Genomic DNA, 144179 nt, shown 5'->3' with positions numbered 1-144179 from the left:
ACATCATTGGTATGCATTCTCAGTAAATAACCTAAAGTTTAGCTACTAACCAATATAAGTAGTTTTTTAGCAATTTATAAATCCGAACATCTAATATGAAGCTATCATCACAAGGACATATTACTAAATTAATATTACATAAAAACCCCAACAAAAGAAATGTATGGGGGAATGTTTGGTACCTTGTTTGGTTTAAAAACACTAATACAAACTCAATTCAGTTAAATTAACACCAAATTACAGAAAGTACCCTCAACACAGACAAAGCCAAGGATTAAACTTGAATAATACGGAGTACTACACAACGAGAATTGCGAGGAGTTGAAATGGCACTCAACAAGTATTCTTGGCCGTCCGCATAAAGAAAGGACTGAGCCTGAGCTTTAAAAATATGAGCCCTTCATCAGGTCCAGAGGTTGGATGAGCAATCACGTCGGGACACAATTCACAGCCGAGCTTGGTATTCACACCTGAAAAAAGCTCAAGAAAATTAACATCTAAACAATATCATCACAAATTGCCAACAATAATTCTTTCTACTTTGACAATTAAAATGAAATCACTTTCAAAGAATTTCAATGGGTTCCTTCGTCAAATAGTATAATGCTTGTTCAGTTAAATAGTATAATGCTTGTTCAGTTAATGTGTAGATTGCTATATACAAAAGAAATCCAATAAAATATTGCTCTGTTCTAGCAGAAAACTAACAAGCAAGATACTGGCAGATTAAAATCCCAAGGTCCAAAGGTTTTTACTTGATGTCAATGGTACATAAGACATCATGTCATCAATTCAGTCAAATCTTCACTTAATTTGCAAAAGAAAGTACAGTAGAGAATAATAATACAACAGCAAAAGTAATCACCATTGGTATACTGATATTACTGAACATGAGAAGGATTATTTGACTGATATGGTTCTAACTCCATAATTTAATTATGAATATCCCATTTCTCATATCACCCAATTTTCACAAAAAATATCAGATCAGTAGATATAATATATATATATATATATAGTGGGAAAATTAAAGGATCATTCATTTAGATATTTCTAACAATATCATCACAAATTAAAAAAAAAATAAAAAAAATAAAAGAAACTCACCACCGTCCAACATAGAATAAGTAGCAGGCACCAAATTTCCCTTAGGATCCTGCTGTATATCAGCAAAGAACAACTTAGTGGAAAAATCACCAGCCTTCAAGGGAGCTTCTTTAGGCTTGGCAGTGAAGTTGCAATGAAGAATATATTTCCCATGCGGAGTAAAAACACAATCAAGACAATCAACAAGTTCATAGTCAGTGCCCTGCAACCCATATTATTACTTATTAGTTATTAGTAGCCATCAACAAATTAAATTAGTAAATTACTTACAAAAAAAACGTAACTCATAACATATTAAATTAGTAAATTAGTTACATTACATTTTGTTTGTTATAGGCAGGCAAGACGAGGTCGGTTGCTACAGGTGTAACTTCATCCTTACGGGCATCATCGTAAGCAAGGACACAGCAGTTGGGGCGCCCAGGAGGGATATCATACGGAGCAATCCAGTGGGGAAACAGCTCAGAACGGCTAGAATCAAACAATTGGAAATTTAAAGAATAAACTTAATTACCCTAGCTAAACAATTGGAAATTTAAAGAATTTCTTACTAGGACATATGTTTTTCAATTTCCTTATCAAGTATGGCCCATTGCTCTTCCCACGGTAGCGAAGAATCAACAATACTTTCACTTTCACTGCTTGCGTAATTCAAAACAAACAAACGCAATATAATTAGTTACTATTTTTGAAAATCAAAACAAACAAACCCTATATCAAAATAAAATTAAAATACCCAAAACTTTCAAACCCTAGAATCAAAATCAATTGAATTTTTTTATTCATTAATTTTAGAGCAAAATCGACATCTAAATTGCTTCGTTACTACTTTTGAAAATCAAACAAACAAACCCTAGAATCAAAATTAAATTAAAATACCCAAAAGTCTCAAACCCTAGAATCAAAATCAAAATCAAAATCAAAATCAATTGAATTTTGTTTATTTATTAATTTTAGAGCAAAATCGACTATCTAAATTGCTTATGAATTACAATAAAACATAGCAACAGAATATGATATCATACCGGGCCTCAAGTCCTTCGAATTCCACCGCCAGTTGATCGTCCAACGACATCGCACCGTCGAAAGATAACGACATCGCACCGTCGAAAGATAACGCCATCTTTCACTTTCGATCTGTAGTCTCAACCTAAAATTATCTAAATTTGCAAACCAAATCGATGATGAACACGAACAATCGAGAATCTCACTCCGTAATTACGCTTTTCTGAAATACTTCCTGAAAGACCCTAACTAACACCATATTTATAATCAATCAATTTACTGACTTACACAATATGCTTAGGATACCTAGAATGCCCTCCTTATTACTTTTTGCTCTTTTTTTTAGGGGATACCCTATCCTTATCCTTTAGTGGATGGACTTCTTTGCCCTTGTATTATTGGTTTAGATCTGTACATGATCGGTTCTTTGCCCTTGTATTATTCGATTCTTATCTGAATTGTACATATCGGTTTTATTCTGAATATCAGTTCTATATGTCGATTTTGATCTGGACATGATTATACAGATCCGTTAAATCTAGACATGATTTGATCTTACCGGTTCTGATCTTAACATATTGGTTTTCTGGACATGATCAAAATAAATCGGTTCTGATCTAGATATATCGGTACCGATGTACGTGATTTGTACAGATCGGTTATGATCTGGCGGTTGTCGCCCGACCGGGCGGTGGATCGGGCGAAATGCAATAAGACGTAAAAAGACGTTTTTTGGACTTTAGTTTTGCTTCCTTGGGCTTCCTTTTGCAAACAACCTTTTTGTTGATATTTTGAGTGACTTAATTGTTCCAATTATGTTGAGTTAAGTTGTTTGATGATCCCCTTGATTAAGGAGGTTATTTAAACTCTTCATAATCATACTTAAGTCTATTGATGATGGTCATTGGATTCCTTTGAATCCTTTGGCTTCCTTGGTTTGTTTTGATTCCTCCACTAAGTCATATGTAACCTCTATTTTTCTGGTTTTGATGAATTATTCTTTGTGGTTATTCTCCATGTTTTATGGAGATAATTAAATCTCTCATGATTATGAGTGATTTTATTATTCTTTATGGTCATTGATCTCTTTAGATCTTTGGACTTCTTTTGGTGGTTGGTTTTCCCAAAACCTTAGAGCTTCCTTATCTTCTTGATTGGAATATTATATATATAAGTTCTTTCATTCTTGGAAATGAGACATAAGAAAAGTTTACTCTTGTCATCTATTTCTCTCCTCTCCTTTCCTTCTTTTGGGCATAAGTTAATGTGGCTCCATCTCATCACCCAAAAGTGTCTTTGTGTGATGAGGGTTGTGTAAAACTTAGGGAACGAATCGGTGAATACAATTGGGCACCCCGGTTGCACCAAATCTCGTTTTCAAGGCAGTGGTTTGGTTACCACGGCGCAACGATTTCCTAAACACATTCTTATTCTTATTCTAGTATTTTGCCTTGAAAGCATGAGGATTGCCCGTTATGCTAAAGACGTTTTTATGTATGTCTTGAATTTATGTTGTGTTTTCAATTCCTATGAGTAAGACCTTAATTCCGTGATTTGTCAATGGAGAATTTTTGTCGTTAACCTTTGAGAGGGAACTATTAGGAGTAAGTTAAACTTACTTAAGAGTTTCGCAACCTACCTAAGGAATGTGGATATCTAGATGTTTTCTTGAAAGGTTTTGTTGACTATTCACCGGATGGTTATTAGAAGTTTCAAGGTCGTACTTGATTTTTGGGAGAACCTTATCAAATTAAGGGATTGAGATTTGTGATTCTTATTATTTTGGGAACAAGTTTTATATCACTTGGATTTTTGGCGATTTGGCTTTTATTTCTATATTGCATGCTCTTTTTACCAAAGGTATGTAAAGTGATTGTTCTAAGTGGTAAAACCATGAGTTGTGAGTTCCCATGTTTGAGGATAAGAATTATGTGTTTATGGAATTCATTATTTGTATTGAGGTTATCACCTTTGTAATGGTACATGTACCTTATCAATATCTTGATGCATATTGATTGTGTAGAATTTTAATTCTCATAGTTTATGAGTAATGACTTGTGTGGAGAATTTCAATTCTTAGTTTTCCAAGGTGATAATATATTTGGTTGTTTTACTCTATATGTCGGTGATGTGCTCAAATTAGTTTTATATCACATGTTGAATATTGAGTTTCAAACCTTTATTGAATTCCAAGTCTTCTCCCTTGAAAGTTGAAAGTATTATTTAATTAAATGGTTTTGAGTAATATATGAAAACAAATGTTTGGTTTTCATAGTAAGCCATTTTCTTAAATTTTTGAGAAGTTTTGTGAAATATAAAATCATATCATTTGTGGGTGTGTGGAATGTACTATTTAGCACCAACCTTTAAAAGGACCTAAAACGTTATTTAGGTAGTGTATTCTAATATGTTTTCCACTATGATAATGATATGTATTGTTGGTATTTTGACATAGAAAGTATTTGCGAAATTTCTGTGAAATAATTGACTTGGTTTTATTTTCACAAATTTTATAATGAACGTGAGTTTACTTTATTTTTCCAAAGTACCATGGATAAGGTATAACGGTCTTCATTTGCATTATTTTCAAGGTATGTTACTTTGAAGTTTTCGATGCGAATTATAGAGGTTGATATTGATGAAGTGCTTTCACTAAGAGATGCTATGTTGATCTTGAGGATCATACTTTAATTTTTGTAAAAGAGAGTTATACAAAAGTGTCCCATCAATTTTAATTTGTTTAACCAAGAACAAATTGTTTTATGATTTCTAAACCATGTGTGCTTTTGAGTAATCATATATTATCCTTTCTCGTGGTTATATTTCTAACGGAAATTGAAATGCAAGGTACGCACTATGGTAAGAATGCTTAATTGGGGCTTATGATGATCCTTGAAGATTGAAATGTCGAGGGGGATAGGCTTTATGCCCATTTGAGTAAATTAACAAGCATTACTTGTTTATCCCTATGACATATGTTGTAATGCTTTGATGAGGTTGAGTTTTTGAACTCTTAATGGTAAGGTGCTAGTAGAGATGCACTTTGAAGAGAACCACCGTTTGTATGAGGGTTGAGTTGCATAAACTCTTAATGAATCTAACATATTGAAATGGACGCATTCAACTTGTGGATTTACCAACTAAATTATTTGAGAGGTTGAATATTATATTATGTTCTTAATGAATCTATGGTCTTGTGGGGGTTGATATAGCTACGAGGTAGCTCTTGATGGTTCACTAAAAGTGAACATATTTTAACCCTATTGACTAAGTGCTATTTTGAGAAGCACTTGAAGATTCACCTACATGGTTGTGAAGACTCGCCATCTTCTATGGAAACTTGGGCTGTTTCCTAGAGCTTCCATGAGATCTAAGGTAAACGCATGGCTTAAAACGCGTACACTTGGCGGAGTCCACATGATCTTTGGAGTAAGGTATGTGTTGTGGGGGCGTGGCTTAAATCTTAGAGTTTCAAGGTTAGTCCACTCTTTGATCAAGAACTTGAGGGTTTCAAGGTTCATCCACCCTTGGGTTTGTGAGTCATAGTTCCACTTCACTAATCATTTGGTTTCAATTTACTTTATGTAACACCAAATGTTATGTATTAAGGTCCTCTTATGCCTAAAAATTCATCTTCTTTTCATCATTTCTTTTTCTATCTTTAGTGGGGGATTGTTGGAAGTACAGCTTGAAAAAGTAGTCCGCCCGATGGTCATCGGGCGGATTGCGCCCGATCGGGCGCGCGTTCAAAGGAAAAAATGGACGAGTAATTCGCCCGACCGGGCGGTTGTCACCCGATCTGACGGTGGGTGCCCGATCGGGCGGTGGATCGGGCGAAATGCAAAAGACGTAAAAAGACGTTTTTTGGACTTTAGTTTTGCTTCCTTGGGCTTCCTTTTGTAAACAACCTTTTTGTTGATATTTTGAGTGACTTAATTGTTCCAATTATGTTGAGTTAAGTTGTTTGATGATCCCCTTGATTAAGGAGGTTATTTAAACTCTTCATAATCATACTTAAGTCTATTGATGATGGTCATTGGATTCCTTTGAATCCTTTGGCTTCCTTGGTTTGTTTTGATTCCTCCACTAAGTCATATGTAACCTCTATTTTTCTGGTTTTGATGAATTATTCTTTGTGGTTATTCTCCATGTTTTATGGAGATAATTAAATCTCTCATGATTATGAGTGATTTTATTATTCTTTATGGTCATTGATCTCTTTAGATCTTTGGACTTCTTTTGGTGGTTGGTTTTCCCAAAACCTTAGAGCTTCCTTATCTTCTTGATTGGAATATTATATATATATAAGTTCATTCATTCTTGGAAATGAGACATAAGAAAAGTTTACTCTTGTCATCTATTTCTCTCCTCTCCTTTCCTTCTTTTGGGCATAAGTTTATGTGGCTCCATCTCATCACCCAAAAGTGCCTTTGTGTGATGAGGGTTGTGTAAAACTTAGGGAACGAATCGGTGAATACAATTGTGCACCCCGGTTGCACCAAATCTCGTTTTCAAGGCAGTGGTTTGGTTACCACGGCGCAACGATTTCCTAAACACATTCTTATTCTTATTCTAGTATTTTGCCTTGAAAACCCCAATTATTACAACACTAGTTACTTTGTTAATATTGATGCAATCCTAACACGGTAGACTTTCAGGAAAAACTCAAGAAATTATGAATGTTGTACATGGCATTTCTTTATGGTGTTACACAACATTTTTCGGGAGGTTTTCAGCCTAGTACTCTTTGATTGTCCATTTAAATTGTCAAGTTTTTCTTTTTGTGTGTGTTCCGGTGTTAAAGTGGATGAAACAATGGGCTTCGGATGAAGGCCCTTTTTGTGTGTGTTGAAGATCTTGCTAGCTCGAATGCGATGTGTCCAAATCAACCTGCACAATAAACAAGTTACTAGCCTCGGGGGTGTTTCCGAGGAAAGCCCCTCCGATGCCTAAGTAAGAACGATGCTCGGATTCTAGAGAGAGAAAGCTCTAGAAGAGTGGTCTTAAGGCGTGAAATGGACGTACCTTGGTAAGTGAGCCATGACGGCTTATTTATAGTGTTTGTACAATAAATCCCCTTAGGGTATTTATTGCAAGTGGGCCTTGGGCCTTGATTGGCGGCTGAGTAGCCTTTTGGACTGTAGTGGGTTTGATGTTGTTGCTGTGAGCCTTTGGGCTTTGGACTGAATGGCCCAATTGATATTTAATTGGGAGCCCAAACAACATGCCCCCCAGACCCGGCCCATTTTGCATTAAATGGGTGGGTTTCCAACTGTAGGAAGTTCAAAGGTCCTCTCTTTTTTCGAGGGAAGATGATGCCGGTTCGCGGATGAGTGACAAGTGTGGAGAGCGGAATTTGGGCGGTTTTTAGGACGTGGCCTATAAATACCGCATTTTTCTCTTCATTTCAAACTTTATTCACTCAACGTTTTCATATCTTCAGAATTCCGGCGATTCCTTGGGGTGTTTTCTTCAGATCTTTGCATATTCATTGCGAATTTACTCCGGGACCTTACTTTGTTCATTTCATCGGCATTTTCCGCTTCCGGCAAGGTAATTTGTTTTCCGTTTTTTCCTTTTTCTTTTTCTACTCCTTTCTGTGAATCTTCGGCGTTCCCGGTGTTTGCCATGGCTGGAGGAAGATGGAAGAAGAAATCTGGCGCAGTGTCCTCCTCTAGTGGGGAGGAGGATAGGGTCGCTTCCGAAGGATCGAGGTCAGCATCTCCTGAGGCTGGTGCCGAAGAGAAGTCGGGGGACGAGGCTCGTGCTGAGTCAAGCCAGGGGGTTGGCGTGACGGGTCGTTTTCCTGTCCGTTCGTTCTTTCCGAGGCGGTGGGAGGAGGCTGATCCCAGGGGGAGGCTTTCTAGCCTTTACGAGGATAAGTCCGAAATTGCTGGCCCCGATGGAGTGGCCGTTGATGGGAAGTGGCTGGTGGAAGCCAAGAAAGGAAGGTATCATCGGCTTGCCGAGGATTTGTATGGGATTCAACATGCCTTGGGCTATTGGTGCGAGCTCCCGAAGCAGAAAAATGCGAGGGTGACTCGTACTCCGGCGGAGTACATTCCTGTTTATCTCCACCACTTCGACTTCGGGCTTCGGTTTCCCTTGGATCCGTTCATCGCCCGCGTGCTGGAGGAGTACAACGTTTCATTGGGTCAGTTGACCCCGAAGTCCATGCGTCATCTTGTGGGGTACCGATAGATGTGTGATTATCTCGGCTACGAGCCTTCAGTCGAGGTTTTCAAAGAGATGCATGAGCTCGTGAGGAATGCAAATGCCGAGGCTGGTTGGTGGGCTATCAACAACAAGAATAAACGGAAGGGCGAGGATCTTTATATGACCGCTTTTCCGTACGTATCCTCGATCCACGGGTGGAAAGAGCGATGGTTGTTGGTTCGTTTTCCCGTCCATCCGAAGCATCCTCACTATTTCTCACCGCCGAAGTGGTTCGTGAAGCGGAACCCTTCGATGTCGCGGGTTGGCCCTGTTAATCGAGAGAATCCTGACCACGCCATGCAGCTGGAGTGGTTTAAAGCCAAGACGGCTCAGGAGCCGATGTATTGGCTTCCGAACCTGCATTATATCACACGGGAGGTCATCCTCGCTGCTGCCGGTCTCAGTAGGATATATGACAGGGGTGAGGTTTTCTTTGCTGAGATCTAGCTTCAGTTGGGGTGTTGGCCTCCCCTTTCTTTATCCCTTTGAATCTCATCCTTTATTTTTTTCTTTGGTGTAGATCAAGGCGAGAAGGCTGTTGACCCTGCGGTGCTCGGCTATCAGCTCAACAGCGAAGGAGTCCTTGCTCGTTGCCCTCCCTACGATTTTAAGTCGCAGAATCCTCGGCAGCCGAAGCTCGAGGATCACAGGTTCTCGGCTCACGCTCTTGCGCATCTGGAAGACGCTCGAGCCGACCCTTGGGATTCTCAGAACCCTGGAGAAGTTGTTCCGAGGCGGACAGTGCTTCCTGAATTGGTAACTACCTCTGATCCGGTAACGCTGATTAGCTTGTTCGTTTTGTTTATATTTTGGTTCTGCAGACTCTTGTGGTATTGATTTTGACCCTGTCTTCGGTGTTTGTTTTCCTTAGGGCCCCGAGGTAACGGCTGCTGTGCCAGTTATTTCCTCTGCTTCGTCTCCTCCTTCTTTCACTGCTCCCGAAGTAAGCTATTTTACACTCGTACTCTGTTTTCCTTTTTGGTGTTTGGTCGCTTCTTATGTGCCCTCCTTTTTTGTAGGAGTCGAAGAGGCTGAAGAAGAGGAAAGCTTTGGAGAAAGAGGCTTCCCCTAAGAAGCACATGTTAGGTTATGATACATATGACAATTCATAAATCATGCGGAAAAAACCATTTAGCCAGGAATACATATTATTTACACATAATCATATAGCATAATTTAGATGCATACTCTTTGTTGCGTGCCTTCCCTAGCTGCGCCCGAACCGAACAAGAACAAGTCTTTAGGACTCCAAGTGTCGTCCCTCCGTAGATAGTCCACAGCACGTCCGGATCCGCCTTAAGGTTGACCAACTAGAATCGCCCTTAAGGTACTAGAATTTTCGGCACTTTTAGGTAAGAAATATGGCTGAATTTTTCTCTCAAAAACTCACTTTGAATACTTGAAACTCATATGCAAATAATGACCCCTAGGCCTTTATTTATAGAGATAGGGAAAAGGAATTATAATCCTATTAAGATACTAATTTATTTAATTAGAATCCTGCTAGGACTCTACTTAAATCAACTTTATCTAATAGGTTTAGGATTTAATCTTTTATCGAATCCCGATAGCTTTAGGATTCGCACACGAGCATCGCACGAGCACCGTACACCCGCGCAGGCCTTGCGGCCCACGCTGAGCGCACAACGCTCGGCCCATGCTACTGTCCGCGCGCGCCCATGGCTTCGGCTGGGCCTGGCTTGCGCTGGGCCTGGTCGAGGCTTTGGCGTGTGTTGGTGATGCGTGTGGCTTGCTGGGCGATGGCCTGGCTTCGTGCTGGGCCTTCGTCTAGCGGGCCTCGTCCGATGCTAATTCGTACGATACGCTTCCGATTAAATTCCCGATTCCGGAATTCATTTCCGATACGAACAACATTTAATATTTCCGATTCCGGAATTAATTTCCGTTTCGAACAAATATTTAATATTTCCGTTTCCGGAATTATTTTCCGATTCCGACAATATTTCCGTTTCTGACAATATTTCCGTTTCCGGCAATATTTCCGATTCCGGCAATATTTCCATTTCCGATAATATTTTCCGATACGTACCATGTTTCCGTTTCCGGCAACATCTACGACTTGGATAATATTTATATTTCCGATACGATCCATATTTCCGTTTCCGGCAATATCATCGTTTCCGGAGTATTCATTTCTTGCCTGTGACGATCTCAGCTCCCACTAAAACCAAGATCCGTCGATTCCGAATATCCATAGATGGAGTATTTAATGCCATTAAATACTTGATCCGTTTACGTACTATTTGTGTGACCCTACGGGTTCAGTCAAGAGTAAGCTGTGGATTAATATCATTAATTCCACTTGAACTGAAGCGGCCTCTAGCTAGGCATTCAGCTCACTTGATCTCACTGAATTATTAACTTGTTAATTAATACTGAACCGCATTTATTAGACTTAACATAGAATGCATACTTGGACCAAGGGCATTATTTCCTTCAGTCTCCCACTTGTCCTTAGGGACAAGTGTGCATTTCCTAATTCCTTTGTCGCTCGATGCTTGCTCTTGAACATAAGGTAAGAGTTGTCATCCTTATTACGTCCAGAGGTGTTTCTCGGTTTCAGAGTTCAACTGATCAAATAGACAGATAATCATAGCCTATGATTCATCCGAGCACGGCCATGCATTTCACAGTTTCTAGCTCTCCGAGTGGCCTTGTACAACTTTTAAGCATCTCATCCCGATTTGTGGGAGGACAATCCCAATCTTGCGATCTTGAGATTAGACTTCGTTTGATAGGTGATTACCTGAGCGTTGCCTTTATAGCCTCCTTTTACGGTGCGACGGTTGGTCAACGTCAAAGCAACCAGTTCTCAAACAAGTAATCTCAAATCACTCAGGTATTGAGGATTTAGTGTCTAATAATTTAATGAAATTTACTTATGACAGATTTTCATCTCTTACAGTAAAGTTTCATAGGTCGTGTCCGATACTAGTCTTCCCAAAGTAAGTATCTATGCAAATGATTATGACATTGCCATGTCCACATAGTTCAAGAAACAGAACTACTAGTCATCTTGCACTCTAATCGTCTAACGTTTTCTATGCGTCCAATTTTATAGAAAACTCCGACTAGGGACCATTTTCAACCTTTGACATTCAAGTTCACTTGATAGACATTTCTTAGTCACAGGACTGGTCCTGACAGTCTATCTTGAATATATTGTCAAATTGAAGGGACTCATCATTTAATACTAAACCAAGATTAAATGGAATATGAAAATACATTTCATATATGATAAATGTTTAACCCCATTGTTTTACAACCATGGGCCTCAAACCCATCTTTAAAACAGTTCATGGAATTCAAAGCTATGCTTGATTTCCAGTGCTACAACGTGAGTGTTGCTTCTCACTTGTTGCATAGGTTTAGTTATCATGCTTTGCCAATCTTAATATCCTTTTCATCGAATGTTCTTCGAGATATGATGATAAGATCTTTTCGAGTTTGTTTATTATGTGATCTAGTCTTTCTTACTTTGATGGTGGTTTTACTCATTTTGCAATGAAGAACCATCAAGTTAGTAGACGTTTTTCTTGCTTCAAGAGTGGTTCTACGCATTTTTCAATGAAGAACCATCAAGTCAGCAGATAGGTGATCTACCCAAGTTCAGTGAAGAACTTTAAACAACCCTGTTTTATTGCTTCTTAGGCAATAATTACTTTTACTTCAACTGTATAGGTTGCTAGTGATGCTTTGTTTGGATTTACCTATCCAAGCAGTTCATAGATATGTGGAAGACTCTCCAACTATATCTTAGAACATAGAAATTATTATTTTAATTTCCCACGCAACAACTCATGGTCTCCAATCCATGTTGCCATTTCAAAACACGATGCTCTTTAGCTCGTCCTTATCAATGGTTAACTCCAAAGGGTCTTGCTTGATCCTTTGCCAGTGTTTATGCGTGTAGCATCAATTTTTAGCATATCTTTATTTCCTTGAATCAAGAACTATTCCTATGTACCTTTTCAAGTACCATAAGTATTCTTGATCTCAATCTAGTTGATCTTTACTTAGATCAATAGAGATTGGTATATGTTCGTTATGGCTAAAGTCATACGATACGTTTTTGGCGATCCTCATATTATATCATACATGATAAATTCTTTTGCAGAATAATTCCCAATTGAATTCTATTCATGTAACTTTAGCTTATCTAGTTTCAGTAGATACTAAATTCAGCTAAATTCTTTGACATATAATATAGGTTAAGAATCTTACTTAGATCCTTTGATGTTTAACTTTAGTAAATGCTTATACATAGTTCAAACATCCTTTACTTAGATTTATTCACATGGGTCGAATATCTCCAATGGAGACTTTCGTGTTTGATTTAGTAAATGCCATTACAATATCATAAGATCTTTGTAAATAGATCTTAATACCCAGTATGTACTAAGTTTCGCCATGGTCCATCATTGATGAATAATCTCAAATCTAAGTCATTAGCATTTGAATGTTATTTTACAATAGAGAGATATGTGTGTGATACACATAGGACCAATTAAGTTTTTATGTACTCCCACTAAACTTCATATATATCTATAAGAATCATGTATATTTTATGAAACTGAAATACTTATTAGCTTCATTAAAATATAATTCCAATCCCCAATTGCTTGCTTAAATCTGTACTTAGATTTTATAAGCTAGATTTCTTTTTCAAGCATTTATTTGGATCCACAAATCCTATGACATACCATGTACATAGTTTATTCCAACATTTGATTGAGGAATACGTTTTGTCATCCAATTGCTATATGTACCAATATGCAATCATTGCTTGAATTATAGACTTTGAGCATTACGATTATGCATGAGGTTTCAACACAATTCACACCATGAATTTGCTTGTAACCTTTAGCAACTAATCTCGCTTTGTGTGTGAACACAATTTCATGTTTGATGGTTTTTATCCTTAAAACAAACTTGCAACCAATATGTGTGAAATTATTCTTGCAAATCAACAAAATTTCAATTTTGTCATCAAAACATTGAGTATGTTTTATGGCCTCTAACCATTTAAAACATTTGAGTCTATATATGGCCTCTAACCATTTTAGGGAATCTGGGTTTCGTCATAGCTTTCTTACAAGTCACAAACTCATTAGTCTACATGATAATAGTTTGACTGCAAGTTGTAGGTTTCTTCACTATCTAATAGAAGAATCGCATAGCTTTAGTGACCTGAACTCCATGTTTCTTCACTATCCAATAGAAGAATATCATAGTTCCAGTGACTTGAACTCTATGCCTACTTTGGGTATAGAACATCAAACAAATAGAATATCAATAGCCACTTGAAAGTCCTTTGAATATTCTGTTCTCCTTGAAGCACTTGTAAATTCTTCTAAGAGATGTCTATTCTTTAAAGCCACTTTTAAAGTCCTTAAAGAATAAGTTCGGATTTTCTGAAGCACTTCGAAAAGCCTCCGGAATGTCCGTTTATGTTTGTTGTTCGCCTCGAAGACTTTCGAGGTCTATTTTCTCCCACTTGTCATTTTGGAAACGAATCTCCAAAAGGACATTATTTCGAGCAAACAAACATTATGTTCTCAAAAATTCGTGGTAGAAACAATACCCTTGTGTCTCATTTGAATAAATCACAATGAAACATATATCTATACTTGGGCCTTAGTTTGTCGAAAAGCAAACACTAAGCTCCCACTGAGTTTAGGAACTCTTTAGATATATTATGAAAAGATATTCTGAAATTACTTTTCAATAGCTTTGACGAATTTGGTTTAGTTTGGTGGTAGTTGAGCATTTTGTTTTAGAAATTATAGGAAAAGTCTTTATGATTCATCATTGATCGAATCAAGTACTAATCGACTTCGATCATTCCAACTTAGATATGCCATATCTTATGGAGCTAGATTGTGAATTTTATTTCACACAATCATTGATGATCATTCTTGACTTAAGTAATCATTAACATGATCTAACCTAGATCTTTATGATTTCTTGCCAAGTGGATTTTATACTTCTGAATCTTTGAACTAGCCAAACAGATTCAACTTATATCACATTTGAGTAAATAAACCTATATTCACTCAAATCCATGTGAAATAATAAAGTCATAAAATCTTTTTTTAGCTTTGAACTCTATTGTATAGGCGTTCTAACAATAGTTCATATCTTTTGTTACTTTCAACAAGTAAGACTAGCTTGTCTTGAATGGATCTAGAAATCAATCAACTTTCAAAAGTCCATCAAAATAGAGCTTATGAATGTTAACTTGTTGATATGGTCTAAGCAACAATGCCAAAGATTAATGGAACTCAAATCAAGGGTTTGATTTGAACCTAGTAAAGTTCTTTAAAGAGTTGTTTGTTTTAATCAAGCATATTGACTCAACCTGTAATTGACCATTTCATTCAAGCATTGTTTTTGTTCTTCTGAATGTGAGTCTTTCTGTGTTTGAAGCAGAAATATAGGTATGCTGATTATGGAACAAAATAGCCATTAAGTTCCAGCCTTTGAAAGGACTTAAAACAAACTTAGATGACCCTACAATTAATGTAGCATTGCCATGCTTCATTTCCCACTTGTAGGTCATTAGTGTATCCTAGCTTCCATTGTTTGAGTTATTACCGAAGTAAGAACCTCAAGCGGTATATGATACCAAGGAAGTTTGATTGCTAGGTCACTTCTCTTTAAACATAAACTTATAGGTAGAAACGGAATCGTAAATTCCTTTCATTTGTTCCTCGTTTTCCTATTTCTTGTACCCTTTCTTATAGTCTTAAGAATTGAATTCTTTAGTGTTGACTTTTATACTTTGTTAGACATGTCCAATGTCACCCCAACAAGGTTCTTACCATTTAATTTATGTTGAATATTAAGTTTCAACTAGATGATCTTACCAGAAGCTTCTAAAGTTCTCTAAGCATCGATCTATTCGAATGTCTAGGGACTAGACTCATTCGAGAATTAAATGGACAAAGATATTAGGTTGTTAACCATTGGTAAAGCTGAGTGTTTAAACTCAATGCTTTATGATCTCAAAACTACAGTGTATTTTGAATTCACAAGCACCAATTGGTTTGCCATTCGACTTTGATGTTCGAAAACAACCATAAAAGTCGCTATAAGAAACGTACATTTTAAATTGCTCATTTTCTCTCATTTCCGTGAATCGTTCTTGGATTCACTACCAATCGAGGAAATTTACTGTTACCTTTCTAAAAGGATTTATTGCAGTGCAAGATATTTAATTATAAACAATAATTAAAACATAATTGAAGCATGCAAAGTCTAAACATTTATCATGAATAATAACTTGAAATTAAAGCAACCATGCAATTCAAACAAGTTATTAGCATTTTATTCGATTTTATTGTTCCGGCAGGTGTGAATAAAATGATTCCAAGACCCTAAAATCATTGAAGAACTAAGCACAGTTTGTCGACTTAATCCTAGAACATCTTAGGTAAGCAAAAGCCTTTTGCTAATAGTCTAGAAACTATTCTTGGTTGATAGGTACGTCTAAGAACTTATTAGGTAAACCTATCGATTTTGCCACGACATAAAAGGACTCCTTACTTATATCGTTGAGTTTCACCAAAACTAACATGTACTCACAATTATTTGTGTACCTTGCCCCTTTAGGACCAATAAGTAACACCTCGCTGAGCGAAAACTATTACTAGATTGATGTAAAGGATATCCAAGCAAGTGTATATTTTGGCATGGCACCTTTTAACTCAATTTTTAAGTTTGGAACTTAAGGCTCTTACTATGTTGGTTATATTTTAAGTGAACTAAAATCCTTAATCATGCAACATAATCAAGCTTTTGATCTCATGCATTTTAAGACATATTTAAAAACAATAAATAACTTAAAACATGCATAAGATAAATGTGATCTAGTATGGCCCGACTTCATCTTGAAGCTTTGTCTTCAAAGTCCGTCTTGAAAATCTCCGTGGGAGGCACCATTTTCTTCAAATAGGATAAGCTATAACTAATTACAACTATTTGATGGTACGCAGACCATATTTGAAATTGAAAAACAACTTTGGTACTTTAGACCAATTACATTCAAATTAATGGTACGCAGACCATATTTTCTATCCTATTTGGGCCATACTAGTCACTCCATAACCTGCAAAACAGTACATATACAATATATACCATTCACCCATTCATTATCATGAATGGCCCACATAGCTGGTTAGTAAAACACATTATGCATCACGTAAACATTTGCAACAATTAATCAAGGGCACCAATAATCTACCAATTATTCAGTCCTTATTAATTCTAATCGAGTTGTTTTAACCTTAAGGATTTGTAGACCTAATCAAGAGTTTTATGACTAAAAGGGCTCCCACTTAAACCAATAAATTCATATGCTTTACTAATTTTAAACATAAAAATGTATTTCAAGTCTAACCGGAAACATACAAATTTAATTAAAATTAAAAGCTCATATAAATTTATAAATGAATCCAAAAGTTTTAATTTAATTTCAGTCGTATTTAAATTAATTCATGATTTTAATTTTAGTAAAGTAATTAGAATAAATAAAATTTATTATAATTACAATATTCAAAATCAAAATCCAAGAAAATAATTTAAATTATTAATTTTAAAATTAATTAAAATTACGTAAACTGAAAATTCCAAATTAAACATTCAAGACGATCTAATCGCAACGCAAACACCCTACGCATCGCATGCCCATGGGCCGCACGCACACAGCCATTGCTAGCCATGTGCGCACAGCCCATGCGCTCGTCGCATAGCTGCTGCATCTTCCATCGCAAGCCATCGCACGCTGTGGTGCTTGCTGCGTGCGCGCGTTCATCGCTGGGCGCAGCGCTCATGGCACGCGAGCTTGCGCTCGCTGCGCGCGAGGCTGTGCATGCTTGCGCGAGGCAGTGCACGGTGTGGCGCAGCTCGCTTGCTGCCCACACGCAACTGCCATGGCCTGCCTTTCGCCCATGCCCATACGTCCATAGCTCGTGGCCCACGACACAAGGCAGGGCTGCTGCCTTGTGCTCGTGCACCATGCCTTGCTCATTGCATTCGTGCCGCACGGGCGACGAGCTCCCTTGCTCGTCGTCGCATGCCCGCACTATACAACACCCCTTAAGGGTAACACAAAGCGTCCATTGCTTTGTGCGTGCAAGTTATATGAACGAATCGCATAAAAATTTAAAATTTATATTTAAAATTAATGACAAATTAATAAATAATATTAATTTCATAATTTTAGGGCGAAAAATCGAAAATTTATTATTCAATTGATTTCCGATTATCATGGATTCAAGCCTAGGTCATAAAAATTTAAAATTTATCATAAATTTACAATTTTTATGGTGGTTTTTAATCATAGGTTTCTAATTAAATTATAATTAATTATGAAAATCAAATTAATTCTAAATATTCTAATTTTCAACAAATTAATCATAATTACAAATTAGATTGCATAATTAACAAGGCTAGGCATTCAAACTTGTTAAACATATACAATAGGTCAATCAAAAATTCAAGATTTATCAACAAGGATCGCAAATATTTAATTTAACATCTTAAATTTACGAAATTTTGCATTCGAAAAACTAAAACCTTCTAAAAGTCATAGTTAGGCTTCGAATTTGAGAATTCTGGGTTCGGCAGAAAAATACTTTTTTTGTCAAAATTTTAGAATGCCTTTTACATGCGGAATTGACACAAAAATCACTCGATTTGGATGAGTAACGAAGAAACTGCCGAAAAACTGCGTACGTATAATTAAATAAACGCAATTTGCAATTAATTAACAATTACGAAAATTAATCACCCCTTTTAATTCATGCAAATTTGTAATATTTAACCATGTTCATGCAATTTAGATTATGAAAATAATAAGGGGCTCGTGATACCACTGTTAGGTTATGATACATATGACAATTCATAAATCATGCGGAAAAAACCATTTAGCCAGGAATACATATTATTTACACATAATCATATAGCATAATTTAGATGCATACTCTTTGTTGCGTGCCTTCCCTAGCTGCGCCCGAACCGAACAAGAACAAGTCTTTAGGACTCCAAGTGTCGTCCCTCCGTAGATAGTCCACAGCACGTCCGGATCCGCCTTAAGGTTGACCAACTAGAATCGCCCTTAAGGTACTAGAATTTTCGGCACTTTTAGGTAAGAAATATGGCTGAATTTTTCTCTCAAAAACTCACTTTGAATACTTGAAACTCGTATGCAAATAATGACCCCTAGGCCTTTATTTATAGAGATAGGGAAAAGGAATTATAATCCTAATAAGATACTAATTTATTTAATTAGAATCCTGCTAGGACTCTACTTAAATCAACTTTATCTAATAGGTTTAGGATTTAATCTTTTATCGAATCCCGATAGCTTTAGGATTCGCACACGAGCATCGCACGAGCACCGTACACCCGCGCAGGCCTTGCGGCCCACGCTGAGCGCACAACGCTCGGCCCATGCTACTGTCCGCGCGCGCCCATGGCTTCGACTGGGCCTGGCTTGCGCTGGGCCTGGTCGAGGCTTTGGCGTGTGTTGGTGATGCGTGTGGCTTGCTGGGCGATGGCCTGGCTTCGTGCTGGGCCTTCGTCTAGCGGGCCTCGTCCGATGCTAATTCGTACGATACGCTTCCGATTAAATTCCCGATTCCGGAATTCATTTCCGATACGAACAACATTTAATATTTCCGATTCCGGAATTAATTTCCGTTTCGAACAAATATTTAATATTTCCGTTTCCGGAATTATTTTCCGATTCCGACAATATTTCCGTTTCTGACAATATTTCCGTTTCCGGCAATATTTCCGATTCCGGCAATATTTCCATTTCCGATAATATTTTCCGATACGTACCATGTTTCCGTTTCCGGCAACATCTACGACTTGGATAATATTTATATTTCCGATACGATCCATATTTCCGTTTCCGGCAATATCATCGTTTCCGGAGTATTCATTTCTTGCCTGTGACGATCTCAGCTCCCACTAAAACCAAGATCCGTCGATTCCGAATATCCATAGATGGAGTATTTAATGCCATTAAATACTTGATCCGTTTACGTACTATTTGTGTGACCCTACGGGTTCAGTCAAGAGTAAGCTGTGGATTAATATCATTAATTCCACTTGAACTGAAGCGGCCTCTAGCTAGGCATTCAGCTCACTTGATCTCACTGAATTATTAACTTGTTAATTAATACTGAACCGCATTTATTAGACTTAACATAGAATGCATACTTGGACCAAGGGCATTATTTCCTTCAGCACAAGAGGGAGAGGTCTCCTTCCAAGTTGAAGAAGAAGCTCGCTTCCTCGTCGAAGGTAACCCCTAGTCCCGAAGTTCTCGAGTTTTTGAGCCGTCGCCCTTATCTGACTGAGGAGAGAATCCGGCAGGTTGTTGCTGAGGATCCAAGTCTTTCCGAAGCGGGTGAACACTATCTTGCTCGACAGAAGAAAGAGATGGGTCCGCCGCCGAGCCTCAAGAGTAAACTTCCGCTTCCTGGCCAGAAGCTGAAAAGTATGGCGGTTTTGGTGCAGGATGAGCCTGTGAACCAACCTATTGGCGAGAAGTTAACTCCGCCTTCGCCTCCGAAGCCCGAGTTCACTCCAGTGGGGGGGACTGTTGCTGATGTCACTCCAAGGGTGGAGGAGCTTGAGATGGACCCTCCCTTTGGTTCTGCCGAGGCTGCCACGCCCGAGGATGCTGCTGCGGCTGGGCAGGGGAATGATCAGCAAGATCCCCCTAAGTTGGTGGTTGACCTTACCTCATCGGGCGCTGAGGATGGTAATCCTTCGGCGGCCAATGACGCTGATTCTGAAGTTCCCGAAGGTGGGGAACTTGGCTCTCAACGCGGACTGAAGAGGAAGTTCCGCGAGTCTTGCGTATCCTTCCTTCGACGTGCCGATCCGGAGGGTTCCTCGGAAGGTGAGGGACACTATGGCTCGGTTTGCTCGTGCTTCTGTTCTGGGTGAAGACCCCGAGGCGCACCCCGAGTCCATGATTGGCCCCAGCGCTGCTAGGGAGAACATGCTTCGGGGCATCCCTGCTTGGCGAGTCCCTGGGCGGGAGGCGAACCACCCTACTCAAATGGCTCAATTCCATCTGAACGAGGTAAACACCATTTCTTTCTTGCGATTTTCCTTTCCTTTTTTTTTTTTTAAATATATTTACTGTTCCTCCCTTCATCCTCGTAGGCGCATTTCTGATCTTCCTTCGCTGCGGAATGTCAGTACTTTGACGAAGTAAGGCTGGCCAGATTTGAGGAGCGCTACGATCATGATGTTCCCCTTCTGGATGAGAAGGCGAACACCCTCCTTGCCGAGCTTGAAGAAGCAAAGGGCTTGGTTGCCGAGTTTACTCGGGAACATACGGGCACATTAGAGTTGCTCGGCAAGGGGATTCATGATCTCAAGGCCAAGATGGAGGCTGATGCTCGGGAGCATGAGGCTTTGAAAGTGGAGAAAGCTGAGGAGAAGGCTCGCTTTGACGTTGCGCTGCAGGGCAAAGATTCTGTCATCGTGAACCTTCGCGAGAGTGCTCAAAAGTTCACAGCTGCTCTTGAGCGGATCCCTGTGCTTGAGCACGAGGTCGAGGAGCTTAAGGCTAAGGTTCGCCAGGTCGAAGCGGAGAAAGCCTTGTTGTACACCGCCGACCAGTGTCGGGACCAATACTGGGAGGGGATCCTCGGTTGCCGCCGAATGTTCGCCAAGAACATGCCTGACTTCCAGTGGGCTAAGCATGTGCCTGCGTGGCTTGAGGCCGAGGATAACTTGGTGGAATGTCAGGCCGATAGGGACGAAGCTGCCCAGGAGCGCGAAGAAGCTGTTAAAGCGCAGCAAGCTCGGAAGGTTGCCTCGGAAGGGGACACCACTGCTGGCACTTCTTCGTCGTCTGCTCTTCAGGGACGTGATGGTGACGTCCCCTAGGGACTCGGGTAGTCGTCTTCATCAGAGTCGGTTGGTTCCAGTTGAGGACCCCCGAACTTGCGCTTGATTTTCTCCCTTTTGTCTCGGCACTGCGTTGTACTTTAATAATTTCTTCTTTTCTTAGCTCCCTTTTTTGTGTACTTCGGTAGGCCGATGTTTTGTCTGTTGATGGCTGCCGATTTAGCTTTTGTTTTTGAGTCATTTTTCTTTCAATTTTTTGAGGATTCCTCGGTTTAATCCGAGCTTCATTTGGTGTACTTGTACTTGTCCCCCAAATATTGAAATAAGAAATGACTTTGCTGTTTCGTATATTTACCGAAGTATTTGCTTTTGAATCCACCATTTTTCTGAGTTGTTTCCTCGTTTGCGAGCTGTTCCAATCCGTAGATTTTCTAAGACTCGTTTCGAGCCTTGCTTAGGCTCAGTGGGTGCATTCGGTAGCTTTGGGCTCTTTAGATCCGTGGATCTGTTTCGAGTGTGCCTTTGAGCTTTTCAGCATATGTAGATGTGTTCAGAGTCTACTTTTGAGCTCTTCAGATCCGTGGATCTGTTGAGTCTGCTTTTGAGCCCTTTCGAAGTTTATAGACAAGTATAGAGTATGCTTTTGAGCTCATCAGACCCGTGGATCTGTTGAGTCTACTTTTGAGCTCTTTTAACATTAGAGTCTGCTTTTGAGCTCTTCAGATCCGTGGATCTGTTGAATCTGCTTTTGAGCTCTTTCGAAGTTTGTAGACAAGTATAGAGTCTGCTTCTGAGCTCATCAGATCCGTGGATCTGTTGAGTCTGCTTTGAGCTCTTTCAATGTCTACTTCCGTTCTTCCGAGTTCTTGTGGTTCGGAAACCTGGGCAAGAAATCGCAAGTCTTCTCTAAGTTATTAGCTTCGGGAATCCGTGGATTTAAGCCGTGCTTGCTATAACTGTGTTCAAGAGACTTTGTTGCGAACGGAGTATCCCTGGGTACCGCGAATCCGAAGGTTCTGGACGGTACCTTGCGGGTTGTTTTTGAGTTAGCTATTTCTTGGGCTTTTGGGGCCCAAGGAATGGCTAATTCGGGTTGATTTTAGCTTCGGATTGATCAGATCCGAAGTTGCATGCGCAGTGATAAAATAAAGAGACATAAGGATATGTTTAATGAAACACATGGTGCCAATGGCTTTCCTCTTTTCATTAAACGACTTACTTGTATTACAAAAGGAATGAAGTTAGATCATACAAAATATTTCTTGAGAACATCGGCATTCCAATGGTTCTTTAAGATGGTTCCATCTAACTGTTTAAGCATAAAGGTGCCAGTCCTCTTTTCAGAGTGGATTATGTATGGTCCTTCCCATGTTGCCGAGAGTTTTCCGTGGATTTTTCCTTTCTGAACCGCAACTGCGTTTCTGAGCACTAGGTCGCCGACTTTTAGGGGTCTGGCATTGACTCTTCGGTTGTAGTGCTTGCTGACTCTTTGCTGGTACGCTGCGTTCAGAGTTCTGGCTTCGTCCCGAGCTTCATCTAGTAGATCCAATGACTCGGACAGAAGTTGGTTATTGCTTTGACCATGGATTCCATCATACCTGTTGTACGCCTGGACCCTTAGGCTTTCTGTTCCGATCTCTACGGGGATGACAGCTTCGGAGCCGTAAACCAAGTGGAAGGGGGTCTGTCCCGTGGCCTCTTTCTCGGTGGTCCGAAGGGACCAAAGTGTTCCTGGGAGCTCCTCTAGCCATTTGCTTTTCTCGTCCTCGACTCTCTTCTTGAGTGCATTGAGGATGAGCTTGTTTGCGGCTTCGGCTTGGCCATTGCTCTGAGGATGGCACACTGCTGAGTAAGCGAGGTGGATACCGAACTGTTTGCACCATCTTTGTAGTGGTGTGTTGTCAAATTGCTTCCCATGGTCGAAGACCAATAGCCTCGGTATTCCGAACCTTGTGATGATGTTCTGCCAGATGAACTTGCGGACCTGCTGCTCCGTGATGGAGGAGACTGCTTCGGCCTCAATCCACTTACTGAAGTAGTCGACCCCCACAATCAGCCACTTCTTCTGATTCACAGCCGAAGGGAATGGACCAATGATATCCAAACCCCATTGTGCAAACGGTAGGGGGTAGAGTGTTGCTTGTAGGGTTTGGGCTGGCTGGTGGATTGCCGGTGCGAACTTCTGGCACTTCTCGCATTTTCTTGTCAGCGCCTTTGCTTCGGAAACCATGGTGGGCCACCAAAATCCGGCCCTTAGTGCCTTGTGTGCCAGTGCCCTGCCTCCAATATGATTTCCACATATGCCTAGGTGGATCTCCCTTAGGATATAATCGGCATCGGTTGGGCCTACACATTTCAGCAGTGGTGCTGAGAATGACTTTCTCATGAGTTCTCCGTTGGCATCAATGATGAACCACCAGTTGAACCTTAGCTTCCTTGCTTGCAGCTTGTCTTCGGGAAGTTCCCCCCTCTCCTTGTATGCAATGACCGCGTCCATCCAACTCGGCTCGGGACGCACATTGCAGATTGTAGGGGGTGGCATGTCGATGCTCTTTTCTTGATGTACTTCCACATGGACTGACCTGTTTAGGTCAGAAAGCGTTGAGCTTGCAAGTTTGGACAGCGCGTCTGCTTGTGCGTTTTGACCTCGGGGAATGAGTATGACTTCGAACGATCTTAATTTTGACGTTAAGGATTTGATTTTTGCTAGGTAGGCTGTCATGCTTGGCCATTTGGCCTCGTATTCCCCCCGGATCTGGTTGGCTACGAGCTGAGAGTCAGTCTTGAGACAAACATGTTCAGCTTCCAGAGACAAGCACAGCTCTATCCCTGCGATTGCTGCCTCGTATTCGGCCTCATTGTTGGTTGCTTTGAACCCGAACTTTAGGGCGTACTCTATACTCTTTCCCACTGGGGGTATCAGCACTACTCCGGCTCCCGAGCCGTTCACTGTGGAGGATCCGTCAGTATAGACTTCCCATGTTCTCTCGGTGTTATCTAGCACCTCTTGATATGAGCATTCGGCCAAGAAGTCTGCAAGTGCTTGTGCTTTGATGGTTGTCCTCGGCTGATACTTGATCCCGAATTCTGACAACTCGAAAGTCCAAGCAGCCAATCTTCCCGACCTTTCTATCTTGTCTAGCACCTTCTCCGGTGGCTGATCAGTTAGCACCACTATTTGATGGGAGTCGAAGTAAGGCCTTAATTTCCGAGCTGTTACTACCACTGAGTATGCTACCTTCTCAATGAGTGGATACCGAGTCTCGGCATCTGTTAAGGTTCGGCTGGTGAAGTAGATTGGTTGTTGCCTCTTCTCTTCCTCTCGGAGGAGTACTGCGCTTACAGTCCCGGGGCTGACTGCGACGTATAAATATAGGGTTTCCCCTTCTTTGGGTCTGGCTAGCGTCGGTAGTTGGGCTAGGTGAGCCCTGAGCTGTTGGAACGCGTCTCTTTGCTCTTGCTCCCATGTCAGCTCGGGGTCCACCTTCCTCGGGACGCCTTTCTTTTTGATGGGCTCCGCTTCTCCTCCTGGGAGAGATTTGGGTTTGAGAGCTTTGAAGAAGGGTTCCCCCTTATCCGAAGCTTTCGATATGAATCGTGACAGTGCGGCTAACCTGCCTGTTAGCCTTTGCACGTCTCTTTTTGTCTTCGGTTCGGGTAGATCTAGTGCAGCCTGGACCTTGTCCGGGTTCGCGTCTATTCCCCTTTCGCTTACCATGAATCCGAGGAACTTCCCTGACCTTACCCCGAAGACACACTTCTTCGGGTTCAGTTTCATGTTGTATTTCCTCAGGTTGGCGAAGGTTTCGGCCAGGTCTTTGATGTGATCTTCCTCTCTCACGCTTTTCACGATGGAATCGTCCACATAAACCTCGACGTTCCTCCCCTTTTGATCGGCGAAGACGTGATCAACTAGTCTTTGGTAGCTGGCTCCGGCATTTTTCAATCCGAAGGGCATCATTCTGTAGTTGAACACTCCCGCGCTCGTGATGAAGGCGGTTTTCGCTCGATCGTCGGGGTGCATGAATACTTGATGGTACCCTGAAAAGGCGTCCATGAAGCTCAGCAATGCGTGGCCACTGGTCGAGTCCACCAGCTGATCTATCCTCGGGAGGGGATAACAGTCTTTTGGGCAGGCTCGGTTCAAATCTGTGAAGTCGACGAACATACGCCATGAACCACTTGCTTTCTTGACCATGACCACGTTGGCCAACCACTTGGGGTACATGCATGGCTCGATGAAGCCTGCCTCTTGCAGTTTCTTCACTTCTTCGACGATCGCTTTGTTTTTCTCCGAGGAGTAGTTTCTCTTCTTCTGTTTGATTGGCCGAGCTTCGGGACTGACATCCATCTTGTGACAGATTATCTTCGGATCTATTCCTGGCATGTCATCCGCCGACCACGCGAAGATGTCTTTGTGACCCTTCAGCAATTGGATCAACTCTATTCGAAGCCCCGAACTTAGGCCTCTGCCTATTCGGATGCTTCTATCTGAATCATCCTCCAAGGGGATGTCTTCCATTTCCTGGTCTGGTTCGGGGGAAAGGGTTTCTGGTCGAGTATCCACCTATGCGGGTTTTACCAGACTGCTCGGCTCTGCCTTTCGCCTTTTGGCCTCCTTTTTCTCACTTGGGGGAGAACCCTTCTCATCTTCGTCCTCGGAACTGTCTCCTAGCCTCGGCTTTCGGATGGCCGTGTGACAGGTTGACCTTGCTACCTCTTGGTCGCCCTTTACCCGCTCGGCGAAGCCAGCGTCCGAGACATACATCATCATCTGATGGTATGTGGATGGGACTGCTTGTATCTTGTGGATCATGGTTCGTCCCATGATGACGTTATACACTGAGTCGCAGTCCATCACCAAGAATTCCTCTCGGACGTTTCTTGCCGCCAGGCCTCGGCCGATTGTAACGGGTAGAGTGATCTTTCCTCGGGGAATAGTTGCGGATCCGTTGAATCCGATCAATGGGTAACTGACCTTGGTCAGTGACTCTTCTCCCTCTTCGAGGATGAGCTGTTCGAAACAGTTCCTGAAGATGATGTTGACAGCACTCCCTCCATCGACCAGTACTCTATGGACATTGTGGTTGTTGAGATCCATTTCGATCACCAATGGGTCGTCATGTTTGTACTGGGTCCCGAGGCAATCATCAGCGGTGAAAGTCATGTTCGGGGGAGTGGGTTGCTTCTCCCCTACATTGCTGAAGTTGACTCGGTGGGAGAGTGCCCTTAAATGCTTCTTGCTGGCGTGGCCGGATCTTTGTCCTCCGAGCACCACTATAATCTGCTTCTTCTTTTGCCCTTCGGTCTCATGGACCCTCTTCTGGGCTTGCTCCTGCAGCTTACCAGATTTCGCTTTTTCTTTTTCCTCTCTTTCCGCCCTATGATCAAGCAGGTAACCCTTGAGGTAGCCTCGTCGGATGAGGTCTTCGATGTTATCCTTCAGCGAGTTACACTCCTCAGTGGTGTGGCCGAAGTCATCGTGGAATTCACACCACTTGTTCTTGTTGCGGTGGCGGGGGTTTGACCTGAGTTTGTCTGGAAGCTTCCATTTTTCGTCATCTTTGTGGAGGTTGAAGATTTCTCTTCGGGGTATGGTTAGTGGGGTGTAGTTGGTGTATTTGGGTTGAAATTCACCCTTCTTCCCATCCTTCCTCGGGCTTGCCTCTCTTGCCCCCACCTTCTCTTTCCCCTTTCTTGAGTTGCCCTCGGGCTTACTCTGATTTGCCTTGTTATCCTTCGGATCCGAAGAACCTCTCAGCCTTGCTGCTGCCTTGTTGAACTCCTCGGTTCTGATGAACGCATCTGCCATTTGGAGCACGTCCGCTATCTTGGAGGGGTTTTTCATTGACAGTTTATCTCGGAATTTCCCCTCTCGTAGCGCGTGCTTTAAGGCGAAGATCGCCACATCTGGTTGCAGGTTCGGGATGTTGGTGGATTCCTTCATGAATCTGGCCATGAAGTCTCGCAGGCTCTCGTCCCTTTCTTGCTGTATAGAAGTCAGCTCGGCAGTAGTTCGCTCCGGGCGATTATTGCTCACGAACTGCCCACAGAACCTCTTCTTTAGCTTCTTCCAACTTTTGATCGATCCCTTCGGCAGCGATCTGAACCATTCTCCCGCGACCCCAATTAGTGTGGTTGGGAAGTACTTGCACCAACAGGCTTCGGAGTAAGGACTTAGGAACATCTGTTGCTCATAGGAGATGACGTGATCCCTCGGATCCGTGACTCCGCTATATGTTAAGTGTGCTGGCAGCCTTACTTTGGGAATCGTTTCCATGACAATGTCATCCGAGAACGGGGACGATGCTGGGGTCATGATCCTCTTTCCTAGCCTCGCCCTGATTCCCTCGCTCCTCGAGTTTCCTCTAAGGGTTTGCTCGGGGGCGTGTAGGGGGCTAGGAGTTCGGTCACTCCTCCTTCTCCTTCTCGATTGGCCACTTCCTTCGGGTTGCCTGTTGGATCTGCTGGGGCTACCCAGCCTATCATGTACCGAAGGTCGCAGCCTACTATGGACCGAGCTTCGGATCCGGGCGTGATCGCTTGCCCCGCTTTGGAGAGCTTGCGGTGTTGGAGACGGTGTTGCGAACCATTCTGGCTGATGTGCAGCTCTCTGCTGTGTATCCCACGTACTTTCTCTCCATCTTGTCATTAGGTGCGTTCCTGACATCGCGGAGAGATCTTGTTCGGGCCTTACGTTGTCCCCGTCGGTCGAGGGCATGTTCAGCAATATTTGTCTCCTAGCTCTCCTCGCTTCCCGTCGTGCTGCTGCCTGGGCCTGATCTTTCTCATTGAAGAGAAAGTTCTGCATGATGGTCATGGCCGCAGCGAGTTCTTCTCGAGAAGGGAGTGGTCTGCTGGTTGTGGCGGTGGCCTGAGGAGGCTGCGATTTCGCCACCGAGTGCAGCTGTTCCTCCCCATCGGATTCCGAATCCGTTCGGACGAGGAAATCTCCCAGCTGGTTGTCGTTGTTTTGATTTTCCATTTTGTGAAAAAATGAAGTGTTTTTCGGAGCTTTTAAGTGTTCTTCCCCACAGACGGCGCCAAATTGTTCCGGTGTTAAAGTGGATGAAACAATGGGCTTCGGATGAAGGCCCTTTTTGTGTGTGTTGAAGATCTTGCTAGCTCGAATGCGATGTGTCCAAATCAACCTGCACAATAAACAAGTTACTAGCCTCGGGGGTGTTTCCGAGGAAAGCCCCTCCGATGCCTAAGTAAGAACGATGCTCGGATTCTAGAGAGAGAAAGCTCTAGAAGAGTGGTCTTAAGGCGTGAAATGGACGTACCTTGGTAAGTGAGCCATGACGGCTTATTTATAGTGTTTGTACAATAAATCCCCTCAGGGTATTTATTGTAAGTGGGTTTTGGGCCTTGATTGGCGGCTGAGTAGCCTTTTGGACTATAGTGGGTTTGATGTTGTTGCTGTGAGTCTTTGGGCTTTGGACTGAATGGCCCATTTGATATTCAATTGGGAGCCCAAACAGTGTGTATATAGATTTATATTCCTATATAACTAATTAACTGTTAAGTTTTGAGCTTGATCATCTCTATCTGCAATGTGACAATTAATGTCGTAATTCATTCGTTACATTCTTACAAAGTTACATGTATTCATTCATGATCATATAGTGGATATCTTAACTTTTAATGACAATAGTTAACGAAGTCCCAATGTCGTCTCTAAGTAATGATCTAGCCGTTTATTATTACACGATCATTTTAAGAAATTGACTTAAATAACGCACTTACCCTTAACCTTCTTTTTCTTACATCTACTAATCTATTGGTCCACTGTAAACTGGTATAGCAACATCCTCAGTTTTTTTACATGTAACATAGTACGGCTATGTTATGTTCGACTTATTTTGACTTATTTCATACAAATTAAGTTCAGATAAGTTTAGATAAGTTCAGATAAGTTAAGATAATATAAGCTCAGAAAAATAAGTTTTTTCAAACATTTTCACACACAAATAAATTTATTTCAGACAAAATAAGTTTTTTCAGATAAAATAAGTTCAAATAACATCAAATAAGTTCAGACAAAATCAGTCGAATAGAACGGGCCTACATACTTTATACTCCGTAACATGCATTTTGGGAAGAGGTGGTAAACGGAAAATTTAATCAAAACTACTTAAAAACATAAAAGTGTGTAACATAATAGGACACTACTTTCTCCATAATACTCGTGTGAAAACATAACCAAATTTACGAGAGCGTTATGATCAAATTATGTTACTCCTACTTCGTATTATTTACAATGCCTTCTTTACTTGGGCTTATTATATTTTTACTTTATTTTCAGCACATTGCTCGGATTGATAATCTATCTATCTATATCTAGTATTTAAAAACTGTAACCATAGGTGATAAAATGACAAGTGTCATCACCTCATCCGTCTACCTTTTTTCTACATTTTTTATAATTAAAATAGAGAAAATTCAAAAGACACCCTTATTAAAATTAATTAATTAAACAACTCAAAAGACACACATAACAAAAACATACAATAAATAATCATAACTTAATAAACTAACTTAAATTATATTAATCAACTAATATTCCATAACAATAACAATAACAATAACAATAAACATTAAACACTAATACTTACTTTGTATAAGTTAATAGTCTTTTTAAATTCTTAACTACAAAAAGAGAAAACCAATCATCTAATCAAAATAAGCCATTGACCTCTCATCTTCCTTGCACTCCTTATAAATAAATTAAACTATCAACCATTTCACCATACCACCACACCATCAACTCTATATCATCATCATTTTCAACAAAAAAATATCATCATTCATTTTCCCGAGGTATGTGTGCGTGTTTTATGTTATGTGTCGCGTGTATCTTCTGTAATTTTCTATGGCCAAATCTCAATTTTCGTCAATGTTTATTATGATTATTTAATAGCCATTTGTTTTATCATAGATATTATATTGTATAGTATATTATCACGGTTGTTGATTGTTTTCTCTAAATAGTATTTAGATTAATTTAGTAATAACCTTAAATCTTATTTATTTATATATTTATATCTTACAATAAACAAAATATATGAATTTACATAAATAATTTAAAATTTCATAATACCTAAAAATTGTTGTACGTCGAGCAATGTAAGTTATTTTAACACTTTATAAATTGCTCTCGTTTATTGCACGGGCCAAATCACTAGTTATATTAATCGAAGAGCATCGACTCATCGAGCACGGTATACTACAACGGTTGTTGTCTTGTTTCGCCGCACCATTTTTGAAAAGACTTTGTATCTCATTTTGTAGGAGTATGGTAGTTGGTAAATAAGCTCCTAAACTTATTTATATTCCCTCCGTCTCTAATTGTTTGTCCTAGAGATGGCCAGTGGGTCGGGTCTGACCCAACCCAACCCATCCCGACACAGCTCATAGGGGGTCACGTGTATCGGAAACACTTATGATTCGTGATACAACCCACCCAACCCGGATATTTTTTGATGTGTTGTGGGTCGAATTTTTTCAACACAGCCCATTTCGACCCACCCAATCGGACCCGACACAACTCGCCACGGCACACCCGACCCACCCAACCCAACACACGAACCCAACCCACACAACACACGAACCCAACACACCCAACACATGAACCTAACTCGCGAAACTCATTCTAATTTAAACAATTTTGTATGTTTTAAACAATTTTGTACGTTTAAAATGCTAATGAATTCTATTTTTATTGTGTAAATATACATTAACCAAATTTATGCGAGTAAGTGAATAGCATCAAAATTAATTAATTTAAGTTCATTCAAAATTTGTAATTTCTTAAGGCTAGCTTAATTAATCGTCCAAACCCACCTGACCCAAATCAGTTCCGAAAACTCATGTAAACCCAGCTGACCCATCGGAATCACATATGTCATAACCCATCAGTCCCACCCGACCCACGACCCACGTAACCCACGACCCATCATGTACTGTGTCCATTTTTTCCGACACAGCTCACAACTCGGCCCACCCTAGTTTAATTGAGTCGGGTCGTGTGTCAATTGTCTTCGGCTCACGACCCACCAAACCCACCCAACCCACCCAACTCGCCACGTTGGCCATTCCTAGTTTTCCCAATGTAACAGTAGGGCTTTATTAATAATTGATTGTTTGAATTGAGAAAAGATAAAACTGATGGGTTAAATGCAATTTTTTATGTGAGAGTAAAGTTGGGATCCCATAAACTTTTATAGTAATTTATCAATCTTTAAGGGACGTCCTAGAAAAGATAAACGGGACAAACAAAAAGAGATAAGCAGAGTACTTCAAAAAAAGGAAGTAGTATGAAGTTATGAACAGGGTCCTTCGTGGAGATTTCTACGGCAAGAACATGGCAGTTTCATAAACGCGGAGTAACTCAAAAAAATATACCTTTGTAAAAATATTTTCCACAGTAAAGCAAAGACAAAAAACATTATTCGTAATCTGTGTAAGGGTCTTTCATGGCCTTAGTTTAGTTTTGATTTGTACCTATAGTTTGTAATCTCTTTAATTTTATGCAAATTAAGCTTATGTCAAAAAAAAAAAAAAAAAAAAAAAAAAACATTATTCGTATGATTTATGAGTGAGGTCTGTGGATTGTGGGGCATGATTCATGAAGTACACCATAATAACTTTGGATGATGATTTGTTGTATGTGATGTCTTTCATACCACGTACTACTGAACTACTGAGCTGATCATGGGCGGGATAACTCGCTAGATCCGACCCGCTTGGCCCGTTAAATTAATGGGCTTGGACAACTTTTTTTTAAAAAAATTGAAAGTTGGGAGGGTCAAGCCCGACCCGTTAATAAAAATGGACGGCTTACGGCACACAAAATTTATTAACAGGCAGGCCCGCCCAACCCGCTAAATTTAAATAAACTTACTTCTTGTAATTCTGATAGTCTGATTGTAGAACATTTTGGTCTTCTACAGTATGTATCTAATTAATTAATTAATAATTATCTATTCCCTAAAAGAAAGTAAGAAACCCTAGAGCCAACCTAACACTTTCATTTCACAAAAGAGTCGCCACCCACCGTTAGTCTCCTACTCTCTTACTCTCTTACGTTTATCTTCTTGCTCACTACATCTTCATTATTTTCCATTGCTTCTCCATCTACGAAGTAACTTACCAGTAGGTACAACAAGGTTAATTTATGTTTTATTCTATGACAACTTTTCCTTGAAAAAAATATATTACACTTTCATAAGCCCGTTAGCCCGCGGGCAGCCCGCATTTTATGTACAAGGCGGGTAAGGGCAATAAATATGTTATTTAGCGGACGGGTAAAGCATTTTTAAGCCCGTTGGACAGATTTTTGAGAAGGTTGCCCGTCCATTACCCGTCCAAACCCGCAAATGATCAGCTCTACGTACTACCTATGATTAAAAGAATTTACCTATAGTTGTTACGAAACTACGTGTAAAACGAATGACCATCCAAAGGAAATTTTGTAGTTTATTTTAATAACGGTCCCTCCTAAAATTTGAATATATTTGGATAAATCTTATACTGTATTGCTTAATTATTTTATTTATCTCATTAATTAAACAATTTAAAATCCACCGTTACTAAGTACTTGGTTGGTTAATGACATAGTTAGCTCTTTTTAAGTATTCGGTAGAAAACTCCGAGAAAGCTTCCTAGAAAACGAGGTAAAACACTAAAACTTACTGTAGGATGATGATAGAAGTACACAAGGTGTGCAAGAGCATCTTGCACACCACCACTTATAATATCCCACATCAATTTTAAAAGATTCTATCTCTTTTCAAAATTTCAAACTAAAATTTGAAATGTGTTTTGAAATTTTAATTTTGAATTTCAAATTTGTTTTAAGTTCCCAACACAATCAGAAATTAATTATCTTTAATTCCCCATAAAAGCAATAAGTGCATTCTCCATAAAGGAAACGAGTAACCAAAAAATTATCTAATATTTTGATTTTTTCATGACTAAAATGATCCCGTAAAATGGTTTTGATCCGCAATTAAAAATTTGGTTACTAGTAGATGTTGTAACAGCTTAGTAGTGACCATTGTAGTGACCATTGTAGCAAGGGGTATCAGCACGTAAGGTCATTGCAAACATAAATCTTTTAATCTAATTTTACCGAGTTTGAGAATTCTAAATGTGATTTATGTAAAGGTGAAATGATCATTTATAATCGTAGATAATATTATAACACATTCATGTGTTCTAGCTATTTTTTCTAATCTTGGTGGTGGGTCATAATTTTGTATTATAACAAGAAGTAAACAACTTACTCCGTAGATGTTTATGAAAATGTTAAGAGTTACACATCTATTTTACTTCAGTTTATTTTTATTTAAATTTAATTTCTTCAAAAGTTATATAATCTTGTGTAATTTTAGCCAAACCTAGTAATTAAAGGCTAACTCTTCGAAGTTTGATCTAAACAACTCATTTACAACGTACGGAGTTATATTTTTGGATAACGTTACTATTTTACAGGTTTAGACATACGGTAATAAAAATTTCATTTGGAGATCGGTAAACATTTTCTGGTATCATTAAGTTTTATTGTAAGCCTTTGTGTAATCAAAAAAATATGTAGTATATAATTTTTAATAAATAAATTATATTTTTAACAACCAACTCTTTTTTGATAGTGAGGTAAATTAATTATCAGATAGTCCCCATAAAGATAACGATTTACCAAAAAATCATAGTTAAAGGTGAAAAAAATATTCAATATTAAGTTTGATGTTTTATTTACAAAAATGATCCCATAATTTGGTTTGTCACATTTAAAAATTTGGTTATTTTTTCTCTAGTCAAAAATCATAAAAGTATTTTTATGATTTTTAGATTTTAAAACGCATTAAAATGTCATTTAAATGTATTTTATTTAATTAGAATATTTACTAGTTTAATTATTACCAAACGAATTTATTATTTAATGTTGGAAATTTAATTGGGTTTCAAAAGTAAAACGATTTTAAATGAATCTAGCCCAATTCAATTCCGAGTTCAAGTCCAAACAAATTAAACAAGCCCATCCTATGTTTAATGAAGCCCGAAAGGGAATCCTAAAGCCTAGCCCATCTTTGAGTTTCCTAAGCTTATAAATATAGGTGCTCACCCTCAAAATCGCTTCCTATTATTCATTAAATCTAAAAATAAAACTCTAACCCTAAATTCTTCTTTCTTTCGTCGAACTTATGTTTGGCCGTTTTTCTCCTACTTCTGTTCGTTTTCAGAAAAAGTTTTTTTCTTCAAAGTTGTAGATATCGAAAAGTTCTTGAACTTTGCCCCCAAGAATCGATCAATTCCGAGTTGTAGATTAAAAGTTATGAGCGTTCTAAAATCCTGCTGCAGTAATTTACTCCCTCTTTTTCTCTCGCCTGTCACGCCCCTCGACCCGCACAGCACAGCTGCGTGCTGTTGATGTGTGTTGTTCTTGTTGTTGCTGTACGTTGTTGGCCCTCGCCCACACACACTCGTCTCTCTTGCTCGCCCTCTCGTCCCGCGCCAGCGTGCCCCTGTTGTTGCCTTCGTTCTCGCCCGCGCGCGCACACGTACAAGGTGTGCGTGTGTGTGTTTTGTTCGTTCGTTCAATTATTTCACCCAATCACATTTAATTCGTGGTTGCTCCGTGCTATAGGCCGGATTGGTATAATTCTCTTCTTCCTTGCCTATTCTATTTCAATTTCGTATTTAAATTATATTATTATTATTGGTTTTGATTAATTAAAATGCTGGGATCGGTTATGAACACCGAATTTTGAGGATTTGTATGTTTGAATTATTGAAGAATGTTTTGAATTGAAATATTATAATTTTCAGATTTGAAGTATATATTAAAGCTTCAATTTTTATTAGTTTTAATGGTTTTAATTACAAACTATGATTGGAGTTTTAATCTAAGCCTTATGGGCGATTGATTAGCATAATTAGATGATGAATTTAATTATGATAATCAATTATATTTTTTAGAATATTGTAAAGACTTAAAACATTGACTTTTAATGGTTTTATACATGAAAATAAATTAATTTCATGCTAGGGTTTTAAACGATTGATTGAGACTATTATTTTATTATTGAACGATTAAGTTCTAATTAATTCAAGTGTTTTAAAACTAAACAAAGTTGCTGAAAATTTAGTAAACATGGATAATAATTAAGTTTCCCCATTATATTGTGTTTATAGGAGTTGATTTCTAGTAAGTTGTGATTCGCACAGTGGCCCCCGTACTTAGGTATTCCGGGTACGTACAAGTCTAGGGCGACCACATTATTTGTCAAGGGACATTACGTGATTATTTATTGATGTGAATCATATTACATGAACTTGGTGAATTCATATTTGATTTGGTGGACAATCATGTGAATTATTATTATTGGAATTATTGAATTGTTGATTGAACAAGCATGTTGGGATTATTATGAGTATGAATTTCATTGTCAATCATGTTGTTCAATATTCATGCATGTATGGTTTGTTTCACATGCAAGGGATGGATTATTTATTATTATGCTATTGTACGGGATGTCTAGCATACTTTGAGCCAATTATTCGCACCTCGTTGTACTATTTATTTACCACATGTGAAGGGTTAGCTCACGTAAGCCACCGCACATGTAGGGTTCAGTTGAGAATATTTTATATGAAATGAATTAGGATTTGTCGTGCTAGGGCACAACCCTCATGTTAACAGGCATGATGTGGAATCTCACCTTTTGTGAGAAGGAACTTGGTAGTAAGTTCACTACGTCTTGATTTATTGATCACAAGTCCTAAAGGATTAAAATGAGATTGTTTTGGTTGTCGTTTATTAACTGTATGTATGTATGTATGTTTGTTGAGTCTCGAGTTCGCCTTTAATAAAATATTAATAAACGTAAAGTGCAACCAGAACAAGCTTCAAAACTCTTGGAACGTATATACCTTGAGTATGAACAATGGGGGGAGACTTGCCGGAAAGCTTGATCTCCTACTAATGATACAAGACGTTGTTTCATTCATATTATGCGCAGGAATTCGTATGGCCCGACACTCGGTATGGCCCGATTTTATTATTTATTATTTGGTGTATGGTTGGCTCCCATCACCTTTCCTTTATGGTATATTCTTTTGGCCCCTTCGAAGCTTATTCTAATTAAATTGTGAGTCAAGAGTCGAGTCAAGAGTCGAGTCGTGTATTCATGATTTTCTTGTTATTTATTTAATGGCTTTTGCATGTTGATTAGTACTTAGTGAGTGATGCATGTTTATAGTTTTATCTCACTCTAGCCTTGTAAGTACTCAGCTTTTTGCTGACTACGTGCTTTGTGTCTTTTGGTCATGGCCTTTGCCTTAATGACCCTATGATGATCCATCATTTGCACTTGCATTGTTGGGGAGTAGAATAATATAGCAGGTTGGTAGATCAAAGTACGATCGAAATCATGTGGCTTGGGATGATTGAGAGAGTTGCATGCTTTCGTACTTTAAAACTATTTTATCTATACTTTAATTATGTTTTGAATTTGTTAAACTTTTAATACCTTGATTTTTTTGGGCCGTTATGGTTCCAACTTGTAGGAAGTCTCGATAATTTATTATTTATGTTTTTGAAAAGTTAGTTGTCATTAAATTCCGCTGCGTAATTTTGGTACTAGCCTCAACCGTTATCACGGTGGCGGTAATACTTTAGTAATTCCTTTATTTTAAGTTGGAAAATGGTTTTATAAAAGCAAGGTATTATTAGGGTGTTACGTACAAGTAGTGACCCCCTTAGCAAGAGGGATCATCACATATGTCATTTCAAAATAAACTTTTTAATATAATTTTACGGAGTTTAAGAATTTCGAATAAGATTTCTTTAAAGGTGAATCATCCTTTTTAACCGTAGATAATAATAAAATATTCGGTCCTAATTCAATAAGGGGTTATTGACAAAAAAAGTTTTTTATTATATTTTTACTAGGAAGTACTCCGTATGTTTTTTCAATGAAAAATAAATTTTATAAGTATGTATTTTAGTACGTGGGATCATTTTATGTATTATGAAATCTAAACATTCGCTGCTTATAAAACCTTATCTATATTCTCAAAATCTCAAATATATTATATATTTTCTAGCACAAATGGATGTGCTGATACCCCTTGCCAAACTGGTTACACCGAAGTTTATATGATCATCTTTACACTGCCCCTAGACCTGCGTTGGATCCTTTATATGTGGATCATTTTTTTTCCTTTGGGCAATTGTTGTTTTATGTTATTATTGTTTTTATCGTTTCTTTTTAGTATTACAGAATCATAATAAACAATACTTCCTTTATTTATGTATTGGATCTTTTTATGGGATCATTTGTGAGTTTATTCATAAATTTTATCCAATTTTGTTTATCTTTTCATCCAGTTATTAGGGAGTAACGATATGCTATTTTGACAATATATGATGTGGACTGTAATGACAGATGCGTGAAACAAACAATATTTTGCATATCCGAAACTCTTAGATATAGTTTAAGCTTCAGATATTATGAATAATATAATGATTTTTCAAAAAATATATTTGTTGTAAACAATGAAGTTTAGACTTTGAGTTTAATTATCATGTGTAGCTTCATCAAAAAAAATATTTGTTATCTCTTGAAAAAAAATGCATGTGCTTATATGATTCGTCGATGGATAATGAAAGAAAAAGCATGTACTGATACTCATATCTTTAAACTTAAAAAATCATAGTTAAAGGTGAAGAAAAACATCAACAATTTGATCTTTTCATGACCAAAATGATCCCATAAAATGGTTTGTCACAATTCAAAATTTGTTTTATTTGCTCTTGACAAGAATCGAACACTGCCACACGCAGTTAAAGTATATGTTATGTTATATCAGTAGAGTAGTGACCATTGTAGCAAGGGGGTATCAACACGTAAGTCATTGCAAACAAACATAATTTTGTCTAATTTTACCGAGGTTGAGAATTCTGAATGTGATTTTTTTTAAAAGGTGAAATGATCCTTTTCATCACAGATAAAGTTATAATACATTGTGTTTTCCAATTTTGGTGGTGGGTCGCATTTTGCGTTATAACAAGAAACAAACAACTTAGATGTTTATGAAAATGTTAGAAATTACGTATCTGTTTTACTTGAGTTTGGTTTTATTTAAATTTAATTTCTTCAAAAGTTAAATGATCTCGTGTAAACGTAGTCAAACTTAGTTAGTTATTTAAATCTAGCTCACTAGTACGTAAAAGGCCTCTAGTGACACTTTATAAATGTCTATTACGACGCATAAAATCGCCGCAAGTGCTTTTACCGACGCTTTCAAAAGCGCTCTCTTTAGAGATGAAACTTGTATTTTGATACTCTGTATGATTTTATTGTCTACAATAATTAGTATTCACCACCTGGGCTAATGTAAGTGTACTACATATTTTGGTGGTTTAATACTTGTACATTGTATAATGGTTTATAATGTAATTTTCTAAAATATTAATGACCATTATTTTTTACTTTGGAGTTATGTTACTGTTTATGTGTACTTTCCTTTCCCGTGATTTTGATTTTAGAGTATTCATACGCGATTGTTACATTTCAATGGAAAATATTCGTCATAGTCAATTTGAATAGGAGGAAAATTAGCGGCGCTCTTTCGTTGTTATACCAACGCTAAAAAATAGCGCCTTGAAAGGGTGTGAATGATCATTTTAGGGGATCATAAAGCCCACTATTTTATGGGATCAATAATGAATTTTTGAGGTCATCTATTATTTTACCGGACCATTTTGTGACCATTTAATTGTAATGGATCTTTTTACCGGATCAGAATTTCAAGAATTGTTGTAATGACCATTATAGCAAGGGTTATCATCATATCATCTTTTGCAACAGAAATTCCTTTAATCTATTTAGATTGAGTATGAGTTTATTTAACTTTGGATTTCCTTAAAACTTAATCTTTTAAAATCATATTCAAATCTAAAAATAAAATTGTTTTGCACATACATTTAGAATCTCAAACAATGGTGGAGCCCGTAATGGCAAGGGGTATCAACACATCAACACTGGCAATAGAAATGCAGAATCATACTTCCTTTCTTTAAGTATTAAATCTTTTTATGGGATCATTTGTGAGTTTATTCATAAATTTTATCCAACTTTTTTTTTATCTTTTCATCCAGTTACATGGTAGTAATGATTTGCTATTTCGAAAATATATGATGTGGATCGACTGTAATGGTAGATGCGTGCAACGAAAAATCTTTTGCATATCAGAAACTCTTAGATGTAGTTTCATCATCATATATTATGAATAATATAATGTTGTTTCAAACAATATATTTTGTTGTAAACAATGAAGTTTAGCTTTGAGTTTAATTATCATGTGTAGCTTCATCAAAAAACTTTTTATTATGTCTTGAAAAAAAATGCATGTACTCATATGATTCGTCTATGGCTAATGATACCATGTAATACTTCGTATGTCTTTAACCTTACAAAAATCATAGTTAAAGGTGAAGGAAAACATCAACATTTTGATATTTTAATGACTAAAATGATCTCATAAAATGGTTTGTCACAATTAAAATTTTGGTTTTTTTTTCTCTTGACAAAAATCGAACACAGGTACACGCAATTAGAGTATATGTTATAGCAACATATTAGTGACCATTGTAGCAAGGGGTATCAGTACGTAAGTTATTGCAAACAAAATAATTTTGTCAAAATTTACCGAGGTTGAGAATGTTGATTATGATTTCTTTAAAGGTGAAATGATCCGTTTAATCATAGATAAAGTTATAACACTTTGTGTTCTAGCTACTTTTTTCAATCTTGGTGGTGGGTCGTAATTTTGTATTATAACAAGAAGCAAACAACTGAGATATTTATGTAAATGTTAGAAATTATGCATCTATTTTACTTGAATTTAGTTTTATTTTAATTTAATTTCTTCAAAAGCTAAATGATCATGTGTAATCGTAGCTAAACTTAGTAACTAAAAACTAACTCTTCGAAGTTATGATCAAAAGAATTTATTTACAATGTACAAAGTTGATTTTTTTATATTATCGTTACTATTTTACAGGTCTAGACATACAGTTTTTTGGTGAAAAAAAATTAATTTGGAGATCGGTAAACATTTTCTGGCATCATTAAACTTATTGTAACCCTTTGTTTAATCATAAAAATATGTAACACATAATTAAACGATAAATCCAGTTTTATATTTCCAACAACCAACATCTTTTTGATAATAAGGACAAATAATTATCTGATAGTCCCCATAAATGCAACGAGTAGCCAAAAAATCATAGCTAAAGATGAAAAAAACATCCAAATTTTGATATTTTCATGATTAAAATGATCCCATAAAACGGTTGTTAATACTTAAATAAAAAAAATTGTGGGCTCTTGTTAGGAATCGAACACAGGTGCACAATAAAAGAAGTTAAAGCATCGTAACAATGATCATTGCGATGAGGGGTATCAACACGTTAATCTTTGAAAATGAAATTGTTTCAATCTAATTTTGTTGAGTTTGAGATAATTTCGAATTATGATTCCTTTGAAGGTAAAATAATCTCATATAATGGTAGTCAAAGTTAACACAATGTTTTGCGGCTAACTTTTTCAACCTTGGTGGTAGCAAAACTATTTTGTATTATAAAGGATATGAGCAATTTAGGTTATTTTAAAAATGTTAGGAGTTACACATCTATTTTAGTTGAGTTTGATTTTATTTAAATTTTATTTCTTTAAATGTAAAATGATCCCGAGTAATCATAATCAAGGTTAAAAAAAAAAATCGCTACAGCTGTGGGAGCGATCCTAGTCAGGGAAGGAAACATGTAACCTAACTTTTCAAAGTTACAACCTAAATTTATCTACAACATACGAGGTCATTATTTTTGGAAATCGTAAATACTATACAAGTCCAAACATACGGTAAGAAAAAAAATCTTCTTTGGAGATCGTTAGCTGTTTTCTGGTATCGTTATGTTTTATTATAAGCGCTTGTGTAACCATAAAAATATGTAATATTTATTATAAGAAAAAACCAATCTTATATCACTAATAAACCCCTTTTTATATTGAGGGGAAAAATCCGATAGTCCCCATAACTCAATAAGAGCAAAGAGTTGCCAAAAAATCCATGTTAAGGTTGAAAAAAATGTACATCCAATATTTTGATATTTTTATGACTAAAATATTGTCCCATAAAATAGTTTTTTACACTTTAAATTTTTTATTTTCGGCTTCTTGTTAGGAACCGAACACGGGTGAGCGTAGTTAGAGTAGATGTTAAAGCAGTGTAGCAGTGATTATTGTGACAACGGGGTATCAACATATCACTCTTTGGAAATAAATTTGTTTTAATCTACTTCAGTTGAGTTTGAGATTTTTATGTTATGATTTCTTTAAAAGTGAAATCATCCTCTATAATCGTAGTGAAATTAAATACAATTTTGTTGCAACTAACTTTTCCAATTTGGTGGTGGCTTGATATAATCTTTAAAAGTGAAGACTACTCCATATCTAAGCATAATAGTTTCTCAAATGCATTGATATAATCTTCTCCAGTCAATACAAAAAAATTGTCCTTCTCGTTGTATTCATTATTTATTTGACAACAAGCTATAACACCTTTTGAGTCTCATTATGCCCTTTGTCCATCTTAAAAGCGACATCTCTAAGGCCCTAGAAAACCACAATTGCCCTTTCTTTTGGGATCAAGCAACTTACTATTTTACTCCTCAGAGTGAAATATCCTCAACTTTTAGCTGCAAAGAAGAGGATTAGCTTTTCAGAAAACAAATATAACTGAATTTGTACAAAAGTTAAACGATTTCGTGTAAACGTAGCCAAGCTATTAAGTAATTGAATCTATCTTTTCGAAGTTGTGATCTAAATAATTTATTTACAACGTTTGGATATCGTTACTATTGAACATGTTTAGACATATGGTAATAAAAAAAATATTTTGGAGATCAATAAACATTTTGTTTATGTAAGCTTGGCATATCGAAAAGTTGAGTTTTTGTTTTCTTTATGTATTAAATCTACGGGAAGAAAACTTACCGAAAAGTTGAGCTTGGATATAGAAATGCAGAATCATACTTCCTTTCTTTATGCATTACATCTTTTTATGGGATCATTTGAGGAAAAAAAATCCCGATAGTCCCCATAACTCTATAAGAGCAAGAGTTGCCAAAAATCCATGTTAAGGTTGAAAAAATGTACATCCAATATTTTGATATTTTTATGACTAAAATATGATCCCATAAAATGGTTGAATGTTAATTTATTAAATCTGATTTCAATTGGGATTACATTTTTAGTTTATAATTTCGAATTTAATTCGGATTTCTCAATTGCAATCTGACCAAAGCTCCGATGTTCAATGCTTTGTCGTTCAATCACCTTAATTAGTTGTCGGAAATTACTATGCTTAAGAAGTCTTTAGTCGCCGCCCCAACAACAACATAAACGAGATTAATTTAATCGCTCTTTAAAATATATATATCTTTATTGATACATAAACAATTACACATAGATAAAAGTTTCATTTCTTATTAAAAGTATGTTTATAATACATATGGTACACAAGACCCAAAAGTAAAGCCTACAATTATCGAGCACAAAAGAAAGCTCAACAAAACCAAAAAACGTAAACTATAAAAGAAGTCAACTCTAGTAAAAAGTTGACCATAATGACAATAAAAACACTCTATTTGAAAGTACGACCCGTGAAACATCAATAGCTGAAAGAATTAACCCTTCCAGACTGGATCAACACCATAGCAGTAACACAAATGGGAACATATATGATCAGGCAACATTTTAACAAAAGTCAACCTGAGCAGACCCCTGTAGTTGCCTAAGCTCTACTAATTGAACCTCCAATGGTGTATAAATATTAAACAAAGTATCACAACCCCCAGAACCAACCAATCTGACTGTTGGCAACACATTAGAAACAACTGCAGCACAACCTGCAGAAACACAGAAGCAGCAGCAAGTGTTTGAAGCCAAGTCTACCAAGGACTTGTTAACAATAATTTACCAGGTTTACATATTTTCAGTGCACAATTACATGCTACTAGGTACATCTCTTCCGCAGTTGATGAATTGAATCTGCAAATTGCGCTGGAATCTAAAATCCGCCCAAACAATTACAGTACTCCACTACAAGAAAAGCGCGATTGTACGACTGAAATTTACGACTGCAAATAAAATAGTCGGTAAAATTAAAATTTACCGACTAACTAAAAGTTGGTCGTTAAATTTTAAATTTAACGACTAAAATTGGGTAGTCGGTAAATTACGACCAATATATATAAAACTTCCGACTACAATGTAGTCGTGGAATAATTCGACCAAAACCCAAAATCCGAAAACATTTACCGACTATCTTTACCGACTATTTATTTTACGACTACACAATTTGGTCGTTAAAATAGTCATTTAACGACTACATTTCAGTGGTCGGAATTTTGCGACCACTGTTTCCTACCCTATATGTAGTCGCAAAAATTAAAACCCCCAAACCCAACATATTTTTGGTCGGTTAATTGTAGACTTCAAACAATATCAAAACAACTTCAAACAAAATTAAAACCCCCAAACTCAGATCTGGAACTTTCACCCACAACCCTCCACCCCCGTTTCCGGCCACTGTTCGTCGCCGGCTAACCCACCGTCGCAGGCCAGCCCACCGTCGCAGGCCAACCCACGACGCAGGCCACCCACCGTCGCAGGCCAACCCATGACGCAGGCCAACCCACGACGCAGGCCAACCCACGACGCAGGCAACTCCGCTGGTTCATCCTTTGCTAAACCCACACCCTCACTCTTCAGGTTTCTTTCACCAACTATTATTTCTTTCAATTTTGTCGATTTTTGTTTTCTTTGAACATTCATGAAACTAATATAATCTGGAATTAATTGTCTGATTCATTGTGATGCTTCAATATTTGCAATTATTTTGTTTTTCTGTATTGGGTTTTCCTTAATCTGGGTACTTAATGATTTTGCAATTATTTTGGGTTTTCTGTATTGGGTTTTCCTTAATCTGGGTACTTAATGAGTTTGCAATTATTTTGGGTTTGCAATATTGAATTCTAATAATTTCAATATTTGCAATTATTTTGGGTTTTCTGTATTGGGTTTTCTGGATTGTAGATTGTATGAATTAATGAGTTATTTTTCGTTAAAAGTTTATTGAATTGCTGAAAGACTGGCACTTTAAGAATCAGTGGGCTTCTTAGTTGAAATTTGATCCATGTTTTGGGTCAATTGGGGAATTAAACCCGTCTTTATGGAACTCTCTTATTATTTGGATCAGTCATTCTTGAAGGGATAGTGAGATATGAATTGATAACAGCTGGGAATGTATTGAAATGAACAGCTTTGATGCCTAGTTCAGAAGCTACTGAGGGAAGCCAGTGATATGCAAAATCAAAGAGGATAACTTGTGGCTGGAGTTGAGGTAATAGAGCTTTGACTTGGGGCTGCATTTGATCAAGTGCTAGTGTGATAAGCTGAGCAGTTTGAGGTGTTACTTCAGAGCTGCTGTCAAAGTTGGGAGAGAGTCCTTCAGTTGGGGGAATAGTGAGGGGGATGAGCTGGTTGGGAGGTGAGAGATTAAGGGAGGATTTGATACATTTGATCAAATTTCAGCTTGATACTGATTCTTATGCCTTCTGAATTCTCAGTTGCCAAGTTCCAAATTAAAGCTGATGATATTTGTGGTTCCCGTGATGTTGGCAACCAACAATTAGATTGGGCAAAGCTGCGGTCCTAGATGGGATCTGTACATGGTATTATGGGAAAATGGGAAAATCCAGTATCTCGAAATAGTAAAACTCACAAGGGACACAAAACCAGGAAGAATTCAAGACAAAAAAATTTACCAATTTATAATTTCGCCTGCAAGAAAACAGTTTGAGTCTTTGGCATTCCCATCTTTCTTTTCTGCAATCTGTATTAATTTTTTCTTGCGTTGCACACTGTCAGGGATCATCAAAATCTGGCTTCCTAGGAGAAGTGTTGGTTAACATTGCAGACTTTGTTGAGCCAACAATACCATTCGCAATCTCCTTGCCAATTAAGTCCTCAATCGCTGGAGCAATTCTGCATGTGAGTTCTTTACATCTCTTTGGCTTTATTAACTTATTTATAACAAACAGTCAACTATCTACTCCTTCCCATAACCAAATAATATTTACATGAATAGAAGTAAAGAATGGGAATACTATCACCCTTTCCCATATAATTCACCAAGATATTACTCGGCCCAATTAACAAATATCAGTAAGGATCAAGGGTTTGGTAGTTTCTACCCATTGTCAAATACTTCATCATTTTGCTTTATAACATTTGTTTTTGTATAGAATAAAATATAGTCAAAGTGGGTATGTAAAGAGTGCAAAAGTAAAAGTGGAACAATTAATAAAAAATGAAATAAAAGAAGTACCAAACTAACTGTTTCTCGTTATGTGTTGTTACTAGATTTTTTCTCTTATAGAATACTTAGTTAGTTAGTTCATTTCAGTTTCAATTGTCAAGTCTACTTGAGGTATGAAGTTGTTAGGTTGTGTTGCTAGAATCTTCATATTTAGGACATTAATTAAAAAAAGTTTTGTTATTTAGGAATCTTTGGTGATATATGTTGAACTTTCCTTGATTTTATTATGGCAAAAACTATGGAAAAACTGAGACTCTTATGGAAAATTATAAACTGGGAACGAAAATAGCATTTTTAGGCATAAAATGTTCCATAACGACCCAAATGACCCTTAGTAGTCCAAAACGAACTTGAAATGAGTTTCATAAACATATAACTACTCATATAAATCATGTAAAAGGTTTAGATTTTGAATATAGGTTCGTTTGTTGATAGTTGGGAACGAAAATGACATTTTTAGGCATAAATGACCCATAACGACCCAAATGACCCTTAGGCGTCAAAAACGAACTTGAAATGAGTTTCATAAACATATAACTACTCATATAAATCATGTGAAAGGTTTAGATTTTGAATATAGGTTCGTTTGTTGATAGTTGGGAACGAAATTAGCATTTTTAGGCATAAAATGACCCATAACGACCCAAATGACCCTTAGGAGTGCAAAACGAACTTGAAATGAGTTTCATAAACATATAACTACCCAAATGGAATAGTCCTTGCTTGAGAATCGGCCTTTATGAGAATCAAGTGTTCTTCATATTTAGGACATTAATTAAAAAAAGTTTTGTTATTGATACACTTTAAATTAGTAAATGCATGTATTATACATTTGTGTATATATAATATATATTATTCACATTAACTATTAGGTTTGTAGAATTTGATTAATTAGTAACATGATTTTTGTTGAGGGTGTAGAATTTAGTATCATGAAAAGGACGGAGCGTAAATGGATGTATGATAGACTTGATGGGCGCAATATTAAGCCCGAGTTTCTCAATGGGGTTCGTTTGTTGATAGTTGGGAACGGAAATAGCATTTTTAGGCATAAAATGACCCATAACGACCCAAATGACCCTTAAGCGTCCAAAACGAACTTGAAATGAGTTTCATAAACATGTAACTACTCATATAAATCATGTGAAAGGTTTAGATTTTGAATATAGGTTCGTTTGTTGATAGTTGGGAACGAAAATGACATTTTTAGGCATAAATGACCCATAACGACCCAAATGACCCTTAAGCGTCCAAAACGAACTTGAATTGAGTTTCATAAACATATAACCACTCATATAAATCATGTGAAAGGTTTAGATTTTGAATATAGGTTCGTTTGTTGATAGTTGGGAACGAAAATGACATTTTTAGGCATAAATGACCCATAACGACCCAAATGACCCTTAAGCGTCCAAAACGAACTTGAAATGAGTTTCATAAACATGTAACTACTCATATAAATCATGTGAAAGGTTTAGATTTTGAATATAGGTTCGTTTGTTGATAGTTGGGAACGAAAATGACATTTTTAGGCATAAATGACCCATAACGACCCAAATGACCCTTAAGCGTCCAAAACGAACTTGAAATGAGTTTCATAAACATATAACCACTCATATATAACCATTGATGTAGTAAAGCTCCTTAAGAAGCTTGATTTGTTCTGTTGTAGGTGTCCATCTTGTGCTACTTTGCCTACAAAGGTAGTTGCTGTTTGTTGTGTTACTTCCCATAGTTTTACAACCGTTTAAGTTCATCATGTTCATTTCCTCTTGCGAATATATCTTACCGTTTAAGGTTTAGATTTTGAATATAGGTTCGTTTGTTGATAGTTGGGAACGAAAATAGCATTTTTAGGCATAAAATGACCCATAACGACCCAAATGACCCTTAAGCGTCCAAAACGAACTTGAAATGAGTTTCATAAACACGTAACCACTCATATAAATCATGAATAAGGTTTAGATTTTGAATATAGGTTCGTTTGTTGATTGAATTAATTGTTATGCATGTTTGTTAATCATTTCAATTCTTGTAGGAAACATATGAAAAGACTGTTGCTGAATGCCGTGAAAAAGGCATTGAAAAGGATCCAAATCAAATATTTTTTGAGACAGTTGGTGGGAGAAAGAAGGGAAAGGTTCATGGCTTGGGGAGTGGCTCACATTTGTATTATGCACCACCTTCGAGGGGAGGTGGTTCTTCTAGCTCATACATACCTTCCATTTATTCGCAATTTCAAGAACAATTTACTCAAAAGACCCAAGCGTTGGAGGCGACACAAGCTCAGATACTAAGGGAGAGAGAAGAAGAGAGAATGGAGCGACAAAGGGAGAAGGAAGAGCTACAAAGGGAGAAGGAAGAGCTACGAAGGCAGAGAGATGCAGAGCGACTAGAGCGCCAAAGGGAGAAAGAAGAAAAAGAAGAAAATGATAGGGTCCAAGCAAAGGTGATTGCCGAGTTGAAAGAGGCAATGGAGAACTATGGAAGGATGTTCAGTCAGTGTAGTCAATTTCAGTCTCAGGACCGTCAAGATCCCCCTGGCGGAGGGGCTGGGCTAGGCGCTCCTACGGGCTAGCTACTTTGTAGATTTTCAAACATATTTTCTATGTATTAACTCGTAGTTATGTATTAACTCGTAGTTATCAAAGCTTTGTACTCCATAGTTCGTGTTTTGAATATTGTGGTCGCAGGAATTATATTGAATAGCAGGGAAATTGAATATTGAGGAGCGTGGGAAATATATTGAATAGCGTGGGAATTATATTGAATAGCAGGAATTATATTGAATAGCAGCGAAATTGAATTATATTGAGTAGCAGTTAACGACTACTTAAGTAGTCGTAATTTTCAAGATTTGTGGTGGCAGGATTTGTATTTTTGCGACTACTTTTGTAGTCGCTAAAAAACGACTACTATGGTGGTCGTGAAATACCGACTACATTTTTAGTCGGAAATTTAGCGACCACTATTGTAGTCGCTAAATTTCCGACTACAAAAGTAGTCGTTAAATTTGCGACTACATATGTAGTCGGAAATCACCGACCACAATGGTAGTCGTTATTTTAGCGACTAACATTGTAGTCGGTAATTTCCGACTACTATTGTAGTCGTGAGTTTAGCGACTACTTTGGTAGTCGGATATTTTGCAACTAATATGTAGTCGGTAAAGTAGTCGTAAATATTTAACGACTACTTTTCAGTCGTACTTTGCTAATATACCGACCAGTATTATTCCGACTACTCTCTACCGACCACTTTCAGTCGCAAAACTATTTAGCGACCAATTTGACCATTTTTACGACCATTTTTGTCGGTCGGAAAAATGAAGATTTCTTGTAGTGCTCCATTAATAAAGAATTAACACCCAAAAACATACAAACACAACAATCGGGAATTAAACCAGCAACAACAAAAATTCAATTGAACAGACGAAATCGGGTTTGCAGTTTGTTAAATTCAGTTGAGAGAAAACCAGAGAAGCATAACATGTTCAACCAAAAGCAAAATCCCCCATAAATTGACCAACAATAATCAGGCAACAAATTGTAATCAATTGAATTAATCAACAAGATCAAGAAATCAAACTGAATCTATCAATTTGAGCTTCCAAATTACCGCATTTGTGGCCCCACATCGCAAATTGTAGAGAGAAAAAATTGTGGTTGGAGATTTAAGGATTGCTTGAGAATGTGAAGAACATGACAAGTCGCTCAAACGACAATGAACCTTCAAAGGGGTGGAGGACGGTGGAGGACAGTGGAGAACTCGGAGTTTTTAGAGGTGAATTGTCGATTGAGGAATGTGGATGACTTGCTCCAAACAACGAACCCAAGCATCACAACCAAACCACCGACCAAAATCCGGTCAATTCTTCGATCAAAACGTCGAAGAGCGCAGAAACACATCAAAATCTATCGCCAACTTTCAGATTCTTGCAAACATAAATTGCTCCAAAATCTTCGAGAAACCCTAAAATTTGGGGATAAACCCAAGAATAAAAAATCATTTGATTCAAGGTTTGAGAGAAGATATGTGAGTAAAATTAGAAGATAATTGGGAAAATTGAATCCCTAATTAATCGAATTCAAGCCCAGTTTGAGAAAAAAAAATATAATTGGGAAAATTTAATCCCTAATTAATCGAATTCGAGCCAATTTGAGAAAAAAATGAAGCAGAGAATTTGGGGGAAAATCGATGAATTGGTAATTTGATTTGAAAGAATTGGTAATTTGATTTGAACGAAGGAAAGAGTCGATGAAAAAAAAGAAAAGGAAGGAAAGATTTTTCTGGTTATTAATGGCAGAAATAAAAAACGTAGAAGATGAAAGAGGTGATATTTTTGGCGCTCAACCAAATTATCCCGCTCAGCAGAGTGTTATGGCGCAAATCTGTGTGAAAATATACCGCCCAAAATCTCCTTTTTAGTTTTGCTTTCCCTCTATTTTTTAAGTGGATTATTTGAGGTGTCTAAATATGAGTGGTGGTGTGCAAGATGCTCTTGCACACCATGTGTACTCCTAGCATTTTCCCTTATTGCAACCGGGGTCTGTAAGGTATGAAGTTCTCCATAATAATTTTGGAGGATGACTTGTAGTTTGTGATGGAAATGGTACTCCGTAGTAAAGAAAAAACAAAGAACAAATTAGTTTCATATGTGAAAAACAAACAACAAATTAGTAATTAATGTGTTTGGATGAACATAATTATGCCAAAGACTTGGGTACTCAAAGGTAAGAAAATTTTGGCATTTTCCTGTACACAAAATATTTTTATTCATGTTTAATACTCCAAAAAACTAAAAGTAAAATTGATAAAAATAATCTCAATTATGAGCGATTTTCTGTAAACAGTCTTACCTATCAATTAACTAATGATGAATCAAACTATAAAACCATTTTACAAAATCGGTCCATTTGACAATGTTTACGGTTTACCTGCTACCTCAGGTAACGACTCTCACGTGCGACTCACATACCCAATTTCTTCATTCCTTCCTTTCGTGGAGCGCTAAACTCCCGCCCCATTATTACTCACCCGCCCTATATATTTACTAAATACCCTTGACTATTTTAGCTTTCTCTCTCCCCCATTTTACCCCCACCTCACTCTTAATCTCCCCATCAAACTTGTTAATAAATTTAGTTAATGTATTTTTAAAATTTAATGAATTTGGTTCATAAATTTAATAAAAATCCAAAATTTAAAAACAATATTTTAAAGAAATTTAGACTTCTTCGTTTTGAGCTTGGTCCATGGTAGAGGATTCTGCGTTTTAAGCTCCGTCCACGGTAAAAGCTTAAAGCGCAGAAGTCTCAAACATGGACCAAGCTCTAAATGAAGAAGTCCGCGTGTTCAAAAAAAATAATCGAATTTTAGTTAATGATAATAATAAATATCAATCCGGTTAATAATAAATAATAATAATAAAAATAATAGAAATTAATTTGGTTCTCTCAATAATAAAAATCTAATTAATATTTTTTTGTAAAAAAATGGTACTTCACATAGGCTTTTTCAGTTTGAGCTTGCACCATGGTGAAAGCTTAAACAGCAGAAGTCTCCACCATGGTTGAAACTCAAACAGAAGAAGTCTCCACCATGTCCACCATCCGGAAGCTCAAATTGTAGAAGCCTCCATGTTATAAAGTTTGTTCTTTTGTATAACAAAACTTACGAAGACTTCCACGATTTGAGCTTCTACCATGGTTGAGACTTCTGCTGTTTGAGCTCATACCATGGTAGGAGCTCAAGCAAAAGAAGTCTCTACCACGGTAGAAGCTCATACTGTGGAAGTCTCCATGTTATTAAAAAAAAAAAATTGTCAATTTTTATTTGTGATTTTAATTAGTGTTTTGTAATTTAATGTTGAATTCGGAAAAATGTGGAGTAATAATTATTTATTTGATTAGTCTATTAATGATTGATTATATGTTAATGAAAATGGGGTACAAAGTGTAAAAGATGGAAGAAACATAAAAAGGGTAGTTGGTCATTTAATAGGGCAGTAATATAGAGATGTGAGCAATACTAGGGCGAGATTTAGTAAGCCCCTTCCTTTTTCCGTATCTTAATCAAAAGGTAAATTGTTTGGCAAAAAAAAAAAAATCAAAAGGTAAATTAAGAAACCTCATTGATGATTGATGGAAGCATATCAATTTGAGTCATTGATTTTAAAATGTATGGTTTAGATACAACTCTACCTTTATTTGACACATTTCCCACTAACTATATTAAAAAAAAAAATCACTATCAACTACCACATAATATGGAGTAAATTAACAAGTCAATTAAATTGCTTAAAACTGTATGCCGATCAAACCAGAGGGATTAGTTAGATTTATGAAATTAAAACTCCTATTTGATTTCAGGTTCCAATAATCTCGGGTCCGGGTCTGAAATCGAACCCTCCGAAATTGCATCATCATCCGCCATTGATGGGGGTTGAGTGTTCTTCGAGGATGCACGACTAATAGGCTTAGTGAGAGCATCCTTATTCTTATTCGGTTGTTTTCCAGAAGATTTGCCATGGTTCTTTCAAGGTCTTCCCATGGTGTCAAAGGAGGTGAGGAGATCGCCTCTTCGAAACCTCTCAACCACAGCTTTGGTTATATGGTTTTGAATCTTTACTTGTGAGTAATTGATTGTCATATCACAAGTAATTGGGGATCCATTGATTATGATAATATCATAAACGATTCAGATGCATGTTCAATAAGTTTTTTTGTGTGCAAATGAACCACAAGAGCAATATAAATAACAAATGGGGGCGGGGAAATTCGAACCTGAGACCTATTGTACACAGGCCAGCTTCTTAACCACTAGGCAAATACATCATTGGTATGCATTCTCAGTAAATAACCTAAAGTTTAGCTACTAACCAATATAAGTAGTTTTTTAGCAATTTATAAATCCGAACATCTAATATGAAGCTATCATCACAAGGACATATTACTAAATTAATATTACATAAAAACCCCAACAAAAGAAATGTATGGGGGAATGTTTGGTACCTTGTTTGGTTTAAAAACACTAATACAAACTCAATTCAGTTAAATTAACACCAAATTACAGAAAGTACCCTCAACACAGACAAAGCCAAGGATTAAACTTGAATAATACGGAGTACTACACAACGAGAATTGCGAGGAGTTGAAATGGCACTCAACAAGTATTCTTGGCCGTCCGCATAAAGAAAGGACTGAGCCTGAGCTTTAAAAATATGAGCCCTTCATCAGGTCCAGAGGTTGGATGAGCAATCACGTCGGGACACAATTCACAGCCGAGCTTGGTATTCACACCTGAAAAAAGCTCAAGAAAATTAACATCTAAACAATATCATCACAAATTGCCAACAATAATTCTTTCTACTTTGACAATTAAAATGAAATCACTTTCAAAGAATTTCAATGGGTTCCTTCGTCAAATAGTATAATGCTTGTTCAGTTAAATAGTATAATGCTTGTTCAGTTAATGTGTAGATTGCTATATACAAAAGAAATCCAATAAAATATTGCTCTGTTCTAGCAGAAAACTAACAAGCAAGATACTGGCAGATTAAAATCCCAAGGTCCAAAGGTTTTTACTTGATGTCAATGGTACATAAGACATCATGTCATCAATTCAGTCAAATCTTCACTTAATTTGCAAAAGAAAGTACAGTAGAGAATAATAATACAACAGCAAAAGTAATCACCATTGGTATACTGATATTACTGAACATGAGAAGGATTATTTGACTGATATGGTTCTAACTCCATAATTTAATTATGAATATCCCATTTCTCATATCACCCAATTTTCACAAAAAATATCAGATCAGTAGATATAATATATATATATATATAGTGGGAAAATTAAAGGATCATTCATTTAGATATTTCTAACAATATCATCACAAATTAAAAAAAAAATAAAAAAAATAAAAGAAACTCACCACCGTCCAACATAGAATAAGTAGCAGGCACCAAATTTCCCTTAGGATCCTGCTGTATATCAGCAAAGAACAACTTAGTGGAAAAATCACCAGCCTTCAAGGGAGCTTCTTTAGGCTTGGCAGTGAAGTTGCAATGAAGAATATATTTCCCATGCGGAGTAAAAACACAATCAAGACAATCAACAAGTTCATAGTCAGTGCCCTGCAACCCATATTATTACTTATTAGTTATTAGTAGCCATCAACAAATTAAATTAGTAAATTACTTACAAAAAAAACGTAACTCATAACATATTAAATTAGTAAATTAGTTACATTACATTTTGTTTGTTATAGGCAGGCAAGACGAGGTCGGTTGCTACAGGTGTAACTTCATCCTTACGGGCATCATCGTAAGCAAGGACACAGCAGTTGGGGCGCCCAGGAGGGATATCATACGGAGCAATCCAGTGGGGAAACAGCTCAGAACGGCTAGAATCAAACAATTGGAAATTTAAAGAATAAACTTAATTACCCTAGCTAAACAATTGGAAATTTAAAGAATTTCTTACTAGGACATATGTTTTTCAATTTCCTTATCAAGTATGGCCCATTGCTCTTCCCACGGTAGCGAAGAATCAACAATACTTTCACTTTCACTGCTTGCGTAATTCAAAACAAACAAACGCAATATAATTAGTTACTATTTTTGAAAATCAAAACAAACAAACCCTATATCAAAATAAAATTAAAATACCCAAAACTTTCAAACCCTAGAATCAAAATCAATTGAATTTTTTTATTCATTAATTTTAGAGCAAAATCGACATCTAAATTGCTTCGTTACTACTTTTGAAAATCAAACAAACAAACCCTAGAATCAAAATTAAATTAAAATACCCAAAAGTCTCAAACCCTAGAATCAAAATCAAAATCAAAATCAAAATCAATTGAATTTTGTTTATTTATTAATTTTAGAGCAAAATCGACTATCTAAATTGCTTATGAATTACAATAAAACATAGCAACAGAATATGATATCATACCGGGCCTCAAGTCCTTCGAATTCCACCGCCAGTTGATCGTCCAACGACATCGCACCGTCGAAAGATAACGACATCGCACCGTCGAAAGATAACGCCATCTTTCACTTTCGATCTGTAGTCTCAACCTAAAATTATCTAAATTTGCAAACCAAATCGATGATGAACACGAACAATCGAGAATCTCACTCCGTAATTACGCTTTTCTGAAATACTTCCTGAAAGACCCTAACTAACACCATATTTATAATCAATCAATTTACTGACTTACACAATATGCTTAGGATACCTAGAATGCCCTCCTTATTACTTTTTGCTCTTTTTTTTAGGGGATACCCTATCCTTATCCTTTAGTGGATGGACTTCTTTGCCCTTGTATTATTGGTTTAGATCTGTACATGATCGGTTCTTTGCCCTTGTATTATTCGATTCTTATCTGAATTGTACATATCGGTTTTATTCTGAATATCAGTTCTATATGTCGATTTTGATCTGGACATGATTATACAGATCCGTTAAATCTAGACATGATTTGATCTTACCGGTTCTGATCTTAACATATTGGTTTTCTGGACATGATCAAAATAAATCGGTTCTGATCTAGATATATCGGTACCGATGTACGTGATTTGTACAGATCGGTTATGATCTGGCGGTTGTCGCCCGACCGGGCGGTGGATCGGGCGAAATGCAATAAGACGTAAAAAGACGTTTTTTGGACTTTAGTTTTGCTTCCTTGGGCTTCCTTTTGCAAACAACCTTTTTGTTGATATTTTGAGTGACTTAATTGTTCCAATTATGTTGAGTTAAGTTGTTTGATGATCCCCTTGATTAAGGAGGTTATTTAAACTCTTCATAATCATACTTAAGTCTATTGATGATGGTCATTGGATTCCTTTGAATCCTTTGGCTTCCTTGGTTTGTTTTGATTCCTCCACTAAGTCATATGTAACCTCTATTTTTCTGGTTTTGATGAATTATTCTTTGTGGTTATTCTCCATGTTTTATGGAGATAATTAAATCTCTCATGATTATGAGTGATTTTATTATTCTTTATGGTCATTGATCTCTTTAGATCTTTGGACTTCTTTTGGTGGTTGGTTTTCCCAAAACCTTAGAGCTTCCTTATCTTCTTGATTGGAATATTATATATATAAGTTCTTTCATTCTTGGAAATGAGACATAAGAAAAGTTTACTCTTGTCATCTATTTCTCTCCTCTCCTTTCCTTCTTTTGGGCATAAGTTAATGTGGCTCCATCTCATCACCCAAAAGTGTCTTTGTGTGATGAGGGTTGTGTAAAACTTAGGGAACGAATCGGTGAATACAATTGGCACCCCGGTTGCACCAAATCTCGTTTTCAAGGCAGTGGTTTGGTTACCACGGCGCAACGATTTCCTAAACACATTCTTATTCTTATTCTAGTATTTTGCCTTGAAAGCATGAGGATTGCCCGTTATGCTAAAGACGTTTTTATGTATGTCTTGAATTTATGTTGTGTTTTCAATTCCTATGAGTAAGACCTTAATTCCGTGATTTGTCAATGGAGAATTTTTGTCGTTAACCTTTGAGAGGGAACTATTAGGAGTAAGTTAAACTTACTTAAGAGTTTCGCAACCTACCTAAGGAATGTGGATATCTAGATGTTTTCTTGAAAGGTTTTGTTGACTATTCACCGGATGGTTATTAGAAGTTTCAAGGTCGTACTTGATTTTTGGGAGAACCTTATCAAATTAAGGGATTGAGATTTGTGATTCTTATTATTTTGGGAACAAGTTTTATATCACTTGGATTTTTGGCGATTTGGCTTTTATTTCTATATTGCATGCTCTTTTTACCAAAGGTATGTAAAGTGATTGTTCTAAGTGGTAAAACCATGAGTTGTGAGTTCCCATGTTTGAGGATAAGAATTATGTGTTTATGGAATTCATTATTTGTATTGAGGTTATCACCTTTGTAATGGTACATGTACCTTATCAATATCTTGATGCATATTGATTGTGTAGAATTTTAATTCTCATAGTTTATGAGTAATGACTTGTGTGGAGAATTTCAATTCTTTGTTTTCCAAGGTGATAATATATTTGGTTGTTTTACTCTATATGTCGGTGATGTGCTCAAATTAGTTTTATATCACATGTTGAATATTGAGTTTCAAACCTTTATTGAATTCCAAGTCTTCTCCCTTGAAAGTTGAAAGTATTATTTAATTAAATGGTTTTGAGTAATATATGAAAACAAATGTTTGGTTTTCATAGTAAGCCATTTTCTTAAATTTTTGAGAAGTTTTGTGAAATATAAAATCATATCATTTGTGGGTGTGTGGAATGTACTATTTAGCACCAACCTTTAAAAGGACCTAAAACGTTATTTAGGTAGTGTATTCTAATATGTTTTCCACTATGATAATGATATGTATTGTTGGTATTTTGACATAGAAAGTATTTGCGAAATTTCTGTGAAATAATTGACTTGGTTTTATTTTCACAAATTTTATAATGAATGTGAGTTTACTTCATTTTTCCAAAGTACCATGGATAAGGTATAACGGTCTTCATTTGCATTATTTTCAAGGTATGTTACTTTGAAGTTTTCGATGCGAATTATAGAGGTTGATATTGATAAAGTGCTTTCACTAAGAGATGCTATGTTGATCTTGAGGATCATACTTTAATTTTTGTAAAAGAGAGTTATACAAAAGTGTCCCATCAATTTTAATTTGTTTAACCAAGAACAAATTGTTTTATGATTTCTAAACCATGTGTGCTTTTGAGTAATCATATATTATCCTTTCTCGTGGTTATATTTCTAACGGAAATTGAAATGCAAGGTACGCATTATGGTAAGAATACTTAATTGGGGCTTATGATGATCCTTGAAGATTGAAATGTCGAGGGGGATAGGCTTTATGCCCATTTGAGTAAATTAACAAGCATTACTTGTTTATCCCTATGACATATGTTGTAATGCTTTGATGAGGTTGAGTTTTTGAACTCTTAATGGTAAGGTGCTAGTAGAGATGCACTTTGAAGAGAACCACCGTTTGTATGAGGGTTGAGTTGCATAAACTCTTAATGAATCTAACATATTGAAATGGACGCATTCAACTTGTGGATTTACCAACTAAATTATTTGAGAGGTTGAATATTATATTATGTTCTTAATGAATCTATGGTCTTGTGGGGGTTGATATAGCTACGAGGTAGCTCTTGATGGTTCACTAAAAGTGAACATATTTTAACCCTATTGACTAAGTGCTATTTTGAGAAGCACTTGAAGATTCACCTACATGGTTGTGAAGACTCGCCATCTTCTATGGAAACTTGGGCTGTTTCCTAGAGCTTCCATGAGATCTAAGGTAAACGCATGGCTTAAAACGCGTACACTTGGCGGAGTCCACATGATCTTTGGAGTAAGGTATGTGTTGTGGGGGCGTGGCTTAAATCTTAGAGTTTCAAGGTTAGTCCACTCTTTGATCAAGAACTTGAGGGTTTCAAGGTTCATCCACCCTTGGGTTTGTGAGTCATAGTTCCACTTCACTAATCATTTGGTTTCAATTTACTTTATGTAACACCAAATGTTATGTATTAAGGTCCTCTTATGCCTAAAAATTCATCTTCTTTTCATCATTTCTTTTTCTATCTTTAGTGGGGGATTGTTGGAAGTACAGCTTGAAAAAGTAGTCCGCCCGATGGTCATCGGGCGGATTGCGCCCGATCGGGCGCGCGTTCAAAGGAAAAAATGGACGAGTAATTCGCCCGACCGGGCGGTTGTCACCCGATCGGACGGTGGGTGCCCGATCGGGCGGTGGATCGGGCGAAATGCAAAAGACGTAAAAAGACGTTTTTTGGACTTTAGTTTTGCTTCCTTGGGCTTCCTTTTGTAAACAACCTTTTTGTTGATATTTTGAGTGACTTAATTGTTCCAATTATGTTGAGTTAAGTTGTTTGATGATCCCCTTGATTAAGGAGGTTATTTAAACTCTTCATAATCATACTTAAGTCTATTGATGATGGTCATTGGATTCCTTTGAATCCTTTGGCTTCCTTGGTTTGTTTTGATTCCTCCACTAAGTCATATGTAACCTCTATTTTTCTGGTTTTGATGAATTATTCTTTGTGGTTATTCTCCATGTTTTATGGAGATAATTAAATCTCTCATGATTATGCGAACGACCCGAGGTCAGTAGCCGAGAACGAAGAAGAAGTAGAAGGCATGATCGAACCCCTAGCCCCCGTCGTATGCCCGAACGTTCTAATAACAGAACCCCGGCAAGCGAAGGCATTAGGGCTAGACTCGGGAAAAGGATCATGACCCCAACGTCATCCCCATTCTCGGATGAGCTGATCATGGAAGAAATCCCAAAGGTCAGACTGCCAGCGCACCTGACGTACAACGGAACCACAGATCCGATGGATCATATCATCTCCTACGAGCATCAAATGTTCCTGAGCCCCTACTCCGAAGCATGTTGGTGCAAATACTTCCCAACCACGCTGACCAGAGTGGCGGGAGAATGGTTCAGATCGCTGCCGAAGGGATCGATCAAAAGCTGGAAGAAGCTGAAGAAGAGGTTCTGCACATAGTTCGTGAGCAACAATCGCCCCGAACGAACTACAACAGAATTGACCTCCATCCAACAAGAAAGAGATGAAAGTCTAAGAGAATTCATGGCCAGATTCATGAAGGAATCAACCAACATACCAAACTTGCAGCCAGACGTGGCCATCTTCGCTTTGAAGCACGCACTCCAGGTGGGGAAATTCCGTGACAAACTCTCGATGAAAAACCCTTCCAAAATAGTCGACGTGCTCCAAATAGAAGATGCATTCATCAGAATCGAAGAGTTCAACAAAGCTCCTGCAAGATTGAAAGGATCATCGGATCCGAGAGATACAAAAGGAAACCAGAGCAAGCCCGAGGGCAGCTCAAGAAAAGGGAAAGAGAAAGTGGGAGCTAGAGATATGAGCCCGAAGAAAGACGGGAGAAAGGGTGAACTTCAACCCAAATACACCAACTATACTCCACTAGCTCTTCCCCGAAAGGAAATTTTTAGCCTCCACAGAAATGATGAGAAGTGGAAGCTATCAGGGAAGCTCAAGTCAAACCCAGCTCGGAGAAACAAGAACAAATAGTACGAGTTCCACGATGACTTCGGTCACCACACCGAGGAATGCAACTCGCTGAAAGATAACATTGAGGACCTCGTTCGCCGAGGCTACCTAAAACAATACTTGTTAGACCGAAGGGAAGAAAAGGAAAAGGCCGCAAGCGGCAAACCGCAGGAGCAATCCCAGAAAAGGGTTTACGAAGCCACAGGGCAGAAAAAGAACGACATTCTGGTGGTGTTCGGAGGGCAGAAGTCTGGCCACGCCAACAAAAAACACCTGAGAGCTCTCTCCCACCGAGTGAACTTCAGCGCCGTGGGAGATAGCCAACCGCACCCCCCGAACATGACCTTCACTGCCGATGATTGCTTCGGAGTCCAGTACAAACATGACGATCCCCTGGTAATTTCCATGGACCTCAATAACCATAACGTACACCGAGCAGTTGATCCTCGAGGAATAAGAGGAGTCGCTGACCAAAGTAAGCTATCCCTTGATCGGATTCAACGGATCCGCAGCTATTCCCCGAGGAAAGATCACCCTCCCAGTTACGGTTGGCGAAGGCCAAGCAGCTAAAACCCTTCAAGACGAATTCCTAGTGATGGATTGCGACTCAGTTTACAATGTCATCATGGGACGAACCATGATCCACAAGATGCAAGCGATCCCATCCACATACCATCAGCTGATGATCTACGTCTCGGACGCGGGATTCGCCGAACGAATTAGAGGAGACTAAGAGGTGGCAAGAAGAACCTGCCACACCGCCATCCGAAAGCCGAAGCTAGAAGACTGTTCCGAGGCTGAAGAATAAAATAAAGATCCCTCAAAAGAGGAGAACGAGGCGAAGAGGAGAAAGGCAGACACGAGCAGTCTGTGAAACCCGCGGAGGTTGATGCTCGTCCCGAAACCCTATCTCCCGAGCCGGATCAAGAAATGGAGGATATCTTCCTCGAAGACGACTCAGACAGGAGCGTGCGAATAGGTAAGGTCCTAAGCTCGGGGATCCGAATCGATCTGATCCAACTGCTCAGGGATCATAAAGACATTTTTGCATGGTCAGCAGCAGACATGCCAGGGATAGATCCGAAGATGATTTGTCACAAGCTGGACGTCAACGCTGAAGCTCGACCAATCAAACAGAATAAGAGGAATTACTCCTCGGAGAAAAACAAATCCATCGTCGAAGAGGTGAAGAAGTTGCAAGAAGCTGGATTCATCGAGCCACGCATGTACCCCAAATGGTTGGCCAACGTGGTAATGGTCAAGAAAGCAAATGGTTCTTGGCGAATGTGCATGGACTTCACGGATCTGAACCGAGCCTGCCCCAAAGACTGTTATCCCCTGCCGAGGATAGACCAATTGGTGGACTCTACAAGCGGCCACGCACTACTCAGCTTCTTGTACGCCTTTTCAGGATACCATCAAGTGTTCATGCATCCCGATGACAGGGCGTAGACAACATTCATCACAAGTGCAGGAGTGTTCAACTACAAAATGATGCCCTTCGGCCTAAAAAACGCAGGCGCAACCTACCAAAGGCTAGTTGATCACGTCTTCGCCGATCAGAAGGGGAGGAACGTCGAGGTTTATGTGGACGATTCCATCGTAAAAAGCATCAAGGAAGAGAAACATGTCAAAGATTTGGCCGAGACCTTCGGAAATCTGAGGAAATTGGGCCAATTGAATATTAATTGGGCCACTAAGTCCAAATCCCAATGGCTCAAGAACAACAGCATCAAACCCACCACATTACAAAGCACTATTCAGCCATCAAACCAAGGCCCAAGGCCCACAAAACAATAAATGACCTATGGGCATTTATTTCACAAACACTATAAATAGGTCGCCAAGGCTCACACCTCAAGGTACATCCAATTTATCGCCTTAAGACTACTCTTCTAGAGAACTTCTCTCTAGAATCCGAGCATCGTTCTTACTTAGGTATTGGAGGGGCTTTCCTCAGAAACACCCCCGAGGCTAGTGACTTTACTCTTGGGCAGGTAAATTCGGACTCGACTCATTCGAACAAGCAAGATCTTCAACACACACGAAAGGACCTTCACTCGAAGCCCATTGTTTCCACCTTTACAACACCGGAACAACAAGTAAAAACATTACTGGCATTTAGAGGATTTTTTAGTAAATAACATGCACCAAATGTAGCAGAAGACACCAGTACAGGAGATGTCCAGAAAAGGAAAGTATTGTATGCCTTTTGCAACAAAACTGCTGATAAATATTTATGTTCAACTTTCCTCAATTCCTCAACTTTGTTCTTGAAATGAGTTTCCCAAGCATACATTTTTAACACCTTCATGTTCACAAGAGCCTCTGAGAAAGCCTTCAGTCTTTCATCTTGAACAACCATCAATTTCCTTTGGTGTTTCTGCTGTAATTTGGCTAATGGGGTGTTGCAAATCACGGTTAAAATAATCACTATTAATGATGCAATGCTTGCAAGTCCGACTGAACGGATCAGAATAGCTATTGCAAAACAAAGTTGGAGGCTTGTAGTCCAAGTTTGATGAAACCAAAAAGGAAATTCCCCGATTCTATATGAATCAACATTTATGTAGTTCATTATGATACCACCAGAGTGGATTCTCTTTGCAACAGTTGATCGTCTCAGTTGCTTCTTGTAAATAGCTGCTATGAGAATGGTTCTTACTTTAAGACCAATCAATCTGGTTTGGAAGTACCATTGTCTTTGTGAGAAAGATTCCAGGATCTTTGTCAGGAAGATCGAAATTTCCAGAACGTAACCTTCATATCTGAATGCTTCTTTACCATCAGCAACCTGAATGTAGGGGTGAGAACAACATATCCTGTCAAAAAAAAAAATTCAGGAACGGAACCGGAACCTGTTACAACAGGTTCCTTAAAATGAGAACCGGAACCAGAACCTGTTGCAACTGGTTCTTGAAAATAAGAGCCGAAACCGGTTTGTTATTTTAAAAATTTAAATAAATTATTGCTAATTTAATGGAAAAAAATATGCTTTATGGTTTGGCTTTGATTGTTTTATAGTTTGGGCTTAAATTATAATTCTATATTTATATTTTCTAAAATTAGCTTGGATTGTTTTATATTTTGGGCATATGAAGTATTTTTACATGGCTTGGTCCCTTATTTTGGGTACTTCATTAGGATTGCTGTGAACTGGATACCCTTCCAAAAAATTGAGAACCGGAACCTGTTGCAACAGGTTCGTAACAAGTTCCGGTTCCGATTCAGGGTACAATAACTTTTAGCTCACCCTTACCTGAATGAAAGAGTCGAGGAAAAGAGACCCTGCTGACAATGCAAGTATCTTCAAAAGCGCGAAAACACCTGACATGAGAATCTCCCTCCAATAACATGCAACAATTGTCCAAAGTATTGAGGATTCTGAGTCTTCTGAAGGTGTTGAAGCCTGCTTATGTTTGTTCTTTTGACCAAGAAACTGCAAGTAACAAGATTTTGCCATGTCTACATCCCTTAATGTGGGTAAGTCATCTTCCTTGAGAGTCTTTTTTCTACCCAGTTTCATCAAAGGGTTCAACCAACAGAATGTCATCTTACTGAACACCCCAGCTTTTGAAAATAGAGCAGTAGTTGAACCAAATTTTCTACTGTGAATCTCATCTACATCAGTTGGAATGTACTCATTAGTACACAACAATAGTAAACTTGCTCCTAGAAAAGAGAGAATGTCTAACACCCCTTTAACTGCTATGTCATGATTTACTGTGGCAGTAAAAAGTGTCAGAAACCCGAAAATTCCAGCATAGAGGAAAGCCAAAATGGACAAGATTTGGATTCTGACTTTTGGGAAAAGCTCTCGTTTCAGGCTCGTTTTTAGTCCTACCAACAACCACGTAACTCAATGAAAGAAAAATATTATCCATGGATGAATTGGAGAAAGAGAATGATGACTCTTGAACTTTTTCTTCAAAACCCAAATACCAAATCCTATATAAACAAGACCAAGACAACCATTAAAAACAGCTGACAGTATCTGCAGAACAGAGAACTGTCGTCTGTTATGAGGTTGTAGCTTGACTTTCTTGAAAAGAAATTTGCAGATGAAGTTGTATAAGAGGATTACAAGAAGAAGTATGTTGAAGCAAATAAGGGAAGCATGGTTGACACATGAAGAAGGATGAATAACTAACGAAAACCGAGGACTATAAGAATTGTCAGAACTGTTTTTACTGCAATCAGATTCACCACAGAATACAGTCCACAGGTTCTGCATTATGTTTCAGCTAACTTTTTTCTGCATTCACAAATGAGTACATAATTAGCACATACAAAGAAACATTTTGAAGATGACTGATTCAACTGTTTCATTAACAGCAGACTTAGATAATGGAAGAGCTAGCTTACCTGCAGGAAAAATCGCGTAATTAAGTTCAGCAGTAAGGTGAAACTGCTACCATAACAAAATTAGCTACTAATAATCAAGTTCATGAGGCATTACATTAATTAGGTACTTCTAAACAACATTAACAAGTACCCTTGTTGATTAGAACATAATCTTCCGGATTTTGTGGGATTTTATGTATCAAATAGTGTCAGATAATTGCTGTAATGAACTAATGACAGTATTGTGGGGGAAAGCCAGGGAGAAATAAAAAAAACAAAAAACTGTTGTCGTGCATAGCATTAAACATTTAGACATGAGAATGAATCTCTCATTAGTCCCATATTATATGGCACGTTTTATTTTGTTATTAAAAACATGGACAAGATCCGATTGTGAGAACAAAGTTTGAGCTATAATATCTCTGAAAATATTTGTATACAACATGTTGATGAGGAGTGACTTTCTTCAATATTGTTTAAAGAACGTCAAATTCCCAAAGTACGCTACTTTCCTTCCATACCGTCCACGTCAGCATTAAAACCAGTCTTTTTTTTTTAACAAAGCGGCACTAAACCGCTATCTCAGATAGCGGCTGACATAAGTAAACCGCTATCTCAGATAGCGGCTGACATAAGTAAACCGCTATCTCAGATAGCGGTTTATTATAGTTTAAATCAGTAAATCGCTATCTCAAATAGTGGCATATAGTTTAAATCAAAACTTATAGTGAAATAGCGGTTTTGTTTTAAAGCAAACCGCCATCTCAGATGGCGGTTTAATGGTATAAACCGCTATCTGAGGTAGCGGTTTGCTTTAAAACAAAACCGCCATTTGAGATGACGGTTCAACGCTGAACCGGAAAAAAATATTACTTCTCTTTCTCCCTTGCTGACGTGGACGGTATGGTGGGAATTAACTTAGAAAATAACGTATTTTGGAAATTATTGGATCTTTATGCAATATTGAAGGAAATCGCTCGATAAGGAGTACATTCATCTTATATCCGGAAGCACTTAGAGCTAGTTGCTCCAAAAAGTGTTTTTCAGCTCACTTTATCGATTTTGATTATTTGTAAATTTTGACTCAAATTAGTTAATACTCAAATAGAAATTTCACCAGCGATATTAAACATTTAAACGTAATTCGAGCTCGTTGAAGTGGTGAGAACTGGGAACCAAAACTTTTGTTGGGTAGATAAGAAAAACGCAACCTGTTACGGGCTGGAATCTTACGCAGGTCAATCCGACCCAGGTTAATGAGTGTAAAACGTACCATTGGGTGTAGGGAGGCGTGGGTAAGGAAACCTTCAACGATGAACTGATGAAGATATGTAAAAGGAGACATAAAAAAGTTAATATCTCCCCTGTTCCGGAAATATCGCACCGATTGACTTTTACTCTTATATTACTTTGACTTTTAACATATCTCAAATCGTGTGCAAGTAAAAATTATAAAAAATTAATATTTAGAAAATATATATCGATACGAATCTAACATGACCCTACCGACTACTATTTTCTTACATATGAATCACAAAAAATGGCCAAAGTCGTAGTGTGAATAGTATAAAAAATAAAATGGTGTAATATTTCCGGAACAGATGAAGTATTTTTTTTTTTTGACATTGGATACAAAAATGTTGGTTAATGTCAAAGATTGACCCGTTTGCATTTTCGTGCTCAATCAATCTGTAGATCCTTAAGCTAGATCTAAGTAAAAAAAAAAATTCCTTTTATGATTCTACATGTCTGAATATCATTTGCATTGATCACACTATTGCCAATCAGAAGGTCTTGCGTGCACAAGTTGTACAATAAATTTATTGTGCACCAACATAACTTTAATCCAGTTTTCTCTAAACTTTTACCCAGTTTTCTCTAACTTTTATATTATTAAAAAAAAGTTAATAGATAAACATTTTAAAGTGTTAAATGATTAATTTTATAAATTATTAGTAATTTTTAAGAAATGTTTTTTATTAAAATGAAAATTTTTATTACTAAAAAGTAGATAGCTTTTACATACACTACTACAAAATAGGGCTAGAGCAACGCTCTTTTATGCAACGGTTTTACTAGCGTTACTATTTCATAGCTATTGCAACAGTTAAATAATTATTAATTTGGGTAGACTTTGACTTTAGAAAAATGTTGCTATAGACAAACTATTGCAACAGTTATATGTTACGACTATTTTATTGCAACAGTTTCTAATTTTTTAATAATTTGATGAAATATTGCTAACTGGTTTTAGTCAAAAATCTAAAACAAATTTTAAAAAATAAAAAATAAAATATTTTTATTAAAATAAATCAATAGGCGTTTTTTTTCCTCACCCCTTTTTTTCACGATTTTGTTCACCCAAAAGTCCAAACCCTTTGATGCACTTTCTTCCTGCCTCTGCGTGTTCTGGTTCTCTTTCGCCCTCCTTGTTGTTGTCTTTGATCTTTACTCATCGTTTCTTAAAGTAGTAGTAGATTGTAGATCGGCGTTTCTAAATTGGCTATTGGTCGGGCCTCTGGATTGGAGATACAGAAATTGGCGAATCCCAGTGCTACAAGAGTTGGTATGTATCTCTCGAATTTGGTCTTAAATTGCACAATTTTGCTGTTTAAGTTATTAACCGATTTCAATTGATTTTTTTTGGTGTGGTTTTTAAGGGATAAATTAGGGTTCTTAATTAGGGAATTCGGTTAATTGGGGAATTTGGTTGATTGGGGAATTTGTATTTTTGTTCACGTGTGTATTTGTTGATTCCAATAGGTTATTTCGGGTTATTTATTAAATATTCAACTATTCTGCTGCAGTTCTGTTTCTTTCTTTCGTTGTCTTGATCAGTTGGTTGTTGTTTGGTGATGATGTTGAGTTTTAATTCGCTGCTCTGGTCTATACTGGTGCTATACTGTTGTTGGTTTCTTTCTCATTTTGTTTCCTGTTTCTATACTGATGTTATACTTCTATACGGCTTCTATGGTTTATTCTGTTGCTTTAGTCTATACAGTTATACTGCTGGTCTGTTCTACACTTCTATACTACTACTGCTTTGGTCTATACTGCTATGTTGTTGCTCTGTTATATACGGCTACACAACTGCTACGGTCTCTTCTATATTGTGTTATGGTTTATACGGATATTACGTTTTTTGGTTGTAATTGGAATTGGTTTCTTTCTTGTTTTGTTGGTGTTGTTGAGCTGCAGGCAACCTTACTGCCTTTTGTACCTCGTGATCTCATTATCAAATAACACGCCAACTGCACTTACAAACTCACATATACTTAGGGGTGAAAGTGCTTAGCTTCATTTTGATATTTTAGAGGAGATGGGGACTGGCCCGAGTGAATTTTTTTTTTAGCTTTTGCTACAAGTTTAGATTTTTTTTTTTTTTGAACTTTTAAAGTGGTATAAAACAAAATTTTCACATTTTAATAGTTTGAATTAATTACTTCATCATGAAATTAAGCATTAACCCATCTAGGTATGTATCTAACACATTCTAGACTTCAAGTCAGACCATAATGTGGGAAATTGGAAATGAAAGGATGGATAAGAATGCGGTGCTAGATGGGTTGATCTAGTAGAGCATGTTAAAATTTCACTATATATGAACGCTGGTTGTATCTGCAAGCAATCCTGGATGCTCCTTTAGATCCAGGTGATGGAAATACAGGTGTTGCACTAATATTATGAGATTTCATATAATCAAGGTAACAAAAAAAAAATATTCATCCAAAGAGACAAGAAAGCATGAATACAGCTATAAAATTGCATCATTTGCTTTATATATACATTTGGATGTCCATGCTCAGGAGAAATTAATCGTACTTGCAGCATGTGTTCAAACAGTAGATGTGAATACATTAAGCGACAATTTTGGCAAGTTGTAACAGCAAAACAACAAAATTTAGAAAACGGTAATGAACTCTAACATTACTTCAAGCCGGTAATATAAAACTACCTCTGTTGTGAAATGTTATGTTGTTCTGGCCCGTTCTAATAGTCTGATGTGTTGTTACTGAAGGAAATAATGCCCTTGGTCCAAGTATGCATTTAATGATAAGTCTAATAAATGTTGTTCAGTATTAATTAACAAGTTAATAATTCAGTGAGATCAAGTGAGCTGAATGCCTAGCTAGAGGCCGCTTCAGTTCAAGTGGAATTAATGATATTAATCCACAGCTTACTCTTGACTGAACCCGTAGGGTCAAACAAATAGTACGTAAACGGATCAAGTATTTAATGGCATTAAATACTCCATCTATGGATATTCGGAATCGACGGATCTTGGTGGGAGCTGAGATCGTCAAAGGCAAACAAGTGAATACTCCGGAAACGATGATATTGCCGGAAACGGAAATATGGATCGTATCGGAAATATAAATATTATCCAAGTCGTAGATGTTGCCGGAAACGGAAACATGGTACGTATCGGAAAATATTATCGAAAATGAAAATATTGCCGGAAACGGAAATATTGTCAGAATCGGAAATATTATCGAACTCGGAAAATAATTCCGGAAACGGAAATATTAAATATTTGTTCGAAACGGTAATTAATTCCGGAATCGGAAATATTAAATATTGTTCGTATCGGAAATGAATTCCGGAATCGAGAATTTAATCGGAAGCGTATCGTACGAATTAGCATCGGACGAGGCCTGCCAGACAAAGGCCCATCACGAAGCCGGGCCATCGCCCAGCAAAGCCACACGCATCAAACACAGCCAAGCCCCGCCAGGCCCAGCGCAAGGCCAGGCCCAGCAAGGCCTTGGCGCGCGCGGAGCAATCATGTGGGCTTGCGCGGGTGGTGCTCGTGCTCGTGTACGGTTGTGTGCAATACAAATCCTAAAGCTATTAGAATTTGTTCTACGATTAAATCCTAATCCTAGTAGATAGATTTATTTAATAAGAGTCCTAACTGGATTCTAATTAAACTAAATTGGTATTCTAATAGGATTATAATTCCTTTCCATAAACTCTATAAATAAGGGCCTAGGGTCACATATTTAGAGAGACAATTTGAAGTATTCAAAGGTAAGATTTTGGAACAAAATCAGCCAAACACTTGTAGCCTATTAGCCGAAATTCTTAGAACCTTAAGGGCGATTCTAGTTGGTCAAGCTTAAGGCGAATCCGGACGTGCTGTGGACTATCTACGGAGGGACGACACTTGGAGTCCTAAAGACTTGTTCTTGTTCGGTTCGGGCGCAGCTAGGGAGGGCACGCTACAAAGTGTATGCATCTGAATTATGCTAAATGATTATGTGTAAATAATATGTTTCCTGGCATTAAGGTTTTCCGCATGATTTATGTTTTGTCATATGTATCATAACCTAACAGTGGTATCACGAGCCTCTTATTATTTTCATAATCTAAATTGCATGAACATGGTTAAATTTTACAAATTTGCAAGGAATTAAAGGGGTGATTAGTTTTCGTAATTAATTGCAAATTGCGTTTATTTAATTATATGTACGCAGTTTTTTCGGCAGAATATTCGTTACTCAACCAAATCGAGTGATTTTTGTGTCAATTTCTCATGTAAAAGGCATTCTAAAATTTTGACAAAAAGACTATTTTTCGCCGAAACCCAGAATTCCCAAATTCGAAGCCTAACTATGACTTTTCGGAGGTTTAAGTTTTTCGAACGCAAAAGTTTGTAAATTTAAGATGTTAAATTAAATATTTGCGATTCTTGTTGATAAATCTTGAGTTTTTGATTGACTTACAGTATATGTTTAACAATTATGAATGCCTAGACTTGTTAATTATACAACCTAATTTGTAATTATGATTAATTTGTTGAAATTCGAATAATTTAGAATTGATTTGATTTTCATAATTAATTAATAATTTAATTAGGTATCCATGATTAAAATCCACCATAAAAATTGTTAATTTGTGATAAATTTTAATTTTTTATGACCTAGATTTGAATCCATGTTAATCGGAAATTAATTGATTAATAACTTTTCGATTTTTCGCCCTAAAATTATGAAATTAATATGATTTATTAATTTATCGTTAATTTTAAATTTAAATTTTTTAATTTTTATGAAATCGCTCATAAATGTTGCACGCACAAAGCAAAGGAAGCTACGTGTTACCCTTAAGGGGTGTTGTATAGTGCGGGCACGCGACGACGAGCAAGGGAGCTCGTCGCCCGTGCGGTACAAATGCAGCGAGCAACCAAGACATGGCGCGCGCGCGCGAGGCAAGGAGCCTGGGTGTGTGTGTGTTGTGTTGATGGGCGGTGGGCGAAGGGGCGTGGCACAAGGTCGAGGCGCGCGCGCGGGAGAGCGCAAGCTGGGTCGCCCAGCGAGCACTGCTCCGCGCACCAACGAGCGCTGCCTCACCACGATAGTTGCTGCGATGCATGCGGGCGAGCAGGCTGCGCGCAAGCGTGGCTTGGCTTGATGCGTTTGCGCGTGGCTGCTGCTGCATTGTGCCAATGGGCGTGCGGACGGTCGTGCACTCGATGGGGCTTGGGCGCAAGCCCAAGTGCTCGTCGTGTTACGATTGAGTCATTTTGAATTTTAATTTTAGATTTTCAGTTCGGAAATAATTTTAATTAATTTTAAAATTAATAATTTAAATTGTTTTCTCGGATTTTAATTTTGAATATTATAATTATTATAAATTTTATTTATACTAATTATTTTACTAAAATTAAACCTTGAATAAATTCATTTAATTCAACTGAAAAATAAATTAAATAAATGGATTCAATTATAATTTTATATGGGCTTTAAATTTTAATTAAACTTGTATGTTCCCGGTTAGACTAGAAATACATTTTTATGTTTAAAATTAGTAAAGCATATAAAGTTATTGGTTTAAGTGGGAGCAATTTTAGTCATAAACTCTTGATTAGGTCTACAAACCCTTTAAGGTTAAACAACTTGATTAGAATTAATAAGGACTGAATAATTGGTAGATTATTGGTGCCCTTGATTAATTGTTGCAAATATTTATGTGATGCATACAATGTGTTTTTACTAACAAATTCTATGTGGGCTATTCATGATAATGAATGGGTGAATGGTATATATTGTATATGTACTGTTTTGCCGGTTATGAAGTGACTAGTATGGCCCAAATAGGATAGAAAATATGGTCTGCGCACCATTAATTTGAATGTAATTTGTGTAATGCACCAAATTTGTTTTTCAATTCAAATATGGTCTGTGTACCATCAAATAGTTGTAATTAGTTTAATTATAGCTGATCCTGTTTGAAGAAAATGGCGCCTCCCACGGTGAAATTCAAGACGGAGTTTCCAATATCCATTTTCGTGACGGACTTTGAAGTTGAAGCTTCAAGATGAAGTCGGGCCATACTAGATCACATTTATCCTATGCATGCTTTAAGTTATTTATTGCTTTTAAATATGTCTTAAATATGCATGAGATTGTGGCTTGATTATGTTGCATGATTAAGGATTTTAGTTCACTTAAAATCTAACCAACATAGTAAGAGCCTTAAGTTCCAAACTTAAAAATTGAGTTAAAAGGTGTCATGCCAAAATAATACTTACTTGGATAACCTTTACACCAATCTAGTAATAGATTACGCTCAGCGAGGTGTTACTTATTGATCCTAAAGGGGTAAGGTACACAAATAAATGTGAGTACATGTTAGTTTTGGTGAAACTCAACGATATAAGTAAGGAGTCCTTTTATGTCGTGGAAAAATCGATAGGTTTACCTAATAAGCTCTTAGACGTACCTATCAACCAAGAGTAGTTTCTAGACTATTAGCAAAAGGTTTTTGCTTACCTAAAAGATTTTAGAATTGAGTCTAAATACATAATGTGCTTAATTCTTCAATGGGTTTTAGGATCTTGGAATCATTTTATTCACACCTGCCGGAACAATAAACTCGAATAAAATGTTAATGACTTGTTTAAATTGCATGAATGCTTTAATTTTCAAGTTATTACTCATGATAAATGTTTAGACTTTACATGCTTCAATGTATGTTTTAATTATTGTTTATAATTAAATATCTTGCACTGCAGTAAATCCCTTTACAAAGGTAAGAGTAACTTTCCTCGATTGGTAGTGAATCCAAGAACGATTCACGAAAATGAGAGAAAATGAGCAATTTAAAATGTACGTTTCTTTTAGCAACTTTTATGGTTGTTTTCGAGTACCAAAATCGAATGGCAAACCAATTGGTGCTTGTGAATTCAAAATACAATGTAGTTTTGAGATCATAAAGCATTGAGTTTAAACGCTCAGCTTTACCAATGGTTAACAACCTAAAATCTGTGTCCATTTAATTCTCGAATGAGTCTAGTCTCTAGACATTCGAATAGATCGATGATTAGAGAACTTTAGAAGCTTCTGGTAAGATCATCTAGTTGAAAATAATACTCAACATAAATAAAATGGTAAGAACTTTGTTGGAGTGACATTGGACATGTCTAAACAAAGTATAAAATTCAACACTAGAGAAGTCAATTCTTAAGGCTATTAGAAAGGGTACAAGAAATAGGAAAACAAGGAACAAGTGAAAGGAATTTACGATTCCGTTTCTACCTGTAAGTTTATGTTTAAAGAGAAGTCACATAGCAATCAAACTTCCTTGGTATCATATACCGCTTGAGGTTCTTACTTCGGTAATAACTCAAACAATGGAAGCTAGGCTACACTAATGGCCTACAATTGGGAAATGAAGCATGGCAATGCTACATTAGTTGTAGGGTCATCTGGTTTGTTTTAAGTCCTTTCAAGGCTGGAACTTAATGGCTATTTTGTTCCATAATCAGTATACCTAAATTTCTGCTTCAAACACAGAAAGACTTACATTCAGAAGAACAAAAAAAATGCTTGTTTGTTTGTTTATTTGTATGAAATGGTCATATTACAGGTTGAGTCAATATGCTTGATTAAAAACAAACATCTCTTTAACAATAAGAACTTAACTAGGTTCAAATCAATCTCTTGATTTGAGTTCCACGAATCTTTGGCATTGTTACTTAGACCATGTCAACAAGTTAACATTCAAAAGCTCTATTTTGATGGACTTTTGAAAGTTGATTGATTTCTAGATCAATTCAAGACAAGCTAGTCTTACTTGTTGAAAGTAACAAAAGATATGAACTATTGTTAGAACGCCTAGACAATAGAGTTCAAAGCTAAAGAATGATTTTATGACTTTATTATTTCACATGGTTTTGAGTGAATATGGATATATTTACTCAAAGTGATATAAGTTTGAGTCTGTTTGGCTAGTTCAAAGATTCAGAAGTATAAAATGCACTTGGCAAGAAATCATAAAGATCTAGGTTAGATCATGACGATGATTACTTTAAGACCAAATATGATCATCAATGATTGTGTGTTGTAATTTCACGATCTAGCTCCATAAGATATGGCATATCTAAGTTGGAATGACCGAAGTCAATAAGTACTTGATTTGATCAATGATGAATCATAAAGACCTTTCCTATAATTTCTAAAACAAAATGCTCAACTACCACCAAACTAAACCAAATTCGGCAAAGCTATTGAAAAGTAATTTCAGAATATCTTTTCATAACATATCTAAAGAGTTGCTAAACTTAGTGAGAGCTTAGTGTTTGTTATTCGACAAACTAAGGCCCAAGTATAGATATATGTTTCATTGTGATTTATTCAAATGAGACACAAGGGTATTGTTTCTACCATGAATTTTTGAGAACATAATGTTTGTTTGCTCGAAATAATGTCATTTTGGAGATTCGTTTCCAAAATGACAAGTGGGAGAAAATAGACCTCGAAAGTCTTCGAGGCGAACAACAAACATAAACGGACATTCCGGAGGCTTTTCGAAGTTCTTCAGAAAATCCGAACACTTATTCTTTAAGGACTTTGGAAGTGGCTTTAAAGAAAAGACGTCTCAAAGGACTTTCAAGTTCTGTTGATATTCTATTGTTTGATGTTCTATACCCAAGTAGGCATAGAGTTCAAGTCCCTGAAACTATGAGATTCTTCTATTAGATAGTGAAGAAACCTACAAATTACAGTCAAACTATTATCATGTAGATTAATGAGTTTGTGACTTGTTAGAAAGTTATGACGAAACCTAGATTCCCTAAAATGGTTAGAGGCCATATATAGACTCAAATGTTTTAAATGGTTAGAGGCCATAAAGCATACTCAATGTTTTGATGACAAAATTGAAATTTTGTTGATTTGCAAGAATGGTTTACACCTATTGGTTGCAAATTGGTTTTAAGGATAAAAACCATCAAACATGGAATTGTGTTCACACACAAAGCTAGATTAGTTGCTAAAGGTTACAAGCAAATTCACGTTGTGGATTGTGTTGAAACCTCATGCATAATCGTAATGCTCAAGTCTATAAATCAAGCAACAATTGCATATTGGTACATATGGCAATTGGATGACAAAACATCTTCCTCAATCAAATGTTGGAAGAAACTATGTACAAGGCATGTCATAGGAATTGTGGATCCAAATAAATGCTTAAAAGGAAAGCTAGCTTATGAAATCTGAGTACAGATTTAAGCAAGCAATTGGAAATTGGAAATGTATTTTAGTGAAACTAATAAGTATTTAGTTTCATAAAATGTACATGATTCTTATAGATGTATAAGAAGTTTAATGGGAGTACATAAAACTTAATTGGTCCTATGTGTATCACACACATATCTCTCTATTATGAAATAATATTCAAATGCTAATGACTTAGATTTGAAATTATTTATCAATGATGGACCATGGCGAAACTTAGTACATACTGGGTATTAAGATCTATTTAAGATCTTATAATATTGTTTTAGATTAAGTAATGGAATTTACTAAATCAAACACGAAAGACTCCATTGTAGATATTCGACCCATATGAATAAATCTAAGTAAAGGATGTTTGAACTATGTATAAGCATTTACTAAGTTAAACATCAAAGAGTCTAAATGAGATTCTTAAACCTATATTATATGTCAAAGAATTTAGCTGGATTCAATATCTGTTGAAATTGAATGAGCTAAAGTTACATGAATAGAATTCAATTGAGAATAATTCTGCAAAAGAATTTATCATGTATGATATAATATGAGGATCGCCAAAAATGTATCGTATGGCTTTAGGCATGACGAACATATACCAATCTATATTGATCTAAGTGAAGATCAACTAGATTGAGATCAAGAAAAACTTATGGTACTTGAAAAGGTACATAAAAGTAGTTCTTGATTCAAGAAAATAAAGGTATGCTAAATATTGGTGCTACACGCATAAACACTGGCAAAGGATCAAGCAAGATCCCTTTGGAGTTAACCATTGACAAGGGCGAGCTAAAGAGCATCGTATTTTGAAATGGCAACATGGATTGGAGACCATGAGTTGTTGCGTGGGAAATTAAATATTAATTTCTATGTTCTAAGATACAGCTAGAAAGTCTTCCACATATCTGTAACTGCCTGGATAAGTAAATCCTACCAAAGCATCACTAGCAACCTATACAGTTGAAGTAAAAGTACTTATTGCCTAAGAAGCAATAAAACAGGGTTGTTTATGTTAAAGAGTTCTTCACTGAACTTGGGTAGATCACATGTCTGCTGACTTGATGATTCTTCATTGAAAAATGCGTAGAACCACTCTTGTAGCTAGACAGACTAGATCACAAAATAAACATACTCAAAAGATCTTATCATCATATCTCGAAGAACATTCGATGAAAAGGATATTAAGACTGGCAAAGCATGATAACTAAACCTATGCGACAAGTGAGAAGCAACACTCACATTGTAGCACTGGAAATCAAGCATAGCTTTGAATTCCATGAACTGTTTTAAAGATGGGTTTGAGGCCCATGGTTGTAAAACGTTGGGGTTGAACATTTATCATATATGAAATGTAATTTCATATTCCATTTAATCTTGGTTTAGTATTAAATGATGTGTCCCTTCAATTTGATGATATATTCAAGATAGACTGTCAGGACCAGTCCTGTGACTAAGAAATGTCTTTCAAGTGAACTTGAATGTCAAAAGTTGAAAATGGTCCCTGGTCGGAGTTTTCTATAAAGATGGACGCATAGAAAACGTTAGAAGACTAGAATGCAAGATGACTAGTAGTTCTGTTTCTTGAACTATGTGGACATGGCAATATCGTAATCATTTGCATAAATACTTACTTTGGGAAGACTAGTATCGGACAGACCTATGAAACTTTACTGTAAGAGATGAAAATCTGTCATAAGTAAATTTCATTAAAGTTATTAGACACTAAATCCTCAATACTTGAGTGATTTGAGATTACTTGTTTGAGAACTGCTTACTTTGACGTTGACCAACCGTCGCACCGTAAAAGGAGGCTATAAAGGCAACGCTCAGGTAATCACCTATCAAACGAAGTATAATCTCAAGATCGCAAGATTGGGATTGTCCTCCCATAAATCGGGATGAGATGCTAAAAGTTGTACAAGGCCACTCGGAGAGCTAGAAACTGTAAAATGCATGGTCGTGCTCAGATGAATCATAGGCTATGATTATCTGTTTATTTGATCAGTTGAACTCTGAAACCGAGAAACACCTCTGGACGTAATAAGGATGACAACTCTTACCTTATGTTCAAGAGCAAGCATCGAGCGACAAAGGAATTAGGAAATGCACACTTGTCCCTAAGGACAAGTGGGAGACTGAAGGAAATAATGCCCTTGGTCCAAGTATGCATTTAATGATAAGTCTAATAAATGCGGTTCAGTATTAATTAACAAGTTAATAATTCAGTGAGATCAAGTGAGCTGAATGCCTAGCTAGAGGCCGCTTCAGTTCAAGTGGAATTAATGATATTAATCCACAGCTTACTCTTGACTGAACCCGTAGGGTCAAACAAATAGTACGTAAACGGATCAAGTATTTAATGGCATTAAATACTCCATCTATGGATATTCGGAATCGACGGATCTTGGTGGGAGCTGAGATCGTCAAAGGCAAACAAGTGAATACTCCGGAAACGATGATATTGCCGGAAACGGAAATATGGATCGTATCGGAAATATAAATATTATCCAAGTCGTAGATGTTGCCGGAAACGGAAACATGGTACGTATCGGAAAATATTATCGGAAATGAAAATATTGCCGGAAACGGAAATATTGTCAGAATCGGAAATATTATCGAAATCGGAAAATAATTCCGGAAACGGAAATATTAAATATTTGTTCGAAACGGTAATTAATTCCGGAATCGGAAATATTATGTAATCCCCCGTAATTTTATACATTTTATTCATATATTTTAACATATATTTAATAAATAATTTACGAATTTTAGAAATAAATATATATTTAACGTATATTTATTTTATTTCATTTTGAATATTTTTAACGATTTATGAAATCAAAATAATTTTAGAATTTTAAGTTGAAAAGAAATCGAATTACGAAAACTGATTGAATTTAGAAAACGATCCTATTTGGTTTTGGATTTGAATCCTAAAATTAAATCCTAGTTCAAGCCCATTTTGCAAAGCCCAAACAATAAACCCCATACTCCCTTCTCTACCTCTAATTCACGTAAAACAAAAAAAATAGAAAAAACACACCAAAACTCCTCTCTCTCCTATTTCACGTGAAGAAGCCAAAACCCTTCTCCCTTACTTCTCTCTCACTGCCGTTCTCCTTCTTCCTTCACGTTCCTTGCTTTGCCAGCCGCCGGACCACCATTGTTCATCACCGTCGGCATCCCTGTTCGTCCACCGTTCGTCTGGTAAGCCAACCTTCTCTTCTTCTTCGTTCCCTTTCCGTTTATCACTCCTCCTCTCTCCTAATCGGGTCTTCTATTTTCGCACAGCCACCACCGAGGACCATCAGCCACCTTCGCCGTTCCCCTGCACGCTGCGCCGCACCACCCGTTGCTGCTGCCCAGTCGGCCTCCATCCTTCTCCTCCACACACGCAAGCAACTTTGCCCTCTCTTCTGTGTTTCTTGCTCGAAAAAAACGCAACCACCATTGCCGACCACCGCGTCGCCCAGCCCTGCCGCCGCCAGGCCCGCTGCCGTGTGTTGTTGCCACCGGCCAGCACTTCCTCTTCCTCTCTCTTTGGTTAATTTTAAACCCTTAAAACTAATTCATGTTTTAATTATGTTTTATTAATTTAATTTATGTTTTCTTGAATTAAATTTATAGTTTTATGATTCACTTACGAATTTCATATTTATATGTTTGCATAATTAAATTATTAATTTTCAGATTATATAATTTGATTGAAATAAGAGTTTGAATTATTTAAAGTATGAATTTTAAGGGTTTAATAGTTTTGAAATCATGATAGGATGATTATAAATTATTAAAGTTATTGTTTCTACGATTTCCAAGTTTTGGGAGTAGTTTAAAAGTGGTTATATTGCTGAAAATTTAAAGTACTATGTTTGCAAAGATTTTTCAACGAATTTCAATCACTAATTCAATAATTATGATGCTAGGAAATCAAATGTGCACGTTTCAATGTTACGGAATGTTCTAAATATGGTTAGGATGCATTTAGAATGCTTTATTATGGTTACCAATGATTAGAAATTGATTGGTATTACTTGTTGGTTGTTTTAGGCGGAGAATTCTCTTTAGGCGACTTTTGAAAGTGTTAAGGTGGCCTATCAGTTTGTTTACACAAGGTACGTACATACCTGTGTGCTTGGAATGTGTGCTAATTGTTAAAACCATGCTGAATTATTGATGGACTTGGTTATCTTAATGTTGTTGATGAACTTAGTCAGGTTGAAATTGTATGTTTGATACTGTTGGATGAACATATTAAACCTTTATTGCATTTCGAGGATTATAACATGTTAGTATGGAAGATTGATGCAAACATGTTTGATTGGGAACACTAGATTATTCAGTACATAATTCAGATCAGTTAATTGTTGTTCCCTTTTTAGCTTTTCACTACTTTATGAGGGCGGAGGACCTCATTTAGTAAGTTGAAACCTTATACCCATATTCAGGGGTTGATCAGTATTAAAGAAAAGATCGGAGTTAATTAGAACGAGTATTGTTTGATGCCTTTGTGATCGCGTACTCAATTCCAAGATAAAAACAGTTGTAAATAAATGTGAGTTGCATGCCTTATGTGATTGTTGAGTCATAACAGGGTGTCAATTTGTAAATCATGTAAAGTGAAACTGAGTAGCAATAGCTTTAGACTGTGCACGTCTAAAGTGACGGACAAACAGGAGTTGGGGTTCATGGTGGTAGCCCATGGCCTTTCATTCGGACCGGATTGATCACCGCGTCCTATTTTCAGTCAAACGTTCCTCGATATCGCAGGTCACTGAGGTTACGGAGTCGCGCCCGTACCTCGTCTAGCTAGAAAACTCGGTCCATTGCCTATTTCAATTAAAATAATATTATTGTTATAAAAGTCTAGTCCAGTCTAGCCTAGTCTAATTAAGTATGGTCGTCAGATTATCATGCTTTGTCTGCCTTAATTATGTTTAATAGTATCATGTTAGGATTATTATTGCTTTAGTATGTAGTACTCAGCTTTGCTGATTACGTGCTTTGTTTGTGTGTGTTGATCATGGCTATGCCTATTGATCCTGTGATGACCCATCTTTGGTGAGCAGTCTCTAAGGATCAATAAGCGTTTCCCATCTACAGGTTGAAGATGATGCATCATTGGGATCGGGATTAGAGAGCTTGTAGTTCTTTTGATTTTCTAAGTTGGATTTGGTTTGTTTAAGTGGACTCTAAAACTTATTGAATTAGTAACATTAACTTTGTTTTTCGTTGATTGGTTTTTGAGATTTATTCTGAAAATGATTATTTATAAACCTACAGTTAGTTTTATGTTTTCCGCTGCAAAATTCTGAATAAGCCGTTACGTTTTCACACGGGCGATAATGCCTTGATAATTCTCTACGTTTTATATTTAAAAGTTATTTTAGAAAAGAGAGAATTGTCGGGGTGTTACAAAGTGGTATCAGAGTGCTTATGGTTTTAATTCAATAATTTTTAGGCGCCTAAACTAGCTAGTTTCCTAAAACGAATTTCCTAGAATTGAGCTCCTACTCATTATATCATTTAAAAATGCGTACTTTTTTTTGGGGGACCATATTCATTTTATTTTGTTTGAAAGTACATTAATATTTCTTATTAAGTTGAAATTAACTTATTTATTCAAAAAAAAAAAAAAAAAAAAAATCGTTTATGTGAATTAAGTGTTTTTTGTTTTTTTGAAATTTAAATTAATATTTTCGGAATTATTATTATTATTTTTTTCTTAAAAAAAAAAATAAAAAAAAAAAAAAAATAAAATAAATAAAATAAAATAAAATAAAATTATTTATTAATAATTTGTCGTTTAATAATTATTCTTTTAATGAATCTAATTCTTATAAATCGTTCTTGTTTTATTCTTTAAATTCTTCAATGCTTGACCTATTATGATTATTTTGAGAGAGGGGTAGCATAGGAAAGGGCATATAGAATAGAAGCATTGTGTCTGCATTATGTCAACATGATTGTAATTTCTCTACCTGCTAACTGTCGTGTCTTTTCTATGCTTTGCGATTGATATATATTCTTACTTAATTGTGTATTGTGGGATCATACGGTAAGTGAGAGTACTAATTACTAACATAGAAACTATGTTTAGTTGTTATAGATCACTAATCATGTCTGACGTGGAAGAAAATAGAATAGGGAGCAACTCCAATCTTATTAATCTGAGTGATGATGAAAAAGTGATGAATTATGAACCTGACAACAGTAGAATTCGTAGTCTAGAGCACATTTGTCGCGAAGTAATGAAAACAAGTGCGCATGGTAGTGATGATGAGGCGATTCGTGAGTATGACCGTGCTGTGGGTCAAACAAAAATGGATATCTACAAAGCCTTTCTGAGGGTTGAATCTGATTCTGAGCCTGAGTTTGAGTTTGAGCCTGAACCTGAGCCCGAGCCTGAGCTAGAGGAAAATAATCATCAACTTCAAGGCCCACGAAGATCCGCAAGGCCAAGAAAACAAGCTTATTATTTCGATATGGATAATGATGATGAACTTAAATATGAGTTATTCACCCTAGAAGGTTATAGCGAATCAAAGGACAAGTCTGATGATGTCTCCCTTTAGCCTTGTTTACATATTTAGTTGTGTGTGAGAAAAATGTTGGACAATTCGCCCAACCATAGTTTATGTTTATATCATAGAACTTTTATTTTATTTTGAGGACAAGTGTGTTGTTAATATTTAGGGATTGTTATAAACATTCTTTTGAGGAATACAAGTTAGATTATTGATTATCCAAAGGATCAAAAGTTTATTTTGGGACGCAAGGGGAATGTTTCTTCTTTTATGCTACCTTGTTATTCGTGATGATTGGACTGCATTTCTTATTTCTCAGTTGAATGCCCTGTATGTGAATATCATTCATAAATGATCGAGGGGATTACCTTCGTAAATAATGGTTGCACATTCGTAAATGTTTGTTTATTTTACGTGAATTTTGGATGTTGGTGTGATATTACTTTGCTAGAGGATAATATAAGTAAAGTTTCGAACCTGAATTAGAGTATATTAATTTCAGGTCGCGTTCAGGAATGACCAACAATAATGACCTAGCTGTTGTTTTTCGCCTCTTGGCGGAAAAACTAGCCCAGGAAAGAACTGAGCGCCCCGATTCTGTAGGGGACATGTTTGAAAGGCTTGCGAAATTTAAGCCACCATACTTAGAGGGGCAAGCAGACCCGACCTTCCTAGAAAACTGGATTAGGGAGTTTGAAAAACTATTTTGGGTGGTAAATTGTCCTGAAAATATGAAAGTAGGTCAAGCTGTCCTTTACCTAAAAGATGAGGCCGATCAATGGTGGAAAGAGAATGGAACTAGGCTAAGTGTTGTTGAAGGATTTAATTGGGACTCATTTGTTGTTGCGTTGAGGGAAAAGTTTTATCCTCCTTTCATAACAAAACGAAAAGCGCAGGAATTCATAAACCTTGGGATGGGGAGTATGACCATCGCTGAATATTATAGCAAATTTATAGCACTGTCGGAGTTTGCACCTGAGGTTGTAGCTACAGAAGAGATAAAGGCTCAGAGGTCTGAGCAAGGGTTGACCGATGAGATCCAGTTGGGATTAGGTGGAGAAACCTTTACATCTTTAGATAATGTGTATGAGAGAACCGCTAATATTTATGGTTTGCAGTCCTTAAGGGACGAGAAAAACGTTGTTGGGAAGAAAAGAAAAGTGTTAAATGTCCGGGAAAACCAAGGGAATTTCAAGAGGAATATGAATGAGAATAGGAATGGAAATGGAAATGGAAATTATCGAGGAGGAAACAGTCAGGGGCACAACAATAGGAGTCAATCCGTGAGAATGTATCACTGCAAGAGGTGCAACAATAATCACCCTGGTAAGAATTGCAAAGGAGAATTAGTGACCTGCAACTATTGTCAGAAAAGGGGGCATAGGGAGTATGAGTGCTTCACTAAGCACAGAAAGGAACAAAATAGTAATGGAGGTGGGAACCAAGTGAGATTTAACCAGTCTGGAGGTCAAAATTCAAAGCCTGGAGGGGCACAAAACAATCAAGAGAACTATAATAAACCTGCAAATGATAACAACAACCAGAATAAGGCTCCAGGAAAACCGTTCATGATGGCTAGAAATGAAGCTGAACATTCTGCAGACGTAGTTCATGGTACTTTTTCTATTAACTCCGTGCTAGTTAAAACATTATTTGATTCGGGAGCAACTTATTCTTTCGTTTTGTCATATGTTATTAAGAGTCTGAAGTTAGTAGATTTTGAATGATTGATTTACCTGTTATTATGTCTACTAGTGTAACCATAAGGTGTATAAGATTATTTAAGAACTTGCCTTTGAAGACAAAGGATTGCGTTCTCCCTTCGGATTTGACAAAAGTTTAACTTTAGGGACCTAGATGTAATTCTAGGGATGGATTGGCTAAGTTTGTACAAGGCTAATGTGAAATTCAGAAAATAAGTTTATGGAACCCTATTGGAAGGTTGACCTCGTGTAGATGTTTTGAGAAGTCCAAAAGCCTTTGGTTATTTCTGTAATGCGAGTGAGGAAATTGATGAATAGGGAGCGTGAACTATTTTTCTGTAGTGTGTTAGAGGTGAGTAAAGAAGTGGAGTGAAAATCGAGGATGTTTGCTATTGTGAGTGGATTCATTGATGTGTTTCCGAGTGAAATTGCAAGTATGTTACCTGTTGGAGCCTTTGAGTTCACTATAAACTTAGTTCCTGGAACGACACCTATAACTAAAGCACCATATAGAATGACACCTCTCGAAATGAGCAAATTAAGACACAATTGCAAGAGTTGTTTCGTTAAGGGGTATATTGGGCCTAGTGCATCACCGTGGGGAGATCCTGTGTTGTTTGTTAAGGAGAAAGATAAGAGTATGGAATTATGTATCGATTTTAGGGAGCTAAGCAATGCAACCATCAAGACCAAGTATCCTTTGCCTAGGATAGATGACATATTGGATCAATTGAATTGGACGAGTGTGTTCTCGAAGACTGATTTGCGTTTAAAGTACCACCAATTGAGAATAGCTGATAAGGGCCTAAGACCTCATTAGGATTCGTCATTGTCATTATGGGTTTAGAATAACGTCTTTTGGGTTAACCAATGCACCTGCATTAATTATGGATTTGATGAATGAGATTTTCTACGAATTCCGAATTTAGTTCGTTATGATGTTATTGATGATATTCCTATTTATGCATAGAATGAGAAAGAGCATGACAAACACTTGAGGATTACTTGGAGACGCCTAGGAAGAATCTAGTTTTATTAAATGAAGTATACAAATCTTGAAGTCATATGTATATAAGTGACACCGACGGAAAAGTGAAGGACTAAATTAATTGAGAACTATGTTACGTAAGGGATTAAATTTAAGAGAAGATTCGAGTGGTCCAGGATCGTTAGAAATCATTTGTTGTCTTGAAAAGATGGGAATGTATGAATTGGTGGAAGTGCTAAGAGTTAAGACCAAGAGTTATGACATAAGGAGGTTTGGTAAAAAGGAAAAGTTGACCAGAAAGAGTCTCTGTTGATCCTGCTAAGATTCAAGATGTGAGTGAGTGACCTACTCCAAAGAACGTGTCCGATATTTAAAGTTCTCTAAGCCTAGACGACTATTATAGGAAGTTGTGAAAGACTTTTCGAAGTAAGCAAAACCAATGACCAACTTGTTGAAAAAGGAATCGAAATTCAAGTGAAGTAAGAAATGTGAGGAAGCTTTCCAGATTTTAAAAGAGCGTTTGACCTCCGCACCTGTCGTCGTGTCAATTGAAACCTTATAAGGCTAATTACCAAACCCATGACCTAGAGTTAGCTGTTATGGTGTTATCTACGAATATTTGGAGACATTACCTTTATAGGGCAACATGTAAGATCCTTACCGAGAACAAAAGTCTGAAATTTTGGCAATAAGGTCCAGTTGAATCTTGGGGACAACATTGAAAATGAATATTTCTTTCCACCCTGCAACCGATAGACAGATTGAGATTACTAACGGAATTTATGTTGAAAACCTGTGTTATTGACTTTAAGGGTAATTGGGAAGGCCACCTAGAGTCGATTGAATTTCTTGCAACAATAGTTACTATGCGAGCTTTAAGATGGAAACTGTTGAGGCATTGTGTGGAAAGAAGTGTAGAAATACCACTTGCTACGATTTTAGTGGAAATACAGCTTTGGGGGCATGATTCGTTGAAGTAGAAATATCCAAAGTCATTCCCTGAGATGAGTTACGAGGGCGTAACTCGTTTTCTTTAAGGGGGGTAGAATGCGATAGAAATTCGCGCTTTTAACCTATTTTTTTTTATGGTATTTTTATGCATTTTATGCTTATTTTTAGCAACTTATACATGTTGATGAAAGTAAATAGATTCTCCGCATAAGAAAATGTGTTCGTGAATATTACAAGTAACTCTTAGTTGGCAAAAGAGTGCACAAGAGTGGCACAAAGTACTTCTACAATAAGAATAAGTTGAAAAGTTGGAAAGATATGTGAATTTTCGTGTCAAGTTTCGGGACGAAACTTCTTTTAAGAGGGGTAGATTGTAATCCCCCGTAATTTTATACATTTTATTCATATATTTTAACATATATTTAATAAATAATTTACGAATTTTAGAAATAAATATATATTTAACGTATATTTATTTTATTTCATTTTGAATATTTTTAACGATTTATGAAATCAAAATAATTTTAGAATTTTAAGTTGAAAAGAAATCGAATTACGAAAACTGATTGAATTTAGAAAACGATCCTATTTGGTTTTGGATTTGAATCCTAAAATTAAATCCTAGTTCAAGCCCATTTTGCAAAGCCCAAACAATAAACCCCATACTCCCTTCTCTACCTCTAATTCACGTAAAACAAAAAAATAGAAAAAACACACCAAAACTCCTCTCTCTCCTATTTCACGTGAAGAAGCCAAAACCCTTCTCCCTTACTTCTCTCTCACTGCCGTTCTCCTTCTTCCTTCACGTTCCTTGCTTTGCCAGCCGCCGGACCACCATTGTTCATCACCGTCGGCATCCCTGTTCGTCCACCGTTCGTCTGGTAAGCCAACCTTCTCTTCTTCTATTTTCGCACAGCCACCACCGAGGACCATCAGCCACCTTCGCCGTTCCCCTGCACGCTGCGCCGCACCACCCGTTGCTGCTGCCCAGTCGGCCTCCATCCTTCTCCTCCACACACGCAAGCAACTTTGCCCTCTCTTCTGTGTTTCTTGCTCGAAAAAAACGCAACCACCATTGCCGACCACCGCGTCGCCCAGCCCTGCCGCCGCCAGGCCCGCTGCCGTGTGTTGTTGCCACCGGCCAGCACTTCCTCTTCCTCTCTCTTTGGTTAATTTTAAACCCTTAAAACTAATTCATGTTTTAATTATGTTTTATTAATTTAATTTATGTTTTCTTGAATTAAATTTATAGTTTTATGATTCACTTACGAATTTCATATTTATATGTTTGCATAATTAAATTATTAATTTTCAGATTATATAATTTGATTGAAATAAGAGTTTGAATTATTTAAAGTATGAATTTTAAGGGTTTAATAGTTTTGAAATCATGATAGGATGATTATAAATTATTAAAGTTATTGTTTCTACGATTTCCAAGTTTTGGGAGTAGTTTAAAAGTGGTTATATTGCTGAAAATTTAAAGTACTATGTTTGCAAAGATTTTTCAACGAATTTCAATCACTAATTCAATAATTATGATGCTAGGAAATCAAATGTGCACGTTTCAATGTTACGGAATGTTCTAAATATGGTTAGGATGCATTTAGAATGCTTTATTATGGTTACCAATGATTAGAAATTGATTGGTATTACTTGTTGGTTGTTTTAGGCGGAGAATTCTCTTTAGGCGACTTTTGAAAGTGTTAAGGTGGCCTATCAGTTTGTTTACACAAGGTACGTACATACCTGTGTGCTTGGAATGTGTGCTAATTGTTAAAACCATGCTGAATTATTGATGGACTTGGTTATCTTAATGTTGTTGATGAACTTAGTCAGGTTGAAATTGTATGTTTGATACTGTTGGATGAACATATTAAACCTTTATTGCATTTCGAGGATTATAACATGTTAGTATGGAAGATTGATGCAAACATGTTTGATTGGGAACACTAGATTATTCAGTACATAATTCAGATCAGTTAATTGTTGTTCCCTTTTTAGCTTTTCACTACTTTATGAGGGCGGAGGACCTCATTTAGTAAGTTGAAACCTTATACCCATATTCAGGGGTTGATCAGTATTAAAGAAAAGATCGGAGTTAATTAGAACGAGTATTGTTTGATGCCTTTGTGATCGCGTACTCAATTCCAAGATAAAAACAGTTGTAAATAAATGTGAGTTGCATGCCTTATGTGATTGTTGAGTCATAACAGGGTGTCAATTTGTAAATCATGTAAAGTGAAACTGAGTAGCAATAGCTTTAGACTGTGCACGTCTAAAGTGACGGACAAACAGGAGTTGGGGTTCATGGTGGTAGCCCATGGCCTTTCATTCGGACCGGATTGATCACCGCGTCCTATTTTCAGTCAAACGTTCCTCGATATCGCAGGTCACTGAGGTTACGGAGTCGCGCCCGTACCTCGTCTAGCTAGAAAACTCGGTCCATTGCCTATTTCAATTAAAATAATATTATTGTTATAAAAGTCTAGTCCAGTCTAGCCTAGTCTAATTAAGTATGGTCGTCAGATTATCATGCTTTGTCTGCCTTAATTATGTTTAATAGTATCATGTTAGGATTATTATTGCTTTAGTATGTAGTACTCAGCTTTGCTGATTACGTGCTTTGTTTGTGTGTGTTGATCATGGCTATGCCTATTGATCCTGTGATGACCCATCTTTGGTGAGCAGTCTCTAAGGATCAATAAGCGTTTCCCATCTACAGGTTGAAGATGATGCATCATTGGGATCGGGATTAGAGAGCTTGTAGTTCTTTTGATTTTCTAAGTTGGATTTGGTTTGTTTAAGTGGACTCTAAAACTTATTGAATTAGTAACATTAACTTTGTTTTTCGTTGATTGGTTTTTGAGATTTATTCTGAAAATGATTATTTATAAACCTACAGTTAGTTTTATGTTTTCCGCTGCAAAATTCTGAATAAGCCGTTACGTTTTCACACGGGCGATAATGCCTTGATAATTCTCTACGTTTTATATTCAAAAGTTATTTTAGAAAAGAGAGAATTGTCGGGGTGTTACAAAGTGGTATCAGAGTGCTTATGGTTTTAATTCAATAATTTTTAGGCGCCTAAACTAGCTAGTTTCCTAAAACGAATTTCCTAGAATTGAGCTCCTACTCATTATATCATTTAAAAATGCGTACTTTTTTTTGGGGGACCATATTCATTTTATTTTGTTTGAAAGTACATTAATATTTCTTATTAAGTTGAAATTAACTTATTTATTCAAAAAAAAAAAAAAAAAAAAATCGTTTATGTGAATTAAGTGTTTTTTGTTTTTTTGAAATTTAAATTAATATTTTCGGAATTATTATTATTTTTTTTTTCTTAAAAAAAAAAATAAAAAAAAAAAAAAATAAAATAAAATAAAATAAAATAAAATAAAATTATTTATTAATAATTTGTCGTTTAATAATTATTCTTTTAATGAATCTAATTCTTATAAATCGTTCTTGTTTTATTCTTTAAATTCTTCAATGCTTGACCTATTATGATTATTTTGAGAGAGGGGTAGCATAGGAAAGGGCATATAGAATAGAAGCATTGTGTCTGCATTATGTCAACATGATTGTAATTTCTCTACCTGCTAACTGTCGTGTCTTTTCTATGCTTTGCGATTGATATATATTCTTACTTAATTGTGTATTGTGGGATCATACGGTAAGTGAGAGTACTAATTACTAACATAGAAACTATGTTTAGTTGTTATAGATCACTAATCATGTCTGACGTGGAAGAAAATAGAATAGGGAGCAACTCCAATCTTATTAATCTGAGTGATGATGAAAAAGTGATGAATTATGAACCTGACAACAGTAGAATTCGTAGTCTAGAGCACATTTGTCGCGAAGTAATGAAAACAAGTGCGCATGGTAGTGATGATGAGGCGATTCGTGAGTATGACCGTGCTGTGGGTCAAACAAAAATGGATATCTACAAAGCCTTTCTGAGGGTTGAATCTGATTCTGAGCCTGAGTTTGAGTTTGAGCCTGAACCTGAGCCCGAGCCTGAGCTAGAGGAAAATAATCATCAACTTCAAGGCCCACGAAGATCCGCAAGGCCAAGAAAACAAGCTTATTATTTCGATATGGATAATGATGATGAACTTAAATATGAGTTATTCACCCTAGAAGGTTATAGCGAATCAAAGGACAAGTCTGATGATGTCTCCCTTTAGCCTTGTTTACATATTTAGTTGTGTGTGAGAAAAATGTTGGACAATTCGCCCAACCATAGTTTATGTTTATATCATAGAACTTTTATTTTATTTTGAGGACAAGTGTGTTGTTAATATTTAGGGATTGTTATAAACATTCTTTTGAGGAATACAAGTTAGATTATTGATTATCCAAAGGATCAAAAGTTTATTTTGGGACGCAAGGGGAATGTTTCTTCTTTTATGCTACCTTGTTATTCGTGATGATTGGACTGCATTTCTTATTTCTCAGTTGAATGCCCTGTATGTGAATATCATTCATAAATGATCGAGGGGATTACCTTCGTAAATAATGGTTGCACATTCGTAAATGTTTGTTTATTTTACGTGAATTTTGGATGTTGGTGTGATATTACTTTGCTAGAGGATAATATAAGTAAAGTTTCGAACCTGAATTAGAGTATATTAATTTCAGGTCGCGTTCAGGAATGACCAACAATAATGACCTAGCTGTTGTTTTTCGCCTCTTGGCGGAAAAACTAGCCCAGGAAAGAACTGAGCGCCCCGATTCTGTAGGGGACATGTTTGAAAGGCTTGCGAAATTTAAGCCACCATACTTAGAGGGGCAAGCAGACCCGACCTTCCTAGAAAACTGGATTAGGGAGTTTGAAAAACTATTTTGGGTGGTAAATTGTCCTGAAAATATGAAAGTAGGTCAAGCTGTCCTTTACCTAAAAGATGAGGCCGATCAATGGTGGAAAGAGAATGGAACTAGGCTAAGTGTTGTTGAAGGATTTAATTGGGACTCATTTGTTGTTGCGTTGAGGGAAAAGTTTTATCCTCCTTTCATAACAAAACGAAAAGCGCAGGAATTCATAAACCTTGGGATGGGGAGTATGACCATCGCTGAATATTATAGCAAATTTATAGCACTGTCGGAGTTTGCACCTGAGGTTGTAGCTACAGAAGAGATAAAGGCTCAGAGGTCTGAGCAAGGGTTGACCGATGAGATCCAGTTGGGATTAGGTGGAGAAACCTTTACATCTTTAGATAATGTGTATCAATAAGCGTTTCCCATCTACAGGTTGAAGATGATGCATCATTGGGATCGGGATTAGAGAGCTTGTAGTTCTTTTGATTTTCTAAGTTGGATTTGGTTTGTTTAAGTGGACTCTAAAACTTATTGAATTAGTAACATTAACTTTGTTTTTCGTTGATTGGTTTTTGAGATTTATTCTGAAAATGATTATTTATAAACCTACAGTTAGTTTTATGTTTTCCGCTGCAAAATTCTGAATAAGCCGTTACGTTTTCACACGGGCGATAATGCCTTGATAATTCTCTACGTTTTATATTTAAAAGTTATTTTAGAAAAGAGAGAATTGTCGGGGTGTTACATATTAAATATTGTTCGTGGGAAATGAATTCCGGAATCGAGAATTTAATCAGAAGCGTATCGTACGAATTAGCATCGGACGAGGCCTGCCAGACAAAGGCCCAGCACGAAGCCGGGCCATCGCCCAGCAAAGCCACACGCATCACACACAGCCAAGCCCCGCCAGGCCCAGCGCAAGGCCAGGCCCAACAAGGCCTTGGCGCGCGCGGAGCAATCATGTGGGCTTGCGCGGGTGGTGCTCGTGCTCGTGCTCGTGTACGGTTGTGTGCAATACAAATCCTAAAGCTATTAGAATTTGTTCTACGATTAAATCCTAATCCTAGTAGATAGATTTATTTAATAAGAGTCCTAACATGATTCTAATTAAACTAAATTGGTATTCTAATAGGATTATAATTCCTTTCCATAAACTCTATAAATAAGGGCCTAGGGTCACATATTTAGAGAGACAATTTGAAGTATTCAAAGGTAAGATTTTGGAACAAAATCAGCCAAACACTTGTAGCCTATTAGCCGAAATTCTTAGAACCTTAAGGGCGATTCTAGTTGGTCAAGCTTAAGGCGGATCCGGACGTGCTGTGGACTATCTACGAAGGGACGACACTTGGAGTCCTAAAGACTTGTTCTTGTTCGGTTCGGGCGCAGGTAGGGAGGGCACGCTACAAAGTGTATGCATCTGAATTATGCTAAATAATTATGTGTAAATAATATGTTTCCTGGCATTAAGGTTTTCCGCATGATTTATATTTTGTCATATGTATCATAACCTAACAGTTACTAACCTGGTTAGTGATGAAGTTTTTGGGTATTGTCAATATTTATTAACATTTCTCTTAAGTTGAGAAATCTATTGTTTTTTTATGCAATCCAGTTCTGAAAGTGAACTTGCCGCATTAAGCCCAACAATTTCTTGATCCAGATATAGGGTATAACTTATAACTGCTATGATCTCACAGTTAGCTGAGTGTTAAATGTTGTTCAGCTATATATGCAATTTCCTTAAATGTTGCTCATATCCTACTCTTGTATCCTTAATGTCATTCCTGACAACCACTAGTGCTAGCTGTTCTGTTAAGGGTGGCTTCTGGTTGTTGGTGTGTTCAAGAAGTGGTGTTTTCAGCTGCTGTTCTTCAAGTTTTTTGTTCAGGCAGTGGGCGAAAGGTTATTTACAATGTTACTTGTACTACTTTAAAATATTAGAGATAAGCTAGTACTTCCTTGTTCTAGTGTCTCTCAAACAGGCTCTCACTTGGGATATGTGAAAGGATGTATTTAGTCATGCTTCTGCAATTGCAAGTATGAGAATTTCTTGTACATTGCCTGCCACTTCATAACAGTCGCACAATAAATACAAAGTATATCCTGGTTTTACGAGCTTGGTCCATTCTGCTCTACTGTGATAATATCTGGTGGGTGTGAATTATTCTCTGGTATGCCCATATAGCATGCGAGGAAGATGGAAACCCCTTCTACATGCAGTTCCCTTGGAAATTGTAATGAGTTCATTGCCTTCTCGTTTATAGCTACATGACCTTCTTGGGCAAAACTAAGTCAGAGTATGTTTGTTTTACACATCTAACTCTCGCTTGCCTTAAATTCCCGATGCTACTATTACTAATACTATGACTAGGTATCATTTTTTGTTGATACATTATTTTCTCAAATGCTCAATTCAATGTTGGTTTCTTAATAGAACCTATCATTCTATTTTTTAACTACCCAACATAATCCTTTAGTCACAGCCGAGGTTGACATCTTCCTTGGTTGTATGTTGCTGGGTAGGAGATGTTGTTTGAGGCATTGATGTTGGAATTGTAGCTGAGAAAGACCCATGTAATATTCTAGTAGCATTAGATTTGCTTTCCCCCTCACTCAAGTCTTTTGGTTGTTCTGTTGGAGTTATTTGTTTTGGTTGTCAATTTGCAAGTGTGTTTCCAGTTATTTGTTCTGGTTGTTCTGCTTGTCAGTCTACAGTATAGTTCTGTTCTGTAAGGGTGGCTAGTAGTTGTTCACTTCCACAAGGGTGGTTGTTCAGTTCTAGTTAGCAGATTCTGATCTTCTAGTAGCTGTTCAAATTCTGATCTGCTAGTCTGTTCAGATTCTTATCACCTAGTTTGTTCAGTTCTGCAAGGGTCTGAGCTGTCGGAGTGTTTATGCCCTTCACATGCAATTGTGCTGCTCATTTTTGTTTCTTCCTGTGCAGTTGTGTTGTGTAGTTTCCGGCTGTTGTTTTGCATTGATCGTATTATTTCATTTTAATTACACTCATTAATTTTCCTATTATATTTACAGGATGGTAGATTGAAGGAGAATGCTCGATAAAAGGGTTGCAGGAAGGGCATAGATTGAAGTTATTTTGCGCTAATTTTGGACAAATAAATTAAACTAGATAGGTTCTAGATTGCTTGAGCTATTATTTCTTTTTGGAGATTCATTAGTTAGCTTAACTGATGTATTTATATTATAACAATGTTTTTGTTATTAGAATGATTGTTATGGATATTTTATTTTAATAATAAGTAAAACTAAATTTAAAATAAATGTTTTATTTTCGTAATAGTTGGCTATTTTGGTATAATATTTTCGTTTTAATGAGCGATTAAATAAATGCGTATGAAACTGTTGCTATAAGCTCGCATTAAAGTGTTGTAATAGTTGTATCAAGAAACGTTGATAAAGACTTATGTAAAAGTGTCGCAATTGTTATATCAAGAAATGTTGTTATAGACTACAAAAGTGTTGCAATATTAGAGCAATAAACGTTGTCATAGGTTGTTGATAATGCTGCTACAGATAATAAAAGCGTTAGCCTAAACACTAGTGTTGCTTGAAATCCTAAATAATTGTTACTAAAACTTAATAACTGTCGCCTTATATATAATAAATATGTTGGCAAAAGTTAAAATCGTTGCCTAAGAAAAGTGTTGCTAATGATAACTATGGCAGCAGTTTTATTTTGCACAATGGAATGATACAATAAAAGTTTCGTTCTTCACCTATCACGGCTTAAACATGTTTTGTACTCCGCAATGATAAAAATATTTAACAGGGAATTATGTGATTATTTTTTATGAAAATGATAACATGACATGACATGCTTACGTGTCATGATTTAAATTGGAATCTAAAATATTTAACTTATACTCCATCCGTCCCATAATTATCTTCCTGTTTGACCAAAAACACGGATTTTAAGAAAAGTGGAATATAGTACATGAAAAAGTGGAATAAAGTACATGTGAAAGAGAATATAGTACATCGGAAAAGTGGAATAAAGTACATGTGAAAGAGAATATAGTACATGGGAAAAGTGGAATATAGTACATGAAAAAGTGGGGACCTTAGTAGCCAAAATTAGAAACAAGAAGATAATTTTGGGATGCTCGTTTAGGAAAGCAGGAAGATAATTTTGGGACGGAGTGAGTATTTCTTATTATACATGTTTAAAATAAAGGTAGAAAAATCTTAATATTCTAATTTGTTTCTTTCTATATATCGATTACCTTATCTACATATTTTCATAGTAAAAAATTTGCATTGATAGTAAAATTATTATGACTCATAGTCTACGTGGCGCTTATATGTACCAATTAAACACCGACACGTAAGATTACGACAACTAAATGTTGTCACAACTTGCGACCTTTATAATCACTTTAAAGTAATTAAAATCATATCACTCGTTCGCATCCAATAACCAATGTTAATTACCAGATGATTAAGTTATTACGGAGTTTAGTTGATTGGTTATATGCCTTGTATAGTTGTATCCATTGTTTTTATAAGCGAGCACTTCATCAAGGGCATAATGTGATTCCAAAGATTGGGTTTTCAAAGTCAATTCATAATCAATAATATATTCTGAAGCATCCTGCACATCAAAGCATCAAAGTCAACGGATTTTTTCACTTTCGTTCTCAAAATATAATGGGAATCATAAAGCAACAATATTTGAGACGATTGTAAAAGCTACCTATATTTCCATGCATTGACTTTCTAATTAGGTTGACCATATTAATAATTTCCATGGGTAAGGAAAGTGTGTTGAAAAAATATGTGGAATTAAAATCTTTACTCTTTAAAAAGTGGGAGCAAACTTACTGTGCTTATGAACAGTAACATTCCATTAATTTTTTTTCCCTGTCTCCGTTCTTTCTTCTTCTCCTACTTTTCCTTTTATAGTTTCATTCAAGCTTAATTTCTCTCCCCTCTAATTAATGGATCCCTGCAAATTTGTGCATTTCATTCAAGCTTTCTCTCCCCTCTAATTTAATGTAGGTTTGCAAATCCATGCTTGGATTCATCAACTTGGCAATAAGTTGATAAAAAAATCCCAGAAAAAATGGGGTTTCTATCCTAAGATCACCATCACCATTCTTATCTTTTTTTTCTCTCTCCTCTCCTCTCCTTTTCGATTCTAATTCTTCATTCCTTCATGTTCTTTTCCCAAGAAGTATGAGCATCAAGCTTTTGTTATCTATTTCAATTGCTTCTACTCTAATTGGTGATTTTACTTCAATCTAAGAGATGGTCATGCGTAGAAAAGCGGGCAAATCTCTATCGAATTGAAGCTATCTGGTGTATCCTTGCAAGGTGAACATCATCCATATCTATACTTTTCATTTGTAAATACTTTTCATTTGTAAATTTTTAAAATTTTGTGCTTAATTTTCATCCTCTTTAAACCAAAAATTGGTGGTTGGATTATACAATTCAATATCAGAGAAACACGAAACCCCAATTAATTGTTTAATTTCTTAATTGTTTTGCTTAATTTTGCCCCTTTTCTCACCATTGTTTCGGGTGGAAGAGGATGAGTGTGGTTGTGGATATCAGCGGTGCAATTAGCGGGGTTAAGTAAAGGTTTAAGTGACACGTGTTTTTTTTTTTTGAAATCATTGGAATTTGCCCCCTGATTACTTAATTTTGATTACATTCAAAATTAGAAGATGTGGGTCTAACAGTTTGGATAAGAGGAGAGAATACAAGTATTCAGCTAGCTTTGTCTTGACAATTAGTCAGTCTTAAACAACATTTCTATGTGAAGGCTTTGCAAGTAAAATAAAAGTGAATGAGTTTTCAAACTGTATCATCAAGGGATTTCCTGTGACTCATGTGCTGTTGTAATATGAAGCTAATTTTAGATATTTGGAGGGTGAAGCTGGTTTCTACAAAGATTTAACTGTTGGGTGTGGAAAATAATGCACTGTGTTTTGTGTATGAGATGATATGTCATCTCTAACTTACGAAGAGAGGTAAGGAATTTGATGTTTTGAACCCACTGACTTGTTATTGCAATATGCACAGGATGACCCATTAATGAAACAGGGCGTAGAGTAAGATATTGGTTTATCCATTTAGTCGGTTGTTCATTTTTTATGTTTGAGTGGTTGAGTTCCAAAACCATCTCTGAATGGACAATGTATAGTAAATTGTCGCCAATTCAATTTTCTTGTTTCTGTTTCAGCATGAATCTAAATGGACTACAAGCTATGCTGCTATATATGGTATTCATCGGAATAAATGCTGCTGTAAGGTAATGGGTTAATAATCGATATTCTTCAGTTCTCTTGTTTTGGGAGTTGGGAATTTCTGTATTGATCATATACATATAGAAGCTATAAAGTAGCTTTGGCAAATTTATCTATCGATTCTGAAGGGGTTTTTGTTACTATTAGTATTCGTGCTCAAATGAGCTCGGATTCCAGCATCCAAGGGCGACCAGATATAGTGTGTACGTTGCAGTCTTCCAGTCTCTCCTCATCGGGCTTTTGTGATGGCTCTTATCCTCGTTTCTAGAGACTATTTTGCCGTTATTTACACTGACAGCGAGGAATTGCAGCAAGCAGTTTCTAAATTAGTCTGGCTTCTTAGTGTAACAATGGTTCTTAACAGTGTTCAGCCTGTCATTTCAGGTATTTTTGTAATTCATGCTATGTTAATAGTGATATTTTCTTTCTGTCAGCGTGCAACTGATCGACGGGTTGTTGGACACCCTGTACTTGAGTACTTCATGATTCAGTAATTAGTTTCTTTATGATATTTGTAGGAGTTGCCATTGGAGGAGGATGGAAAGCGACTGTGGCAAATATAAATTTGGTGTGCTATTATGCTTTTGGGCTACCTTTTGGATATATTCTTGGCTATGTTGCAGATTTTGGAGTAGTGATACTGAATATAAATTTCCTTACCATTTTTACTTATGGTTATATTTCTTCAGTAGTTATCCCGTTTTCTGAAAAATGGATCCATTTATGACAGGGATTATGGGGCGGTATGATAGCTGGAACCCTCTTGCAGAAACTCATTCTACTCTTCATCCTTTACAAAACTAATTGGAATAAAGAGGTGAGAATCTTAGAGCTTTCAGTTACTTTGTCCTTGTTTTTCTGATAGTTTGCTTTGCCATAATTCGGAGATATGTGCTTGTAATACTTCTCCATTTTAAGGGAAACTGTTATTAAGCCCCCCCTGTCCTAACTCAAAGTTAACAGATAATAGAAGGAGCAATTACCAGTGAAACCATTGGACCAAATATTTGTGTTTTTTTTGTTCAAACTTCGAATGTAGAATATTGATACTCTGGGAGTCTGAGATAACCTGGACACTCTAGGCTTCATTATAGTCTGTAAACATGCACATGTTTCACCAACTGGTTGAACCAGCTGCAATAACTTTTGGCTGTCTAACATAGCATAAGTCTAAAACTAAACTTGGCCATTTGAAAGTCTTGCATGTTTAACAACAATATATGCACTACTGGCAAACTTATTGTCCTGTGAGTAAATAAAATGCCGAGTTTCCTGGGTACATGTGAGATGAATTGAAGAGTTCAAATATACAGTTTCTTGAGTGTGCAATGGACATCATAAAAGGTTTAATGTTGTTTCTTCTGAACAAAACTCCATCTTAATTATGAAAATACTTTGGTAATAGAAAAGAGTAATGACTGTTGTTGCCTCCTGCAGGTGGAGGAAACAAGCAGCCGAATGCAGAAATGGGGTGGGCAGGACATCAATGCAGATAACAAGGGTGATAACATATGAATGACTTGCTTCAACTGACATTGAATTTCTGTTCTTGCATCACTTGAGCTTCAGTTAATAGCAGATAATTTGGATGTTTTGACTGGGACTTATGCTGTCCACGACAAAGAGGTGAGCTAACCACTGTGACAGGGAAAACCATAGTTTCATGATAATGCCGAATCACCAAGTCTCCATTTTTGAGCATCTATTCACCTTTCAAAGTTTACTGAATTGTTGGAGGGTCGGTGCTGCCACAGACGTTGCTTCTCTAGAAACCTCAGCAAGATCATCGCCTTTCCTCTTTTTGCTATAATTTTATGATAATGTTGAATCACCAAGTCTCCATTGTTTGAGCATCTTCTCACCTTTCAAAGTTTACTGAACTTCTGGAGGGTCGGTGCTGCAAAATGATCACCTTTCCTCTTTTGAATGTAATTTTGTTACTGATTATCTGCAATACATGTACTCCTGAAACATGTTACCAGAGTATATCATTCTTGCTATTATGAATGTTGTACTCTAAATCTCTGTCTCCTGCCTCTTGTTAAGGGTTCTAATTCTATCTTTTCATAATCCTATTTAGCTACAAAATTTTGAACTCGAATTGGGAAAAAATGAAGTCTGAAAGTCGTTTTGGAGGGAAGTAGCCTTCATTAGCTTGGGCACTCCTAAAGTCGTTTGGAGGGAGGCAGTTTGCAATGCTATCTTTGCTGGCTTGACTACACTGGTTTCGTATGTTGGTCCATACCTGATTAGCTATTTTGTTGATTACTTGGGAGGGATAGAGACTTTTCCCCATGAGGGCTATAATCTTGCTTGTATATTCTTTTCAGCTAAGTTGGTAGGGACTTTCTCAACTCGTCAATGGTACATTGGAGTTGACATTTTAGGCATGCATGTGAGGTCAGCTCTAACTGCAATGGTGTATAGAAAGGGGCTGAAATTGTCTAATTCAGCCCATAGCATTGCAAGCTGCCGATGATTTTTGATTTATTTTCTTGATGTTGTATGTCAGCTTGTAATCGGTAAGTTTATAAATGTTACACTTACAACAGAAATGTCGATAATTGTTTATGAAATCATAGAAATATTGAAGCTTATCGGTGTATTTTCACTTTTGAAAAACGCAGAAAATGACTACATCGTAGCAAAGAACAAGGCTCTAGCTTGTACCTATTATAGTAATTAGATATCATTTGACAAACCACCTTAGAGTGGTTTGATTTAGGGAATGTTGGCCCAATATTTTTGTAAACATTAACATACTAGCTTTGGTTTGATTTAGGGAATATTAATCCCTTAATGTTGTAAACTTTATGTTATAACTAAGTGTTTGTGCATAGCAAATAAATTCTTACTCCATACATTTGTAAGCACTAGAACATCATCGGCGCCATATCTGAAATACCTAACTACACCGCGCGCAACGCGCGCGGCCCACCACGAGTTGAGAAAGAAAATTTTAAGACATGAAACTGTAAGTCAGGGTCATGAAAAGGATTAGGCCAAGGATTTGCCTCCACCATGTGAAACAGAGAGCTGTCAAAAACTAACTCGATCCGAAAACCCGACCTGAATCGGCCAAACTCGTAACCGATCAGACCCGAAATTTTGGTAAAATAGGTAACCCAAAACCCGGCCTAAGTGATAAAGTTACCCGACACGACCCGGCCTGATCATGATTCAAAACCCGAGATGATATTTTATAGTTGAAAAATAGATATTTTATACTCCCTCCATCCCAAAATATAGTGTATGTTTAACTAAAAACACGAAAAATAAGGGGAATTATATCATAGATAATAAAACAATAAATTATTTGTACTTTTAAGATGAATAAGGTGGGATCCTACTACATGTACACCTATTGTACAAGATATCTTGTACACCATGTTTTTCTATTGGTTGATATTTATTGTCTTTCATTCTTACTTCCTCTGTTCTTTTTTAAATGACACAATTATTTAGGCACGTTTATCAATGCACGATTTCAAACGTTAATATCTTCCATTACGGATAAGAAAAAATTATAAAAAGTTGATATTTCTAATAAGACCCCGCACGACTATGTTTTTTCTCAAGTATAAGTCACAAAAGGAAGTTAAAGGACCTTGTGTGAATAGTGTCAAAAACCCAATTGTGTCATGTAAATAAGAACGGAGAAAGTATTTTTTAGTGGGTTTGATGATGTGTCAACAAATTAATGGTAGTGTCTTGTACAAGAGACTCTTATACACTAGGTGACTAAGTGGAGGTAGTCTACATCGCTGGTGGACAGCGATAAACTGACCCATACCCACCCTTAAAAAAACATTGGAAAGTTGATCCACCCTTAAATAAATGTGTATAAGTGTTGCTAACTTGTTATATACTGTCAATGGCAATATAAGTACCGTCATTGTTGTATATATACTGTCATTGTTGTATTAAAATATTGTCATAATCACCCAGTAAAAAGAAATTATGTATACAAGTGTAATGAAATAGAAAAAGTAAAGGGACCACTTAAATAAATTGATAAAAGTGTTGCATATTAAATGAATGGGTAAAAGTATATATATAAAATTTTATAAATATTATCATCGTTTGCATAAATACTGTCATTGTTGTATTAAAATGATGTCATTGTTGTATCAATTATTGTCATATTGCCGATACTTACTAATTTGTTTGACTTTTCAACTCATAAAACGAAAATATAATTTCAAAAGGTCTTGCGCGCATAAGGTGTACAATAAATTTATTGTACACCAAGATAACTTTAACCCATTTTTTATGTAACTTTAACCTAGTTTTGATTAACTTTTATATTAGTAAAAAAAAGTTGATAGATAAACATTTTAAAGGATTAAATGATTAATTTTATACATTATTAGTGATTTTGATGAAATAAGTTTTATTAAAATGAAAAAATTTATCACTAAAAAATAGATAACTTTTACATATATAAGCATAACTTTTAAGCATTTTGAGTTAACTTTTACTCCGGTGTACAATAATTATTGTACAACCGTTGTAAATAAGAATTTGTGCTACAATTTTACCCTGGGTATGGAGTCATTTTATCGCTGTCTACCAGCGACGTAGCCTGCCTCGACTAAGTGTACATGTAGCTTTTTCAATAAGGTGGGGGGAGAGAAATTAGGGATTAAAGGTGCGTAAATAATAAATGGGCAAAAGACAAAAATCAAATATATGGGTTGAACAAAAGTAAAAATTACGACTTTTTAAGCACTACAAAAAAAATCGATAATAGTTTGTGCATGAAGATATTATGGTAAAAAAATTAATGGTTTAAAATCGAAATAGACACATCATTTAGGGACAACATTTTGGAAAAACCGACACTATATTTTAATACGGAGGGAGTAGGAATTTTTCACGTGACACCCTTTGGTTGTTAATCATTTTTGTGGCACCCAAAAAATATTCACTTAGACTTTGATAATAATTCAAGTGGCACTTGCGTTCAATTTTGTTAAGTTTATTACAAAATATCCAGCATATTTCACATGTTTGCCCTAAAAAACAATAGGGTAACACAGTTATAGGCACACCATAGAAAAAATACTCACCGTTTTCATAGAATGGGAGCACAATTTTTTCAATGCTTTGTAACATTCCTTGTAATTCTCAAATTGAATGGAGACCTTGCCCATATCCTTAAGGCTCATAATACGGCTCATATGATTGATATGAAGATTGAAGAACCCTACAAGGAGTTAAATAAGCAAAGAGATTGTTAAACGTATGAGCAAAAAAATCTACATATACGATTAAGGGGTATTTTCGTAAATAAATTGTCAAAATATACGATCTACCTATTTAAATATATAAATTGTCAAAAACAAAAAATTTATATTTATTTTTTTAAATATCAAATATATTGTACGTAACAATTTTTATTTTAGGAAAAACATATTTACCTGAGATCTTGTTAGATTCGTCTTAATGTATGTTTTGCGAAAATTAATTTTTTATAAGCTTGAAAAACGAAGTGTACAAACTTTTATATAAGGCGGTCTAAACAACGAATGTTCATTTTTATAAATAAATAAATGTTCATTTCCAAACTTTTATATAAGGCGGTCTAAACTTTTATAAATGTTCATTTCCAAAATAATAAATGTTCATTTCCAAATAAATAAATAAATGTTCATTTCCAAAATAGTAAATGTTCATTTTTATATCAGTATATTAATGTTCATTTTAAACAACACAAAACGACGTAATTTTAGATGGGGTACAGCCAGCTCTGACTGTACACGGATACATCCAAAAATTTACGTTACCCTTGTCTCCCCACCTCCTCCTCTTGGTATGGGCTAGATGGCCTACATCTAATAATATTAACATCATGGACTTAAAATTCAACCCAAAAATTTAGCCCAATTCATACCCTTTCTAAAAACAACTCCAAATTTGATCAATCAAACAATCCAAAGAAATCATCAACTGAAAATGTTATCCCTCTCAAACACTCTCAACACCTTCTGTTCTTCTTCCTCCATTTCTTCATCATCATCTTCCAATCAAACACAAATCTTCAAATACCCTTTTCAATTCCCCAAAACCACATCATTTTCCCACGTTTTTTCATTAAGAAAATCTGCAATTTTGGTACCAAAATCTTCAGAAAAGTCCGAGGTTGCTACAACAGAATCAGAAGATGGATGGCTTAGCAGATTACCTGATAAAAAGAAACCATTATATTCTCATAGTTTGCCCTGCATTGAATCTTGGCTTAAAAGCTTAGGGTTTCACCAAAGCAATGAAGATAGGGCTGTTTGGTTCATTGAAAAATCTGAATGGCGTGCTCAACTTTCCCTTGATATCACTGAACTTTATATAAGGTTTGCATTTTCTTCGATTTTTCTTTCTGGGTTTTTGCTATTTGTTGATTTTTTTTATATCGTGTTCATAATTGTGGGCAATTTAGGCTAGATATTGGGTTTTTAATTGTGGTTAGTTTGCTGAAATTGGAAATTTGGGGAGAAATTGTGCTGAAAAAATTGTTTAAGTTTGAACTTGACTGTTGGAGTATGGACATGTTTGTCGATAGTTTTGTTGAAATTGGAATTTGGGGAGAATTTATGCGGAAAAAATTGTTAAATTTGGAACTTTGACTGTTTGGAGTATGGAAATGTTGGTTTAGAAGCCATCATGGTTGCATTAGCATTTTGTATATTACAGCACAGCTTACCTAATTCCACAATCACCACACAAAACGTGTAGTATAACATGAAAATGGTACATTTTTACTCTAATTTAGCAAATTAGGTAGCGAATTGTGAACCCGTATCCAATCTCATACTAGCGAATCAGGTAACAATGTTCTGGCATATAGTTCTTTGAGTTTAAATTGACTTGTGAATATATATGACCCATCCTTTCTTAAAAAGACTTCACCAATTTGAATTGCCTAGAAAACCCTAGATTGAAGTGTGGCATAAATAAAAGGATAACAAGAATATTGCAATTAAGAGTGATTTTTGGGATGCCTTCATCTTTCTGTTTTGTTGCTTTTTTGTGTCATTCCAATATCTAATCCCACCTCATGGCTCGCTCAATCAATCAATCTGTAGGTACTTAAGCTAGATGTAAGTAACTTGTTTTACGGTTGTGATAATCTTTCACTGTATTTTAATCTAGTAGTTGATTTCGTGTTCAGATATATGAAGAATGGACCAGGCAGTCTTGAAAAAGATATGGAGAGAAGATTCAGCTATGCACTGAGTAGAGAGGATATCGAGAACGCTGTGCTTGGAGGACCGTAAGAAACAAGTTGTGAATTCATTCCATGGTATAGAAATGTCGAAAGGTGTATTGCTGCTTTCATTAGGTTGTCAAACCACATTTCAGTAAAATTGCTTTTTATGATTATACATGTCTGAATATCACTTGCATTGATCAATATATGAAAAATTTACATCCTTTCAAGAACTATGATTTCTACTTTACTTCTACGCTCAACTCAAATGTGTATATCTTTGAAACAACTCCGCCTGTCTATCTATACCAATTGCTGTTTGGTGTGCTAAATGCCTTTTGTTATGTCGGACTGATCAGCAGAATGAATATGAGACCAATATTCCTTGACAAGTTGGCCAAATAATGAGTCTTCTTTCTCCATTAGCTTCATTGGCTCATCATACTCCACCAATGTTCCTGCAAGTGGTTCAGTTTATTTTTAGTATTTGATCTCATACTGGTAGTAATTAAAGATGGCTGTGGGGTGGGGCATGAAAGCCCATGGACCTGCACCCTGTTTTGAACTTTCCCGACCGGCTCGGCGGGATACAACGTGGGTTTGGCGTGGGCCTGGCCCGAATCCCGGCCCAACCTACGGCCGTCTTTAGCACTAGTAATGCAGAAGTAGTTAGGTTTATTCTGAATTCTGCTCGGTAGCATCTGCTTCAGACATGTTCAAGATAGATAGCATAACAAAGCCGAATAACACCAGAACATGTAAACCGTGTTTGGTTTATAAGTAAAAATAGAAAGGAAAAGAGAACCTTACCATCACTAATGGCAAGGACCTTCGTGCAGTCCATCACTGTCGGTATTCTGTGAGCTACAGTGATCACAGTGGAATCAGAAAACTCCGCTCTTATGGTTTTCTGTAGGATCATGTCAGTTGCATTATCAATGGATGCAGTCGCTTCATCAAGCACCAACACCCTGCTTTTTCTCAGCAAAGCACGCCCTAGACAGAACAGTTGCCGCTGTCCCATGCTCCAATTTGATCCATCCTCCACAACTGAAGGTAAGAATGTTTTGTGCAATCATTTGGTGTTAATATCCTACTATGGCAACCCCAATGAACCGACGGCCCGTTTGGTAGCCGGCCATAAATGGTGTCAATGAGAATGGATTTGTATGTAAATTTGTAAGGAAAATTAATACCTATTATCATGGTAATGCTAGTTTACTCAATATTATCTCTTTTTCTTTATAAATTTCCATTACCATCTATTACTATTTGGGGAGTGGTATTAGGGGGGAATGCAAATTTATAAAGAAAAACACTAAGTTTGTGCCAAAATTTCATTACCATGATGTAATTTTTTTGCGAAATTAACACTTGGATTTATTCTCATTCCCACCATCTATTACCGGCTACCTAATGGGCCATGAGGGGAGAAGAATTACCTAAAGAATCTAGGCCCTGGTTTTTTTCTTTGACAACTTCTCTAAGTTGACATTTGCCAAGCACCTTCCAAAGAAAACAGAAAAAAATCAGCAGTTGTTTAGAACCAGCATTACATAAATAATAGGAGAAAAGGAAGCACACCTCCCAGATATCTTCATCACTGTGCTGACCTAATGGATCCAAGTTGAATCGCACGGTGCCATCAAATAGTGTAGGATCCTGAGGGATAATCCCAAAACGTGACCGTAGATCGTGAAGTCCTATCAAACCTATGTCAACTCCATCAACTATGATATTTCCTCCAACTGGTTCCACCAGGCGAAACAGTGCCCCGATTAAGGTAGTCTTCCCACTACCTGTCCTACCAACAATGCCGATTTTGTTGCCTCCTTCAAATGTACAACTGATTCCTTTAAGAACCAGTGGTGTTTCTGGCCTGTATCTTATCTGTAAATTGCAGATCTCCACTTTACCAACCAATGGCCAGTTTTGTGGAGGGCGGTTATTGTTGATGACTTCCGAAGCTTCACTTGGTATCTCCATGTATTGATTAAGCCTCTCCACTGAAATGATATTGTTCGATAACATGCATTGGTTCTGAATTGAGAAAACCATAGTCATGTTTAACGTGAGACCATACGATAATGCCATTCCTACAAAGCCTGCATTTTATTGTTGTATTAGCATTGCCTTTGCATAAGTGCTGACAGAAAATTTTCCTAGAGATAGAGAGAGAGAGAGAAATATCTCACCTGAACTTAAGGTACCCGGAGGAAGCAAAACCATGCACAAAGCTGCTACTGCAAGAACAGTAGCAGTGAGCGCCTCAATCCTCTGAATCAGCCATTCTGTAGCTGCAAAATTGTGGAAGAATGGGCTTGCATTTTTATCAATAAGATTGAGATTCTTTGCACAAAAACGATCTTCTTCTTGAAAAGCTCTAATTGTCATGGCTCCTGCTAATGATTCTGTTAAATGGTTTGCAACCATAGACTTGGTTGTACCATGGAGTCTCATCAACTCTTTCGCAGTTGCTACGTAGTAACGCTGTTGACATGTTTGTAAAATAATTAGTGGTATACCAACAACACAAATGACAGTTTTACAGTTCCTGTGTAGTACATTAAATCTGGAGGTGAAGATCATAAGAAATAGTGCAGCAGTCTGCAGACTGCAGCTATATGGTTTCTCCTGAAAATGTTGTGCAGAGTAAAATGCAGTGCAGTTTTAGACATATGAATCTTTAAATTTGTTTGTGATGTAAAATTTGCAGTTGTCAGAAGTAAAGATGGCTGTGGGCCGGGCCGGGCCCATGTTAAGCCCAACCTGAATCGGGCTGGGCCGAAAAAATTCAACATGGGGGCTAGGCGCCTAGACCCACGGGTTGTCATCCCGGGCCGGGCTGTTGTGGCTAAGCCTAATTTTACTAAATTTAGCGTGCTTGTTCCAAAAAATGTGGCCCAGGCCCGGCCCACGACTTTGTGCTCGTGCCAGGCTGTGTTTTTTCCGTTTCGTTTCGGGACTAGGGATGGCCCGGCCCACGACTTTGTGCTCGTGCCAGGCTGTGTTTTTTCCGTTTTGTTTTGGGACTAGGGATGGCCCCGCCCACAACCCTCTTTAGTCGGAGTACAAGTATTCGAGGGGAAAGTTATACGCGGGAAGATACTGTAAAATACTTACTTGCAATCGTATTGCCATGTAAAACACTGGTACAATGACAAACAAGGCCTGCCAGGTAATGACAGCAATTACTCCTAAAGTAGTATATGCAATGGTAGTAGATCCAAACACTGTCTGGAAGCTGAAGGGGATATCAACATCAACAATGCTCAAATCAGATGAAATCTGCAGGTGTTTAAAGAAACAGAAGAAGTTAACTCACTCTGATGTCAGTTTTATATAGATCAAATGTTGCAAACTTGTCAGAATTTTATATACTCACCCGACTTAGTACCCTTCCGAGAGGGGTAGAGTCATAGAACGAAACTGGAGCTCGAAAGAGAGAATTCAGCAACTTAGAAAACAAAGATTTTGATGATTCCATCCCGAAAGTTACCACTGCAAGTGATCTGACAAGTAAAAAAAATGTCATGCAGAAACCAATAGTGACATAAACCACAATCAGTTTTAATTTGCTGATATGTGGTTTATCAACACTAGATGCCATCCATGTATTCTGTAATAACAAGCCTGTTACAAAGGCGAGATGTGAAAGAGCAACAATGGAAAAATACAGCCATCCTTTGTTCTGATTCAGGTAAATCAAGTATGGCTTAAAACCAGTGTTTCCAACTTCTCTTTCTTCTTGTTTAATCAACTGGTCTCCTTTTAATGCTTGAGATTGGTTGACTCCCTTCATCTTTTTTGCAGTACAGTTTTGTTTCTCGGATTTGCTGACTTCAGTCACTGTTTCAGTCCCAGCAGTCTTTTTGTGCGCGTTTACAAGGTCTGAGAATTCCTGACTTGAAGCTAATAACTCGTGATAAGGGCCTGCACGAAGAACTTCACCATCTGACATCAGCTGCAAACAAGAACAATGTCCTCTATTAATTTATTACAGCAAATATATGCCGAAAATAGCAGACAACTTCACCTTAAACAAAGTTAGAAGCATAGAACTTTGAAGGTTCATATAGTTGGATGCAGAATCAAGACCCGAAGGAATGATAAGGTTTGTTTATATCTTTAACTTTAGACATTTACTGTAAGAGGGTAATTAAGTAAGGTATATGAGGCTTGAACAACTGAGGGACTCACCAAACAACTATGAAATGCGGGTAGAAAATCAACTTGGTGTGTCACAAGCAACACAGTCTTTTCAGAAAGAGCTTCCATTACATATTCCTGCCACAACATAAAAAGATCAGAAAGAGCTAAATATCAAGGAAATGAAATCAATGGTTGAAGGTCAAAGAGTTACATTCAGGAGGCTAGTTGCAGTATGTGCATCAACAGCACTGAATGGATCATCCAAAAGATAAATGTCAGCATCTTGGTACAATGCACGAGCAAGCTGGATCCTTTGCTTCTGGCCGCCACTTAAATTGATTCCTCTTTCCCCTATTCCGGTCATGTCACCATGAGGAAGAGATTCAAGGTCCTTTACTAATGAACACCTACGAAGTGTTTCTTGGTATCTGTGGTTATCAAAGGTGGATCCAAAAAGAATATTATCTCGTATTGTCCCTGTTTGGATCCAAGCTGTCTGGGAAACGTAAGCGATCCTCCCATATACTCCGATCTGTATGAGGTAAAAGGTTTAAAAATTATTTTTACTGCAATTCTCCTTCTATGTAATTAGGCTCTGTTTGGCACACCATTTCAAGCGTCTTAAATGATAAGGTGTTGAAATTTTAAGTCACGTTAGAGCGGTTTGTCAACCACCTTAAATAGAATATAAGATCTTGAAATTGACTTCAATTGACATTATTGAGTAACGTTTCAATTTAAGGTGCTTAAACTTTCATGTATTTTACCTTTAATTTTTTGTTTAAAACAATTATTTTATAATTTTCAGCTCTTTAAACCATTAATTCTACCAAAAACACATCTAATCAGGTACCTTATTAGTTTCAGTACCTTATCATTTTCAGCTACAAGCCTACAACCTTTCCAGTTTCAACTAGTTTGTCAGTTTCAGCTCTATTTCAGTTAGTTCTGCCAAACATAGCCTTAGTAAACCTACATTAAGATGATTTAAAATACAAGAGGGTTGTGGAAGAAGCTTACATTTCCATCCATATAGGGTACTTCTCCAAGAACTCCCGCTAGTAGTGTTGATTTTCCCGAGCCAACTTCTCCACATATAGCCACCTTTTCACCTGGTCGAATCTCTAGATTTATATTTCGCAGTGTTGGCTTCGATGGATTCATCTCCCACGAAAGATTTGCTGATTTCATCACTATGCCAACGTCTGTGCTGCTCGTTTTGCTCTTCCTGATATTTCCAATTTCAAGCTCTGGTGCTGCTAAAAACTTCACAATTCGTGCAAACGAAAGTCTTGCATGAATCACTACACTTATGACATTGGGAATAGTAATAACAGGCTCTTGTACCAGACGCAAAGTTGCAACACAAGTGAAAATATTACTAGCATTTAGAGGAATTTTGAGTAAATAACATGCACCAAATGTAGCAGAAGACACCAGTACAGGAGATGTCCAGAAAAGGAAAGTATTGTATGCCTTTTGCAACAAAACTGCTGATAAATATTTATGTTCAACTTTCCTCAATTCCTCAACTTTGTTCTTGAAATGAGTTTCCCAAGCATACATTTTTAACACCTTCATGTTCACAAGAGCCTCTGAGAATGCCTTCAATCTTTCATCTTGAGCAACCATCAATTTTCTTTGGTGTTTCTGCTGTAATTTGGCAAGTGGGGTGTTGCAAATCACGGTTAAAACAATCACTATTAATGATGCAATGGTTGCAAGTCCGACTGAACGGATCAGAATAGCTATTGCAAAACAAAGTTGGAGGCTTGTTGTCCAAGTTTGATGAAACCAAAAAGGAAATTCCCCGATTCTATATGAATCAACATTTATGTAGTTCATAATGTTACCACCAGAATGTGTTCTTTTTGCAACGGTTGATAATCGCAGTTGCTTCTTGTAAATGGCTGCTATGAGAATGGATCTTACTTTAAGACCAATCAATCTGGTTTGGAAGTACCATTGTCTTTGTGAGAGAGATTCCAGGATCTTTGTAAGGAAGAGTGAAATTGCCAGAACATAACCTTCATATTTGAATGCTTCTTTACCATCAGCAACCTGAATGAAAGAGTCGAGGAAAAGCGGTCCTGCTGACAGCGCAAGTATCTTCAGAAGCGCGAAAACCCCTGACATGAGAATCTCCCTCCAGTAGCATGCAACAATTGTCCAAAATATTGATGATTCTGAGTCTTCTGATTCTTCTGAAGGTGTTGAACCCTGCTTCTGTTTGTTCATTTGACCAAGAAACTGCAAGTAACAAGATTCTGCCATGTCTACACCCTGTAATGCAGGCAAGTCATCTTCCTTGAGAGTCTTTTTTCTACCCAATTTCATCAAAGGGTTCAACCAACAGAATGTCATCTTACTGAACAACCCAGCTTTTGAAAATAGAGCAGTAGTTGAACCAAATTTTCTGCTGTGAATCCCCTCTACATCAGTTGGAATGTACTCATTAGTACATAACAAGAGCAAACTTGCTCCTAGAAAAGAGAGAATGTCTAACACCCCTTTAACTGCTATGTCATGATTTACTGTGACAGTAAAAAGAGTCAGAAACCCGAAAATCCCAGCATACAGGAAAGCCAAAATAGACAACATTTGCATTCTGACTTTTGTGAAAAGCTCTCTTTTAAGGCTTGTTGTTAGTCCCACCAACAACCATGTAACTCCATGAAAGAAGAATATTATCCATGGATGAATTGGTGAAACAGAATGATGACTTTTGAACTTTTTCTTCAAAACCCAAATACCAAATCCTATGTAAACAAGTCCTAGACAGCCATTAAAAAGAGCTGATAATATCTGCAGAACAGAGAACTGTCGTCTGTTACGAGGTTGTAGCTTGATTTTCTTGGAAGGAAATTTGCAGATGAAATTATACAATAGGAGTACAAGAAGAAGTATGTTGAAACAAATAAGGGAAGCATGGTTGACACATGAAGAAGGATGAATAAGTAACGCAAACCGAGGACTACAAGGGTTGTCAGAACTGTTTTTACTGCAATCAGATTGCCCACAGAATAGTTTCCACAGATTCTGCATTATGTTTCAGGTACCTTTTTTCTGCATTCAGAAATGAGTACATAATTAGCACATACAAAGCAACATTTTGAAGATGACTGATTCAACTGTTTCATTAACAGCAGACTTAGATAATGGAAGAGCTAGCTTACCTGCAGGAAAAATCGCGTAATCAAGTTCAGCAGTAAGGTGGAACTGCTACCATAACAAAATTAGCTACTAATAATCAAGTTCATGAGGCATTACATTAATTAGGTACTTCTAAACAAAGTTAACAAGTACCCTTGTTGATTAGAACATAAACTTCCGGATTTTGTGGGATTTTATGTATCAAATAGTGTCAGATAATTGCTGTAATGACAGTATTGTGGGGAAAGCCCGAGAGAAATTAAAAAAAAGAAGAAAAAAAATACTGTTGTCGTGCATAGCATTAAACATTTAAACATGAGAACGAATCTCTCATTAGTCCCATATTATATGGCACGTTTTATTTTGTTATTAAAAACATGGACAAGATCCGATTGTGAGAACAAAGTTTGAGCTATAATATCTCTGAAAATATTTTGTACAGAGTATACAACGTGTTAATAAGTACATTCGATCATCTTATATTCGGAAGCATTTAGAGCTAGTTGCACCAAAAAGTGTGTTCCGCCTCTTTGACCAACTTTTTTTGGTCAAACAGAGCTAGTTAATACAGTACTCAAATAGAGATTTCACTGCGTTATTAAACGTAAATCTAGCTCGTTGAAGTGGTTAGAACCAAACTTTTTGTTGGGTAGATAAGAAAAAGACGACCTATCACAGGCTGGAATCTTACATAGGTCAATACGACCCAGGCTAATAGGCACGACACCATAGGGTGTAGGGGGCATGGCCAATCCGTGGACTATGGATCGTGGTGCACATAGAGCATGGTACACCAAAAGAACATATGTGCATAAGACAAAAGAACATGACACTACAGCAAAAGAACATGCGATATAATATTTCACTTTTTTGTTAGAAAAATAATATATTATTTTACTATTTATTAAAAATCTAAATAAAAAAAATACTCATGTTCTTTTCTCGTAACCAAATGTTCTTTCAATTATATACTAGTGTTCTTAAGGTGCACCATGCTCTATCTGCACCATGGTCCACCTTCTAAATTGCGGGGGCATGGGTAAGGTCGTGAGGAAACCTTCGGCAATAAAGATATGTAAAAGTAGATTTGGCAAAATTTGACACGACGCGAACCAGACAAAATAATGTTGGGCTTTTTTGGTTACATTGGATTCATAAAAAGTTGGTTAATGGATTGACCCGTTTGCATTTTTGTGCTCAATCAATATGTAGATACTTAAGCTAGATGTAAGTCAAAAGTTGCTCTTTATGATTGTGCATGTCTTAATATCATTTGCATTGATCACACTATTGCCAATACTTGGATAAATCCAAGAAAAATTACATTCTTTCAAGAACTACAATTTCTAGTTTAACTTCTACGGTCATCTCAAATGACTATCTTTGGATTAACTCCACCTGTCTATACTAATTGATGATTAGTGTGCTAAATGCCTTTTTGTTCAGTGGGATTGATCACCAGAATGGATATGAGACCAATATTCCTTAACAAGTTTGCCAAATAACGACCCTTCTTTCTTCATTAGCTTCATTGGCTCATCATACTCCACCAATCTTCCTGCAAGAAAGTTTAATGTAACTTTTAGCATTGACCTCAGAACAATAGTTAGGGTTTCTTCTAAGTTCTGCTCCATCTGAATTACTCCCTCTGTTTTGAAATAATGGGGTAAGACCGCCTTGTTGTCAGATAAGTTAAGAATGAAGTCAATTAGTTAAGCATTATAATTAATTAGTTAAGCACTAGAATCTATTAGTTAAACAATAAAACTAATTAGTTAAGCAATGAAAATGGTCTTTCCGATGAGGCGATCTTACACAAAAGTTACCATTCAAGTTAATAGTGACACTCTACTTTATTCTGTTCTTTTGATGGATGACCCACTATATTTAATGCATTCATACCCTTATTTTTTCCACTTTAATTACAACGTTCAACTCAACCTATTTTTATATTCTATTTTTACTAATAACTTTCCTATCAACCTATTTTTTTATTATTCTTTTCTTACACCATTCAACTCAACATTTTTTTTATTTTTTTTTCCTTACCGTATTCCACTTTTCCCATACTTTTTTACTACTTTCCAATCATTTATCTTGGTTGTTGTGAAATACGTAAGTGTCCCTATTATTTCGAAACAGAGGGAGTACAGCAATACAACTTATGTACTCGAAGCTGGTTGTGATCCCCTGTGTCTGGTTTATATGTATTGAAAGGTTGAGCTGAACTTAAACATATTGGAAATGTTAAAAACAAAAGAAAGAACACTCACCATCACTAATGGCAAGGATCTTTGTGCAGTCCATCACTGTCGGTATCCTGTGGGCTACTGTAATCACAGTGGAATCAGAAAATTCTGCTCGTATTGCTTTCTGCAGGATCATGTCAGTTGCATTATCAATAGATGCAGTCGCTTCATCAAGCACCAATATCCTGCATTTACTCAGCAAAGCACGTCCTAGACAGAACAATTGTCGTTGCCCCATGCTCCAATTTGATCCATCCTCCAAAACTGATGGTGAAAAACATTTAGTGTAATCTTTTGAAAAATCACATTTTGGTGGTACTAATCCTACTTGAATATCTCTAATAAAACGATGGAAGTATAGTTATTTGTGCTCTGGAAGAATGAGGAGTTACCTAAAGAATCTAGCCCCTTGTTTTTCTCTTTGACAGCTTCTTTTAGCTGACATTTGCCGAGCACCTTCAAAGAATACAGAAAAATCAACAGGTATTTTTGCGTTACTTGAGAAATATAGAAGTATATTTATTTTAGTATGTAAGAAGAAAGACCCTACTGAACCAACACCCATCTCAGGTTAGCCAACTCAACATGCAGGTCAACGCATGAGCTACTCCCAAAGAAATTGTTGTTGATGGGGCTCGACCTTGTGATCGGAGGTCACAAGGTGAGTTTCCTACCAACTTATGTTAATTACTTGAGGAATACGTAACACTTGCAATCTAGAGTATCTAATATGTACTCCCTCCGTATTTTTTTAGGAGTCACATGTTGACCGACACAAGTATTAAAGAAACATAGTAGAATTTGATATAATAATGATGCAAGTGTAGTAGTTGACAATAAATAAATACATTAAAAACAAAAATTGGGGTGTAAAAGTTTACCAAAAAATGGAATTATTTATGATTTAAATGGCTCATAAGAAAGTAAAAAATAATAAACAATTGGAGAGTGGGTGTAAAAGTTTAAAAAATAGTATTGTGACTCCTAAAAAAATACGGATGAAAGTAGTAATTGTGCCTCCTAAAAAATACGGAGGGAGAATTGCAGAAAGAGGAACCATACCTCCCAAATATCTTCATCATTATGCTGACTTAACGGATCTAAATTGAATCGTACGGTACCGTTAAAGAGAGTAGGATCTTGAGGGATAACCCCAAAACGTGACCTTAGATCATGAAGTCCTATCGAACATATATCAACACCATCAACTATAATCTTCCCTTCTACTGGTTCCACTAGCCGAAACAATGCCCCTATTAGGGTAGTCTTCCCACTTCCTGTCCTACCAACAATACCAATTTTGTCACCCCCTTCAAATGTGCAACTGATTCCTTTAAGAACCAGTGGTGTATCTGACCTATATCTTATCTGCATTGGACATAAAAGTATTTAGTACTCGTCTTCTTTGCAGAATCTGCCAATTTTTAATCTATACACAAAGAAATACAAAGAAATTCACCTGTAAATTGCATATCTCCACTTTACCAACCAATGGCCAGTTTTGTGGAGGGCGACTATCATTGATGACTTCTGGAGCTTCACTTGGTATATCCATGTATTGATTAAGCCTCTCTACTGAAATGATTTGGTTGGCCAAAGTGCATTGGTTTTGAATTGAGACGACCATACCTATATTTAACGCTAGCCCATATGATAGCGCCATTCCCACGAATCCTGCACGATAGTTTGTATAAGAATCACCTCACATAAGTCTACTGAGAAAAAAAAAATTGGTCCATTCATCTTTGTTAAATCAATGCAAAAAACTATATCGCTTTAAATAGACCTGATCAACATGAACCCGGCCCGAAATTCGGTGGGCTTGGGGAGAATTTCCAGGCCCGATTTTCAGACCTGGCCCGAAAGGCCGAAATTTAAAATCTTTAACGGGCTTTGGGCAACGTAAAACTACACTTTTAGTTATAAATTTGGCCGGGCCTGAAATGGCCCAAAAAACCCGACATTTTAGGCCCAAAATAGTGGGCTTGGACACAAAAACCGGCCCGGGCACGTGGGCTGATTTTTATGTCTCGGCCCAGCCCGGCCCGTTTTTTTTATTTTATCAGGTCTCTACTTTAAAAGAATCTCACCTGAGCTAAAAGTCCCACGAGGAAGCAAAACCATACATAGTGCTACAGATGCAAGAACAATGGCGCTGAGAGTCTCAATCCTTTGAATCAGCCATTCACTAGCAGTGTAGTTGTGGAATAATGTACTTGTATTTGTATCAATAAGGTTAAGATTTTTAGCAAAAAAACGATCTTCCTCCTTAAAAGCTCTAATTGTCACGGCTCCAGCTGCAGATTCAGCTAAATGGTTTGCGACCATGGACTTGGTTGTACCATTGAGTCTCATCAACTCCTTTGCAGTAGCGAAGTAGTAACGCTGTCAATATGTTTTAGAGACTTATTAGGTGTTATACTGTTATAATTATCAATTCAAGGGGGGAAAACACACTCTATACTTCACAAATGACATATTTACTGAACTTTGCCAAATATGGAGACTAGAAGAATGCCTGTTAACCTGTTATACTATGAAAGATATGCTGCAAACTTCTGCAACCAAGGTCTCTCCTGAAAATGTGTTGCAGAAACCCCAAAATATGGTGCAGGTTCCAAAAATCTACATTTTAATATACTGATCCGTACTTATAATGTAGTTTTGTTCTCTTCGCCTTATCCTTATTACGGAGTACTTACTAAATCAGACCAGAAAAAGCACAAAGCACTCACAGAAAACATACAAACCAGACCTGACCAGAAAAAGCAAAAAACACTCACTGAGAACATTCAGACCAGACCAGACCAACCAGAACAGAAACTAGAAAAATCAGAACACATCAGGTGAAGAGAACAAGGCCTAAATGCTGAAATGATCAGAAGTATGTGTATTTTAGAAAGCAATGCATGACTATCACCATCCTGATAAACTATGGTCAAAGGGAAAGTTATACGGCGAAAGATCCTTTTCATACTTACTTGCAATCGTATAACCATGTAAATCACTGGCACAGTGATAAACAAGACCTGCCAAGTAATGAACGCCATTACTCCTAAAGTAGCATATGCCAAGGTAGTAGCTCCAAAGGCTGTTTGGAAGCTGAAGGGGATATCAACATCCACAATGCTCAAATCAGATGAAATCTGCAGTTTTTAAAGAAATGGGAGAAAGTTATTGCTCTTTTAAGTTCAAATTGGATTAATGTTGTGTAATTAGTAAGAACTTTAAACTTAAACACACCCGACTTAGTATCCTTCCAAGAGGTGTAGAGTCATAGAACGAAACAGGAGCTCGAAATAGAGAGTTCTGCAACTTTGAATACAGAAACTTTGATGACTCCATCCCTAACGTAACCACTGCAAGAGATCTCAAGAGTAAAAACAATGTCATGCAGAATCCAATAATGACGTAAACCAAAACCAATTTTGATTTTCTCAGATGTGGGTTATCAACACCCGAGGCCATCCATGTATTCTGTAATATTTGGCCGGTCAAAAAGGCGAGATGAGCAAGAGCAAGAATGGAAAAGTACAGACAGCCTTTATTCTGATTCTGATTCAGGTATATTAAGTATGGTTTAAAACCAGTGTTTCCAACTTCTCTTTCTTCTTGTTTGATCAACTGATCCCCTTTTAATGCTTGACAATGATTCTCAATGTTGGGTCTCTTAATCTCTTTTGCAGAACAGTTGTGTCTTTCAGATGAGCTGACTTCAGTAAGTGTTTGAGTACCAGCAGTCTCTTTGTGCGCATTTACAAGGTCAGCAAATTCCTGACTTGATGCTAATAATTCATGATACGGGCCTGCACGAAGAACTTCCCCGTCTGACATAAGCTGCAAACAAGAGCAATTACCTGTTATTACTGATTGCAGGGAATGCATGCACGTATAGTACATAACTTTACCTTAAACAAAGATAATATAGCAAATAACTACGAAGGTCCATATATTTGGATGCAAAGCCAAGATGAAAAGGGCTGGGAGAATTTCCTTTTCCATGTAATGAGGTCATATTAAAGCTTTGATTAAGGTCACTTTAAAACTTAATCAAATTAAGGTCATTTTAGTTGTCTCATCTTCACTAAGCCTAAGTATTTTCCTGCTTAAGTAATACCACGTGACAATGTTACCCTGTCGCATCTTCATTAAAAATAAGGTTTATTTTACTCCATCCGTCCCAAAATTATAGTTCTGGTTTCCTTTTCTGGCGTCCCATATTTATAGTAATGTTTCCTTATTTGGACATTAATTTTCCCACATTCCCATACACTTTCCCACATTTCCATACATTTGTCCACTTTACCATACACTACGTTCCACTTTTTACACTTTCCTATATACCATATTCCACTTTCACACTTTCCCATACACTTTTCCACTTTTTCGTACAATATATTCCACTTTTATTAAAACCCTTGAAATTAGTAGTCAAACCACACTATAATTTTGGGACGGATGGAGTATTATTTATTCATTAAAAGGGGAAACGAATTCTTTGATGGGTTAGGATCTGAAGTATACAGTTAACCATGGAACAGTGGTTAGACTTGTTACCGTTCTTCCTTTAAGTGTGCATAGAAACAGCAGCAGCTGACATAGGTAGCATACATAATACATCCCCTCTGATTTATTCTAACTGAAACATCTCTTAAGGTCAATGAATTTTGAAGCAAGCATTATTAGAAACGCAGCAGAAGAACTCACCAAACAACAATGAAATGCGGGAAGAAAATCAACTTGGTGTGTCACAAGCAAGACAGTCTTTCCAGAAAGAGCTTCCATAACATATTCCTGCCACAACGTAAAAAAAAACGTCAGACTTCACATTAAAGATGAGGTCTAAGAATTCGAAAGATGAGGTCTAAGAATTACATTAAAGAGACTAGTTGCAGTGTGTGCATCAACAGCACTGAATGGATCATCCAAAAGGTAAATGTCAGCATCTTTGTACAATGCACGAGCAAGTTGAATCCGCTGCTTCTGACCACCACTTAGATTTATTCCTCTTTCCCCTATTTCAGTCTGGTCACCATGAGGAAGAAGTTCAAGGTCTGTTACCAATGAACACCTACCAAGAGTTTCCTGGTATCTCAAGTCATCCATGGCAGATCCAAAAATAATATTTTCACGTATTGTCCCTGTTTGTATCCAGGCTGTTTGGGAAACATAAGCAATCCTCCCATAAACTTCCACCTGCATGAGGAAAAAAGGTTTAATTAAGGAACTACCTTCCAATAAATCTCCTGCTATATATCAGTAGGCCAATATGAAGACCGAGGAACTACTGGTAGAGCTGGCAAAAGCTGACACAACCCATCAACCCAACCCGAATCCAACCTAATAATAAAGGGTTGGGTCAAGATTTTCAACCCGTTTAATTAAATAGGTCTACTCAACCCAACCTGCTTAATTAAATGGGTTGGGTCAGGTTGAATTCTTTAACGAAAGCAACATGCCTAACCCATTTAACTAATTGGGTCAGGTCTACCCTCATAAAAAAATTATTTTTGGGTCTTTTTTTTAGTTTTTTACAAATTATAAATATGAAAAAATTAAACTAACGTCTAGCAACCGCCAAAACTTATTTTTCTATTTCTATACATATTGGAGTATTAGTTTTTTTTTCTATGAGATTTACCTTGAAAAAATGATCCCTTTAACTTTAAATTCAAGTCAAATTTACACTTAAACGGGTCAACTTCAGGTCAACCTGTTCATAATAAGGTCGGGCCGGGTTGAAACCAATTTAAGTAAACAAGTCGGGTTGGGTTGGGAAAATTTCAACCCGTTTATAAATGGGTCGACCTGATTCCGATCCAACCCAACCCTTTGCCAGCTCTAACTACCGGGGTTTCCAAAGAAGCTTACATTTCCATCTATGCATGGTACTTCTCCAAGAATTGCTGCTAGTAATGTTGATTTTCCAGAGCCAACTTCTCCACATATGGCTACCTTTTCACCTGAACAAACATCTAGATTAATGTTTCTGAGTGTCGACTTTGATGAGTTCATCTCCCACGAAATATTGGCTGACTTCATTAGTATGGCATGGTTTGTGCCGGTGGTCACATTGCTATTGTTTACATTGTCAATCTGAAGCTCTGGTGCTGCTAGAAACTTCACAATTCGTGTAAACGAAAGTCTTGCATGAATAACTACACTTATGACATTGGGGATAGTTCTAATCGGCTCTTGCACCAGACGCAAAGTTGCAACAAAGGTGAAAACATTATTGGCATGTAGAGGAATTTTGAGTAAATAACATGCTCCAAATGTAGCAGAGGACACCAAAATAGGAGATATCCAGAAAAGAAAATTATGGTATGCCTTTTGCACCAGCACTGCTGATAAACATTTGTATTCCACTTTCCTCAATTCCTCGACTACATTCTTGAAGTGAGTTTCCCAAGCATACAATTTTAACACCTTCATGTTCACAAGAGCCTCCGAGAAAGCCTTCAACCTCTCATCTTGAGCAACCATCAATTTTCTTTGGAACTTATGTTGTAATCTGGCAAGTGGGGTGTTGCAAATCACGGTTAAAACAATCACTACAACTGATGCAATGGTAGCAAGTCCGACTGAACGGAACAGAATAGCTAATGCTAAACATTGCTGTAGGACTGTTGTCCAAATCTGATGAAACCAAAAAGGAAATTCCCCGATTCTATATGAGTCAATATTTACATAATTCATTATATTACCACCAGAATGTGTTCTCTTTGCAACAGTTGATAATCGCAGTTGCTTCTTGTAAATAGCTGCTATGAGAACGGACCTTACTTTAAGACCAATCAATCTGCTTTGAAAGTACCATTGTCTTTGTGACAGAGATTCCAGGATCTTTGTCAGGAAGAGTGAAATCGCCAAAACATAACCTTCGTATCTGAATGCTTCTTTACCCTCAGCAACCCGAATGAAAGAATTGAGGAAAAGAGGCCCTGCTGACAGCGCAAGTATCTTCAGAAGCGCGAAGAAACCTGACATGAGAATCTCCCTCCAATAACATGCAACGATTGTCCAAAATATTGAGGATTCTGAGTCTTCTGATTTTTTTGAAGGCTTATGTTTATTCATTTGGCCTAGAAACTGCAGGTAACATGATTCTGCCATGTCTATGTCCCGTAATGTGGGCAAGTCATCTTCTTTGAGAGTCTTTTTTCTACCTAATTTCATCAAAGGGTTCAACCAACAGAAGGACATCTTACTGAAAAACCCAGATTTGGCAAATGGGGTAAGTTGGGCAGTAGTTGAACCAAATATACTGCTGTCTTTCTCCTCTACATCAGGTGGAATGTACTCGTTAGTACATAGCAAAAGCAAACTTGCTCCTAGAAAAGATAGAATGTCTAACACCCCTTTAACTGCTATGTCATGATTTACTGTGACAGTAAAAATAGTTAGCAAGCCGAAAATCCCAGCATAGAGGAATGCCAAAATGGACAAAACTTGGATTAGGACTTTTGTGAAAAGCTCTCTTTTAAGGCTCGTTATTAGTCCCACTGACAACCATGTAACTCCGTGAAAGAAAAATATAACCCACCGATGAACTGGTGAAATAGATTTAACAGTTTTCAACTTTCTTTCCAAAACCCAAATACCAAAGCCTATATAAACAAGTCCAAGGCAGCCATTAAAAAGTGCTGACAGTATCTGCACGAAAGAGAACTGTCGTCCATTACGAGCTGATAGCTCGACTTTCTTGGAAAGAAACTTGCAAATGAAGTTATACAATAGGACTACAAGAAGCATTATGTTGAAACAAACAAGGAAAGCATGGTTGACACAAGAAGAAGGGTGAATAACTAACGCAAACCGAGGACTACAAGGCTCATCAGAACTGTTTCTTGTGCAATCAGATTGCCCACAGAATAGAGTCCATGTATTGTCCATAATGTATCAGGTACCTTTTTCTCTGCGTTCAGAAATGAGTACAGAATTAGCACATACTTCATAAAACAACATTCTGATTTTTTGATGATACCTTACAGTATTAGCTAAAACATAAAAAAGAACACCAGATGACTGATTCAATTGGTTAATTGAGACAAATGTACCAAACTTAGATGATGGAAGAGCTCACCTGCAAGAAAAACTGCGTACTCAACTTCAGCAGTAAGGTGTAAGTGTGTAACTGCTAGTCTGCTACTATAACAAATTAGCAACTTTGAACGCTATGGGTGCAATATGGAAACAAACTAACAAGGGAGTTCATGAGAAAATACATCAAGTAAGTACTTCTAAATAAAATTAACAAGTACCTTTATTGATTATGGAGTATAACACAATCTTTCGGATTTTATGGGATTTCATATACTATCATATAGTGTCAGATGATTTCTGCAATGACAGTATGATACTAAATAGTGGACAACGCCCGAGAGAGAAATAACTAAATAACACTGTTGTCATCCATAGTATTAAATAGCGGAATCTCCCATTAGTCCCATATTATATGGCACATTTTATTTTGTTTTAATAATCTTGGACAACATATATGAAATGTTGATTGTGAGAAAAATGTTTGAGCTATAATATATCTCAAAATATTCCAGATAGAGCGTGTATTTACATTCATCTTACACCCAGAAGCACTTGGAGCATTTTATATCTTATAGCTGGAACCACGGCATGTTTGGTAGCCGATAATAACTGGTGGGAATGAGAATAAATCTAAGTGTTACGGTGTATTTGGCAAGAAAAATAACAACAAAATGGTGTTCTTCTTCATAAGTTTGTGTTCCCATCCAATACCGCTACCTACCTAGATGGTAACCGAAGGTAATGAAAGTTTATGCAGAAAAACTAGATAATTTCGAGTTAACTAGCATTATCATGTAAATGGATATTTATTATTTTATAAACAAATTCATTCTCATTGACACCATGACCAGCACCAAAGAGTGTTTTTCGGTTCATTCATCGTGTGCTTGCCTCACTATCAATCAATGATGGTGTAACATGTTCACACGGACACAATCATCACCGATAAATCATACCAGAAAAAAACAAAACCAGTGAAATATAGAAATATGAAATATTTAGACAACACCATTGATAAATCTCATCCAATTTTCTACCACATGCAGTGATGCAGACCCCAATTGAATTCAATATGAACAACAAATATGCAATTGATCAATAAAATGAATGAATTTCAGAAGAGAGAAAGAGAAAATCCTTTATGTTCGGCCGGTAATTGGAGGAAGTCGTCAATGGAAGCTTGCTCAACCTTCGTTTTCTAGGTCCGTCGAGCTTTAGTTTGACTGTTTGGCAAGGTAGTGAGAAAATCACGGTGTTGGTATGGGCGGACGGAGGGGAAAACGAGGATGGTGACTGGTGAGGAGAGAGAAAAATCACGGTGGTTGTTTGACGGAAGCCTCCATTCGCCATTTTTGGGATTTCCATTTCTGCTCTTTCTTCTGATTGCAACTTGCTTCTGCCGCGCCCAATTGAACCTCATTTTTTACTTTTTTAAATTTTCGATTTCGATCTCAGTTTTATTTGGTTGTGTTTGGAGAGATAGAGAGCGCGCTTTGTACTACTTTTACCGTTTCGGATTAATATCTCAAATCGTGTGCACGTAAAAATTATAAAATACGAATTAAACATGATCTACGTAACTAAAATTTCCTTATGTACGAATTATAAAAAATGGCCAAAGTCGTAGTGTGAATAATGTACAAAATAAATGGTGTAATATTTGAGAACGGAGGAAATATTAAATGGTAAACTTTAGTGTGTTTTGTATCGATAAAACCATAAGACCTGTTTGGCAATTGGTTGTTGGTTGTTGGCTGTTGGCTGTCGGCTGTTTTACTTGGCTGGTTTGACTGGCTGTTCAAGTTGACTGTTTTTGTTGGTTGTTTGACTATGGATTGGTTACAAATATGTTTAGTAAAATCAGTTGTTGGTTGTTGGTTGTAGCTATGTAAAATGACATTTAAGGACATTTAATGTCTTTTATTCATTTTTCAATACATACTGTGTATTGTGTGCGGAGTAAAACGTAATAACAAATAAATAAAATATAAATTAAAAATAAATTACTTTCTGCAATAGTATTAATAAAATTATTATTTTAATTAATAATTACGGACTAATAATTAATAACTAATAATAAATAATCAATGATTAATAATTAATAATAATTAAATTAATAATAATTAAATTAATAATACTTAATTAATAATTAATATTAATAATTAATAATTAATAATTAATAACTAATAACTAATAATTAATACTATTGCAGAAAGTTATTACGGAATAACACTTAATAAAAACTTAAACACACCAACTAAAGAACACCTAAATAACTTAAAAACAACTAAACACAACATACGGACAACTAAATAGTAACTTAAAACACAACTTAAAGGCCTTATTCGGTAAAAGTAGCGGTAGTAGATAGCGGTTGAGTAGCGGGTAGCGGTTGGCGTAGCGGTCAATAGTAACGGGTAACGGTTAGCTGTCAAAGTAGCGGGTAACTAATATGGTTTTTCGGCAAAAGTAGCGGTAGATATTATAAAATAAAATAAAATAAAAACTGAAATATTATTTAAAACTTTAATATAAATTTGTCAAACGCTACCCGCTACCTTAAATGCTACTAATTCTAACGTTTGATAAAAGCTATTCAACCGCTACCTCTAACCGCTACCTAAATCGCTAACTCGTCAAACACCTACAAATTTTACAAATAGCGTCTTGACTCGGTCAAAACGCTACCCGCTATCTCAAACACCCGAACCCGCCCAAAGACAACTAAATAACTTAAACACAACCTAAGGACAACTAAATAACTTAAACACAACTAACTAACACCAGATTCCTCCATTACATAGTTTTCCTTTTCTTTTCTATACTCGTCATGCCGTCTTTCTTTTTCTTTTTCCTTTTCTTTTCTACACTCGTGATGCTGCAATCTTTTATAGCTTTCAATTCCTTTTCAAGCATTGCCACTCTAATCTCGAGAGCCTCCATTTTGTCGGACGAAAAAAAAAAAACTCTTGTGAAGACTCGCGATTTTGTCGTCTACGACGTGATGGTGGTGGCTGGAGATAGTGGCCGGCGATGGTGGACGGAGGTGGTGGTTAGATTTGGGGCGGGTATATGGCTAAATGTTGAATGAGGGGTAAATAAAGTGGGGTATATGGGTAAATAAATGGGACAGTTTTGAGTAATATGTGGCGGTAAATAGTAAGTCCCATAATAATTGGACACAAATTTTGATAGAATACTACTCCCTCCATATTTGTGTTTTTCTATTATTGATTCATTTGGATAAATAAAACAATTTTATTGGTTGTTGTAATGATTAGTGGATTGAAGTTTTACTTGAGTTTATTTTTTTAATAAAAAAAAAGAATCTTTATCGTACGTTAATAAACGTGTAAAATTCCAAACGAAGTGTAAAGAACATTTTGAAATACCAAAAAAGAAAAACGTAAAAAACAGAAAGATAACTAGCACCGGATTCCTCCATTACATAGTTTTTCTCTTCTTTTCCATACTCGTCATGCCGTCTTTCTTTTTCTTTTTCCTTTTCCTTTTCCTTTTCTTTTCTACACTCGTGATGCTGCAATCTTTCATAGCTTTCAATTCCTTTTCAAGCATTGCCACTCTAATCTCAAGAGCCTCAAATTCACCAATTATAGCATCCTCCAGCACAACTTTCACAGTTCTCAATTTCTTATTAATCTTTGACACTCTGTTCCTGAGAGCCCGAGTGGTAGACGATTCATCCCCAAATTCATTCATTATAGATTCGACAACATCCAATCTTTCTTTAAGCATTGCAGCTCGGTGATTGAGACACAGAAATGCAGATGATCCCTTCTCTAAGTCTTTGGAATTTTCCGTTCTAACTTTCACCAGGTTGAATTCTTTCTTGAGCATTTTCACTCGATTGTTGAGAGCTTTAAGTTTAGTTGATTGGTTATATGCCTTGTATCCTTTGTTTTTATAAGCGAGCACTTCATCAAGGGCATAATTTGATTCCAAAGATTGGTCTTTCAAAGTCAATTCATAATGAATAACAAATTCTGACGTATCCTGCACATCAAATCATCAAAGTCAACGGGTTTCCCACTTCCTTCCCACATACTCCGTACACATTTACCGTTGATAAAAAATGATTTGTTAAGTATTTATTTGTTCCAATGATAAAAATTATCATCAACATCAGCGCGATTAATGAATAAATTAACGATCAAATAGCAATTAACAATTAAATTAGTGTACTTAAAAATTCCGCTTTTTTTTAACATACTACAATTAATTATTTAATCCGATTAATTAAATGGTAATTATTTAATTATAGTTAACAAATTTTGATTTAATTAATAACAAATCTTATCTATTAGAAAAGGTAGAGGGGTATGGAAAAGTAGGAAAGAGAAGGTAAATGGAGAGGTTAATGAATGTAGGTATGAAATTGTGAAGTGAAAAGATTATGTGATAAAGTTAGTGGAAATTGATCTGGACCAATAAGATGAGAGGAGAGAAATTCATAGGTTACCCATAAATGTGGATGCTCTAAGCAACAATATTTGAGACGATTGTAAAAGCTACCTATATGTCCATGCATTGACTTTCTAATTAGGTTGACCATATTAATAATTTCCATGGGTAAGGAAAGTGTGTTGAAAAAATATGTGGAATTGAAATTGAGAAAGAAAATTTTAAGACATGAAACGGTAACTCAGGGTCATGAAAAGGACAAGGCCAAGGATTTGCCTCCACCATGTGAAACAGATAGCTGTTAAAAACTGACTCGATCCGGAAACCCGACCTGAACCGGTCAAACTCGTAACCGATCATGACCCGAAATTTTGGTAAAATAGGTAACCCAAAACCCGGCCTAAGTGATAAAGTGACCCGACACGACCCGGCCTGATCATGATTCAAAACCCGAGATGATATTTTATAGTTGAAAAATAGATATTTTATACTCCTTCCATCCCAAAATATAGTGCCTGTTTAACTAAAAACACGAAAATTAAGGCGAATTATAGCATAGATAATAAAACAATAAATTATTTTTACTTTAGATGAATGAGGTGGGTTCCTACTAGGCTACTACATGTACCTAGTGAACAAGACATCTTGTATACCATGCTTTTCTATTGGTTGAAATGACATATTTATTGTCTTTCATTCTTATTTTTTAGTGGGTTTGATGATGTGTCAACAAATTAATGGTAGTGTATAAATAATAAATGGGCCTTAAAAAGACAAAAATCAAATATATGGGTTGAACAAAAGTAAAAATTACGACTTTTTAAGCACTCCAAAAAAAATAGATAATAGTTTGTGCATGAAGATATTATGGTAAAAATTTAATGGTTTAAAATCGAAATAGACACATCATTTAGGGACAACATTTTAGAAAAACCGACACTATATTTTGGAACGGAGGGAGTAGGAATTTTTCACGTGTCACTCTTTGATTGTTAATCATTTATGTGGCACCCAAAAAATATTCACTTAGACTTTGATATATAATAAATCAAGTGGCACCTGCGTTCAATTTTGTTAAGTTTATTACAAAATATCCAGCATATTTCACATGTTTGCCCTAAAAAACAATAGGGTAACACAATTATAGGCACAACATAGAAAAAATACTCACCGTTTTCATAGAATGGAAGCACAATTTTTTCAATGCTTTGTAACATTCCTTGTAATTCTCAAATTGGATGGAGACCTTGTGTAACGCCCCGACTTCTAAACACCATTAATTAAGTTAATTATCTTTAATTAGCAGCGGAAACCCTAATTTAGTCGGAGCGTCACATGCCGTATTTCCCTCGTGGGAAATACAAGGCGACATAACCTTTTTAACTTACTAAATAAACTTTAATAATACATACTTTTAGCATTTGATTAAACATTAATATTAAAATCTAACTCAAATCATGAAATCCAACTTAGAGTTTAATTAATACATCCCTTTATTACTAATGACATAATTATCTTTACTAAATATCGATCGTGAATTTGATGGTTGCATCCTCACTCTAAGGCATCCCATGATCTTCTTCGTACCTAAAACAAAAGCAACATCGTGAGCCGAGGCCCAGTAACATACTACCCTAACAGCGTAAACTCATTTCAATTCATTTTATTTACTTTGCAATCAGGGAGAATAGAATATAGTAAAACACTTTCATAAATGCTGTAACACCCCGACAATTCTCTCTTTTCTAAAATAACCTTTTAATATAAAATATAGAGAATTATCAAGGCATTATCGCCCGTGTGAAAACGTAACGGCTTATTCAGAATTTTGCAGCGGAAAACATAAAACTAATTTGAGGTTTATAAGTAATTGATTACAGGTTTAATCCCAAAAACCAATAAACGAAAATAAGGAAATACGAATAGTACGACAAGTTTCAAATCCAAGTTAACAAATTGAATCACTTAACTAAACAAATAGAACTACAAGCTCTCTAATCCCGATCCCAATGATGCATCATCTTCAAACCTGTAGATGGGCAACGCTTATTGATCCTTAGAGACTGCTCACCAAAGATGGATCATCACAGGATCAATAAGGCATAGCCATGATCAACACACACAAACAAAGCACGTAATCAGCAAAGCTGAGTACTACATACTAAAACAACAACAATCCTAGCATGATACTATCAAACTGACAACCCTAACATGATACTAATAAATATAAGTAAGGGCAGACAAAACATAATAATTTGACGACCATACTTGACTAGACTAAGCTAGACTTAATAACCATAATATTATTTTAGTTGAAATAGACAATGGACCGAGTTGTCCAACCAAAAGTCTTCCCCAAGGAAGACGAGGTACGGGCGCGACTCCGAAACCTCAGTGACCTGCGATATCGAGGAACGTTTGAATAAAAATAGAACACGGTGATCAATCCGGTCCCAGAAAAGGCCATGGGCTACCACCATGAACCCCAACTCCTGTTTGTCCGTCACTTCAGACGTGCACAGTCTAAAGCTATTGCTATTCAGTTTCACTTTACATGATTTACAAATTGACACCCTGTTATGACTCAACAATCACATAAGGCATGCAACTCACATTTATTTATAACTGTTTTTATCTTGGAATTGAGTAAGTGATCACAAAGGCATCAAACAAGACTCATTCCAATTAACTTCAATCTTTTCTTTAATACTGATCAACCCCTGTATATGGGTATAAGGTTTCAACTTACTAAATAAGGTCCTCCGCCCTTATAAAGTAGTGAAAAGCTAAAAGGGAACAACAATTAACTGATCTGAATTATATACTGAATAATCTAGTGTTCCCAACCCAACATGTTTGCATCAATCTTCCATACTAACATGTTATAATCCTCAAAATGCAATAAAGGTTTAATACGTTCATCCAACAGTATCAAACATGCAATTTCAACCTGACTAAGTTCATCAATAACATTAACATAACCAAGTTCATCAACAATTCAACATGGTTTCAACAATTAGCACACATTCCAAGCACACAGGTATGTACGTACCTTGTGTAAACAAACTGATAGGCCACCTTAATACTTTCAAAAGTCGTCTAAAGAGAATTCTCCTCCTAAAACAACCAACAAATAATTCCAATCAATTTCTAATCATTGGCAACCATAATAAAGCATTCTAAATGCATCCTAAACATATTTAGAACATTCCCCAATATCGAAACTTAATTAATTAACTTCCTAGAATAGTGATTAATTCCCTAACGATCCCTAATTATCATAAACTCCAACAAACGTTCCTTTCTAATTTTCCAGCAATATTAAATAATTCAAAACTTGCTCAAAATATATTCAACATCCTTAAGATCATAAAAAAAATAATAACTTTAATAGGTATAATCATTCTATTATGATTTTAAACATAATAAAACCTTAAAAATTCATGCTTTAATAGTTTAAAATACTTATTTAACCAAATTAATAAATCTGGAAATTAAATTTGTTACTTAAACATAATATGAAATCTGAAAATATACTTTAATCATAATAACTTGTAATTTATATTCAATAAACACGAATTAAATCACTAAACTAATTTAAAACCCTAACTTACATATTAATCAACCAAAACTGAAATTAATTAATTTACAATATCAATATCAAATCTGAAAATTGTAATTTAACTATAAAGATTAATAATTTAATTCAAGAAACTTAAATTAAAATCAATAAACTTAAATCAAAATATTTAAATAACTTAGGGTTTAAGAAATAACCAAAAGGAGAGGAGGAGAGAGACTGCCGGCGAGCAGGGGCACGACAGCGGTGGCGCAGGCTGGGCGGCGACGCGACTGGGCGGCGCGATTAGTGTTGGTGGTCGCGGGTGATTGAGCAAGCAAGAAGCAGGAACGTTGAAGGTGGCTGCAATCTCGTGCGAGCCAAGGAAGGAGGAAGGAGGGAGATCGACTGGGCAGGGCCGCAGCGGCGGTGCAAGCGGTGCTGCGGGTGGTGGTGCTGGACCGACGACCAAGCAAAACGTGGTGAGGAGGAGCGAAAAACAAGAAGAACAAAAGGAAAACTAACGAGAAGAGGGAGGAGGAGAGTACCGGACGTCGAAGGGCGACGGTGGCGCGGCAGCTGGTGCGGCGGCTGGTGCGGTGGCTGGAGAGGGATGAGAGGGTTTGTGAGTTTGTGTGCTTTGAGAGTTTCACGTGAAAGGAGAGAGCAATACGTGAGACTTCATGAGGGTTTGAGAGGAGAGAGAAAACAATAGTGAGTAAACTTTTGGGGTTAGTTGGGGCTTAGATATTTTATGGGCTAGGAATCTAATTGGGCTAGGATTAGTATTTAGTTTTAGAATTTGAATTCAACACTGCTTAGGATTGTTTCCTAATTTCAATCGAACGGAATTTCATAATTCAAATTCGTTTTAACTTAAAATTCTAAAATCATTTTCGATTTCGTAAATCGTTGAAAATATTAAAATGTAATAAATAAATATACGTTAATTATATATTTATTACTAAAGTTCATAAATTCTATTTAAATATAAATAATATACGTTAAAATATATTAATAAAATTTATAAATTTACGGGGGATTACAATCTACCCCTCTTAAAAGAAGTTTCGTCCCGAAACTTGACACGAAATTTCCCACATTTTCCCCAAAAGTTTTTAACTTATTCTTACTAGAGGAGTACTTGTGCCACCTATGTGCACTCTTTTGTCAACTCAGAGTTGTTTGTGTTACTCATGAACACCTTTTCTTATGCGGAGAGTCTATTTGCTTTGCCTAAACTTGTAAAATTTGCTAAAATAAGCATAAAATGCATCAAAATACCATAAAAATAGGTAAAAAAACGCGAATTTCTATCGCATTCTACCCCTCTTAAAGAAAACGAGTTACGCCCTCGTAACTCATCCCAGGGAATGACTTTGGATATTTGTACTTCAACGAATCATGCCCCCAAAGCTATATTTTCACTAAAATCGTAGCAAGTGGGATTTCTACACTTCTTTCCACACAATGCCTCAACAGGTTCCATCTTAAAGCTCGCATAGTAACTATTGTTGCAAGAAATTCAATCGACTCTAGGTGGTTTTCCCAATTACCCTTAAAGTCAATAACACAGGTTTTCAACATATATTTCATTAGTAATCTCAATCTGTCTATCGGTTGCAGGGTGGAAAGCAATATTCATTTTCAATGTTGTCCCCAAGATTCAACTGGACCTTATTGCCAAAATTTCAGACTTTTGTTCTCGGTAAGGATCTTACATGTTGTTCTATAAAGGTAATGTCTCCAAATATTCGTAGATAACACCATAACAGTTAACTCTAGGTCATGGGTTTGGTAATTAGCCTTATAAGGTTTCAATTGACGCGACATCAGCTAAATCTAGAAAGCTTCCTCCATTTCTCACTTCACTTGAATTTCGATTCCTTTTTCAACAAGTTGGTCATTGGTTTTGCTTACTTCGAAGAGTCTTTCACAACTTCCTATAATAGTCGTCTAGGCTTAGAGAACTTCAAATATCGGACACGTTCTTTGGAGTAGGTCACTCACTCACATCTTGAATCTTAGCAGGATCTACAGAGACTCTTTCTGGTCCACTTTCCTTTTCTACTGAACCTTATTACGCCTTTCATGGATGTATAACTCTTGGGCTTCAATCCTAGTATTTCACCAATTCATATATTCCCATCTTTTCAAGACAACAAATGATTTCTAACGATCCTGGACCACTCGAATCTTCTCTTAATTTTATTCCCTTAACTTTAATCTTCTCGAATCTTTTCAATCAATTTAGTCTTCACTTTTCCGTCGATGTTACTTATACACACATGACTTCAAGATCCGTATACTTAATTCATATAAAATAAATTCTTTCTAAGCGTCTCCAGTATAATTCCCAAGTGTTTGTCATGCTCTTTCTCATTCCTTGAATAAATAGGTATATCATCAATAACATCATAACGAACTTAATTCGGAATTCGTAGAAAATCTCATTCATCAAATCCATAATTAATGCAGGTGCATTGGTTAACCCAAAAGACGTTACTCTAAACCCATAATGACAATGACGAATCCTAATGAGGTCTTAGGCCCTTATCAGCTATTCTCAATTGGTGGTACTTTAAACGCAAATCAGTCTTCGAGAACACACTCGTCCAATTCAATTGATCCAATATGTCATCTATCCTAGGCAAAGGATACTTGGTCTTGATGGTGTTTAGCTCCCTAAAATCGATGCATAATTCCATACTCTTATCTTTCTCCTTAACAAACAACACAGGATCTCCCCACGGTGATGCACTAGGCCTAATATACCCCTTAACGAAACAACTCTTGCAATTGTGTCTTAATTTGCTCATTTCGAGAGGTGTCATTCTATATGGTGCTTTAGTTATAGGTGTCGTTCCAGGAACTAAGTTTATAGTGAACTCAAAGGCTCCAACAGATAACATACTTGCAATTTCACTCGGAAACACATCAATGAATCTACTCACGATGGCAACATCTTCGATTTTGACTCCAAGTTCTTTATTCACCTCTAACACACTACAGAAAGATAGTTCACGCTCCTATTCATCAATTTCCTCACTCGCATTACAGAAATAACCACAAGGTTCTTGGTCTTCCCAAAACGTTTATATGAGGTCAACTTTCCAATAGGGTTCCTTATACTTACTTTCTGAATTTCACAGTCCATCTTAGCCTTGTACAAACTTAGCCAATCCATCCCTAGAATTACGTCTAGGTCCCTAAAGTTAAACTTTTTTTTCAAATCCGGAGGGAGAACGCAATCCTTTGTCTTCAAAGGCAAGTTCTTAAATAATCTTATACACCTTATGGTTACACTAGTAGACATAATAACAGGTAAATCAATCATTCAAAATCTACTAACTTCAGACTCTTAATAACATATGACAAAACGAAAGAATAAGTTGCTCCCGAATAAAATAATGTTTTAACTAGCACGGAGTTAATAGAAAAAGTACCATGAACTACGTCTGCGGAATGTTCAGCTTCATTTCTAGCCATCATGAACGGTTTTCCTGGAGCCCTATTCTGGTTGTTGTTATCATTTGCAGGTTTATTATAGTTCTCTTGATTGTTTTGTGCCCCTCCAGGCTTTGAATTTTGACCTCCAGACTGGTTAAATCTCACTTGGTTCCCACCTCCATTACTATTTTGTTCCTTTCTATGCTTAGTGAAGCACTCATACTCCCTATGCCCCCTTTTCTGACAATAGTTGCAGGTCACTAATTTTCCTTTGCAATTCTTACCAGGGTGATTATTGTTGCACCTCTTGCAATGATACATTCTCACGGATTGACTCCTATTGTTGTGCCCCTGACTGTTTCCTCCTCGATAGTTTCCATTTCCATTCCCATTCCTATTCTCATTCATATTCTTTTTGAAATTCCCTTGGTTTTCCTGGACATTAAACACTTTTCTTTTCTTTCCAACAACATTTTTCTTGTCCCTTATGGCCTGAAAACCATAAATATGAGCGGTTCTCTCATACACATTATCGGAAGGTGTAAGGGTTTCTCCACCTAATCCTAACTGGATCTCATCGGTCAACCCTTGCTCAAACCTCTGAGCCCTTATTTCTTCTGTGGCTACAACCTCAGGTGCAAACTCCGACAGCGCTATAAATTTGATATAATATTCAGCGATGGTCATACTCCCCATCCCAAGGTTTATGAATTCCTGCGCTTTTCGTTTTGTTATGAAAGGAGGATAAAACTTTTCCCTCAACGCAACAACAAATGAGTCCCAATTAAATCCTTCAACAACACTTAGCCTAGTTCCATTCTCTTTCCACCATAGATCGGCCTCATCTTTTAGGTAAAGGACAGCTTGATCTACTTTCATATTTTCAGGACAGTTTACCACCCAAAATAGTTTTTCAAACTCCCTAATCCAGTTTTCTAGGAAGGCCGGGTCTGCTTTCCCCTCGAAGTATGGTGGCTTAAATTTCGCAAGCCTTTCAAACATGTCCCCTACAGAATCGGGGCGCTCAGTTCTTTCCTGGGCTAGTTTTTCCGCCAAGAGGCGAAAAACAACAGCTAGGTCATTATTGTTGGTCATCCCAGAACGCGACCTGAAATTAATATACTCTAATTCAGGTTCGAAACTTTACTTATATTATCCTCTAGCAAAGTAATATCACACCAACATCCAAGATTCACGTAAAATAAACAAACATTTACGAATGTGCAACAAGTATTTACGAAGGTAATCCCCTCGATCATTTATGAATGATATTCACATACAGGGCATTCAACTGAGAAATAAGAAACACAGTCCAATCATCACGAATAACAAGGAAGCATAAAAGAAGAAACATTCCCCTTGCGTCCCAAAATAAACTTTTGATCCTTTGGATAATCAATAATCTAACTTGTATTCCTCAAAAGAATGTTTATAACAATCCCTAAATATTAACAACACACTTGTCCTCAAAATAAAATAAAAGTTCTATGATATAAACATAAACTATGGTTGGGCGAATTGTCCAACATTTTTCTCACACACAACTAAATATGTAAACAAGGTTAAAGGGAGACATCATCAGACTTGTCCTTTGATTCGCTATAACCTTCTAGGCTGAATAACTCATATTTAAGTTCATCATCATCATCCATATCGAAATAATAAGCTTGTTTTCTTGGCCTTGAGGATCTTCGTAGACCTTGAAGTTGATGATTATTTTCCTCTAGCTCAGGCTCAGGCTCAAACTCAAACTCGATCTCAGGCTCAGAATCAGGTTCAACCCTCAGAAAGGCTTTGTAGATATCCATTTTTGTTTGACCCACAGCACGGTCATACTCACGAATTGCCTCATCATCACTACCATATGCACTTGTTTTCATTACTTCGCGACAAATGCGCTCTACACTACGAATTCTACTATTGTCAGGTTCATAATTCATCACTTTTTCATCATCGCTCAGATCAGTAAGATTGGAGTCACCGTCACTTAGAACGATAAGGTTAGAGTTGCTCCCTATTCTATTCTCTTCTATGCCAGACATGATTAGTGATCTATAACAATTAAACATAGTTTCTATGTTAGTAATTAGTACTCTCACTTACCGTATGATCCCACAATACACAATAAGTAAGAATATATATCAGTCGCAAAGCATAGAAAAGACACGACAGTTAGCAGGTAAAGAAAGTACAATCATGTTGACATAATGCAGACACAATGCTTCTATTCTATATGCCCTTTCCTATGCTACCCATCTCTCAAAATAATCATAATAGGTCAAACATTGAAGAATTTAAAGAATAAAACAAGAACGATTAGTAAGAAATAATTTCATTAAACGAATTAATAATAAACGAATAAATCAAATAAAGATTTTTATTTTTTTATTTTTTATTTTTTATTTTTTTATTATTTTTTTTATTTTAACGAAAAAAAATAATAAGAAATTTTTGTTAAACGAATAAATATACTTATGGAATAAGATTTTTATTTTATTTTTCGAATATATTTAATTTAATTTCGAAAAGAAAGAAAAACGTACTTAATTCACATAAACGAAAAGTTTCGAATAAATAAGTTAATTTCGAACTTAAATAAGAAATATTAATATACTTTCAAACAAAATAAAATGAATTTGGTCCCCCAAAAAAAAAGTACGCATTTTTGAACGATATAATGAGTAGGAGCTCAATTCTAGGAAATTCGTTTTAGAAAACTAGCTAGTCTAGGCGCCTAAAATCATTGAAATAAAACCATAAGCTCTGATACCACTTTGTAACACCCCGACAATTCTCTCTTTTCTAAAATACCTTTTAATATAAAATATAGAGAATTATCAAGGCATTATCGCCCGTGTGAAAACGTAACGGCTTATTCAGAATTTTGCAGCGGAAAACATAAAACTAATTTGAGGTTTATAAGTAATTGATTACAGGTTTAATCCCAAAAACCAATAAACGAAAATAAGGAAATACGAATAGTACGACAAGTTTCAAATCCAAGTTAACAAATTGAATCACTTAACTAAACAAATAGAACTACAAGCTCTCTAATCCCGATCCCAATGATGCATCATCTTCAAACCTGTAGATGGGCAACGCTTATTGATCCTTAGAGACTGCTCACCAAAGATGGGTCATCACAGGATCAATAAGGCATAGCCATGATCAACACACACAAACAAAGCACGTAATCAGCAAAGCTGAGTACTACATACTAAAACAACAACAATCCTAGCATGATACTATCAAACTGACAACCCTAACATGATACTAATAAATATAAGTAAGGGCAGACAAAACATAATAATTTGACGACCATACTTGACTAGACTAAGCTAGACTTAATAACCATAATATTATTTTAGTTGAAATAGACAATGGACCGAGTTGTCCAACCAAAAGTCTTCCCCAAGGAAGACGAGGTACGGGCGCGACTCCGAAACCTCAGTGACCTGCGATATCGAGGAACGTTTGAATAAAAATAGAACACGGTGATCAATCCGGTCCCAGAAAAGGCCATGGGCTACCACCATGAACCCCAACTCCTGTTTGTCCGTCACTTCAGACGTGCACAGTCTAAAGCTATTGCTATTCAGTTTCACTTTACATGATTTACAAATTGACACCCTGTTATGACTCAACAATCACATAAGGCATGCAACTCACATTTATTTATAACTGTTTTTATCTTGGAATTGAGTAAGTGATCACAAAGGCATCAAACAAGACTCATTCCAATTAACTTCAATCTTTTCTTTAATACTGATCAACCCCTGTATATGGGTATAAGGTTTCAACTTACTAAATAAGGTCCTCCGCCCTTATAAAGTAGTGAAAAGCTAAAAGGGAACAACAATTAACTGATCTGAATTATATACTGAATAATCTAGTGTTCCCAACCCAACATGTTTGCATCAATCTTCCATACTAACATGTTATAATCCTCAAAATGCAATAAAGGTTTAATACGTTCATCCAACAGTATCAAACATGCAATTTCAACCTGACTAAGTTCATCAATAACATTAACATAACCAAGTTCATCAACAATTCAACATGGTTTCAACAATTAGCACACATTCCAAGCACACAGGTATGTACGTACCTTGTGTAAACAAACTGATAGGCCACCTTAATACTTTCAAAAGTCGTCTAAAGAGAATTCTCCTCCTAAAACAACCAACAAATAATCCCAATCAATTTCTAATCATTGGCAACCATAATAAAGCATTCTAAATGCATCCTAAACATATTTAGAACATTCCCCAATATCGAAACTTAATTAATTAACTTCCTAGAATAGTGATTAATTCCCTAACGATCCCTAATTATCATAAACTCCAACAAACGTTCCTTTCTAATTTTCCAGCAATATTAAATAATTCAAAACTTGCTCAAAATATATTCAACATCCTTAAGATCATAAAAAAAATAATAACTTTAATAGGTATAATCATTCTATTATGATTTTAAACATAATAAAACCTTAAAAATTCATGCTTTAATAGTTTAAAATACTTATTTAACCAAATTAATAAATCTGGAAATTAAATTTGTTACTTAAACATAATATGAAATCTGAAAATATACTTTAATCATAATAACTTGTAATTTATATTCAATAAACACGAATTAAATCACTAAACTAATTTAAAACCCTAACTTACATATTAATCAACCAAAACTGAAATTAATTAATTTACAATATCAATATCAAATCTGAAAATTGTAATTTAACTATAAAGATTAATAATTTAATTCAAGAAACTTAAATTAAAATCAATAAACTTAAATCAAAATATTTAAATAACTTAGGGTTTAAGAAATAACCAAAAGGAGAGGAGGAGAGAGACTGCCGGCGAGCAGGGGCACGACAGCGGTGGCGCAGGCTGGGCGGCGACGCGACTGGGCGGCGCGATTAGTGTTGGTGGTCGCGGGTGATTGAGCAAGCAAGAAGCAGGAACGTTGAAGGTGGCTGCAATCTCGTGCGAGCCAAGGAAGGAGGAAGGAGGGAGATCGACTGGGCAGGGCCGCAGCGGCGGTGCAAGCGGTGCTGCGGGTGGTGGTGCTGGACCGACGACCAAGCAAAACGTGGTGAGGAGGAGCGAAAAACAAGAAGAACAAAAGGAAAACTAACGAGAAGAGGGAGGAGGAGAGTACCGGACGTCGAAGGGCGACGGTGGCGCGGCAGCTGGTGCGGCGGCTGGTGCGGTGGCTGGAGAGGGATGAGAGGGTTTGTGAGTTTGTGTGCTTTGAGAGTTTCACGTGAAAGGAGAGAGCAATACGTGAGACTTCATGAGGGTTTGAGAGGAGAGAGAAAACAATAGTGAGTAAACTTTTGGGGTTAGTTGGGGCTTAGATATTTTATGGGCTAGGAATCTAATTGGGCTAGGATTAGTATTTAGTTTTAGAATTTGAATTCAACACTGCTTAGGATTGTTTCCTAATTTCAATCGAACGGAATTTCATAATTCAAATTCGTTTTAACTTAAAATTCTAAAATCATTTTCGATTTCGTAAATCGTTGAAAATATTAAAATGTAATAAATAAATATACGTTAATTATATATTTATTACTAAAGTTCATAAATTCTATTTAAATATAAATAATATACGTTAAAATATATTAATAAAATTTATAAATTTACGGGGGATTACAAATGCATTATAATAAAACAACATTTATAACTTGAAACTTTAATAGTTCTCATTATCTTTCATAAAACCTTCATTTTACTTGGTAACTGACAAGCTAGCCTTGCGGGACGTCTCCCACCTTGCGATAGTCCTCAAGGAGCACTCTCCCTTGTTGGACATACGCCCGTACCTAAATAGTTTCTCTTTTAGCTTGCGGTAACCCTCAAGGAGCACTCTCCCTTGTTGGGTGTCCCGCGGTACGGCGGTACGTGCACGACCTAGAAATAGTAACCCCACTAACTGCCAGAACCGATTACACTTTTATTTATCATGTTTCGTATCTTATTCGTAACTCATCATTCTTATAAAATCATTCATAAGCACATTTGAATATCATCATGCATAAAACACACTTTATAAACACAATTCATATCCCACAATCCTTTAAACCACACTTTATAAACACAATTCATATCCCATCTCTCAACTGATTATCATCCTGCTCTGCATTAAACTTGCACGAATTCACCCAGAATGGAGAATACCCTCGACATATGTTTACATCGATTTTGAGATTATCATCATCTGATTCTAGTCCAAGTGTAATCCAATAGGGTAATAAAGATGCTTTAATCCAATAGGGTAATAAAGATGTCCTTGTATTAGGATTAGATTGAAGTCTATTCTCATGTGACGGATTAGCTTAATTTTAGGCATTCCAACTTCTATTCTATACACACACAGGGCGGTGGTGCGGGGCGGAGAGGGGCGGTGGTGTGGGCGGAGAGGGGCGGTGCGGTTGTGTGCAGGTTTTGGCGGTTGGTTGGTTTTTTTATTTTTTGGAACCCTAAACCTACCTCCAAGTATATGATTATTGACTACTCGGTGTCTCCGTATAACCTTTATAACATGTCCCCTATATATAAAGACTAGATTTAAAGCCCGTGCGATGCACGGGTTAAATACATTTTTTGAATTTTTTTTTTTTTTTTTTACTTTAAGCGATAGTTAAAATAGTGATGGTTTTATAATCAATGAGTATGACCATTTAACGGGTCTTTATTTATCTATTAAATTTTTAAAAAATTATCTCTTATCTATTTTATTTTCCTCTTATTATCTATTATCGGTTCTTATTTTTCTCTTATTATCTTTTACTGAGTTTTATTCATCTTTATCTCTTATTACCTTTTACCGGGTTTTTATTAATCTATTTTTAATTTTCTCTTATTATCTTTTACTGAGTTTTATTCATCTTTATCTCTTATTATCTTTTACCGGGTCTTTATCTTTTAAAGAGTTTTATCTCTTATTATCTTTTACCGGGTCTTTATCTTTTAAAGAGTTTTATCTCTTATTATCTTTTACCTTATTTATCTATTTTTATTTTTTAATAAATCTGAAATAATATTATTATTTGATGACATGGAAATCATATAAAGTCATATATTTATAACTATAAAGAAAAAAAGAAAAAAAAAAAAAGAGAAACTTGATACGTAACACATCAATAATTAATCTTGATGGGTTGGTACGGTACCGAAGTACATTTGCAGTTATAGAGTTTTAAGCTTCAGGCTCGAGATTAATTAAGAACCAACATTAGCACTAAATTAAAATATAGCCTTAATAACTACTTAAAAAAAAACATCTAATATCTAACTATCCATGATATTATAGCGATCTTCGGACTGGTGTCTTTCTACATGTAGGCTTGCAACCTCTTTTCTCTCCATGCTCATCCGTGCCAGTCACAAATATGACTTTCTTTTCCATCAACCTCTTCAATAATCAACCAATCAGAGCAACCATAATTCCCATAAATCAATTATTGCACCCTCATAAAACCATAGCATGTCATTTCCACGTTAAATTGGAATGAACATTACCAGCAAGTTTTATCGAATTAAAAAAAAATTGTGAGCACTGCTATTAATCCTATACAAGACAGACAGTGAAATATTATGTTACACGCTCTCTTTATTCTGCCTCAAATACTCGTTTGGCCGTGTCGGATACTCAAGAGTCAAGATTCGTACATGGGTACGACACTTAAACACATCACTTTGGACCAAAACCACGCAATTGCAATAAGATGACAGTGTAGCACTTTTACTCAAGTATAAGCAACATGGTAAAACATCCCTTAGTAAATCCAATAGTTATAGCAATGCGAACACTTTAAACACATCACTTTGGACCAAAACCACTAAATTTTCGTAAGATGACAATCTAACACTTTTACTCAAGTCTAAATAACATGGTGAAACATCATTAGTAAATCAAATAGTTATAGTAATGCGATCCCCCACCCCATCTTGGCAAGCCTCCAACATAGTGAACAATATCCATAAGGTTTAATAGGTACATGAGAAATAACATTTCTAAAGCTCCCATGATTTCCTTCCGCCTGTAAGTCTACAACAATTGTTTGGCGAGGGTTGAGATTTTTAATGTGAGGGTTGAGATATATATACAAAAAGGTGGAAGAAGTTTGTGGAATCTATCTTTATCATATTAAGTAGTCTACCGTGACAAGACCTCTAACATTATTTATTTATTTAATTAGTTAATAACTTAATTATATGCGATGACGTGGAGATCCTACGTGGACGCTCTAAATGATCTCCAAAAAACTCCCCTTTATATATATAATATTAGATTGTTGTGGGCCAATATTGGTTCTAGTACTACAAAGTACAAACCCTAGCGAAACTTGTTACGTGGAGGACAAGAAAAACAACGAATGGGCAATAAATAACACAAGGGAGAATGCTTAAGATAAGAAAGAGTATCCCTTAAGGAATACCAAAGAAAATCTGATGTCCATCTAAGTAGATGAGCACACAAGGGAGAATGTGGATACCAATCTATTATTATATATCAATACCTCAATACCTAGTATTTAAAAAAGATAACCATCTCTATTTTGGACACGTAAGCAACACCGTTATGAAGTCACGTGGCGGACACATAAGCATCACCCCTTAAAAGACATGTGATCAAGCATATATTAAAAATAAAGAAAAAAAACCAAAACCAGCCCAAGGTATTCTTCATCTTCTTACTGTCAGCTCTGCAGCTCATATATTATACTTCCCCCGTCTTTTAATACTCGCAACGTTTGAACTTTTGCCACTATTCATATAATCTACTTTGACTATTCTTAGTGCTTTTTATATAAGATAAAAACATAGTCATGTGGGATCTTGTTAGATTCGTCTCAATGTATATTTTCAAAATATTAACTTTTTATAATTTTTGCATAAAGAGAATTTAAGATATAAATGATCAAAGTTGTGCATTGGCATGCGTGAAACTAACAAACGTTGCGAGTATTAAAAGACGGAGGAAGTATATACTAATTCAAGTTTAATAAAAATAATCATATGTTTCGTTAAATAAGGTACAATTTTTTATCACTTCCCTTTGCAGTTTGATTTGAAGTTAGCTCGGGTTAGTTTTCTCTACACTGCTCAATATGTATAGTTCATAGAATATTTTGTAATATTATTTCTCCATTTTAAGGGTGTGTTTATTTACCCGATTTTTACCTATTTAAACTTATTAGAACCTTATTTTAGTCCGAACTTATAAACCCGTGCAGAGTATATGAATTTATTAGTATGTAGTTCAAACCAGTGCCTAAATTGTTCAATACATCATTTATAGATTTATCAAATATTTATATATGGCTTGAAAGTTGAAACCATTTCGATCACCATAAATAATTAAAAGTTATATGACATCTATCCAAATCGAGTCTGGATGCTCTAGTGCTTTAATAAAACTCTACAAGGTGAATTGTATCTAAATCATACATTTTAAAATCAATGGTTCATATTGATGAGAAAAAATAAGGGGAATTTTGGAAAGACAATATATGAACCATTGTTTTTTCATTCAATGGTTGACATGCTCAAACTCTACGTTGTAGAGTTATTTTAGAACTCTATAGGATCCAAAACCATCCAAATCAATACCTAGTATTCAAAAAAGAAAATCCAAACTCCCCTCACTTTGCCATTTGGCTTTTTCCATCAAAGTCCTTAGTCTGCCACATGTCATTTCTATTTATAAAGGGGAAAAAACCAAAGCAGCGAGGAATTGTTGCACAATTTCATACTTCCTCAACCTACAACCATTATGTATTCTTAGTCCCTTTACCTTCCCCTTCCTAAACCTTCAAATTAATTAAATTTATTCTCCACTAAATTTATTCAACCATTTAACATCTAAATTAAAAAAAAAATCTTTAATTAATTTAATTACTCAATTCATTACTTATTACATTTATAGTGTTTGAGGTTTGTGGGGGTTACAGATTCAATAAATGAGTTTGGTATCTTATGGATTTCAGTTTTCTCCAATATTTAATTGGCCCAAAAAGAGAATTGGAATTATTCATTATTATCCCTTTAAATGGCAAGAATCATAATTGTGGGAGTTTATGTTCTTAGTCTTCGACATTGTTGATCTTGAAAATTCATTCGGTTATTTAGCTTGCGTCTATTTAATCGGTAAAATCTCCTCTAGTTTATGTTTTTGCTTAATTGGTTGTAAATTTGGTTTTTTATTCTGCCTATTTAATTTGATTATCATAATTTCTACAATGTATTTATCTTAACATTGTTCACTATTGCCCTGATTGTGTATCATGTAATTGAGGGTCAAAATAATATATACTCAAGTAGCATAGTCGGATTAGCCCTGTGTTCCCTTCCTCTTCTTCCCGCCTCCTCCCACCCTTCAAAAAAGCAGCATCATGTAATTGTATCACCACCTTATTTGCGGGCGCCTCTGGCAACTACCTTTGCTGCTGCTATTCTCCGTAACTTTTATTTTGTATCGACTTTTTTGGCTTTGTCTGTTGGGATTTTTTGTTAGCTTTGTTTTGGTGTTGTTTTAGGCTAATTAGTTTATACCCACTTCATAATCATACTTGAAATTCACATAGTGCTACATAAAATTCTGTTGGAACATGGACGGACCTGACAGTAAAAGGTCTTAAATTTGGATGTTTGTAAGATGAGATTTTTTATTAAATGATGATTTTCTTAGGAAAACAACATAAGAATAGCATAGTTATGAGTTATCAAATCATTGAGAAGGGGTTATGGAGATAAGTTTAGGGGGTCTCCCTTTCGACGTAGACTTTCATCTGTCTGATTCACTTTTAGCCACTGGCTTAATCAATGGTTACCTACTGTTGTAAGTAATCTTTCCCCGGCTCCATTTCTTTGGTGGTACTTGTGATTAAGGCATGTCCCTAATTTGGTGGTTATTTTTTTGTAGTTATCGTTATGCTGCTGAAGCAGAACCACAACAGTTATTTCATATATTTCATATATTATTGACTCTAATATGTGGGTTTAATGTTAGAAATGTAGTCCGAAAAGCATGATAACAATATTACTAACAATTCGTACAAAATAATGTTATTATAAGTATGTAATTTTAACACTTTTGGTTTACTACATTTCCCTATGTCGTATGTAAAACCCGTGCCTTGCACGGGCCAGAAGACTAGTTATATACTAAAAGAGACACCAGGAATGACACGTGTCATTTCCTGGTGCGATTTTTCCCGCGCCAAAATGTTTTTCTATTTTTTTTACTTTAAAATAAATAAATTACATTACGTTTTTTTAGGAAACTAAGATAAAAATATATTTTAATTACCATAGATATGTACTGCATAATATATTATTGGAAGAAAGCTAAATCAATATTATTTTTTCCTTTATGATATAATTTTATTTATGTAATATTATAACTTTTTAATCCGATAAGAAATATAAAAAATATTGATAAATGAACTTCTAATGTTAGTCTAATATTATTAATAAATACATGGTAACAGGTAAGTAAGAATGTTAATTAAAATAATAATACATGGTAAGTAGACTAACATATAAGTTTATTTATCAAGATTTTATTCAATTCAAAATATGTTGTATTTGACTAACTCGGTTATGCTTTTCGAAAATTAGTCTCCAGTCATTCGGGTTTGGTTAACGTTGTTAGATCGTTCTACATACAAGTAAACGACTATAATTTTTAACTTTGCATAGTAATATGCAAATTTAGTTCATTGGAATATTTTTTTTACACAACTTTAAATTTATGCTTTTTCATATATTCTTTTTACTTTCATGTTTTCCTAATATCACAGGTCTTATAGTTATGAATTGTTTTAGTAGTAGTCGCGCGTTGTACGGGCCCTAAACTAGTTCGACACTATAGAGGAGTAAGAAGGAGGTCATGGGGGAAGTACGCAACTGGGTTAAGGGGCTCAATCAAGAAAGGAGCTCGAGTTTGGCTTTGGGCCAGGCCGGTCCGAGGCCCGACTCGATCTGGCACGAAAAAGGCACGGTCCAACATGAGCACTAAGTCGTAGACCGTGAGTCGGGCCTG

General features: G+C 36.4%; 4 protein-coding genes, 2 long non-coding RNA genes and 2 pseudogenes across 8 annotated transcripts; 2 read left to right on the top strand and 6 right to left on the bottom strand.

Moving 5' to 3' along the window:
• Positions 1-96: 96 nt before the first annotated feature.
• On the bottom strand, positions 97-2396 carry LOC130469290 (uncharacterized). 2 transcript variants are annotated; one of them, XM_056838374.1, is made up of 5 exons: positions 2133-2396; positions 1659-1748; positions 1428-1578; positions 1108-1309; positions 97-470 (listed from the first exon to the last, which is right to left on the bottom strand). In XM_056838374.1, exons 1-5 carry the CDS (start codon positions 2228-2230, stop codon positions 334-336), a joined length of 678 nt encoding a protein of 225 aa, XP_056694352.1. In that variant the 5' UTR covers positions 2231-2396; the 3' UTR covers positions 97-333. The 2 variants fall into 2 exon arrangements, with proteins under 2 accessions (XP_056694352.1, XP_056694353.1); XM_056838375.1 differs by having other exon boundaries at positions 1659-1745; positions 2133-2393.
• Positions 2397-52636: 50240 nt separating this feature from the next.
• On the bottom strand, positions 52637-54912 carry LOC110779419 (uncharacterized). 2 transcript variants are annotated; one of them, XM_056838372.1, is made up of 5 exons: positions 54649-54912; positions 54175-54264; positions 53944-54094; positions 53624-53825; positions 52637-52988 (listed from the first exon to the last, which is right to left on the bottom strand). In XM_056838372.1, exons 1-5 carry the CDS (start codon positions 54744-54746, stop codon positions 52852-52854), a joined length of 678 nt encoding a protein of 225 aa, XP_056694350.1. In that variant the 5' UTR covers positions 54747-54912; the 3' UTR covers positions 52637-52851. The 2 variants fall into 2 exon arrangements, with proteins under 2 accessions (XP_056694350.1, XP_056694351.1); XM_056838373.1 differs by having other exon boundaries at positions 54175-54261; positions 54649-54909.
• A 6902-nt stretch (positions 54913-61814) lies between these two features.
• Positions 61815-63992, bottom strand: LOC130470750 (ABC transporter C family member 10-like). Its single transcript, XM_056841267.1, has 3 exons — positions 63701-63992; positions 63018-63598; positions 61815-62552 (listed from the first exon to the last, which is right to left on the bottom strand). Exons 1-3 carry the CDS (start codon positions 63990-63992, stop codon positions 61815-61817), a joined length of 1611 nt encoding a protein of 536 aa, XP_056697245.1.
• Positions 63993-88522: 24530 nt separating this feature from the next.
• Positions 88523-97870, top strand: LOC130470747 (protein DETOXIFICATION 35-like; annotated as a pseudogene).
• A 3933-nt stretch (positions 97871-101803) lies between these two features.
• Positions 101804-103341, top strand: LOC110779817 (uncharacterized). Its single transcript, XM_021984294.2, has 2 exons — positions 101804-102234; positions 103053-103341. Exons 1-2 carry the CDS (start codon positions 101843-101845, stop codon positions 103156-103158), a joined length of 498 nt encoding a protein of 165 aa, XP_021839986.2. The 5' UTR covers positions 101804-101842; the 3' UTR covers positions 103159-103341.
• A 71-nt stretch (positions 103342-103412) lies between these two features.
• On the bottom strand, positions 103413-122118 carry LOC110779810 (uncharacterized; annotated as a pseudogene).
• A 4753-nt stretch (positions 122119-126871) lies between these two features.
• LOC130470622 (uncharacterized) lies at positions 126872-129784 on the bottom strand. The gene is made up of 4 exons (XR_008931338.1): positions 129221-129784; positions 128891-129128; positions 128166-128230; positions 126872-127176 (listed from the first exon to the last, which is right to left on the bottom strand). It is a non-coding gene; the product is annotated as an uncharacterized lncRNA (long non-coding RNA).
• Positions 129785-134950: 5166 nt separating this feature from the next.
• Positions 134951-137728, bottom strand: LOC130470621 (uncharacterized). Its single transcript, XR_008931337.1, has 4 exons — positions 137286-137728; positions 136956-137193; positions 136231-136295; positions 134951-135241 (listed from the first exon to the last, which is right to left on the bottom strand). It is a non-coding gene; the product is annotated as an uncharacterized lncRNA (long non-coding RNA).
• Between the last annotated feature and the right edge of the window lie 6451 nt (positions 137729-144179).

Source organism: Spinacia oleracea, chromosome 3 (assembly GCF_020520425.1).
Source record: "Spinacia oleracea cultivar Varoflay chromosome 3, BTI_SOV_V1, whole genome shotgun sequence".
In the NCBI taxonomy this organism is placed as follows: domain Eukaryota; kingdom Viridiplantae; phylum Streptophyta; class Magnoliopsida; order Caryophyllales; family Amaranthaceae; genus Spinacia; species Spinacia oleracea.
The sequence above is the reverse complement of the archived record's forward strand: the minus strand, read 5'-3'. Positions and strand labels throughout refer to the sequence as shown.

Coding starts and splice junctions, on each gene's coding strand:
- LOC130470750 (XM_056841267.1), bottom strand. CDS start 63,992: ATGCAGAACCTGTGGACTGTATTCTGTGGTGAATCTGATTGCAGTAAA. Junction 63,599..63,700: donor TCTTGTTTATATAGGATTTG/GTATTTGGGTTT, acceptor GGTTGTTGGTAG/GACTAAAAACGAGCCTGAAA. Junction 62,553..63,017: donor TCCTCGACTCTTTCATTCAG/GTAAGGGTGAGC, acceptor CCCTACATTCAG/GTTGCTGATGGTAAAGAAGC.
- LOC130469290 (XM_056838374.1), bottom strand. CDS start 2,230: ATGGCGTTATCTTTCGACGGTGCGATGTCGTTATCTTTCGACGGTGCG. Junction 1,749..2,132: donor TTCGAAGGACTTGAGGCCCG/GTATGATATCAT, acceptor GAATTACGCAAG/CAGTGAAAGTGAAAGTATTG. Junction 1,310..1,427: donor CTGCCTATAACAAACAAAAT/GTAATGTAACTA, acceptor TATGGGTTGCAG/GGCACTGACTATGAACTTGT.
- LOC110779817 (XM_021984294.2), top strand. CDS start 101,843: ATGTTATCCCTCTCAAACACTCTCAACACCTTCTGTTCTTCTTCCTCC. Junction 102,235..103,052: donor ATCACTGAACTTTATATAAG/GTTTGCATTTTC, acceptor TTTCGTGTTCAG/ATATATGAAGAATGGACCAG.
- LOC110779419 (XM_056838372.1), bottom strand. CDS start 54,746: ATGGCGTTATCTTTCGACGGTGCGATGTCGTTATCTTTCGACGGTGCG. Junction 54,095..54,174: donor ATTGAAAAACATATGTCCTA/GTAAGAAATTCT, acceptor GTTTGATTCTAG/CCGTTCTGAGCTGTTTCCCC. Junction 52,989..53,623: donor TTATTCTATGTTGGACGGTG/GTGAGTTTCTTT, acceptor AGCTTTTTTCAG/GTGTGAATACCAAGCTCGGC.